General features: G+C 39.5%; 1 protein-coding gene across 1 annotated transcript; it reads left to right on the top strand.

The window, feature by feature from the left end:
- Positions 1–15,781: 15,781 nt before the first annotated feature.
- Positions 15,782–84,285, top strand: GASK1B (golgi associated kinase 1B). The gene is made up of 5 exons (XM_052654930.1): positions 15,782–15,817; positions 17,006–18,149; positions 43,631–43,845; positions 80,178–80,404; positions 84,078–84,285. The coding sequence occupies exons 2-5, from the start codon at positions 17,240–17,242 to the stop codon at positions 84,283–84,285; spliced, it is 1,560 nt and encodes a 519-aa protein (XP_052510890.1). The 5' UTR covers positions 15,782–15,817; positions 17,006–17,239.
- The last annotated feature ends 59,894 nt before the right edge of the window (positions 84,286–144,179 follow it).

Raw genomic sequence — 144,179 nt, forward strand, 5'->3', positions numbered from 1 at the left:
TACTCCTCCCTTCCCCAGCAGCCCACTTGGATCAGATTTCAAATCTCATTCCACTTGTAGGTGGAGTTGGGAAGAAAGATGCTTCTGCTATATAATCACCATACACAGTCCTCTGCAAAGGTTGTGGGTCTGTGACTTTGTGACTTTGTGCTGATTGCGTGCTGTCAATTAAAATGATCCTCCTCCCACCTTTATATGAAATCTACCTCATGACTTGGATTTTTTTTTTTCCTTCAAGTCAAGCATTCAAACCTTTCTCTAACTCTGATTAGGGAATTATTTCCAGATGAGAGCTCTGATACGTCTTCTGGGACAAGCTGTCAAACCCACACTTCATCAAGGGTGCCTCACCCCAGTAATGATTTGCATCTTTGGGAGATAATATATCTTCGGATTTATTAAAAAAAAAAAAAAAAAAGAGGTAGGAGGTGGTGTGTGAGTCTCTCTCATCAAATTGCATTGATGTGAAGCTCGAGACAGAGGTATTGGATTCTGTTTCCATAGCAACTGCTTCACTGCTCAAGGGGAAAAACAGGACAGCAATTGAAGTCTGTGTTAATAGCAGCTCTAAAAATAATCAGTAATGTGTTGAAATCAAGTGAAAGACCCAGCAAGCAATAGGTAAAAATTACACCCATGCAGGATGGGTTTGAAAATGAGGTGTTGTGCAAATACTGTCACAACTACAATATGCTTTAAGAATTACAGGAATGGTTGGTGACAAATACATGTTTGAGGTGATCAACTATTATTTTTTTTGCTCATTCATTCAGGCAACTATCCAATCTTGATTTTATGCCAGCCACTAGGTAGCATCTGAAGGCACAGAGGGATGTCAGGACTGTCTCTCTTACAGGTGCTCACAGTTTTATGGGGGCAATAGATGGTGGTTAAAATGGATGTTTTGTTTGTCTCCCAATACCAGTCTGTTCCCCACCGTGTAGCAGCCAGAAGATTAAGGGTTTGTATGGGACTGCTATCACATGCAGCTCCAGGGACCGTTGAAAGTCATTTACTTCAGGTATTGGTTCAGCAATGAGGGTGTAACCCTATATGGCACCATTTTAACTATACTGATTGCCTTCTGCATGAGGCTCAGAAATCTTGTTTGGTGCCATGCTTATAATTTTTTTTTTTTTTCACCTAGAGGTAAAAGGGGGTCATGGAGGGTCTGTTGCTCCAGGAAGCCACTCACTTGGTGATCAGCCTGAGGATGTCAGCTGTTGACAGAGGCAAGGCCAGGATAAGAACACAGAAACAAAGACCAGACGTGACCCAACAGACCAATGGACAGCTCCACCCTGGCTGTTCTGGCAATGCCAGCCAAGACAATTTCTCTTTTGTAGCTTGATTTTTTGGTACAATTTTGTAGCTTGAATTGAGTTTTTAGGTTTCCTGCTGCCTGCAAACAAAAACAGTGACAAATGAAAATATCACAGAATAAGTAAAATATTGGAAACAAGCAGAGGGAAGGAGAGACATAAAGAGGAAGGATAAATCGGGAAGATGGGACAACCAGCTCCATCTTGGAGAAAGGAGTACAGGAGAGATCCAAAAGTGTTCTCTGTAATGAGGTAAAGAGTTTCTGTCTGCATAGTTGCTGATGGTTGATGGAGAAACAGGCCTCTCCTAACCCAGGCTGAGTGCCCAGGAGGGTGCACTATGATCCCCAGGGAGCCTGAGCCCAGGCGCCCTTCACCTTCACTGCCCGTTGTGGGGGTGAACATCTCAGTCCCCGCTGCACAGCAGCAACTTGACCCCTGGATGGAGGTCCCCTTCCAAAGCCCAGGGGTGTTTCTAGGCTGTGGGTGGGGAATGGGGTGTCAGTAGAATCGCTTCAGTCATGTCCAACTCTTTGCAACCCTGTGGACTGAAGCCCACGAGGCTCCTCTGTCCATGGGATTCTCCATGAAGAATACTGGAGTGCGTTGCCCTGCCCTCCTCCAAGTGATCTTCCCCACTAGGATCTAACCTGTGTCTCCTGTGACTCCTGCATTGGCAGACATGTTCTTTACTACTAGCACCACCTGGGAAGCCCCTTTCATCCAGGCTACACAAGTTCAGTTCTTAGGCAGAGAACTAAGATCTTGCTTCAAGCCACCACTCACTGCTGTCTCCCTGAGATCAGATGGAGGTCACGCTCCAAAGCCTGGTGGTGTCTCTGGGCTCTCGGGGGAGGGAGAGTGCCAGCAACACTATTTTTGTACTTTTCCTGACCTCTGGTTCACAGCCCCCTGGACTCCATTGAGCACCAGGCCTTTATCCTTAACCCAGACATCATTCAGCTTCCTGCTTTCTCCAGGTCTGCTCTGTATATCCACAGTGGAAAGCTGACCAACAGTTTCAGGGAAGTGTGAATGCAGATGTAAGAGCACCCTGTCTGAGAACCCCGTCTCCTCAAAGCCCAGCTCCTTTGGCATCACTGACTCCATGTCTGTCTGAGCCTGTAAGACTTGTGCCTTCTTCTGGAGCCCTCGTCACCCTGGCCGCAATCTGGAAGATGCCCACAGGAGATGTCTGAGGTCACTCGGGTACCCCTGTGTACTTCCCTTTCTAAGGATTCCAACTGCTCCAATCCACTTGTGCTAACTCTCCCAGGCCTCAACTTACCACTAGCACCACCTGGGAAGCTATCCGCCAAGGATTGCTTATATGTTTCCCCAACTCCAAAGTCATTTTTTGGTAGATGATTTTATTCAGTATAAGCTACATTGTTAGGCCCAGGGTTCAAAACTGATTCCAATGAATTTTAATTTCTATAATTTCTTTAATCATCTCTAAATTTCACTTTAAAATTTCTTTTAAATATGCACTCAATCATTTTAATCTTTTCTTATTGCCTACTCACTTTGCTGTCTTTTAAACATCATTTCTATAGTGAATACTAAATATATGTTTGGATTCTAATTCTAAAATATTTCCTTTTTCTTTTTAATATTTGTGATTTCTTATATTCACCTCATGTGAACTTATATCCATTTATGGAAAATTTAAATTTGAGAGATGTTTCATCTTAGAGAAGTTGCAAACAGTGGATTCTCTGTTTTTCTTTATTTATTCTGGGTCTAGATTTAAAATACAAAAGCCTGTGAGAGTATCTAGCTTGACATAATGCTGAAACAGAAATTATACATTTTAATCTTGAATTGTGTTCTCTGTGGAAAACTTATAAAAGTGATAGAAATGTTTAGTGATGAACTTAGATTCACTCAGCTTCTCAGGCAGTTAAAACCTTTAGCTGCTGAAATTCCATGCTCATCTTTTAAATGTTTTATTTATTTAAAAATTAATATACTTTAGAGGGAAGGTTATTTACATGTTAGTTAAAATTCAACTCATTTTGAAAGATTTTTTTTTTTTCTTAAGGAAAAGGACAATGTCTTTCCCCCAAGGTCCAATAAATGAATACATAAAAATAAGCCCCTGTTTGGTTTGAAATTTATGACAGGTTGGCAGTTGAATTATTCATCAAACTAAAATGAATAATCTATAAAACTAATCAAAGCAGTCTAGCTCAGTCACTTGGCAGATGACAAATTTGGCCTGATTAGGACTGTTGTGTTTGAGGCTGTGTGTAGGCAGGATCAGCTTGAGTGTGTTGGGGCAAGACAGGATGGGAAGAATTTAGATCTGAAGCCAGATGTGTCTGTTAGGTTTGGGCAGGCCCTGAGGTGGTGGCTGGCGAAGAGGTGGAGAACCGAAAGAGTGAAAACTCTAAAATAGAGTCTGGCCTGGACAGTGGGATCCCATACTCCTCTTGATGGTGGCACCATTGACTCTCCTTCATGACTATGTCCAAAGAGACTAAACAGTGACTGCTGCAGAGTAGCTACTCCAAAAATACTTTAAATAAAAAAACAAAAGACTAACATAGGGGCCTAAAGGCATGGCAATTGGCACCTCAGGCTCTCATAACCCCTTACAAGTATTTCCATAGTAGGGAGACACCTGCCTGGAGAAGAGACATCTAAAACCGTCCAGCAAGTGGTGACCCCTCCCCTGAGCAGATGGGTGTGGTCAACTTGAATCTCTTTCTGGCATAAGGAAACGTTCCTAAGGTCTTCTCCCCCACCAGCCCCCCGACTATAGTGTCCCGGTAAAGACAAAGCTAACTCCTTGTTGATATGCTAAGGGCTTTTATTTATTAATTCATCTAACCCTTAAAACAACCCTAAGGAAAGCTGTTATTAAGAAGAGTAAAATGAACATTAATCTATTATATGTCTACTGACATCATTCATTATTGTTCTGGTAATGTTGCCAGGGGTCTAAGCAGCCTGAAGATGTCAGCTTACCTGAGGGGAAGTCTGTCCAGGTATGATCTACACACAAGCCCATGTATGACAAGTGCCCCCTGCCCATGGCCATCACATTGCTAAAGAACATCGACTAGAGCCTCATGTGGTTACCACAGACTGATTTTGAATAAAGGCAAAAATTACCAAAGATTTGAATCCAAAATAACCAGCAGGACATACCTGATTATCTTCAAGTCCTTTGCTAAGTGTAGAAGGAGATAGTGAGTCAAATTCTGAATAATTTGCTATATTAACAACTCAGTAACACTAATGACTGTTGAATCTGAAACTAAGCCCTGATCAGTGTTTTACTCGCCGCTGTTTTCTTGTAGCCTCTTTAGAGAATGCTCAGTCATCAGCATCATCCTTGCTAGAAAAAGGGAGCAGGTGAATAAGCCACGACTTCTGTGCATTAAGCACTGTGCTAAATGCTTTACATACATGTAATATGTAATTTGACTCTTAGCACAACCCTGGAACAATAGATACAATAATCTAGATACAATAAGCCCAGTTTTTCAGATGAGGAAATTGAGCAAAATGAAATTTCTTGGTGCCTTAGTCCAGGCTACTATCACAAATTATCATAGACTGGGCAATTAAAACAACACACATTTCTTTGTCACAGTGCTGGAGGCTGGGAAGTCTGGGATCAGGGTGCCAGCATGGTGGGACTCTGACCGAGAGCCCTCTTCCTGGTTGGCAGGTGGCCATCTTCTTGCTGTGTCCTCATACAGCACAGAGCAGAGGCAGGAAGCAAATTCTTCTGTCTCTTCTTTTTACTTTATTTTATTTACTTGGCTGTGTCAGATCTTAGTTGTAGCACGTGGGATCTAGCTCCCTGACCAGGGGATTGAACTGGGCCCCCTGCATCAGGAGTGTGGAGTCTTAGCCACTGGACCACCAGGGAAGCCCCTGTCTCTTCTTCCAAGGGCACTAATTCCACGAAGATAGCTTCCCTTACATGATCTCATGACCTTCTGGAGGCCTGGACACCATCAGAGTGGTCATCAGAGTTTCAACATGTGAATTTTGAGGGGACACAAATATCCACAGCCCTCGCCAAAAGCACCTCACTGAGATAAGAGTATTTTGTTTACAGATTCCTCAGCTCAACTGAATTCAAGTGCAGATTTCCTGCACTTCCATCAGCTCTATTGTCTGGTTATTTCTATATCCTAAGCAATTAGTGCAAAGATAAAGCAAAGAACCTTGCCTTTGAGCTGGTGATGACCTCAATCAAGGTTGTTTTCATCCCCCAGAGAACTGCAAAATGATGTGCCTTCTTCACCAAAGATTTCCTGAGGGGAAATAATTGGGGAGTGTTATATTTAGAGAAACAACATGTTCGTTCTTAGAAAAATATTTGATTTTCTTCTATGTGTTACAGCGCTTTGTATCTGTTCATCTTTTTAGTTTCAGAATCCATTCTAGGCTTCTCACCAAAGTTTTCTGGCTTATAATTTTTGGCTGCGATACACGTTATGTGCCCATGGGAACCTGAGGACTGCTTTTTGGAAACCAGTGTGATTTTACCATAAAAGGTGTCTTTATGGGCACAGAACTGGTGCTGGCCCGAGGAAGCTTTGAGTTCTTCCTGCAATTTTCCTCAGTCCCTCCACACCCAGCCACGAGGGCTCCTGGTTTTCATTTCATGGACTGTGAACTGCAGTCTCTCTCAAATTTTTCCTTTCCCCAGTGTTTATACAGCATGACCTTGCTTTGAGAAAGGGGCTTGGATCCAGAGGGCTGGGTGACTGGCTGGGCAGATATGTGTATTAACCTGTTCTGTCTGTTCTAATCCAACAGATTAAATGTCAAGGAGGAAAAAGAACACTCATAAAGCGAGAAAAGGTACAGAACGACTTTGCATAATGTGGTTTTGATTCTTCATACAACTTTTTTCTTTCCTTTCCTTCCTCTTTTGATATTTTTCCTCTCTTCCTGGACTGCCTAGTTCTTTTGAGGGTTCGTCCATCAGGGCAATGGTTCTCAAACATAAGCATGCATCAGATTATCTGGAAGGAGGGCTGGGTTGAAGCGCAGTTGAACTGTGCTTCTAATAAATTCCCAAGTGAAGTGGTAGCAGTCTGAGAACCACTGGTCTAGGGACTGTGCTTTATTATCTGAATCTTTTCATTCATTCATTCTGTGTTTAGTGAGACATTACTGAATCTTAGACACACCATTCCCCTGACAGAACCCAGCTTTAGGGACTGGTATCGTAACTGAAAGTGGAGTCTGGCTCAAAAGCCAATAAAGAGGCCAGGTCGGTAGAAAGGAAAGTTTGCTTCACTTTGGATGCCAGCAATGAGTGGGAAGGGTAGTGTGTGTGCTCACTCAGTCATGTCCCATTCTTTGTGACCTCATGGATTGTAGCCTGCCAGACTCCTCTGTCCATGGGACTCTCCAAGCAAGAATACTGTAGTGGGCTGCCGTGTCCTCCTCCAGGGGAATCTTCCCAACCCAGGGACTGATCCTGCATCTCCTGCACTGCAGGAGGACTCTTCACCATCTGAGCCCTGGGAAGGGTGGACGCCTGTCCAAAGGCGGACCCCACCCCCACCCCCCTACCGACAGTCGGGGGCAAGAGCTTTCATAGCTGGGAGTGGGGGAGTCTACATGCAGAAACAGCACAGTCAGCTCCAACAGTCATCCTGAAATTGGTCATCGGTGTCCTCTTGATTGTTTTAGGTACAGTTACTCTTCAGTTCCAGGGTCTGTTTGTTCCCATTTCTTTGAGGCCAGTTCTTGGAACCGCAGCAGCTTATGTCACGGCTACAGTCTGGTCGTAATGTAGTTCACTTTTTCCACCTGGTGGGTGTTTCAGTACCTGCGAAATAGCTCATGGAATATGACTCTGAATATTATCTATAGCCCCTGAGAAGGAACTGAAAGTCCTTGATTTTGCTTACTGACTACATTGTTATTATTTGGTCTCCTTTGAGTGTTTTTCTTAGCTTCTGACTGTTTTTCTCACTTCTCTGATTATGCTTCAGTTCAGTTCAGTCTCTCAGTCGCGTCCAACTCTTTGCAACCCCATGAGTCTCAGCACGTCAGGCCTCCCTGTCCGCTTATTCTTTGGCTAAAGATATTTTCAAAGACAAAAGGTGGGCAGAGGACATGGGGGACAAGGACCATAGAGTCCTGCTCCATTTCATTATTTAGTGAGTCTTTAATAAATGTTAGTTTGTTGTGCAATCTATATTTCCTCGAGTCTCGGCAGTCTGGGGGAACCAAGCATTCTTTGGTGGGACTGACTCCAACCCCACCGATGCTCCCCATCTCCTGCATGAAAGCAGCCCTCCAGCAGCTCTCAAAAAGCACTATTTGTGCCACAGGGACTTGTCACTTGTGTGTTTGTAAACCCGCTCAGTTCTGATCACCGCATGCCAATCTCTCTCCGGGATGTTTTCTCTGTGGAGCTACTTACAAGGGACTCACTGCCCAGCCCTCCTGCCACTGCTGCCACCTTCTATGGTGCCCACACCAGGAGTGCCACACCTCTGTTTCCCAAACTGCCAATGTCTGGAAGTGGGAGCGGGGAGGGGAGCAGCTCCCTGACCCTGCACTCTATTTCTTCCCTGGAAACCGACCTGTACTGCTAGCGCCTCAATGTCTCAGAATAAAACATGTAAATCCCTCCATCAGAGTTTGCCTGTAGTTCTTTCCTGGGGCTTGAACTCATAGGGTCAATGGGTCGGATACATGACACTCACACATTCTGTCTTTTCTAATCCAGTTTTTCTATCTGTTCATAACCACGTGTGTGTGGTTTGCCACATGTGTCTGAACCACCATTGGGAGCACAACTGAGTCTCAAAACTACTGGATAGAAATGCAAAAAGGGACCTCAATTTCTCCTGGTCTTATTTTCCTGTATTTTTAAAGTGATCATTTATAGCTCCATTTCTAACGTGGCAAATTTAATCTAGGATTGCCAGGGGCCTTCCTTCCTTTAAGTGTACTCTGCCTGCAGCTTATTTCTTTTACAGCTACTTGCCACAGGGTAGGAGAGAAGCGATCCTTTGTCCACACTAGGTTCCTGCAAGGAGTCTAAGGATAGAGACACACACCGAAAACCACTGCTGCCCAGGACGTTTGGTCCTAAGCCACGAATGACCCAGGGCCAGTGTGTCTATCTGTCCTGGCTTTCTTCTGTGTGGCCTGGGAGTGTGGGCAGGAAGCAGAGAATTGAGGCCTTCAGCATCCACAGTGGAAACAGAGAAGCTTAGTTGTCTAGACTGTCTGGGGCTTTTAAATGGAACTTACCTCCAAGTTACCTACTTTTTCTGTTCCTCCACGATGACTCTGGGTGTTGTTGGGTTTTAAAACTATAAAACAGACGCTGATTATTATAACATGCATGGTTATAATGGTGGTGGTTTAGTCGCTAAATCATGTCCGATTCTTGTGACCCCATGGACTGTAGCCTGCGGACTTCTCTGTCCATGGGATTTCCCAGGCAAGAATATTGGAGTGGGTTGTCATTTCCTTCTCCAGGGGATCTTCCCAACCCAGGGACTAAACCCGCGTCTCCTTCATTGTAGATGGATTCTTTAGCACTGAGCCACTAGGGAAGCCTATGACACGCATAGATGCTCTAATTATTCAGAAGTGAGATGACCACCCTACGAATATCTGTTATTGCAAACAGGTGTCAAACTGGTCGAAGTACATTTCATCTGCTTCCTGGAAACACTGCTCAGTTTCCGATCGTGTGGCAGGACCATCCTGATACAAATTACACTCTAAATAAATGGAACCAGCATTCCTAGGGAGATGAGGGTAAAGAGACTGTTGTGGGGGATTCCTACACCGAGAAACGTCAGGGTAACTCTTCATCAGCTGTAACAGTGGACCGAGGGGAGGAGATCCAGTGTGTGAAAGACTGGGGAGCTTGTTTCCTGGAAATAGGCCTATTGGGGGCTTTCCTGGCCACATTAGAGAGATGAATCCAGGACACTAGCACCACTCCATAGATCTGTAAGGCTAGCTCTGAGGCGACACTGGGTTTTCTTTCACAGGGCTCCCCAGGAGGCTCAGTGGTAAAGAATCTGCCTGCCCGTGCAGGAGACTCAGGTTTGGTGCCTGAGTTAGAAGGATCTCCTGGAGAAGAAAATAGCAACCCACTCCTGTATTCTTGCCTAGGAAGTTCTACGGACAGCAGAGCCTGGCAGGTTCCAGTCTGTGGGCTCTCCAAGAGTTGCACATGACTTAGTGACTAAACAACAAACAACAACTCCTGCTGAGGCTAGATGTGGTGGCCTGAGTCAACAGGAAAGATGTCCTTAACTGTGAGTCATCAAGTGTCAGATAAAGGTGTGCATATTTCTAGAGCATACAACACGAAACCTGTAACTTCTTTATAAGGGTTTAGAGAGATCTAGGACCTCCCTGATGGCTCAGATGGTGAAGAATCTGCCTGCAATGCAGGAGACCAGGGTTCGATCCCTGGGTCAGGAAGTTCCCCTGGAGAAGGGAATGGCTACATACTTCAGTATTCCTGCCTAGAACATCTCATGGACAGAAGAGCCTGGTGGGCTACAGTCCATGGGGTTGCAAAGAGTTGAACACGACTGAGTGATTAATACACAGACACAGAACTAATATAGATCACTATTGAAGGAACTGCCAATTTCTTGGTACCAATTAAACTTGTCTATAAAAAAAGTTCAAAGCTTATTAGGCTAAGGGTGTTTCAGCAACAGGCCAGGCCAGCTTGTTGCCGCCCAGGCCTGATGTTAAGATGGGTGATAAGAGTACTAGCAAATTCCCCATGACAAGCAGAACAGAAGTCGGACCCAAGAACTAAGGCTAAAGCCAGGATTATAGTTCTAGAAGAGCTGTGGATCCTGGAGATCAGGAGGGCAGCAGGCAAATTCAGGACTCAGTGGACAGGTCTGGTCAGCACAAATTGATTTCACAGAGGAAGCAGTGAGTGAGATCTTAGTTCCCTGCCCAGGAATTGAACCTGCATAGTCTGGATTAAAACCAGAAATCCTAGCCATCAGAACAGCAAGCTTCTAGAGGCTAGAAGCTATTTTTCCCTGGATCTTTGCTCCCATTGAAAAATGCATGTCTAGCAAAGGCAAAACTGTAAATGTAGGTACAAAGTTTATTATTACTGACACAGCACCACAAGTGAAGAAGCGCATAGAAAAACAGTTTTAGTTAGGACAGAACTAAGGTAGAGATGCAGGAAGAGAAAGGGTGTGGGCGTCCCCTCCTAGTGAGGAGGCAGTTAAGTCATTTTTATATAGGGCAGTTCTTCCAGGTCTTTGTTTACCTTTAGCCAATTATCTGGCTGTTGTTGTTTTTTTCCACATCTGACCTGCCCTACGACCCTCCCCAACATTTCTTCCAAGATAGATTCCAGCCCAGAGGCCTATGGAATATTAGCATCACTTATTATGGGATGGTGCCTCCTTTTTCTTGACCCCCAAGGAGCCTTTCTGCGTATGTGCAGTGTCTCCTTTGCTCCAAGGATGGGAAATATGTGACCTCTTGATCTTTCGCTCAAACAAGATTTAGCCCCTCTTTGTTCCTGCCATGATTATTGCCTTAAAGTATCCACAGGAAGCAAAGCCTGGCTATTTATCTTGTTTCAGGTGTCATTGCCATTTCGGAGAGCAAACAGGAGGCTGGTTGTAAGTATCTTAACCTGGAGCCCACTTACTCCCTGTTTCAGGAAATTCAAACAGGTTATAAGTGTCTGGCCCGAAGTCCATCTTTTTCTTGCCCCAAGAAATGTAAACAGGAGGCCAGTTGTAAATATCTAGCCTGGGGCCCATTTATCTCCTGCCTCAGACCAGAAACAAGTATCTATCTGTGGGTCTGTACCTTATGTACCAAGGCTGGGTCAAGCACAGCAAGGAGAAGTTTACCACTAAGCTTTTCAGTGACGGGGGCCCTTAGGCATCCGCCTGGTGGGTGAGCTCGTGCCCACACCAGCATCAAATAGCACACCTGACAGATGTGGGGAAAGGAGAGACCTCCTCACCATCTGCTCTGGTCCTGGACCTCTCCCAGGTAAAGGACAGTTTTTCCACATGTGTATCTTTTCCTGGGAAGCCTTGAAAGATTCAAAGATTATTTCATGGCCAGTAAAACCTAAGATGTTTCACTTGACTGTAGATAAGTGTTAAATTTGTTTCTTAAACTAGCCATTTAACTTTTAGAAGCCTGAATTATAATCTTTCACACTAGACTTTTTCAAACTGTGAATTTCTGGGCTCCTTCTCACAGAAATTAAGGGGAATCTCTTGGGAGCTGGATGGAATATAGGCATTTTTTTTTTTTCAAATTTTCAATGATTTCATTGTTTAACTTTTTAATTTAATTTTGAAATAATGAATACATCGGGCTTCCCTGGTGGCTCAGCTGGCAAAGAATCTGCCTGCAATGCAGTTCAGTCTCTTAGTCGGGAAGATCCCCTGGAGAAGGGAAAGGCTACCCACTCCGGTGTTCTGGCCTGGAGAATTCCAATGACTGTATAGTCCATGAGCTCACAAAGAGTTGGACACAACTGAGCAACTTTCATTTCGTTTCACTTCACTTCAATGAATTCATCATTTTAAATCACAAATTCTTCACTGTAATTAAAAAAAATGTAAAAAAGTATTACTCTCTTATTCCTTTTCTATATAAGGCTATAATGTCTATGATCATGATATGAAGAATATAAATGAGTATTTGTTTACCCACCATCTTTTTCAGTTTTATTAAAAGATAAGATATGTATGGAAATGCACAAATAGTGAATGGATAGCCAAGAAGCTATCCCCAAATTAACACCATCTAGGTGAAGAAATAGAATATTAGGGAATTCTGTGGTGATCCAGTAGCTAAGACTTAGCTCTTTAGCTGCAGGGACTCAGGTTCAATCCCCGGTCAGGGAACCAAGATCCTGCAAGCTGTGTGGCACAGCCAAAAAAAAAAAAAAAAAAAAAAAAAAAAAGAGTGTACAATATGATTAAAAAAAAAAAAGAAGTGGAACATTAGCACGCACCACAGTGCCTGTGCACACTACTTCTCCATAAAGGTATAAAAAATTAGCAGGTTATTTTAATGGGCCACACTATTGTCTCATTGTCTACTTTTCCACTTTGTTCTCCTAATATATTTATTTTTCAGTGGAGAGAGAATGCGTTAGGTGTGAGGATTATCCTATCGGTCTCTCTGAGCTAATAATATTCATAGCAATCACAAATATTTTGAGTGTTCTATCTGTCTTTATGTGGCATATATGGATATTAGAGCATGACAGCAAATTTTCAAACCATGACTCATTCAAGGAATTCAGCCTTATTTTTCTAAAAGTAAATGAAACTTCTCTTTGGAGCCCATGATACCTGCTGGGAAAAAATACCTTTGTGTTCAGTTTCAATCATGACCTTGAACAAAATGTGGGAATGGTTACACATTTCAGTGTGGGTTCACCAGGCTTGGGAACACAGCTGCTGCCCTGGGGGGCCTGAGGTCTCTGGGGCAGAGGATGTGACTGCGTCTGTTGGACCACTTGTGGACAGTGCACACAGGCCCAAAAAAGAAAGTCAGCCTGCCGGCCATCTGAAGTGCTGCCCAAGCGGACAGCTCACGGAACAGTGAGCTGTCAGATTCTGAAGGGCTGAGCAGACATCAACAGCCAGCCAGAGAGGCCATGATCTTCAAAGGGAGGGCACCACCCACTCCCTGGTCAAGGGTCAGCTTTAAGCACCTGCCCAGTCCAGAGAGCCAGCACGCCAATTCATCACATCAGAGGGGAGCAAGGCCGTTTCTGCTGTTAGCTTTGCCTCCCCATCACCCTTCACCTCTGGGACAGCCAGAGCCACTCACGGCAGAGTGAGTGGGCGGGAGGATCAGGTACAGGAGGGCTAGGCAGAGAAAGCAACCCCCTGTGGATTTCCTTTCTCCTTTTCCTATAGATTTTGGCCATACTTTCTGAGGAATAGCAAGCTACCAGAGAGGGGAAATGCTGTAAGCATAAATGTGAACATCTTGACTATTACATAGAATCTAACTTTTGATTAATTTGTGTGTATATGTGTATATCTGTGACTAAAATAGAGACATTAAAAATATAATCTAAGTCTGACTACAGAAGTTATGTCTGAATTTTTATCCAAAGGAGTTGAAAAGCGCTATACTAGTCCACAGAGCAGGTTTGAATAGGCAGTAGGAAGAATGATTCAAATTGCTTCCTGGGGCTTCCCTGGTGGCTCAGTGGCAAATAATCTGCCTGCCAATGCACGGGGTGCAGGTTCGATCCCTGATCTGGGAAGATCCCACACACTGTGGGGCAACTTAGTCCGCTTGCAGCAACTGAAGCTTGTGCAGCTAAAGCCTGTGCTGCACAGCAAGAGAAGCCATTGCAATGAGAAACCCATGAACTGCAACAAAGAGTAACCCCCGCTCTCCGCAACTAGAAAAAAGCCCATGCAGGAACAAAGACCCGATGCAGCCCCAAAACTAAAACAAAAGAACAAAAAACAGTTTTCTGATTCTTACTGCTGAGCATTGCTTATCCAGTGTATTTTTAATATCAGCATCTTAGCTACAACCATGATTCTATGAGCTGGTTCCTAACTCCACCGGAGATCTTTGCCTTGGGGCAATGGTGACGCCCTGTCAGGAGGCCAAGGCTGGGAAGGGCCTCTGAGACTATCAGTGAGGTGTCAGGGACAAAAATGTGGGGAGAGGAGGGACAGTCAACCAAGTTCACTAACTCAGACAATTCATATCTACTTTCTATACATTTATCCACTAAAAAAAACAAGTTTTGGAAACAGTGGAGCTTTCCCCTTAGTATAACCTGGCCTCTGCCAAACACTCACTTTTACTTTTTAAAGAGCTCAGGTCAGTTATTCTTCTAAATACAAGAAAATAACAAGATAGTGTTACAAACCAGCTTTGTTATAGCTTTCTTTCAAGAAGTTAATATTTATTATCTAGAAAGTAATTCTGTGCTCATGGAGGTGTGCTTTAAAGAGTATTGCTCCCATATAATCCAACAATCTCACTCCTGGGCACATACTGGAGAAAAACATGGTTTGAAAGACTACGTGCACCCTGGCGTTCACTGTATGGCTGTTTACAATATCCAGGACATGGAAGCAACCTAAATGTCCATCAGCAGAGGAACAGATAAAGATGATGTGGTACATATATGTGGTGGACTATTAACAGCTGTTAAAAAGAATGAGATAATGCCATTTGCAGGAATATAAATGGACCTAGAGATTATCATACTGAGTGAAGTAAATCAGAGGAAGATAGGTATCACATGATAGTGCTTATATGCAGAATCCAAAAATGATACAAATGAACTTATTTATGAAACAGAAACAGACTCGCTGATTTAGAGAATAAATTTATGATAACCAGTAGGGGACAGATAGGGAGGAGGGCTAGAATGGGAGATTGGGATTGGCATGCACACACTGCTATATATAAAGTAGATAACCAACAGGGACCTACTGTATAGTACAGAGAACTCTACTCAATACTCTGTAATACCCTAAACGGGAAAAGAATCTGAAAAAGAATAGATGCATGTATATGTATAACTAAGTCACTGTGTTGTACACCTGAAACTAAACACTGTCAATCAACTATACCCCAATAAAAATTTTATTTACTTTTTTTTTTTGATTTTTAAATTTTTTTATTTTTTTGGTTTACAATACTGTATTGGTTTTGCCATATATTGACATGAATCCACCACAGGTGTACATGAGTTCCCAACACTGAACCCCCCTCCCACCTCCCTCCCCATATAAAAATTTAAAAAAGAGTACTGAAGTACAATGGAAATCAATTTGATGCTTACATTCTCATGAAGTTTAGACAGAATCTACAGGTATTTCTAGGCCACTGTCAGTACTGGAATTGTCCTGTCCCGTTCCTCCACATGGCAGAACTGTTAAAGAGGAAGAAAGATCTGAGTTTGAGTGCTAAAGGAACGGTTCTATTCCAATTTTTGGTATTTCATCACTTGGAAGTTAATCCTTTCCTTCTATATATATTCTAATTCCTTGATCTTTTTTGCATTGTCAATTGTAGTCTTTTTAGGATTACAGAAAATACTCCAATGTCTCCCACACCCATATCACAACCTTCTTTTCCGGGGGGTGGGGAGTCATTCTCTGTCTGCTTCCAGTGTGCCTGTTTGCCTTCTAGATTCTATTTGCTGTAGAAGCAAAAACGGTAAGTCTAAGTGAGACCCAGAGGTCATCAACCCTTGCCTCTGTGCCAGGACACACAGATCACCTAAACCAATCACTAACCTGTTTTTTAAATACCTCCAATCAGAGAGAATCCACAACTTTCTTTTTGTGACTGTTGTACTGTGGAACGGCACACTGTAAATGTCTTCCTACCCATGTGTACTCCTGTTTGCCTGTTCTATTTTAACCCTCATTTGCATTAACCCTTTCTTACCTTTTTATGAATTTCTAGGCCACTTCTCAGAAGAGGTGGGAGATCAATGTGACTCTGGACACAGCCAGGATGAAAAGGTGAGTCCCTGGGAACTCTGATGCTCTAATACCAGGCCTCTGGGGTGATGGCATTCATTTCAGGAGGCCTTTATTCTACTGCTGCTAAGCAAACCCTGCCTTTGAATTCCAGGAGTCTGTTTCTAAACAGGACACTAGAGGGCTCCCGGGGGTTAAAAATAAGTGGAGAAATATTTGAATGAAAACTGCTTCTGGACGGCATTTGTTTTTTTCAGAATTTAAAATTAAAATTCATTTTTTTTAATATTAAAAAAAACCCCTCACATGTCTTAAAAGTGGGTTGTCAGCAGCCAGTTAACAAGTATCCGTTTTGCTTTGCGATCAGTAGTTTTCAAGGGAACTTTTAAAGCTGAGCTGAAATATTTGAAATGTGGAACACTCTTGACCATGAAATATGTTCTACTTACATGCCTCAGCCTTTAAAAGTTCTTTGCATTAGAGTCAGAGATTGCATTCTTCCTGGAGCCAAGCACGGGGCCAGCTGTGTAAGTAACGTTGCTTACCAGTTCTTCTTTTTAATAATGTGAAAAAAGACAGCTAGAAAGCTTTGGGTTTTCTTTCAGCTGAATTTGGTGGAAAGAAAAGGAATAAAAAGCAGTTAGATGCGTGTTTTGTGTTTATGTTTGTGTGTGTATGACCGAAAAAACGTAATTACTTCCAAGATATGTGAACATGTATGGCTTTACAGTATAATGACCCTTAATGTAAGATAATGAAATGTATTATGAAGAAGAGATTGTACTATCAGATCAAGAGAATATATTTCTGAATTTGAATGTTAATACTTGGTGCTTCTGCCCAGTTAATTAATGCAAGACTTCTAAAAATAAATAGAAGATAGCTATAGATTTTTAAAACCCTTTGTTGCTTTGCTTAAATCACTTTTTAATTTCAAAGAGAAAAGCCTGGATTTGTCCAATTTTAATGCTTTTCCTTCAGGATCAAATTAAGAGACTCTAGCTACAAGTTATAAAACAGTCTTGGATTTTGGTAGTTTCTTTTTACTAATTGCAACTGAATATCAAATGTATAGATCTATCTTGTTTGTTTTTTAACTCCATTTAAAAAATCATTTACTGGTGACAGTAATGAAAGGAAAGGGTCCCGTTTTTTAAAATTTCCTCTTGTGGAGGAACTGAACGGGAGTTTGAGACTGTGACTCAGTGCACTCTTTCCATTCATTCCCAGGAACTAGTCAGACTCCTCCTTGGGGAGACTGATGGCGGTGTAAAAGGTTTGTTGTGGCCAGTGTCAGAAGCCTTCCCGGCTCCATCACCAACGCCTACCTTCCACCTCGACCCACTGGAGACCACTTAAACACCCGAGCGGAGGCGAGAGCTGCATTCAGAAAACCATGCTTCATGTCAGCAGGCACCAACGGCCGAGTTTAAACTCTGTTCAGCATGTGGACACCGCGGAGAAATGAGCTGCCCGGACAAGCCAGGGCAGCTCATAAACTGGTTCCTCTGCTCCCTGTGTGTCCCGAGGGTGCGGAAACTCTGGAGCAGCCGGCGCCCCAGGACGCGGAGGAACCTCCTGCTGGGCACCGCCTGCGCCATCTACCTGGGCTTCCTGGTCAGCCAGGTGGGGCGCGCCTCTGTCCAGCACGCAAGGCCGGCAGGAAAGGGGCCGCACCGGAGCCGGGCTGCCACCGAGGCCCCGTTCCCTGAGATACCCCTGGATGGCACGCTGGCCCCTCCCGAGTCCCAGGGCAATGGCACCACGCTGCAGCCCAACGTGGTGTACATCACCCTGCGCTCGAAGCGCAGCAAGCCAGCCAACATACGTGGCACAGTGAAACCGAAGCGCAGGAAAAAGTATGCGGTGGCTTCTAGAGTCCCGGGGCCCGAGGCTTTGGTGGGACCATCCCTTCGGCCTCAGGTAGCTGCAAGGACAATGGATTCTGAAGTACCCGGGCATATCCCAGGAGGAAACCTGGCCAAGGCTGGGGAGCGACCCTGGAGGTGGATCCAGGGTCCGGGAGCGAGAGGTGGGGGCGCAGATGTGCAGCTGCCCCCGGCCGAGGAGAGCAACATCAGAATCTACAGCGAGAGCGCCCCATCGTGGCTGAGCAAAGACGACATCGGCCAGATGCGCCTGCTGGCCAATGGCGCCGTGGCGGGTCTCCAGCCGGCCCAGTCCAGGAGTGGAGCACGCCTGCTGGTGCTGGAGGGGACTACCCGGCCCTCGGTGCCCGCCTGCGGTCCCAGCCCTTGCGGGCTGCTCAAGCAGTCTCTGGACATGAGCGAGGTGTTTGCCTTCCACCTAGACAGGATCCTGGGACTCAACCGGACCCTGCCCTCTGTGAGCAGGAAGTCTGAGTTCATCCAAGGTAACCCTTTCCCAGGCTTCGTTATTTGCAGCTGTCGGGGATTGGGCTTGATTTTCTCTTTTGCCTCCCTCTCTTTTTCTAAATGAGTTTCTCCACCCACGGTTCCCATTTGGACAGCAGCAGCAGCGTGTCTATCCACGTGGTTGGCATCCTTGATTTTTCCAACTTTGGGAGGATGCAAGCTGTCCTCCACAGGCAAGAGAAAGCTCCCACAGCGGTAATCTGAGCTCTCTGTTTCCCTGACCTTGCGTCCCAGAGGTTTATTAAACCTAATTAAAGCCAGTGGCAATTTCAGTGATGAGGAGTGGAAGCTGGGGTGGAAGAAAAGAACTTGCGGACAGTAAGGCATATTATTAAATAGGATACTACTATGGAAGTGAGTAGAATGTTGTGCATGGGAAGTTTTTAAAAGTAAGGTGGGGGTGGGGAGGTGGGATATCTTTTTTCTGCAGATGGAATCTTTTTAAGAGGCCCAGAGCCAGATCATGTTAGATTCAACACCTTCATTTTTCACAATGGATTTAACTGCTTTCATTTACAAAGCTAATGAGATCAAAAGAGGTGATTTGTTCCATAGATAAACTGATCAGCTGGTGGATTCTCCAAGTCCATGACTATGGTTTATGGAACCTGAGTGTGCAGATGCCATCAGGTGATAAACATTTTGTCAAGTTCCAGGGTGTACAGCCAGCTGCTTCGGCTGCAGGTGGCCAGGAGTGGTGTGTGGCCATGCTCATGCCACAGAAAGAATTTTCTCTGGTGCCTAAGGCAATTCCGGAGTGTTAGGACAAAGTAAGGTAGGTCCCTTACTTGTATTTGAAAGCATAGTGATCCCAGAAATTGTCACTAGCTCAATCCAGGCTAGTCCAAGAGGCTGAAAAGAACCCCAAAGAGACTGTAAGCTCAAAGGCTTTCTTTATTTCCTGTCACCATGTGAGTGCGTGCTGAGTCACTTCAGTGAATGCAAAGTCCGACTCTTTGCAACCCCATGGACCCCATGGAGCCCACCAGGCTCCCCTGTCCATGGGATTCTCCAGGCAAGAATACTGGAGTGGGTTGTCATACCTCCTCCAGGGGATCTTCCCAACTCAGGGATCAAACCAGCTTCGCTTATGTCTCCTGCATTGGCAGGTGGGTTCTTTACTACTAGAGTCACCTGGGAAGCCCCCTCCTGTCACCATAAAAGCATTTCAGCCCAGGCCCTGTGGAGTCTGGACTGGAACGCATTAAAGCCTTGGGAGTGGTCAAAAGCCAAACTGCATTTTATTGACTTCAGGAGTGTAATTTAGGCTTAGCATGGGTATTTCTTGAACTACCTGTGATTTGCTTAGAAAGACTGGTCATTCCCTACTCATCCTGGTTCATGGCTAAGCGCTTCAGATTCACAGGTGTATTTCCATGTCTCAAGTTCACAGAGTCTTCACCAGGAGGAGGCTGATGTGAGAAAACTTATCTAACATTCAATCAAATGTTGGTAAAAGCTCATTTTTAGCAGGTGCTTGCTATTTGCTAAACACTACACAAATTGAGACATATAGTCCATATACACCTTGATTCCTATGTTTCTCACAACAGTGCTAGCAGGTAGGCACTGTTATTATTTCCACTTAGTAGATCAGTTCATTTCAGTGCAGTTCAGTCGCTCAGTCATGTCCGACTCTTTGAGACCCCATGAATCACAGCACGCCAGGCCTCCCTGTCCATCACCAACTCGTAGTTTATCCAAGCTCTTGTGCATCAAGTTGGTGATGCCATCCAGCCATCTCATCCTCTGTCGTCCCCTTCTCCTCCTGGCCCCAATCCATCCCAGCATCAGGGTCTTTTCCAATGAGTCAACTCTTTGCATGAGGTGGCCAAAGTATTGGAGTTTCAGCATCAGCATCAGTCTTTCCAATGAACACCCAGGACTGATCTCCTTTAGGATGGACTGGTTGGACCTCCTTGCAGTCCAAGGGACTCAAGAATCTTCGCCAACACCACAGTTCAAAAGCATCAATTCTTCAGTGCTCAGCTTTCTTCACAGTCCAACTCTCACATCCTTACATGACCACTGGAAAAACCATAGTCTTGACTAGATGGACCTTTTTTGTACTGAGGCTTATTTAGGCAAAGTAATTGGCCTTGTGTTCATGGCTATGCTGAGTTTTGAGCACAGGCCCAGCAAACTTCATGACATCAGCTCTTCACCTTTGGGCTTAGGTGGCTGTATCACTTCCTCCAGACAGGAGTTCCTGGAGAGAAGGGAGATCTGGGAGAGCACAGAGACAGCAGGCACACACTGAGGCTATCCTGGGCTAGCAGCTCAGAGGGTACCCCGGGAAGGCTCTGTTGCCATTCATTTCACCTTGTAAAGGCCCTTGAGAAGAGGTGATGCATGCTTGAATGTATCCCGAGGAACCATAGTCTGATCTGTCCTTCCAGATTCCCTGGGAAAATGCTGGATGGAGTTGGGAGAGTGAAGTGGAGTTAGAAGCCTGGGCCCTGGAGCCAGACTGCTTGAGTTTGAATTTACCAGTCATGCGACCCTCCATGAAACAATACCCACGACATGAGGCTGTTGTTAGTTAATCCACAGAAAACCTTCAGAGTGTGTGTGTGTGTGTTAGTTGCTCAGTTGTGTCCGATTCTTTGCCATCCCATGAACTGTAATCCACCAGACTCCACAGTCCATGGAATTCTCCAGGCAAGAATACTGGAGTGGATTGCCATCTCCTTCTCCAAGACCTTCAGTAAATATTGGCTATGTGTATTACTACACTAATCACTTGAGATACCAATTTCATTGAGTAGCCTCAATGAACTCATATAGCCTCCAAGCCTCATCTATCATTTTATTTGTTTTAATTGAAGTGTAGTTGATTTACAGTGTTGTGATAGTGTCAGGTGTACAGCAAGGTGATTCAGTTATACATACACATATATATTCTTTTTATACACATATATATTCTTTTCAGATTCATTTCCATTATAGTTTATTAAAAGATTTTGAATATACAAAATATACTCTGTGCTATACAGTAGGTCCTTGTTGGTTACCTGTTTTCTATATAGTAGTGTGTATCTGTTAATTCCAAACTCTTAATAGATGTCCTGCTCTTTGGCAACCATACATTTGTTCTCTATGTCTGTGAATCTATTTCTGTTATGTAAGTAAGTTCATTTGTATCATTTTTTTGCTGGTTCCACATCTAAGTGATATCATATGTTTGTCTTTCTCTGTCTGTCTGCTTATTGTATTTAGTACGATAATCTCTAGGTCCATCCATATTGCTGAAAATGGTATTATTTCAGGCTTTTTTGTGGTTAAGGAATATTCCATTGTATATATGTGCCACATTTTTATCCATTCCTCTGTTGATGAACATTTAGATTGCTTCCATGTCTTGGCTCTTATACTGCTGCTATGAACACTGGGGTGCACGTGTCTTTTCGAATTAGTTTTCTCTGGATACATAACATTTCTTTATGTGACAGGACTAGGACTGAAACCCAGGTGTCCTTCTTTCTTAGTGAAACTAAGGTGCCAGGATACCTCTAAGGTATCTAATTACATTCTCCAAATATCCAGCATCTTTGAGAATGAAGAAGGCAGTTGCATTCAATTTGAAGGAGGCATTTATAATCCCAGTATAGACTGGTGCTCCCCTCTCCTTTCAGAAGTAAGTGGCATGGAAAGAAACTGCCAAGGTTACATTGACATGACTCTCTATGTGATGAATTAAATACCAAAGATCGTATTTTAGGTAATACTAGAAATTTCTTTGTTCTTTCTTTGATTCTTTCTTCTAGAATGTAGTTATTGAGAGTCATAAAATCAGGCCAATTTCCTCAGGAGGCTAGGACCTAATTTAGATATAGTTATGAGCACTCTTGGAGAAGGCAATGGCACCCCACTCCAGTACTCTTGCCTGGAAAATCCCATGGATGGAGAAGCTTGGAAGGCTGCAGTCCATGGGGTTGCTAGGAGTCAGACACGACTGAATGACTTCACTTTCACCTTTCACTTTCATGCATTGGAGAAGGAAATGGCAACCCACTCCAGTGTTCTTGCCTGGAGAATCCCAGGGATGGGGGAGCCTGGTGGGCTGCCCTCTATGGGGTTGCACAGAGTCGGACACGACTGAAGCAACTTAGCAGCAGCAGCAGCATGAGCACTCTGCACAATATGATTCTATTCATGGAGACATTGTACTGATGTAAAGAACATATATAGACCAGTTCTTTGGTAGGGGATACACAGTCTTAGGTTCCTAGTACAACCTCTAGCCTTATCCTGACTTGTGTCTTTGTCCCTTTGATTTCCACAGATATGTGTATCTTCCCTCTGGGGTCCTCCTAGGCCTCTCTTGGTCCAAGCTTAGCTTTATTTGAGCCTCCGCATCTACTTAAAGTGATGATAGATCTCATCTAGGTACCCAGCATCTGCTCCTGGCTCATTCTGCGTCACTGCTTTGTAACTACAATTGCTTGTTGATCGTCTCTTCCTTCCCACTAGGCTTTAGGTCTGTGAAGGCAGAGATATCTCCCGTCTTGCTCATCACCGTGTTTCTGGATCCCAGTGGAGAGTCTGGCACATAGTAGGTGCTCAGCAAATATTTTTGAATAAATGTAAGAATGCATTTTTGGACTGTTCCACTGACTCTAAACAGTAAATCTATATTTTGCTTCAGGCTTTCAAAACTCAGGACAACTGCTACCATTTTTTTGTCCTAAATCCAGGCTGGTCTTTTTCCTGCAGTATCTTATAAATAGCTCATTGAAAAGGGTAATGAAAAATGTCCTTGGCAGCCTCTGAATTATGCAAATAATAAGGTTTATGAAGCTTATTCTTGTGAGGACCATCAATATAACATGGTCTGCGACCTCATGTGCCCAGTCACTTAGTTGTATCCAACTCTTTGCAACCCCATGGACTGTAACCCGCCAGGCTCCTCTGTCCATGGGATTTTCCAGGCAAGAATATTGGAGTGGGTTGCCATTTTCTCCTCCAGGGTATCTTCCCAACCCAGAGATCGAGCCAATGTCTCCTCTTTTGGCAGGCAGAGTCTTTACTACTGAGTCACCTGGGAAGCCCCTCATACTGTAATGTATGTGGCCTCAAACCATAGTGTATGGTGGCCTCATACCATAGTGTATGGTGGCCTCATACCGCTGAGCCACCTGGGAAGCAACCTCATACTGTAATGTAATTTGATATTGAGTTTTCTATAGCAGGAACAGTAGAACTCAGGTATGTATTTGTCCGATGATCTGGCTTGGTCTGGGAGTAAAGCTTTTAATATCTGGGAGAGTGGTTAGGGAGACAGTCCTGTAAGTAATCTGTCCTAAGTGTTGTTTTTCTTCTCTGACTTTTGATGAATGTTTGTGAAGATGAATTTATGCTTGGTAACAAGAACATGGCTAGTCTGTCTTGGGTGGTGAATACAGATATTTTGCTTCTCTCAGTTAATCTTTCAAAGAAACCTATGCAGGAGACACTTTCTTACTTCAATTTTGAGAAGGAAGAAAGATAAGAAGAAAGCAGCTCAAGGTCATACAATGAGTTTATTTTCCAGGAAGAATTCAAGTGCTTGTCTTGTAACTTCCTGTTTATCATCTGCTTTCCTCACCAAATCATTTCAGAGGCCTTAATTAAGTGTGTCTTCTTTCCCTATCACCACAACCTATTCATGTACTTGTTAGTCAGTTATCTAACACAACTAGACGTTGATGACTTGCATGCTGATGCCCAAATATGGGCTATTTTATTTCTTAAGGAGACAGCACTGTAACCATAGCAAGAATAATACTGAATGTCACTACGTACCAGGCACTGCTGTAAGTACCGTGCACCTATTATCTCATTAAATCCTCCTAAACTTTTATGACAGGTACTCTATGAGAGACATTTTGTGGACGTGGAAGGAGAGGCCTACCTTTGCTCAAAGTCATGTAAATTAGCCTGATGTGAAAAGGGTCCATAAGGTGCAAAGGGAGAAAGAGCATCAGAGGCTGGGATTGAATGATGTGCCTGTTGCAGCCTCTCAGATGAAGCTTTCTGCCTATTCATTCCAAAGACAAAAGGTCCCAGTGATAAAGCTCCAGGTACTTCTTTATTTGTCTGTTTGTAAAACTGACAGAAGTGATCCTGTCATCCCAGAGCCACTAGCTAAGGTTCATCTGGGGTCAGGTTCTTGGTTGTACAACTTGATGAATTCTAGATGTCTCTCCTTGAATCCCAAAATATATATATATGTGAAATTAGCAGGTATACTGGCCCTGAATGGTATATGAACCATTTTCTGACAGGTGTCACTCCAAATATATCCTAGAAAATAAGAAGGGTGTACTTGGGGAAGCGTAAGGTTGTAATTAGGTGGGGATGGTCAGGAGGGGACCATCCTACAAAGTCTAGCCATGACCACTGAGCCAGAGTCCCATCCTATGATACCTGTGTGGGAAATACAAAACTGAATTGAAAAACAGCATCAGAGGCTTTGTAAAAAAAATCCATGTTTGCAATAATGAAATATTTTTTTAGTTGTGAGTCTATAAAGAATCTAGTGTTATGTATCACAGAACATCTATACTGCATTTGATGTCATTTATCTGTTGTATTATTTAATAATTCCACACAGCAGATAGTATTAATACTTTATATATAGGAATCCTGAGACTTGGTAAGGGTACATAGCTAGTGAGCAGTGGAAGTGAAATTTGTACCCAGATCTGTCTGATACTAAAGTCTCCCATGTTGCTTCTCTTACCCACAATGCTGCTCAAACATAACTTGATATACTCATGAGATAGTGACAGCAATGTGCAAATTTTAACCTGGTGATTTCTGATTTACCATTATGCCAACCTTTCTATTTAACCTATTTTTTCAACTCAACTGTTTAATATAGATACTAATTTTCACTCAAGGGAAGTATGACCATACTATTTTAAACACGGCTACAAGGGTTATTGTTGTTTAAATACAAGCCAATGCCTCCCAGATTTTCTTGTTTTACCATAAACAATTACTCGTATGTAAATATGACTGAACATATTAGTATGTTTTCTGCCAAACTGTCCTTGGGAAAGTCATCAATCATGACAGAGGTTGCCAGATACTGTATGGTGTTGATACATTTAGATAAGTTTTTAACAAAATATTTCAAATATATATCTAAACCAAGACAAAGCAGATTATGTCCATGTAAAGAGCAGAGGAACCCAGCGGCCCCTGTCATCCTCCACTTAGCAGCTTGGCCAACCTTTGTAGCAGTCTGCTCAGCTACACAAATGAATCCCAAGGGCTACCATTTTGGTAGCATTTAAGCATCCTACTATTTTTCATGCCTAGCATGGAAGATGCATTATGTTTGCTTTATTTTTAGGATGCTGCTTTACTGCCACAGAGTTGTCAGACTGAATTAAGGTAGCCTTGTTCCAGGAATTCTGTGTGTCAAGGCTGCTTGGATGACAAACTGCAAGCACCCCACCAACTTCCATTTAAATTCATTGTAAATCCCAAGTTGCTCACTGTTCTCCTCCTTGCGTTGCCTCATCTTATCATAAAGCAGGAGAAATATGCTGTGTACTTTTCACTCTCCTCTTGAGTCCATGTGAGCAGTGCTGTGAGTTTCTGGCTGATAGTGTGACTGCCAGGGCAGGGAGACCACAGCTGCACAATTCATGTTGTCTCAAGCTCTCAGGTAAGGACAGAGGTGTTTTGCAGGGAGTTATACAAATCACTCAGATGCCCATACTATTTGGAAACCCCCTGACTTCAAAATCCTAGAAATCTCAGACACGGGTGCAGACTTTCTTAAAATATTAACTCAAGAGTGTAGGAATCATGTCTTATTTTTGAGGAGCTGGAAGGAAAACACGTTGTGTTCTTTATCAGAAAAGCCTTAAGGGTTTTATTTCTTTAGCAATCAAATTGAGTTGGTCAGCTTCACACACAGGTTTACTGAGCATGGGCTCCAAGCAGGGCTGGGCTCTGCTAATTTCTTGTTTGCTCATTATGTACTTTCATTGGCCAAGTGGGGAACCTGGGAGCCTTCTCTGCTGTTCCTCTGGAAGGTGCCCCTGGATCTCCCACGAAGCTGGGATAGAAGGGTCAGTGGCTAATAGTTGCCACAGTGCTCACAGCCTGAAAATGGCATGTTCCTCAGTTCCATGCAGTCTGTTTCCTTCTCCAGCATCACATTATCCTTTTTTCTTTTAAGAAATATTATTGAGCACCTGCTATGTGCCACCATTCTTCACTGGGGGTTATATCAGTGGGCAGAACAGTCAAGAACCCCTGTCCCCATGGAGCTGACAGTGTTGGACTGCATGACAGCTCATAGCCTGGAGGGGTTCTTCATATGACCCCTGATTTCAAGATTCAATCAGCTTGAGCCTGAGCCCAGGGTCATGACCTTTCTGTTGGGACTGAATCTGTTGCCTTCTCTAGGTGGGTTAAGGACTACACAGATGCCGACCTCAGTTAATGGGCAAATATTGACATTTCAGTTGACTTTGGTTGTAGTTTGTAGCATGTACTTCCTATCTGTGACTCTAAACATGAGGAAGAAGCCGTAGAGTTTTAAATTCAAATAGCTTTGCAGTTCACAGCGTGGACTGGCATTATCTGTTTGCTAGGGCTGATACCACAAAATATCACAGGCCAGATGGCTTAAACCTTTATTTCTCACAGTTCTGGAGGCTGGAAGTTCCAGGTCAAGGTGTTGGCTGGTTTGGTTTCTTTGAGGCCTCTTCCTTGGCTTGTAGACAGCCACCTTCTCACTGTGTCCTCCTATGAGCTTAACTGTGTGATCCTGGGCCCCTTGCATTCCCTCACTGTGTCCAAATCTCCTCTTTTTCTTTTATTAAAAAATAAAACAAAATTTTTCAAAAAAATTTTAGGGTTTTTTTTTTTTATGTGCACAGTTTTTATTTATTTATTTTTTTGTTAAAGTCTTTAAGTTTGTTACACTATTGTTTCTTTTTTATGTTTTGGTTTTTTGGCCAAGAAGCATGTGGGTCCTAGCTCCCTGAGCAGGAATTGAACCTGCATCCCCTGCAGTGGAAGGAGAAACCTTAACCACTGGACCATCAGTGAAAGTGAAAGTCACTCAGTCTTGTCCGACTCTTTGTGACCCCATGGACTATAGTCCATGGAATTCTCTAGGCAGGCCAGAATACTGGAGTGGGTAGCCTGCCTTTCCCTTCTCCAGAGGATCTTTCCAACTCAGGAATCGAACATTTCAGGTGGAATGTTTACCAGCTGAGCCACTAAGGAAGTCCTCAGATCTCTTCTTCTAAGGACGTGAGTCATATTGCATTAGGACCACTCTTAAGTGCCTCTTTAAAGGCCTTTCTCCAAATGCAGTCACCTTCTGAGGTGCTGGGGTTGGGACTTCAGCATGTGAATTTTGGAGGAACACAGTTCAGCTCATAACCACTGGTAGTCTAGACTCCCTGAATTTGAAGCCAGATTCCACCACCTGAGAATTCTGTGGTCTGGGAGAAATGACTTAACCTTTTTCTACCTTATTTTTTCAAGAGTATCATGATATTGATAATGGTACTAACCTCATCGAGGTGTGAGCATTGAGTGAGCTGATGTGGATAAAATATATATAACAGCGCCACCCCTCTCAAAAGGACACTCAGTGATTGCTATCTGTTATTTTCATTTGGTTTCTAAGCTAATTCAGCTCTTCGTGATAATGTCTCCTTAGATTTTCTTAGTTTGTTTCTCTAAATTGATGTTTACGTGAACTAAATAAACAGGCACTTCATGTTGTCATTTAATGAAAGTGCTTGGGGTGGATGGTGGATGATCCCAGTTTTTCCTGTTTGTGGAGTGCAAGGCACTTTACGTTCATCATCTCACCAAATTGTATGGCAGCCACACACCAGTTACTCTTGAGCAGGTTTCCTGTGGGAAAAACGAGGCTCAGAGAGTAAACATGTCCTCCAAAGGCTGGCAGGTCGTGTGTGGTGGGGCTGGGACCCAGCCTCATCCTCATCACTGTATGAGCCGTCACCATTACCCTCTTGCCTTAATGGATTCTCAGCGAGTGTGGGCTGGGCCTTCCCAGGTAATCAGCGTCCGCATCAGAACCTGCTACCTCCATGGCCTTTTGGTATGATTCCCGAATGGAGCCAGGATGCCTTAACTGTCCCCTTCTCAAGACATTGATTTTGGGTCACAAGGAGTGAGGCAGGCAGTGTGTCTGCACCACTCCTGTGTTTATCATTCCCAGTCTCAGAGAATTATGGAGATGTGGGGCTGGGTGGTAAAATGAGGGCCTGGAACCCCTGGACGCCCTGACTTCTACTTCTCAAGGGCCTCTAATTCTTTTTGATCCATTTATACTGTTGTTGTTCAGTTGCTCAGTCATCTCCAGTTCTTTTTTTTTTTTTAATTTTAATTTATTTATTTTAATTGGAGGCTAATTACTTTACAATATTGTATTGGTTTTGCCATACATCAACATGAATCCGCCACGGGTGTACACGTGTTCTCCATCCTGAACCCCCCTCCCACCTCCCTCCCTGTACCATCCCTCTGGGTCATCCCAGTGCACCAGCACCAAGGATCCTGTATTCTGCATTGAACCTGGACTGGTGATTTGTTTCTTATATGATATTATACATGTTTCAATGCCATTCTCCCAAATCATCCCACCCTCTTCCTCTCCCACAGAGTCCAAAAGACTGTTCTATACATGTGTGTCTCTTTTGCTGTCTCACATACAGGGTTATCGTTACCATCTTTCTAAATTCCATATATATGCATTAGTATACTGTATTGGTGTTTTTCTTTCTGGCTTACTTCACTCTGTATAATAGGCTCCAGTTTCATCCACCTCATCAGAACTGATTCAAATGCATTCTTTTTAATGGCTGAGTAATACTGCATTGTGTATGTGTACCACAGATTTCTTATCTATTTGCCTGCTGATGGACATCTAGGTTGCTTCCATGTCCTGGCTACTATAAACAGTGTTGTGATGAACATTGGGGTACACATATCTCTTTCAATTCTGGTTTCCTCGGTGGGTATGTCCAGCAGTGAGATTGCTGGGTCATAAGGCAGTTCTATTTCCAGTTTTTTAAGGAATTTCCACATTGTTCTCCATAGTGGCTGTACTAGTTTGCATTCCCACCAACAGTGTAAGAGGGTTCCCTTTTCTCCACACCCCCTCCAGCATTTATTGCTGGTAGACTTTTGGATCGCAGCCATCCTGACTGGCATGAAATGGTACCTCATTGTGGCAAAGTCATATCCAATTCTTTGTGACCCCATGGACTGCAGCACACCAGGCTTCCCTGTCCTTCACCATCTCCCAGAGTTTGCTCAAACTCATGTCTATTGAGTCGGTAATGCCATCCAACCATCTCATCCTCTGTTGTCCCCTTCTCCTCCGGCCCTCAATCTTTCCCTGCATCAGGGTTTTTTCTAATGAGTTGGCTCTTCACATCAGGTGGCTGAGAGTATTGGAGCTTCAACATCAGCATCAGTCCTTCCAATGAATATTCAGGACTGATTTCCTTTAAGATTAACTGGTTTGATCTCCTTGCAGTCCAAGGGACTCTCAAGAGTATTCTCCAACACCACAGTTCGAAAGCATCAATTCTTCAGGACTCAGCTTTCTTTATGGTCTGAGTTTCATATCCATACATGACTACTGGAAAAACCAAAGCTTTGACTATACAGACTTTGGCAGCAAAGTAATGTCTCAGCTTCTTAATATGCTGTCTAGGTGTGTCATAGCTTTTCTTCCAAGGAGCAAGCGCCTTTTAATTGCATGGCTGCAGTCACCATCTGCAGTGATTTGTAGCCCAAGAAAATAAAGTCTGTCACTTTCATTGTTTCCCTATCTCTATGCCATGGAGTGATGGGACCGAAGCCATGATCTTCATTTTTAATGTTGAATTTTAAGTCAGCTTTTCACTCTCCTCTTCCACCTTCAAGTGGCTCTTTAGTTCCTCTTCACTTTCTGAGTACAGTGAAGTCACCACTTACTAGGAGGTCACACCAACCAAGTGTTTATTCAGGGGCGATGGACCATTGCTTAGAACCTACAGGCTAGAGATGGAAAGTGGGGGATTCTGAAAAATTCACTCTTATTCATCAGCATGTTTGAGTGCTTGGTCTAGACATCATGTCAGGAGCTAGAGAACCAAAGATGATTGGTGATGAGTCCCTGTTCTCAAGAGCTCAAGCTTGGAAGGCAGGAGGTGGCTAAGCAAACCTATCCTACAAGAGTGGTCAGGTAAAGACCTCAATGGAGATATTTTTGGAGAACCCTGCAGGCACAGAGAGGGATGTGTATTTAGGGGGATAGTTAGGGGTGTTGCAAAAAGATGTAGAAGCAGTAATGTCAGACTGTGGATGAAGTGAGCGATGGGTGGGTGTAGAAAGATGGAGAGAGCATATGCCTGGAAAACAGTTCTGGGAAAAGGAGATTAGCGGTTGGAGGGGGAGAGTAGAGAATGACTGGGTTTGTGTCATGGAAGGACATGGACTTCATCCCACAGACCATGGGGAATCATTGATAGGTCTGAAGAAGTAGGGTGATGTGATGAGCTTTGGACTGCAGGAAGCTTACTCCAGTCAAGAGTTCATGGGTTCTTCATCTACATTAGCAAACACTAAATGACCCAGGACTGCACCACCCAGATGTGATGAACACTCTATTGGCAAAATGTGATTGTCTGTGGAGCCTGGCAGTGATCCCATCCTCATGATCCTCTGAAGCTGAGGTCGGTTCCTGTTTTTCAAAGTGGAATATTGAGGCAGGAAGAGTCTGGAAGTTTCCATTTTCATAGCGGAAGTCCTGGGGAGACCTCGAAAGCAGAAGTTTCTGTCCATGAGTCAAAGCTTCGGAACAAAGAAGGACACTTTTTAAAGTGGAACTGATGGTTTGGATTGTGTGAGTCGTCTGTGGTGGAGGAAGTCACAAGTGCTTCACGCTTAGCTAATGCTTGAGGAAATGTGGAGATTATTTAAACTCAGTTCAACCTCAAGAAAACTAGTGAAACAGAAAAGTAACTAAATGCATTTATTTTTTTGTTGCAAGAACTAAATCACCCAGAAATCGGATTCCTAAAACAAGACCTTGTATTTGGGCTCAATTGTCTGCATAGATTCTTAACATATAAAATATATGGAATTCTGCCTCTTTGTTGCCTTCCCCTTTTAAAATCATAAAAACCTAATATAAATTGGTTCTTCCTAATATGTGACAGTGCTGTATTTCAGTGTCTGTCTGGATCTCTTACCACCCTGCCAGACAGGTTTGGAAGATGGTCTTTTTACCTCTTGGGGTGCTCAGTGCCTCAGTCAGGGTGGCTGGGGGACTGGGCTCCAGTCTTATGGAGATGAGAGATACTGTCAAGAGTAGAACCCTGGGACTTACCTGGTGGTCCTGTGGCTAAGACTGCATTCCCAATGTAGGGGACTCAGGTTCTGTCCCTGGTCTGAGAACTGGATCCCACATGCCACAATTAATGATCCTGCATGCTACAGTGAAGAGCCAAAAAAAAGGGGGGGGTGTGTGCAATCAGTACTTGTGACTTCTTTCTCAACCCCACCCACATGATCAGCTCTTCTTCAGAGAAGGTTCTTCTCCTTATCAACAGCTATAGCCCAATTCTGGAGCCCAGGAGTTTTTCATTTTGCTTGTCTTTGCACTGAGAACTCAGCCTTTATTTTAGTCCTTCATTCACTCCCTTCAGAACGTTCTTCAACTGGCAGACATGTAACCTGATCATCATTACACACGTGTTTGTCTGATTCTGCTGAATTCCTAGCTACAGCATGGGTCTTGCCTGGGCTGGGATCTGGTAGGTCCTCTATTTTTGGTATGCTTCACTCTGAACTCTTTCTATCCAAAACACAGGGACAAAATGGGTTCAGAGATTAAGGGGTAATGGTAAGTACATGCTTTTGGAATAAGAGGATGTTTAAAAACCTGAGTATCTTATTCTCTGTCCCTATCCTCTCCCTCAAGGCCATCAGAATCTTGCATTCTTATTTACTCTCTCTCACATTAAATAACTTGTCCATGTTCATCAACACTAATGCCGGGGTCCAGCCCCGGTGGATCCAGGGTGATTTGAAGGTGGGGGGACAGTGTTGGCGTCTTTGGAAAAATACATATTTAATTACAGTTAGAGATGGATAGTGTAGTAGGAAGATTAGTGGAGAAAAGAGGCTGAATAACTTGGATTACATGGAATAGCATCCATGCTCCAGATGGGAATTCAGCCAGAAACACGAGGAGCAAGAAAGAATGACATGGGTGAATCAGTCTTTCTGGAAACTGATCCAATTTCTTTATTTTTGGGTTTGCTTATATACCTTTTGTTACACATAGGGATGAATACAGAGTCACGCGGGGGTCAGCAGTCCTGACCTTTATCAAAATCAGGTGCTTCACATAAATGTATAAAAAAAAGGTCTTAGGGATATTACATCATCTTCTGGCCAGACCTGCTGACATTTTATGATCCTTTCTTTCTGGTAACCAAAAAACTTATTTCTTCCAAGGGTGTTTTTTCTTAAACCAGGCACCACCCTCCAAATAAAGTTACATTCCTATAGGGTGAGGGTGTAGAGAGTTACAATCAAGAAAGGAATTTATTTAACCCAAGGTTAACATGATTAATCTTAAAGGTTAATACTTATTTCTCCTATATGCTTAAAGGTTAATACTTATTTCTCCTATGTGTTATATTCATTATAAGGGCAGGGAACATGGAGATTTAGCAGCAAACATCAGCCCAACAAATAAAAATCCTTTCACCAATGCTCCCCTTCAGATCTATTTAGTCTTAAGATAGTGATAAAGTTACATTTTTACATAGCAAGGACACAGTGATTTATAACAAAGTACAGTGATCTATTACAAAAGAGAAAATCCATTAACTCCAAAAGTCTAGTATTGCTAACCTTAAAACTACTATATTTCCTTTTCTATATTCCAAATACATTGATTAATATATTCCCTGGTGCCTAAGGATATGGAGGCTTGGCGGCAATCATTGACTCAACAAGAAAAAGCCCTATGCTAATTAAGACTCTCAAAATACTCCAAAACTCTGTGCTGTTTATGGTTAAGAGGTAGTAAACAATCATGTGGCAGGAGTATGGATAATCCTGTTACACAAGCTAGTCTGTCAGAAGAGAGGTTTGACCTGAGACATCCTTGTCCCACCCAGAGCAGGGAATTAGCAGCAATTATTGACACAACAAATGAAAAACCCTTCACCAATATAATTCCTAACCAACCCACTATACTAATAATTTCCAACTCCCCCAAAGAATTTGCCTTTAGTAAGTCTAAAACATCTCGTGCCTCTCAGGTTGGGAGGCTGTAAACAATCACATGTGGCCGGACGAACCTATACAGGCGGGCTAGATAACCTTCAGAGGAGTCCATAAGCTGAAACACTCTTGTCACACCCAGGAATTTTTATTGCCTTGGAGCTGCACGTTTACTCCTTCTCCGAGAGAAACGGTTATGGGGGAGAGCCCCCCCGTAAAGTCAGAGGTGTAGGTGAGAGCATAAAACAGACTCTGGTTTTGGGGTTAGATGCTCAGGAACAGGGGGTTTCCTGAGGCTTGATCACGCCTTTGTGTATGCCAAGCCTCCTTCCTCATGACCTTTGCCGTGGGCGGAGTTCCTCACGCTGGCCCCCAGCACACTAAGCCAAGAGGTCCTACCTGCTTTTTTCACTTCTGTCTAATACTTTTAATCACCAGAAGCCTACTGTGAAAGGCACTGTAAAAAAAATAGAGCAGATCATTCATTAACAACCAGACACCTGCTACCCTCTCACGGGAGGCACACCCCTTCAACACCTGCTTTTAGCAGATTCAAGTTTTGCAAAGTTCAATTTTTCCTTCAATGCCTTAGACAGTTGCAATGGAACTGGACAAAATTTGTTTCCTGTAACAAAGATGAGCCTCAAGTTTTGGCTGGTCTTTGTTTTCTTTAATGGATTTTGGAGTTATTTTTAATGAAAGGCTCTGAACTGAACAGTCACTTTCCTTTTTGTCTTGTTCACAAGAAGTCTTGGAACTTGGCCCATGTGATAAAAATAGGCTTCTGATTTCAGAGCTCAGGATGTTTTACTTATTTTCGCCCAGTGATAGATGCAGACTGACAACTCCACCTATAGTTCGACAAGACCCGTCACTGGTTGAAGGTGAAGGGGCATTTAGTAAACTAGGGTAGAGGAGGCTGTGTATAGCATTCAGTCTTAGTGGATTTTCACATTCATCTGCTCAAAAGAATGTCTTCTTTGTGCTTTTGAATAAAGAACAAACTTGGGAGAACATAAAAATTCAGGGGAACTATTCAGATTTTGGAAAAAATAAGTTTTATACTGGCAAGTCTCATTTTTTTAAAAGACAGCTGTGTAACCTTTAGTTTACATGAGCACCCACATATCTTTTAAAACCCCACTTCCTCCCCACTCTGACAGTTAGAATTTTATTTCCTCACTGTAAAATTTCTCCAGAGAGCACAGCGCTGCGTCATTTTGACAAACCCGAATGTGAAGAGATGGGTGCAGCTCATCTCTGAGGCACTCCAGGTAAGTCGCTTTAACCCATTTCCTGCTTTCAGAGACTATTTTTCTGTCATGCCTTCAGATCTATCAAAGTTCATTTAATGCTGTTATCAGCCATATTTTTTACAAAGTGGAGTTCTCCTCGCAGTAGCTGCTCACAGTTCTGAGCTCTGGAGCCATCCTGGCGGCTGTCACTACCTCAAGGGAGGGCAATGTGCACAAATGCTCTGCAAGACCTGTTTGTTGGGAGGAAGAGCGGGAGGCCTACCAACTCTGAGAACTGGCGCTGGCCCTGCTTTCTGGAAACCCCTTTCCCGTGGTGACTGATGTCAGGCAGGGCAGCATAGAACCTCTTTCTGTGACAGTCAGAATATTTGCTAACGGGAGATGGATGTGGAGGAAAACAGTCGATACTAACAGAAAACCAATTATTCCTATCTGCTGAAAGCTCCCTGTGGCCGTTTGAGAACAATTTTTCAAATGATTTAATAGAAAGTGTGTCATTCAAAAAAATTTTAAGGTATAAAAGGAAGAAAATGGTAAATGAAATGCAATATACTCATAGACTGAAATGGTAACAGTTGATTCACTACAGTCTGTGGGTGAGAGAGAGCCCACAGCCCATTTTTGTGTTTCATGAGCTACCAATGGTTTCTACAATTTTTAAATGGTTGAAAAAATATCATCATCATCATAATATTACTATGACACTTAAAAATATATAAAATGTACACTCAGTGTCTGTAATAAAGTTTTATTGGAACTTGGTCACCAATCTTTGTGTATGTATTGTTGCCACTGCTTTTGTGTCTCAATGGAGTTGAGTGCCTGCTAGTGGACATTGTATGGCCCTCAGTCACCATCTGAACACGGGGCTAGATATCACAGTTAAAGTGATAATACTTAAGAATATTTAATTGTAAGAGACATGTTTGCAATATAACATTTAGTGAAACAGTTCTGACAAACTATATATGTAAGATGATTCCAAATAGTCTATCATCCTTTGTAATTTTTGCGCCTTTCCCTTGGTGGAATTGTAAGTTCTATGAAAGCCAAACAGCCACAAAAAACAAAACAAACAAAGGCAAACAACTGAAAACCTGACATGTATGCATGTGTGTATGTATGCTTTAGGCCTAGAGCGGCACTTGAGGTATAGTAGATGCTCAATAAACAAACAAGGGCTAAGGGAAGGCTGATGAATTATGTGATTTTATAATGCATGCATGTAATAATAGTTAAAGCAAAACTTTCTAGGATATGCATATATGTGAGACACCACACTGAGAACTTTAAATGCATGATCCCATTAACACTAATGCAGTTAGTTTTGGAAGGTACAATATTGCCCACATTTTACAGAGGATGAAAGTGAGGTTTGAAGAGATTATATAACTTGTCTAACATCACAAAGCTAAGAGGTAATGTGACCAGAATTCAGAAAGTCTCTTGGGTTCCAGAGTCTGAACTCTAACCACAAGCTATATTCCTTAAATTTCTAAAAACAATTAATTTTTTCAGGTGTGAAAGAAAGACATGGGAAAATATCTGATGTAAATATACAAATAATGGGACCAATGACTAGGATAGGAGATTGTAGACGATTGTTGTTTTCTGGCTGTATATATATATTTCTTTGTATTATAGTTGATAAGAATATTTTATTAGTTTCATGTGTAGAATAGTGAGTCAATGTTTCTGTAGTTTTATACTCCATCTGAAGTTATTAAAAATCATGGTTATATTTTCTTGTGCTGTATATCTTTGTTGTTTCTTTGTTTTTATGCATAGTAGTTTGTGACTCTTAATCCCCTACCTCTGACTTGCCCCTCCTACTTCCCTCCCTCCACTGGTAACTACTAATTTGTCCTCTATGTCTGTGAATCTGTTTCTGTCTTATTACATAATTTGATTTGCTTTATTTTTTAAATTCCACAAGTATGTGATAACTTAGAGTACTTGTCTTTCTTTGCCTGACTTATTTCACTAAGCATCATACTCTTCAGGCCCATCCATGTTGTTGCAAATGGCAGAATTTCACTCTTTTTTATTACCAGGTAGTATTCACTGAATGTGTACACACACACACACACACACACACACACACACACACACACCCCACATCTTTGTTGCCCATTCTTTTGTTGATGGACATGTAGGTTGTTTCTGTATCTTAGCAATTGTAAACAGTGCTGCTGCAAACATTGGGGTGCATGTATCTTTTAAAATTAGTATTTTTGTTTTCTACAGATATATGCCCAGCATTGTAATTGCCCGATCATATGGTAGCTCTATATTTAGTATTTTGAGAAACCTTCATATTGTTTTCCACAGTGGCTGCACCAATTTGCCTTGCTAGTAACAGTGTAGGAGGATTCCCTTTCCTCTATACTCTCTCCAGCTTGTGTTATTTGTGTTCTTTTTTGTTATTGGAGGATAATTGCTTTACAATATTGTATTGGTTTCTGCCATACATTAACGTGATTCAGCCACAGGGATACCTATCTCCCTTCTCTCCTGAGCCCCCACCCCCCATCTCTCACGCCGTCCTACCCCTTTAGGTGGTCACGGAGCACTGGGTTGATCTCCTTGGATCACACAGCAAATTCTAACTTGCTATCTATTTCACATATGGTGATACATGTTTCCATACTGTTCTCTCAATTGTCCCACCCTCTCTTCCCCCACTGTGTCCACAAGTCTGCACTCTATGTCTGCATCTGCATTGCTGCCTCACAAATAGGTTCATCAGTGCCGTCTTTTTAGATTTCATACTCGTGTTAATATGCAACATTTGTCTTTCTCTTTCTCACTTCACCCTGTAGAATAGATTCTAGGTTCGTCTACTTCATTAGGACTGACTCGAATGTGTTCTTTTTTATAGTTGATATTTTATAGTAATATTTCATTATGTTTGTCTGTATCATATGTACATATACATATATATATACCACAGTTCATCTGTTGATGGATGTCTAGGTTGCTTCCATGTCCATTCCATAGGAATGCTTCCATATCCATTCATCTGTTGATAGATGTCTAGGTTGCTTCCATGTCCTAGCTATTGTAAAAAGTGTTGCAACAAAAACTGGAGTACATGTGTCTCTTTCAATTATGGTTTTCTCAGGGTATATGCCCAGTATTGGAATTGTTGGGTCATAAGGTAATTCTAACCTTCTTGCACTGTTGGTGGGAATAGAAATTAATATAGCTACTGTGGAGAATAGTATGGAGATTCATCATTTGTATTCTTTATTATGTTAGCCATTCTGACAGATGTGAGGTGATATCTCATTGTGATTTGATTTGCATTTCTCTGATGAATAGCAGATTAAGTATCCTTTCATAACCTATTTGCCATCTATAAGTTTTCTTTGGAAAAATGTCTATTCATGTATTCTCATTTTTTAAAGCCTTCTTTGTTTTTCTGATATTGAATTGTATGAGCTGTTTATGTATGTTGGATATTAGCCCCTTGTCAGTCATTTCATTTACAAATATTTTCTTTCTGTTTTGTTTATGGTTTCCTTTGCTGGGTAAATGTTTTTAAGTTTAATTAGGTCTTATTTGTTTATTTTTGCTTTTATTTCTTTTATCTTAGGAGCTGGTTCCAAAAAATATTGCTATGATTTATGTCAAAGGATATTCTGTCTGTGTTTTTCTTCTAGAGTTTTATGGTTTCAGGTCTTACATTTAGATCTTTAATTCATTTTGAGTTTATTGTACATGGTGTGAGGAAACATCCAATCTCATTCATTCAACATGTAGCTGTCCAGGTTTTCCAGCACCACTTAATGAAGAGACTGCATTTTCTTCATTGGATATTCTTGCCTCCTTTGTTGTAGATTGACTATATGGGTGTGAGTTTACTTCTCCATTCTCTATTCTGTTCCATTGATCTGTGTGTCTGATTTTGTGCCAGTTCTATACTATTTTGATCACTATAGCTTTGCAGTATTGTCTGAAGTCAGAGAGCATGATTCCTTTAGCTCTGTTCTTTTTTCTCAGGATTGCCTTGAGAATTGGGGGTCTTTTGGGTTTCATATAAATTTTAGGATTATTTGTTCTAGTTTTGTGAAAAGTATCATGGGTATTTTGATAGATATTATAGTAGATCTGTAGGTGGCTTTGGGTAGTATGGCCATTTTAACAATATTAATTATTCCAATACAAGGGCATGGGATATCTTTCCATTTTCTGTATTGATATAATTTTCAAAATTCTTCATTAATGTTTTATATTTTTCAGTAAATAGATTTTTTACCTCCTTGATTAAGTTTTTTTTTTTAATTTTAAAATCTTTAATTCTTACATGTGTTCCCAAACATGAACCCCCCTCCCACCTCCCTCCCCATAACATCTCTGTGGGTCATCCCCATGCACCAGCCCCAAGCATGCTGTATCCTGCGTCAGACATAGACTAGCAATTCAATTCTTACATGATAGTATACATGATAGAATGCCATTCTCTCATATCATCCCACCCTCTCCCTCTCCCTCTGCATCCAAAAGTCCGTTATACACAGCTGTGTCTTTCTTCCTGTCTTGCATACAGGGTCGTCATTGCCATCTTTCTAAATTCCATATATATGTGTTAGTATACTGTATTGGTGTTTTTCTTTCTGGCTTACTTCACTCTGTATAATCGGCTCCAGTTTCATCCATCTCATCAGAACTGATTCAAATGAATTCTTTTTAACGGCTGAGTAATACTCCATTGTGTATATGTACCACAGCTTTCTTATCCATTCATCTGCTGATGGACATCTAGGTTGTTTCCATGTCCTGGCTATTATAAACAGTGCTGTGATGAACATTGGGGTACATGTGTCTCTTTCAATTCTGGTTTCCTCGGTGTGTATGCCCAGCAGTGGGATTGCTGGGTCATAAGGTAGTTCTATTTGCAATTTTTTAAGGAATCTCCACACTGTTCTCCATAGTGGCTGTACTAGTTTGCATTCCCACCAACAGTGTAGGAGGGTTCCCTTTTCTCCACACCCTCTCCAGCATTTATTGCTTGCAGATTTTTGGATCGCAGCCATTCTGACTGGTGTGAAGTGGTACCTCATTGTGGTTTTGATTTGCATTTCTCTGATAATGAGTGATGTTGAGCATCTTTTCATGTGTTTGTTAGCCATCCGTATGTCTTCTTTGGAGAAATGTCTATTTAGTTCTTTGGCCCATTTTTTGATTGGGTCGTTTATTTTTCTGGAATTGAGCTGCATAAGTTGCTTGTATATTTTTGAGATGAGTTGTTTGTCAGTTGCTTCATTTGCTATTATTTTCTCCCATTCAGAAGGCTGTCTTTTCACCTTGCTGATATTTTCCTTTGTTGTGCAGAAGCTTTTAATTTTAATTAGATCCCATTTGTTTATTTTTGCTTTTATTTCCAGAATTCTGGGAGGTGGATCATAGAGGATCCTGCTGTGATTTATGCCTGAGAGTGTTTTGCCTATGTTCTCCTCTAGGAGTTTTGTAGTTTCTGGTCTTACATTTAGATCTTTAATCCATTTTGAGTTTATTTTTGTGTGCGGTGTTAGAAAGTGATCTAGTTTCATTCTTTTACAAGTGGTTGACCAGTTTTCCCAGAACCACTTGTTAAAGAGATTGTCTTTACTCCATTGTATATTCTTGCCTCCTTTGTCAAAGATAAGGTGTCCATATGTGTGTGGATTTATCTCTGGGCTTTCTCTTTTGTTCCATTGATCTATATGTCTGTCTTTGTGCCAGTACCATACTGTTTTGATGACTGTGGCTTTGTAGTAGAGCCTGAAGTCAGGCAAGTTGATTCCTCCAGTTCCATTCTTCTTTCTCAAGATTGCTTTGGCAATTCGAGGTTTTTTGTATTTCCATACAAATCTTGAAATTATTTGTTCTAGTTCTGTGAAAAATATGGCTGGTAGCTTGATAGGGATTGCATTGAATTTGTAAATTGCTTTGGGTAGTATACTCATTTTCACTATATTGATTCTTCCGATCCATGAACATGGTATATTTCTCCATCTATTAGTGTCCTCTTTGATTTCTTTCATCAGTGTTTTATAGTTTTCTATATATAGGTCTTTAGTTTCTTTGGGTAGATATATTCCTAAGTATTTTATTGTTTTCGTTGCAATGGTGAATGGAATTGTTTCCTTAATTTCTTTTTCTACTTTCTCATTATTGGTGTATAGGAATTTCTTAGGAATTTTGTTCTTTTTGATATGATTGTAAATGTGATTGTTTCCTTAATTTCTCTTTCTGAGAGTTCATTTTCAGTATATAGAAGAGCAGTAGATATCTATATATCAATCTTTTATCCTGTAACTTTACTAAATTCATTTATTAGTTCCATCTGTTTTTTCTTTTTTGGTGGAAACTTTAGTGTTTCCTATATATAGTAAGAGGTCATCTTTTAGCTATGCATTTTAATGTTTTTCCACATTTCCTAACATGAATAGATTTACTTTTTTTTAAAAAAATGAAACAAATATTTCTAAAGCAAAGGAAAAAGCAATGCAGAAATTGTTAACTGTTTATGTGCATCATTTCCTCCTTTCTCTGAGGGCCTCATGTGCTGAGGAGACTGCTGGTCTTCTTTCTGGTACATTGATTTGTTTTGTTGGAGTTCAGTGTTGGATTTCGACTCTGCTTGAGTACTTTCTAGCACTCAGAATGCAAAATGCTAGCTGTGTATCACTTTGTTCCAAAGATACTGGCTGATAGAGCCTCTTGGTATTAATATTTTGAAGTCCATATCTTTCAAAGCTTCCCTGGAGGCACAGTGGTAAAGAATCCACCTGCAATGAAGGAAACACATGCAGGAGACACAAGTTTGATCCCTGGGTTGGGAAGATCCTATGGAGAAGGCAATGCCAACCCACTCAAATATCTTTGCCTGGGAAATCCATGGACAGAGGATCCCAGTGGGCTACAATTCATGGGGTCCCAAAGAGTTGGACATGATTTAGTGACTAAACAACAACAAAAAATCTTTGAAAGCTATGCTGTGTCTCTTACACGTGCTTGGCTACACTGGTTTATTCGTGTCTCCCACTACATGATGGACTGCTCCTGTCGTTATCGTTGTTCAGCTACTAAGTCATGTCTGACTCTTTGCTATCCCATGGACTGAAGCACGCCAGGCTCATCTGCCCTCCACTGTCTCCCAGAGTCTGCTCAAATTCATGTCCATTTAGTTGGTGATGCTTTCAAACTATCTCATCCTCTGCCACGCCCTTCTCCTTTTGCCTTCAATCTTTCCTAGCACCAGGGTTTTTTCCAATGAGCTGGCTCTTCACATCAGGTAGCCAAAGTATTGGAGCTTCAGTCCTTCCAGTGAATGCTCAGCATTGATTTCCTTTAGGGTTGACTGCTTCTACCTGAAATTTATTATTATTATTTTTAAAATTGGCATAGTATTTGGAATATATACAGTTAACATTATACTTATCTAGCATCTAAGAAGATAATTAGGTCCCAGTAGCATGAAAACATTTAGTACAGTAAAGGAAATAAAAAGGAGTGAGATAACAATTAAGTTCTTTAGTTATGATTCCTCTTTCTTTATTTTTCTTTTAATTGTACATCAGTGACTGTGACCTATTTTCCACAGTCTAAAGGATTTTCTACATGCCCTGGCCTAAATTGCAAGGCTAAAAGGAGAAAGATTTTTCCTTTGAACAAAAGTGGAATGTAGATGCTTAGGATGATTAAGTGGATGTTACTAATATTATTGAGGTCCCTGGCACACCAAATTGAAGAGTGGTTAGAAGGGTGACTGTCCTTGCACTAAAGACGAGAGATAAGAGCTCTACACAAAGGCAAACAAGCAGGGTGGGAAAACAAGTCTTTAACAAAAACAGTTATAGATTGAGAACCTCTCAGGTTATTTGAAAAAGCTTTAAAAATCCCTGTGATGTGTCTTGACATTCCAACCATAGTTTCAGAGGCTTCTATTGTTCAGGCTTGTTAAGAATGAGTTAAATGTGATTTTTCAGATCTTTGTGACTTACTTTCTTTTCCTTTTTTCAAGAGATCATTCTGATTTTTAAGTTACAAGCAAAGCTGCTCATCATCCTTTTTGAGTGACTTTATTTGACAGACATGGAGGCTTGAGAGAGATACTTTTGGTTTTAAGCCTGCAGTATCATTTAATGTATAGTTTAGCAGTGAAATTTCTGAACTATCAAAACTGAGACAAAAACATTCAAGTGACATTTTCTTTGAAATATATTCTATGCACTGGAAATTGATAAAGATGATATTTGCTTAAATGTACTTCGGGTGGTTTTATGTGAATAAACGATTGTTTACCAGCAGTGCCATTGTTCTATCAGAAAAGAAAAAAAAAAAAAAGAAGAAACAAATCCAAAACACCTCTAAACCTCTTACTTCCTTTTTCTTTCTTTGGAGATTATAGTGACTGGTGTGAAACATGCAATTTCACTTTTAAATTTGCAACTTCTAAAAATTCTTTTTCTTCCTAACATCATACTGTGGCCTCAGAAAATCAGACAGTTGTTATTACAGATAGAGTGCAGCTCCACTCAGACACTGAATAGACAATTATAAATGTCTGGATTCTTTCCTTTTTCATGGTGGCTGCTTTTAGATGTGGAATAAAACCACATTAACCAGAGGGCGTTGTTATTGGTGGTTATAGCCCTATTCCTGCCACATCTGTAAAGTATCTTTTTTAAAAAATCCTTTTCTTTCCTTGGCTAATAGTTACTTTCCATCGTATAAGACTGTTATCAGGAAGCATCATGAAGGTATATGAATATTAAATGATTCAGAAGACAAAGGGAGCTTAAATGTTATCTAATCCAATTCTAGCACAGGACAGGTGAGAATGTAAAGCTGTGCAAGAGTGAATGACATCCAAGGGCACACACAGAGTCAGTAACTTGCTAACTGTTTTTTTCTCTTTTTTTTGGCTTTTATAGATGGCCGCCCATGTCCTTTCATCCTCTGGGATCCATCTTTGTCTCCAACAAATAATGAGACCCACTCTTCTGTTAAGCTCACTTGGGGAACTTATCAGCAATTGCTGAAACAGAAGTGTTGGCAGAATGGTCGAGTACCCAAGCCTGAGTGGGGCTGTACTGAAATACATCACCATGAGTGGTCCAAGATGGCCCTTTTTGATTTTTTGTTACAGGTAAGTTTTTTTTTAATCAAGTAAGTAGTTACCTAAGACTGACACTGAGTTATGGAAGTGCGCAGTTAGGAAGTTTCTGCACCTTTTGGGTTTTTATGAAAGTAGTTTAAATTCTATAATGTTGTATTTGGCAAGCCTGGTACAACATCATAAGACATTATATCCTCTTAGGAAATGTTCAGAAATGTCCCTTAGTCCTTTTATTAATTTCTGAATAGGTAATTCTTCAGTACATTACTACTAGAATCGTCATACCTATCATAGATACAATTTATTATGATAACCCATCAGTGGCTTTTCAAGGTAGGTAGTCTTACAGCACTTGGAAGGTAAGTAAACTGAGGTTAAGTAACTCACCCAAGTTGTCACAGCTGCTCAAAACTGGGCTGGAATCCTGGGATCTGGTGATAGTAGAAGTTTGTCTTTTTTTCTATTTTTCCACACTGTTTCAGTGGTCCCTTGGTCACTTTTCTTACAGTCACCACTTCCTGTTTTCTTTCCAGTAATTCTTTGTAAATACATCATTAAGATTGACACTGGAAAATAATAAATATTGGCCATCTACATAACTGCATGATTAGATGTTTTATAGGTTTCTTATAACTTTTATCTCCTTCTGATGAGGATCTCATGACTCTTCCTGTCCTCTCATTCCAATTACTGCTTTTCTCTTCCACTTTAGAAAAGCTGCCTGGTGGTGTATTGTTAATTAGCACTTTTTATGGCAATTTAGGACTATCTTAGGACATCTACAAAACATTCTCCTTTTGTTAATTTTGTGTGTGCATATGTGTGTGTGTGCCTTTTCAGCAAGGAACTAGAAAAGGACAAAAATGTAGGAAGAGGGGCTTCCCTGGTGATCTGGTGGTTATGAATCTGCCTGCCAATGCAGGGGCACGAGTTTTATCCCTGGTCCAGGAAGATCCCACATGCTCGGAGCAGTTGGACCTACACGCCACAGCTACTGAAGCCCCCATCCACCTAGAGCCCATGCTCCACAATAAGAGGAACCACTGCAATGAGAATCCTGTGCCCTGCAACCAGAGAGTAGCCCCTGCTCACTGCAGTTAGGGAAAGCCCAGGCAGCAATCAAGATGCAGTGTGGCCAAAAAGAAAAAAAAAGTGTAGAAAGAAACCCAGTTTGGTGAGAGCCACAGGACAGGGATTAGGAACTTTCGAGAAGAGACGATCTCTGGTGTCCATGCCTCACAGCCACCAGTGAGAACTGAGCTGGGAGCAGGCCACTTGCTTTGGGGAAGAGGCCATCAGGAAGCACCAGATACTGATGAGCTGTGCAGCTGTGAGGCTCAGGCCGGGCTCCGTATATGTATAATCTTATTATTCCATTTATTAGCACACTCTCTCTGTGAGGTAGACACCTTCTGTCCATTGTACAGGTAAAGTCACTGAGGCGTAAAGAGGTTATTATTGAGAACTGTGAAGTGTCTGAGGTCTTACTCTGCTTGTAGGCTAACAGGTTAGCCAGCCATAGATGTTAGCAGAAGACAAAGGACTCCCAGATGAGAGACAAATGACTTCATTACCCATGTTCCTCTGCCCTCAAGGCCCACTGGGGAGTTACGGAGTGGCCTCACTGAATGCTGCACACAAGTGGGTTTTTGTACCTTCTAAGAAAACCTCCAGTCTTTATTTCATTTCTTTTGAACTGAAAAATGAAATGATGTACAACATTTTGCTGGTTTCAGGAATACTCCACAGTGATTTGACATTTGCAGGCATTATGAAATGAGCACTGTGGTAAAGCTAGCATTCATCTGTTCCCATACAAAGTCATTACAATATTATTAGTTATATTCCTTATGCTGTATGTTACATTCTTGTGACTTGTTTACTTTATAACTGGAGGTTTGTATTTCTTAATCCCTGTCGCTTATTTCACCTGTCAATCTCCCTCCTCTCTGGCAACCACCCATTTTTTTCCCTCTACATTTAGAAGTCAGTTTTCCTTTTGTTTTGATTTTTTGTTTATTTTTTAGATCGCACATGTAAATATGGTGTTTGTCTTTGTCTGACTTATTTCATTTAGCATAATGCCATCTAGATCATCCATGTTGTCACAAATGGCATGTTTTCACTTTTTTATGGCTGAGAAGTTATATATATGTACATATATATGTAGATATCTTACATCTTTATCCATTCATGTATGGATGGACACAAGTTACTTCCACATCTTGGCTATTATAAATAATGTTGCAATGAACAATGGTATATCTTTTCAAATTAATGTTTCCTTCAGGTAAATACTTAGAAGTGAAGTTTGTAGGTCATATAGCAGTTATATTTTTAAAAGTTTTTGAGGAACCTCCATCAGTTCAGTTCAGTTCAGTTGCTCAGTCATGTCTGGCTCTGTGGCCCCATGGACTGCAACACGCCAGGTTTCCCTGTCCATCACCAACTCCCAGAGCTTGCTCAAACTCATGTCCATTTGAGCTGGTGATGCCATCCAATCATCTTATCCTCTGTTATCCCCTTCTCCTCCTGCCTTCAATCTTTCCTAGCATCAGGGTCTTTTCAAATGAGTCAGTTCTTCTCATCAGGTGGCCAAAGGATTGGAGTTTCAGCTTCAGCATCAGTCCTTCCAATGAATATTCAGGACTGATTTCCTTTAGGACTGACTGGTTTGATCTTCTTGCAGTCCAAGCGACTCTCAAGAGTCTTCTCCAACACCACAGTTCAAAAGCATCAATTCTTCAGTGCTCAGCTTTCTTTATAGTCCAACTCTCACATCTATACATGACTACTGGAAAAACCATAGCTTTGACTAGATAGACCTTTGTTGGCAAAGTAATATCCCTGCTTTTTAATAAACTGTCTAGGCTTGTCATAACTTTTCTTCTAAGGAGCAAGTGGCTTTTAATTTCATGGCTGCAGTCACCATCTGCAGTGATTTTGGTGTTCAAGAAAATAAAGTCTGTCATTGGTTCCATTGTTTCCTCATCTATTTGCCATGAAGTGATGGGACCAAATGCACCAATTTTCATGCCCACCAATATTGCACAAGGTTTCCCTTTTCTCTACATTCTTGCCAAAAATTTGTTATCTTTTGATAATAGCTATTCTGACAGGCATGAGGTCGTATCTCCTTGTGGTTGTTTGCTGATTTTGGGGGGAGCGGAGCAGTTGGTTTGCAGGATCTTAGTTCCCCGACTAGGGATTGAACACTCACCCACTGCAACAGAAGTGTGGAGTCTTAACTGCTGGACTGCAGGGAAGTCCCTTTCTTTGCTGATTTTTTCTTCTTGTGGTTTTATATTTCCCAGGTGATTAGGGGTGTTCAGCATCTTCTCATGTGCTTGTTGGCCATCTGAATGTCTTCTTTGGGAAAAATGGCTGTTCATATTCTATGCCCATTTTTAAATTGTTTTTTGATGTTGAATTGTATGAATTCTTTGTATATTTTGAATATTAACCCCATATATACCTATATATAGGTATATAGTTATATAGCAGGTATGTAGGTATATAAGCCCCTATATATACTTATATATAGGTATATAGTTTGCAAATATATCCTCCCATTCAGAAGTGGCCTTCCTTTTGTTGACAGTTTACCTTACTGTGTAAAAGCTTTTAGGTTTGGTAGTCCCATTTGTTTATCTTTCCTTTTGTTTCCCTTGCCTGAGGAGATAGATCCCAGAAAAAAAAAAAAAATACTGTTAAGACAGACATCAAAGAGCATACTGTGAATGTTCTCTCCTAGATTTATGGCTTTGGGCCTTATATTTAGGTCTTTAATCCATTTTTGACTTGATTTTTCATATGGTATGAAAAAGTAGTCCAAATCGAGTCTATTGTACACAGCAGTACAGTCTTCCCACCACCACTTCTTGAAGAGGCTGTCTTTCCCCACTGTATATTCTTGCCTGCTCTGTTGTAGATTCATTGACCATATAAGCTTTGGTTTATTTTGGGGCTCTCTATTCTATTCCATTGATCTAGATGTTTGTTTCTATGTCAGTACCATACTGCTTTGATTACTGTAGTTTTGTAGTATACCTTGAAATCAGGGACTGTGACAACTCTAGTTTTTTTTTTTTTTCTTCTTTCTCAAGATTGCTTTGGCTCTTTTGGGTCTTTTTGTTTTCATACAAATTTTGGAGTTGTTTGCTCTAGTCCTGTGATAAATGTCATTGGTGTTTTGACAGGGATTGCACTAAATATGTAGATTGCTTGAGTAGTATAGTCATTTTAACAAATATTGATTCTTCCCATCTATTGGCACAAAATATCTTTCCATGTGTTCTGTCATCTTCAATCTCTCTTAGCTTTCAGAGTACAGATCTTTTTTTCTTCTTTGATCAGTTTTATTCTTTTTTATATAATTAGAAAAGTGATTGTTTTCTTAATTTCTCTTTCTGATGGTTCATAATTAATATTTATAAGTGCAGCATATTTATTTTTTATTTTTAATTGGAGGATAATTGCTTTACAATGTTGTGCTGGTTTCTGCCATACAAAAATGTGAATCAGCTGTAAGTATACATATGTCCCCTCCCTCTTGAATCTTCCTCCCACCCTGCACCCCATCCCACCTGTCTAGATTTTCAGAGGATCAGGTTGAGCTCCTTGTGTTAAACAGCAATTTGCCACTAGCTATTTATTTTGTGTATGGTAATGTATATGTTTCAACACTGCTCTCTCAATTTGTCCTGCCCTCTCCTTCCCCTGCTGTGTGCACAAGTCTGTTCTCTATGTCTGCATCTCTATTCCTGCCCTGCAGATGTGTTCAATAGTACCATTTTTCTAGATTCCATATATGTTAATATATGATATTTGTTTTTCTCTTTCTGACTTACTTCACTCGTATAACAGGCTCTAGGTTCATCCACCTCACTAGAACTGACTAAAATTTGCTCCTTTCATGGGTGAGTAATATTCCATTATATCTACCATGGCTTCTTTATCCATTCATCTGTTGATGGAAATCTAGGTTGCTTCCATGTCATGGCTATTGAACATAGTGCTAGAGTGAACATCAAGGTACCTGTGTCTTTTAGAATTGTGGTTTTCTTAGGGTATATGCCCAGTAGTGGGATTGCTCAGTCATATGGTAGTTTTAGTCCTAGTCTTTAAAGAAATCTCCATATTGTTCTCCATAGTCGCTGTATCAATTTACATTCCCACCAATAGTGCAAGAAGGCTCCATTTTCTCCACAGCCTCTCCAGCATTTACTGTCTATAGATGTTTTTGATGGTGGCCATTCTGATGGCTCAGCAGGTAAAGAATCCACATGCAATGTGAGAGACACTGGAGACACTCGTTCGATCCCTGGGTGGAGAAGATCCCCTGGAGAAGGAAATGGCAACACACTCCAGTATTCTTGCCTGGGAAATCCTATGGACAGAGGAGCCTGACAGGCTACAGTCCAAAGCATTGCAAAGAGCCAGACACTACCGAGCAACTAAGCACATTCTCACTGGTGTGAGGTGATACCTCATTGTAGTTTTGACTTGCATTTCTCTAATAGTAAGCACTGCTCAGCATTTTATTGGCCATCTGTATATCTTCTTTGGAGAAATGTCTGTTTAGGTCTTTTGTCCATTTTTTTGATTGTGTTGTTTCTCTGATATTGAGCTGCCTGAGCTGCTTGTATATTTTGGAAATTAATTCTTTGTCAGTTATTTCATTTGCTATTAATTTTTCCCATTCTGAGGGTTGTCTTTTCAACTTGTTTATGCTTTCTTTTTCTGTACAAAAGATTTTAAGTTGAATTAGGTCCCATTTGTTTATTTTTGTTTTTATTTCCATTATTCTAGGCAGTTGGTCGTAGAGGATCTTGAAATCAAAGGGGGTTCTGTCTATGTTTTCCTCCAAGAGTTTTATAGTTTCTGCTCTTACACTGAGATCTTTAATCCATTTTGAGTTTATCTTTGTGTATAGTTTTAGGAAGTGTTCTAATTTCTTTCTTTTACATGTAGCTGTCCAGTTTTCCCAGCACCATTTATTGAAGAGGCTGTCTTTTCTCCATTGTATATTCTTGTCTCTTTTGTGAAAGATAAGGTGCCCCGTAGGTGCATGGATTTATCTCTGGGCTTTCTATCTTGTTCCACTGGTATTTATTTCTGTTTTTGTGCCAGTACCATTCTGTGTTGATGACTATAGCTTTGTAGTATAAAGTCAGGAAGGTTGATTTCTCCAGTTCCATTCTTCTTTCTCAAGATTGCTTTGGCTATTCAAAGTCTTTTGTATTTTCATATGAATTATGAAATTTTTACTCCAGTTCTATGAAAAATGCCATTGGTAATTTGATAGGGATTGTATCAAATCTGTAGATTGCTTTGAATAGTGTAGTCATTTTCACAATATTGATTCTTCCAAAACACGAGCATGGTATATCTCTTCGTCTGTTCATTTTGTCTTTGATTACTTTCATCAAGTGTCTTATACACTTTCTGTATACAACTTTTTTGTCTCCTTAGGTAGGTTTACTCTTAGGTGTTTTATTATTTTTGTTACAATGATGAATGGGACTGACTCATTAATTTCTTTTTGATCTTTCATTGTTAGTGTATAGGAATGCAAGAGATTTCTGTGTATTGATTTTGTATCCTGTGACTTGACTAAATTCCCTGATTAGCTCTAGTAATTTTCTGATAGTATCTTTAGGGTTTTCTGTGCTAACAGTGAGAGTTTTACTTCTTTTTCAGCCTGGACCCATTTTATTTCTTTTTCTTCTCTGATTGTCATGGCTTGGGCTTCCAAAACTATGTTGAATAATAGTCATGAGACTGAGGACCCTTGTCTTGTTCCTGAAATTAGAGGATATGCTTTCAGTTTTTCACCATTGAGAATAATGTTTGCTGTAGAAAACCACCAATCTAATGAGATGCTGCTAGCAGACATGCCCAAAATTTGCCCCAGAAGGAGACATTATTTTTATTATTGGGTTAGGAAGAAAATCTATCTTCCATCCCAGAAGGAGACAGTCTTTGTAAGTTGCAGTGCTTTTTATTATATTGACATCCTTGAACAAATGTTGCAGAACAAAGCTTGATGTAATACATGCAGAAATGCCATGAAGAATTGTTTCTCAACAGTTACCTCTTTTCATTTGTTGTTACTTAGTTAGCAAGTTCCCAAATAGAGATTTCAGCAAGTTTGTCTAATTGCATTTCTCATATTTTACACTATTATTTTACAACAACAGCCAAGTTATTTTTAGTTTAATGAAAGAAGTTGGTGTGATAAAATGTTATAGCAAGAAAGTGAGAATGTATGAAGACATCTAGGATGAAGTATGTAAAGATACTCACTGTAGAGGTTGAGCAGCGTAGTTGTTGAAAGTCCTGAGGGTGATGCCTTGGAGGAGCAGAGGATGGAGTGGAAGATCATGAAACTAGTGGTGAAATCTTCAAGAAAAGAAAGACCTTGAGGTTTGCAGCCTATAATCAGAAGAGCTAACCAATAATGATTAGAGGGCAAGCCTTGTTTCTGGCGATATTTTGTTGTTGTTGCCTGATTCTTGGTTTGCTGTGTGTGTTTTTTTCTCTAGTTGTGGTGAGAAGGGTCTATATCTCATCACAGTGCATGGGTTTCTCATTGTGATGGCTTCTCTTGTTGTGGAGCATGGGCTCTATTCAAGGGCTTCAGTAGCTGTGGATCTTGGACTTAGTTACTCCGAGGTATGTGGGATCTTCCTGGAGCAGGGATCAAACCCATGTCTCCTGCAGTGGCAGGCAAATTCTTATCCATTGTACCACTGGAGAAGTCTGACATTTAATTTTGGAAACTTCAACTAAATCTCAACAGCCTCTTTATCATTTTCCTTTCTGTTGAAGGAAGCTCTAACTGTTCTCATCCAATGAAAATATATTTACACAACATCCACTATGCAGGGCCAGCAAAGTCATGTGAAATGGTTATCCCTCACTACCCTATCCCAAGTTTGGTTTGCAAAACATTATTTAGTTAGGAAAATAGAGTGTATAAAACAAAAAGATAGATCCAAGTAAAATGGCTGACTGAGATAATATAAGTTCCTATTGTTATGAGGTCAAAAGAAGAACCTTTTGCCATAAAATAATAAGGAAATTTGAGTAGGGTCATAGGCTGTGAATGATAAAAAAGATAAGAAAAGTGTGTGAAAGAACATGGGATTGGCAATGTTCTTGTGATATTTAGGATGTCCTAAATACAGGCACATCACAGGAGATTTGGGGTTTGGTTTCAGACCACTGGGCTTCTCTGGTGGCTCAGATGGTAAAAAATCTACCTACAATGCAGGAGACCCAGGTTTGATCCTTGAGTCGGGAAGCTCCCCTGGAGAAGGGAATGGCTATCCACGATAGTATTCTTGTCTGGAGAATTCCGTGGACAGAGGAACCTGGTGAGCTACAGTCATGGGGTCACAAAGAGTCGGACACAACTGAGCAACCAACACTTTCTTTTACCCTTTTTCAGACCACTACAACAAAGTGAATATGATGATAAAGTCAGTCACACAGATTTTTACATTTCACAGTGCATGTAAAAGTTAGCTTGAGAGTCTATTATAATCTCTTCAGGGTGCAATAGCGTAAGTCTAAATAAAGCAATGCACTTAGGGTAATTAAAAAAATAATGCTGCTGAGAAATTACTCCAATCAACTTGCTCAATGCAGAGTTGCCACAGACTTACCAAATGCAAGATCTTGTGCCTGATACACAGTAAGACCAAACAGAAACTTGGAGTTTAAAACAGAGAAATGCTTATTGCAGGACCATGCAAGGGAACTCCCAAACCTGGAACTCCCCCAAAGGTTTCAGCAAAGTATTTTTAAAGGCAAGGTCACCATGTTCCTGTGAACTTCCAACAAGACAAATGTTATTCTGTATCTGCAGCTTTTTTTCCCTATATGAATGGAGAAATGTTACACCCTCAAAAGTTAGAGACTTGAGAATGGGCTATCATGTATATATATGGCTCTAGGCAACATTCTTAACTTGAAGCAAAAGCAATAGAATACAAAAGTTAAAGTTAAAAGTTAAAGTAAAATATGGGGTCAGATTTGTTCTTTCTACAAAGCCAACTTGTAAAAACCACATTTTCTGGGGAACACAATAAAATGATATATGTCTGTATACCATTTGTCTGAAGCAGTTATTTAGGGGGGCAGTTATACTCTCTGTCTATAAGAGATGCAATAGAACATTGAGGAAGAGAGCTATTTTTAAAAAAATATAGTTATGTTGTAACTCTCTGTTCATTACCCTGACTCAGCAAAAACCAATCCCAGCTGAGCCACAGTCTCATGAGTACATCAGCTTTTATCATCATTGTGTCTATTGCCTGTAGTTGTGAGGATGTATCTGGGTATCACTCTAATAAGTTTTCAACAAAGATAAATATTTCAAATTCTTAAACTAATACTATTAATGATCTATCAGTCATATAACATGTGCTATATGTCTGGCACTGTTCTAAGACTTGCTCCTAAGCAGTAAAGTATTCACTTATATAGTTATCATACCAACCTTATAAAGTAGATACTGTTGTTCCCATTTTAGAGGTGAGGAATCAAGGCAAAGAGAAATTAAATAATGACCTGGATCGTATACCTGGTATGCAATAGAACATGGAGTGAGACTCAAAGAGTTCCAACTTGAGAGATAAGTTTCCTACAATGCCTCTTCCTCTTCATTTTATGGGGGGTGGAGTAGGGGGTGGAGGGTGGATAGCTGTCTTCCAATTTTCCAAGTCAAAAATTTGGAGTTGTGCAGGTGCTTCAGGATACTTACCCTTTCATCCACACAATGACCAAATCCTTGTGATCTCCCCAATCCATCTTGTCTCAGGTATAGTTCACACTGTTATGGTAGTTCAGGCTTTGCCATTTATTAACTGGAAGATTCCCTCCAATACACTCAAATTGTATGAGCCAAGGTCACCTTTGGCTTGAGACACCAGGTATCAGGCCACTACCTCAGCAGGAACTGATGCTCTTGGCAGATCAGCTCTATTTGTAGTCTACCCTCTGCTCCTGCTGCTTGGGTGGGGAAGACAGTCTTTCTCATCCTTGATAATTCATGAGAATGAGATCTCAGCAAGCCTTTCCTAAAGCTGTTCAAGTAAAGACACAAAGATTAGAGTTCTTAATTATAGCTCCAGTTAAATCACTGGATCTGAAAGCCAGGGTTAATCTGACTCAAGAGTTGATTTGGTCAGTTTTACAAAAATGGATAAAACTATATATATATACACGCACACAAACACACACACACACATACAAGGAAGGCATCTGTGAGAATGGGTTTACATGTTTTTTTTTTTAATTCATCCAACATTTATTTACTCCCACAGTCTCAGACAAAAGGCTAATTTTTTCACTAGATTTTGCAGTGTTTTATAATTCTACCAGTAATGTATGAGAGTGTCTGTTTCCCTCTCTTTCTTACTTTGGTAAATGGAAAACTAATGCTTTTGCTGATTTTATGGAGGATTATAAGGTCTTGTGTATATTCCAGTTCTTTCATTACAAATGAGATTGAGGACATCATATTTTCACCTATTGATCATTTACATTTTGTTTTCTGTGAATTGCTTGTTCATATCATTGATCTTTTTATTGCATTCCATAATTTTTTCCTTAATGATTTATAGAAGCATTTTTATATCTGGAAAATTAGCCATTGTCCAATCCTAAATGTCTCAATTTTTCTTTATTGTTTTCTTTTGAGTTTTCCAATAGTAGATTTTACGCTAGAGAAATTTTACATTTTTTGTAAGGTCATATTTTATCCTTTTACTTCTTATATTTAGCATGATGCAATGTTTATTGAGGGCTTCCCTGGTGGCTCAGAGGTTAAAGCGTCTGCCTCCAACGCGAGAGACCCGGGTTCGATCCCTGGGTTGGGAAGATCCCCTGAAGAAGGAAATGGCAACCCACTCCAGTATTCTTGCCTGGAGAATCCCATGGACTGAGGAGCTTGGTGGGCTGCAGTTCATGGGGTCACAAACAGTTGGACACGACTGAGTGACTTTACTTACTTACAATGTTTATTGAAAATGTTTACTGAGCAAATAAATGAGCAAGTTTTGGCCATTTTTTATGAGTACCATAATGAATAGTTATTTTTTATACAATAATGCTTCCCATCAATTGCTTTGAAATTTTTGTTTTAAGTCAAATATATGCCTTTTTAAAATGGTGTTTGGGAATATGTTGGATTGTAGTGGATAGATTTTGAAAGTAATCTTAGAAAAGTTATGCCTGAAACAAATTGAAGTCACTTGCTCTGTGATGTTGCAGCAAGGACAAGAGAATACAGAACACAGTTGTTAATTTTCTGTACACAACATTCTTTCTGTTTCACCCAGTTAACAAATCTACATTCCCAAAGGCAATGGCATTTTACTGGGTCTGTAAAATGTGATAGAGGCACAAGTAACCTTTTATTCTTGAAGCGTGGGGTTGTGAACTGAGTGGATAAAAATTCTCCTCCATTAGTATGACAAAGAGTACTGTTCTAGAGAGCATTTGCGTTTTCAAGATTTGGTCAGATTTCTTTCAAAAGATTAAATAAAATAACAGAAGATTTAGGAGATAGAAAACTTGCTTTTTAACCTCAAATAGGTTAACCTCAATTAGTCTGTATAATAGGAACTGAGATTCTGGAACCAGCCTACTAAGCTTGAATTCTAATTTCCAATAACTAATTTTTGAATGCTGAGAAGCTACTTAACTTCTCTAGGTCTTGGTTTCCTCAATTGTAAAATAGGAATAATCATACTGTTTTATAGATTATATATGACCATAACAATCATATTGTTATTTAGAAAATTCAATACTTTTTATACACATAATGGATATAGAATAATGCTTGTTAACACAGGAGGTGCTCAGTGGGTATTTCATATTAATTAAGAAATTGATCACCCAGAAGTAATAATAGAGGTGAATATCAACATAAGAATTAAAGTATTTTATCATTTTTAATGTATTAAATTATAAATTATTCCCAAACCATTTCATTTTTTCTGCTCTCATGTGCTTTCATACTTATATTTAGATTTTAGCCTATTAAGTTTTAATTATTTTTGATTACTCTCTCTTCTTTAATAAACTGTGCATTTCTCAAGGGCAAGTCCCTGTCTTAGTCAACTTTGTAACCTTTCAATTAGCAGCAGCATGTCTAAAAATGTTATAATTACTCAGGGCATTGCTTTTTTTTTTTTTTGGTGATCAAAGAAAAATACCTGGTTATATATCAAAATAATAAATTCAAAGTGTGAAATTAAAAGTGTTAAAAGTGAAAGAAATAAAAGTGTACTTGCCTTGCAGTAAAGAAATAAAGTTTTGTTAAATGCAGAGAATGAGATGTTTAGAAAATGAAAATCAAATGAATAGAAAATGCTTAATATTTTCACTATTTAATAAAGTCCTCCTTGTATTCATATTTTTTGTTTATTTGTTGGTAAGTTAAGGGATGTTTCTATAGAGAGGGGCCAACATAAAGGTGTCTTGGGAGATGTTTGGTTTCACTATAAACAAAATAAGTCACACATATTTATTTCCAGTTGGATTTGACAGATGCTTTTTGAGCTCTTTTCTTTTCTAAAAAATTTTTATTTTTGCTTTTTTGATTTAATTTTATATTGTATTGGAAAATATTTGATTTACAATGCTGTGTCATTTTCTGGTGTATGGAGCGAAGTGATTCAGTTATATTTATCTATTTATAATTATATATCTATGTCTCCATTCTTTTTCAGATTCTTTTTCCCATTTAGGTTATTCCAGAGCATTGTATGCAGTTTCCTATGTTGTACAGTAGATCCTTCTTGGTTTTCTCTTTCACATATAGTGGTTTATATATGTTACTCTGAAATGAGCTCTTTTCTGCTCCAGACACTCAGTAGGTTTAGTGCTGGGATAAAACGCTGAGACTGTTTCCATGCCCACAAGAGTCATTAAATCAGATAGAAGAGACAGATCATCACAGAGGAATATATTATGTCTAATAATTGAATTCAACAACTTATAGAAACAAGTGAGATATTATTAATTCTTAATGAAATTTGAGGTCAAAAAATATGGACCAAGAATATGACATTTAATATAGAAACGTAAGAACTGGCAGAAATCAGATGAGCACAGGAGTTAGGAAGAGAGTTTCAGAGGGATGGATTCTAACAAAGGACTGGAAAAGAGGAAAAGTTCCCTGAGTGGAAGAAATGATGCTTTGGAAACTTCCTCTTCCATTAAGGTAGTTTCTCCCAGATGTCTGTGAGTAGTAAACTTGTGATCGTAGATTCGGTGAGTAGCAACAGTGTGAACTGGTAAGCCTGGCCCCTAGCATGCTCTCTTCTAACTTTTACCTTGGCTCAGAGTTTAATTTGTTAATTTAATGAACCAACTAGTATGTGTTAAACTCTGACCTATTCTTCCCCCTTCTTTATTCTGTGGGTTTATTTTTTTCTCTTAATGGTGTGATAATAGTAAAAGGGGCTTCTCAGATGGCACTCGAGTTGAAGAACCTGCCTGCCAATGCAGGAGACATGAGAGATAAAAGTTTGATCCCTCCGTCAGGAAGATCCCCTGGAGAAGGGCATGGCTAACGCACTCGAGTATTCTTGCCTGGAAAATCTCAAGGACAGAGGAGCCTGGTGGGCTATGGTCCATAGGGTCACAAAGAGTCAGACACTGCTGAGGTGATTTAGCTCACACAGCACAATAGTAAAAGTAAAAATTTCAACTGACTATTAAGAGTAAATATTACTTTTCATTAAAAGGAAACTGAGTCTGTAGGAATGTTCTATATGCCCAGCAAAGAAAGATTCCAGCTGTGGTCTCCATGGTATTGATGACAGGCTGCTAAGCATCCTTCCCCTTTATCCGTATGGCTCAGTGACCAAGGGCCTCGCCGCCAACTTTAGAGGTCAGTGCAGAAAAACACTAACACGCAGGTAGGTGTTCTGACAGCAAAAGGCATAGCAATCCAGGGCCCCCGACACTGGTATTTCAAATACATAATTTGGGCCAGTTTTATTGTTTTTGTGTAATTAGCACACTGCCGATCTAAATGGCCCCTGGCCATGTATGTATTAATGGGTCCAAACAAGCAAATATAGGTTCTTATTCATTTGCTGGCAGATAATGAGGGATGATCCCACCGGATTCTATCCTGGCTTCAAGTAGCAGAGAAAATCTGGGATTAGCTTTGGCAATATCTGTTGGCATGCTGAAGTAGCTGGGCTCTAGGGAGCAAAGACTGCCAAGGATGATGAGAGGATTTAGAGAACATTACATTCCTGCTTCTTATTGTTTGTTAAAAACTCACAGTGGTTCACTTGACTATAGAGTCACTTTACTAAGGTAAAGGACATGGAGAGTATGTCAGTCTAGGCTTTAAAAATGACGAGCTTCTAACTTTGCAGCACTGAAATGTGCTCTGGTTAACTAATACATTTTCAAAGTATAAAACTAAATTTTCCCTTTTGATATTCAAAGGTCTGACTTGGACATAGTTTCTACTATACGTATCCTCACACTATCACAAGAAGAAACTTTTAGTATTAATGACGCTGTAATACAGGGACTATTTATTGAAGAGACCTCAGAAGACTATGGATTATCTTGTGACGCTATAGTTTCAACCTTCTGAGTACTGCTTGCAATATATGAGCAAATTGTGTAGAAAATTTGGTACCATTGTGCCCTTCAATGGCTTTATTATTTTTTATGTTTTATGTGTAGAGATAGGGAAGTGAGGTAACCGAAGCATATTTGCTCCTGATGATATCAAAGAATATAGGGATTTTTGTTTGTTTTTTTATTTAAATTAATTAATTTATTTTAATTGAAGGCTAATTACTTTACAATATTGTGGTGGTTTTTGCCACACATTGACCTGAATTAGCCATGGGTGTACATGTGTCTCCCATCCTGAAACCCCCTCTCACCTCCCTCCCCATCCCATCCCTCTGGGTTGTCCCAGGGCACTGGCTTTGAGTACCCTGTTTCATGCATCAAACTTGGACTGGTCATCTATTTCACATATGGTAATATACATGTTTCAATGCTATTCTCTCAAATCATCCCACCCTCACCTTCTCCCACAGAGTCCAAAACTCTGTTCTTTATATCTGTGTCTCTTTTGCTGTCTTGCATATAAGGTCATTGTCACTATCTCTAAATTCCATATATATGTGTTAATATACTGTATAGGTGTACTTCTTTCTGCTTCACTTTGTATAATAGGCTCCAGTTTCATCCACCTCATTAGAACTGATTCAAATGCATTCTTTTTAATAGCTGAGTAATATTCTATTGTGTATATGTACCACAACTTTTTTATCCATTCATCTGCCAGTGGACATCTAGGTTGCTTCCATGTCCTGGCTATTGTAAACAGTGCTGTGATGAACATTGGGGTACATGTGTCTCTTTCAATTCTGGTTTCCTTGGTGTGTATGCCCAGCAGTGGGGTTGCTGGGTCATAAGGCAGTTTTATTTTCAGTTTTTAAAGGAATCTCCACACTGTTCTCCATAGTGGCTGTACTAGTTTGCATTCCCACCAACAGTGTAAGAGGGTTCCCTTTCTCTACACCGTCTCCATCATTTATTGTTTGCAGACTTTTTGATAGCAGTCAGAATATAAGGATTTTTGCAGGAAAAAGATAGAAATAAAATGGCCAAGCCATGCTAAGAAAATACTTTTATTAAAGAAGATTTTGGGCTGTTTTAACATTAAGTCCAAGAAGATTTAACATACATTTTTTTACTTAATTATTTTGTTATGAAACTTGAATGTATAGCACTTTATTTTTAAATGAATCCTTCCATTCAGAGAGAGAGCATGAAGGATATCATTTTTGTACATGTATAGTTAAAATGTAATTTACTTTTAACAAATAAAAGTAAAACCTTTTATTTTGACAAAATTTTATTTTTAATAAAGGCAAGGTGTCTCTTCAGCCTCTCAAACTTGAAGTTTGGAAGCAAATTTGTCACTTCCTTCCCTAACAGTGTGCTTTCTCTACTTACCTATTTCTATTTATGACATTCCTATTTTTAAAATCAGCCAGATTTGAAATTTTTGAGTCATCTTTGCATCTTCCTTTCCTTGGTGACTTGTATTTGAATAGTACTAAACTTTGACAGTTCTTCTGAATGACTCCACTTTTTTCTTTTCATTCCTACTAATGCTGGGAACAACCCAGACCCAAATCAGACTCACCCCTATGGGTCAAGATGCTATGAGACTCTGAAGTGATTTCCTGGTATCTGGCCTTCCCCAGCACAATTTATTGTGCAAATCACTGCTGATTTCCTCTCTTCTACTTCCCTTAATCGTATTACTTCTTGTGAAAAAAAAAAAAATTCTCCTAAGACTTCTATTTGATTGGAAAGTGAATTTTTAAATGCCCCAATGCACTGAAAAAAATGTGTTATAGAAAAATTAAACATATAGAAAAGTAGAATATTATAATGAACTTTCAGGTAGCTATTATCTATATACATCAATCAGTCACCTCATGGCTGGTCTTGTTTCATCTCTATCTACTTCCTGTGCCCACATTTATTTGAGACAAGTCCCAAACATCATATTTCATCTGTGAATATTTCAGTATGTATTGTTGGAAGATAAAACACACAAGCACATTACCATTATCACACACATTAAAAACTTATCAACAATTTCAGTCAGATATCTTGTCAGTGGTCAAATTTTTAATTGTCTACTAAATATTTCTCTATGTATTTATCTATGCATCTGCCTATGTATTAAAGTATATATGTATCTGTCTATCTATCCATATATCTCACAGTTGTTTTCAATCAGGATTAAAATGAAGCCTACGAACAGTTGGTATGTCTTTTAATGAATAAACTCCACTTCATCCCTTCTTTTCTTCCCTTCATTCTCCTTATTGAAGAAACTAGGTTGCCTGTTTTTAGAGATCTGGACTCTGGAAATTGCTAGTTGAACTTCTTGGTGACTTTATTTTGTCCTCCCGTCATCTCTTTCCGTGTAAGTAGGTGTCAGGCTTAGAGACTTGATCAGACTTAGATGTAACTGATTTTATCTAGACTTCTTCATAGATAGTGGTGTATTGTACTAGGGGCCTGCTGGTGGGTGTCTAGCCGGTTCTCCTTTTCAAGATAGTGTCACTGTGTATGCTCAATATTGATCCATGCATTCACTAGCCATTGAAAATGAGGGTGTTCTAATCTTGTCATTACTTCTTTATTGATTAGTTGGAATACTTCTTTAGCGAGTAATTTCCCTTCATCTCTTATCTGGTTCTAAGTGGTACAGGTCATGTAGCATCTGTTTATCTAGAGGTACGGTTTACATAGAAGAAAACTATCGTTACTTTTAAGAAACATCATGACATGAGCTTCTCCTTTTTATTCTCATCTGTTATGATTCTCTTATATAGTATTTGTGTACCGTAGGCTGACAACATTACCGTTAACAAGTACAGTGAGGAGGTATGTGTTGTTAACTGCTGTGTTAACTCTGTGTGTGAGTGTGTGAATTTTGTAGTTTGGTGTATTCCAAACTGTCAGTAATTGAACATGCCCCCAACTCTTCTTTACTCTCTGCTCACCACCAAAGCACTGCTCCTGCTCCTATCTGATGTACAGGCTGCTCACCCCTCCAAGTCCAGCTCAGATTCTGTCTCTGCAGAGTCTCTGGGACTAACTTAATCTGAGTAAGCTCCCGTTCCCCTCTGAATGTCGAATACAAATAAAAAAAAAATCCTACAAGTTTTTAATTCACTAAATTCACAGAGAAATGGCATAGATAGTGTTCATGTAAAACAGACTTGGGTGTAAATCCCAGCTTCTTCCAAGTCACCTCTGTAACCCTGGGCAAGTTTATAATCTCTCAGAGCTTTACTTTCTTCATTATATGAAGAAGAAAATGATTTTACTTCCATTGGAGATTTGCTGTGAGAATACCATGAAATAATTCACATGAGGTACTTACCATGGTACCTGGCTGTCAAGGGCTGAATGTTTGCTCACCCCAAATTCATATGTGAGTCCTGCCCTCCCAAGGTGATGGTATTAGGAGGTGGGGCCTTTGATGAGATCCTGATGACAGAGCCCCTAGAATGGCATCAGTCCTCTTAGGGAAGAAGCCCAACAAAATCTCCCCGACTCAGCCCCTTCTGTCACTCCAGACACAGTGAGGAGTCAGGAGTGTAGCCCCAAAGGGAGCTGTCACCAGAACGCAACCACACTGGCACCATGACTTCAGACTTTCAGCCTCCAGAGCTATGAGAAATATATGCTTCTCATTTATAAACTAACCAGACTAATGGACTAAGACACTGATACAGGGTAAGTACTCAAGAGATCAACATAGTTATCATCTATAACCACCCCATTTATAGGAACTGAATTTATATGGAAGGTGTGATTTCATGAATCTCCAAATACTGCAAACCTTTAGTGGTGGGAGTCACGTAGGTCTATCTTTGAATTTTCTGCAGTGTAGAGTTGCTCCTGGTAGCCTTTGGTGCTGCAGGAAACCATGAGAGCATGGGAGACCATTTCCATGGACCTGCCATCCGGTCAGGTTGGGGTGAGGGGCATTTTTGCATACATAGGGGAGCTGCAGACAGTACCTCCTTTGATGCTTGTTAATTACAGGGCTCTCCACTGACAGAATTCAGGAAACTATCTGGGATTTTATTCTCATATTCTATTCCTTGAGATCTCCTTGTCAAGAGAAAAAAATACCAAAGAACAACAATGGTCCTAACAAGTAATGTGTTTTTAGCTTCTAGAATTATCCTGTCAACTTCTGGTGCATACTGGCTTTAAGAGTTTTCTTTAGAGATAGAAATATGTAAAAGTTAGTGAAAGTCCCTTTGACCATCACCTCATGTCCCCTTCCTGCAATTTGTCCCCAGAGGTGATCACTGTCATGACATTAGTATACAATTTTTCAGCCAATTTAAAAATTGCTTTACATGCATAGTACATGGATATCCGTGTGTTTAAAAAATTTTACATATTGAAAATGCAGTTGAGTACATGCATTTTTCTGTATCTTGTCACTGCTGGTTTTTTTTTTTTTTTTTTTTACCAATTGCTTATACTTTTAACAATTCAAGAGGGGCAAGGTCTAACCAGGCTGTGGTTTTAGGATGAGGGAGGTGGGAGGTGGATATTAGGGAGAATCTATTCCTGAGAATATAGGTCTACAAGGCAGCAGCCAAGAAGTTTTTCCAGGATTGGAACTAGACTCTTAGTGTGACAAACCCCACATTATTGCTTTTGAACTCTTTAACATTATGCAAAAAGCTTTGCTTGGTTTCATCAGTGTTCTGTTTAAATAATTCGCTTGATAACCATTTGTTCTATTTTTCCTGTAAGCATATCTTCTTGCTTTTAATTTTGCTTTATAAACAAAACTAGGAATTCTAAGTGTACAGGATACTGCTTACAGGGTTCAATTAAATTCAGCAAAATTGGACTGAGGGATTTCTGTGTTCCAGCTAGACATCCTCAGGCATCCTTTCAGGTTTTGTGTCTTGGCTCTCAAATCTGACTCAGTGTCATTCCCAGGCCTAGGAACTATTGTTCTCTCCTTTCCTAGTGTGGTTCCTCCCCAGAAGGCCCCTTGGTAGACTCACACACCCAATTCCATCTACGGAGTCAGTAACATCTGCAGAAATGGACCCGTTAGAGCATCCTTCTCATTAAGAAGTAGAGCCTTCCCAAAACCTCGGGGAGATTAGAAAACCAACAGTAGAACTATATTGGCCTATATTTCAAAAGGCAAGCAATTTTACTTTTTATGGCCCTCACATGGAATGTATTTCTGTTGCTAAAAATTCTCTACAAGAACATGGCAGGATAGAGAAAGTCAGTACAAAGGTCTTGATGTTTGTCAATCTGGCTTTGTGGTCTGGGCATCATTTCTCTGGTGGAGACCTTTTAGACACCACATTCTCTCACTCTAAAGAATTTAAGCTATTATTTATTTGATTTTTCATGGAGACAGTGTTGAAGAGAAAGAGTTGCCCAGTCACACTACGCCTAGTGCGTGACCTGGCCTGGACAACAGGAAGGTATCTCTGTAGATCCTGCACTGTGCTATGTCCAATCGCTCAGCTGTGTCTGACTCTTTGCAAACCCATGGACTATAGCCCACCAGGCTACTCTGTCTATGGAATTTTTCAGGAAGGAATACAGGATCAGGTTGCCATTTCCTACACCAGGGGGCCTTCCCGACCTGGCGCACTTCTTATAATGGTTCTACGTGTCTCAAAGCATCTGCCTCCTCTGAAGAGGCATAGAGATGCTCAAACGTCTTCTTTCGACTTCGAAACCTTTAGAATTTTATATATCCTTCCCACCTACTGTCTAGCACTTATTCTCAGAGATTTCCAGGATGGATTATGCTAAAGCCTCATTTGCATAAAATGTGGGCTGGATGACATAGGTCTTTGCTATCGTATCTTTCTGAATCAAAGGGGAAGCGTCTGGTCAAATGCATTATATTCATAAACCTCATATTACCAAATGACAACCAACTGAGCATTTCTGGGTCAATTCTAATTTAGCTATTAATCAAAAGCAGTGTATTTTCCTTTATAACAGGTCGTTTTTTCTTATTTCAATCCTTGCCATGGCATTTTTAGGCTGTGCTGAAATTGATGAGTACATGGTCAGTATGTATCAGCCCTAAATCTTGTTGTATCCATAGATGGGTTGGAGAGATCAGGGATTGGAGGAAGTCTGTGTGATTCCATAAATAATCTTTTGAGACTCAAAGATTGTTTAATGTATCATTTGAGCTAGCTTTTGGGATTAGTTTCCCCACTAATCCTATGCCATTGAAATGTAGACACTTTGAAACCATCCTTGACTGCTCTGTTCCAGTAAAATATGAGGTCTAGATAAATATGCCGCAAAGTAAATAAGAATCCATGGAAAAGGCAACAACAGTATTGCCACAGGGACAATGAGAGGGCAAGCAGATACTTATCTGGCTCAACATATATTATATTTTTGTATGTAATCATTTTAAAAAGATTTATGGTTCATTTGGGCCAAGTGAATAGACTCAGAGGGACTTAGGGGAGAGCTGGTCCATAAGGATTCTGTTAGCACAAGGCTCTTCCCAACCATATTCAAGTTGTTTATGGATGCAGATAACTAAGAGATAATGAGAGCTTTTAACATTTGTTACTGTTTGTGGTCACATTGAATGGGACTGTTTGGGGCAGTGGCTTTTCTGTGGCCCTTTCAAGGGGCTCCATGAGGTCACAACTATTTCTATAATAACACTGAAAGGGGTTTTGCTCTTTTTTAAAATGATGTTTACAAAATTTGCAATCATGGGTGAATCTGTTGGTGCCTTCGGATAAATCAAAGCTTGCACCAGAACCTCCCAAGGGTCAAACTGCTCTCTGTGGGCAATGGACTCATGTGAAAAGACACATGGAATATATGCCTGATTCAATTAAGAAAGTCCTTGATGAAGCAATGTTTGTATGTTGATGATGTTTTTAAGTCTTAACCTTTAAATGTACACCTTTTGAATATTCTGGGTAACAAAATGGAAAGTGTATATAAGGCTCTTCTACCGCTTCTCACAGTGCAGTGGTTGTCTTGAGGAAAACTGCTTATTCAGTTGTTTGAATCAGGGGCTGAGCTCACTGCAGAGTTTTCTTTTAAAACCATTTTAACTTGTGAGAACAATTCCATTTCTCTTTTTATTTTTAGAAAGTGTAGCAATGTCTTGTAAAAGTGTTAACATGTAATAGGTGTATCAGTGCTATTTTTCAATGAGTTAATGCATAGCTATTCAATTTTCATCAGTTTTAATTTCTATATGGTAGATAACCACATCAAGGAGGCTTTTGAGGCTCCCATACTTTTAAGAATGTCAAAGTGTTCTAAAATAAAACAGTTGGAGCAATGTGGCTCTAGGGTAATTTTTCTGGAATAAACTTACTTTTGCCTGTATGGGCTTCCTCTGTGGCTCAGTGTAAAGAATCTACCTGCAATGAAGCAGACTCGGATTTGATCCCTGGGTGGGGAAGATCCCCTAGAGGAGGAAATGGCAACCCACCCCAGTATTCTTGCCTGGACAATTGCATAGACAGAGGAGCCTGGTGGGCTATAGGCCATGGGGTGGCAAAGAATTGGACATGACTGAGCACACACACATGCAATTATTTTCCTGTATAGGCTCTAAAAACTTCAGCATCATTACATTTTTGTAATTCTAATATTCTTTGATTTTGATTTTAAGACTCTGAGTTTTTTACATGATACTGGATAGAGGAAAACATGGAGGTCTGGCCTGATCTCCATCAGACAGACTTCAGTAGGAACCAGCATCCATTCCTTCATTTTCCCCCACAGACTTTACTGAGTATGTACATTGCACAAAACCTGATGTGGTCAGTGTGGAGGATGTGCAGTGACTCACACTTAGAGGTGATGGATTGGAATCTCCCAGGAAGCAGGAATCTTGTCTTCTCTACACGGGGGGCAGTGTGGAAGAGGTAGAAGTTGGTAGAAACCCACATCATTCATAGCTGTGTCTCCTTGGGCAGGTTCCTTAGCTTCACTGAGATTTTTTCTTTATTTGTTAATATGAGAGGAAAAAAGAATGATGCCTTTGGCTCAGTTGGTAAAGAATCTGCCTGCAATGCAGGAGACCCAGGTTCAATCCCTGGGTCGAGAAGATCCCTTGGAGAAGGAAATGGCACTCCACTATGCTTACCTGGAAAATCCCATGGACAGAGGAGCCTAGCGGGGTACGGTCCATGGGCCCACAAAGAGTCAAATGTGACTGAGTGACTGAGAACACATATGTGTGTATAACTGAAATCCCATGGACAGAGGAGCCTGGTGGGCTATACTCCATGGGGTTGCAAGAGTCAGACATGACTAAGCGACTAAACCACCACCACCACCAACCTTTTGGGTTATTTTAATAATTAGAAACTGTATGATACAAACTGCTGTGGCAGTAGCCTTGGATTTTATATCCAAGCTACATGAAGGGCTTTATTTTATAGCTTTTTGCCAACCCAGGGAACGTAAAAACAAATCCATTTTCAAACAGGAAATTCTATAAGTAAGTGAAGTCGCTCAGTCGTCTCTGACTATTTGCAACCCCGTGGACTGTAGCCTACCAGGCTCCTCCGTCCATGGGATTCTCCAGGCAAGAATGCTGGAGTGGGTTGCCATTTCCTTCTCCAGGGGGGTCTTCCTGACCCAGGGATCAAACCCGGGTCTACTGCATTGGAGTCGGACGCTTTAATCTCTGAGCCATCAGGGAATGTAAACCAACTAAAATCAACTGGGTCCAAGATGACAAGTCAAATTCAAGTAAACCTTAATCTCCAATCTATAGGAAATTCTATACATACGTGTAAAAATAATCTTTTTAAAGTTCAATTTAATAAAGCAGAATTCATTTTTAAATTTTCTCTTTTTTCCCTTCTAGCTTTATTGAGATATAATTGACAAATACAATTGAATATAAAGTGTACAATGTTGTGATTTGGAGATGTGATTTATATATACATTATGAAATGTTTACTGCAATCAAGCTAATTAAAAGATTCATCACCTCACAGAGTTAACTTTTGTGTATGTATATGTTGAGAATGTGTAAGATCTACTCTGTTAGCACATTTCTAGTGTACAATACACTTTTCTTAAATATAATCCCTTCCTCAGAACTTATCTACCTTCTCCCATCCAAAGACTAACCAGGCCTGACCCTGCTTAGTATCAGAGATCAGAGGAGGTAGGGTGTGTTCAGGATGGTATGGCTATAGACAGAAATTATCCATCTTCTAACTGAGTTTGTTTCCTTTGACCCAATCCGCAGCCCCTGGCAACCACCATCCTACCCTCAAGCAAAATTTATTTTTAAATAGCCAGAGAATAATCAGTCTAGCAGAATTAACTTTATATAAGAGAACCAGTTTCCATAAATAATGAGTTTCAATATCTTTAGGATATATTACATTCAGTTGTGTTAATCATTGTTAAAGAAAGAATATTTCATGGTGCTTGTTAAAGATGGTGAGTGAGACTTTATCCAGGACCATCAAGATAGGCGTAGGGATCACTGTGGTGGGATTTGACAGGGAGGCAGGGAGAAAGATGGGGCTCCATACAGCAGTGCCGGTAGGGACTTATAGCCAGGGAGCAGAGGAAGGGTCATGGGGTAGACAAGGGCTAAGAGCAGACATCCAAGAGCAAATATCAGGGGGAAGGGGAGCTTCAGGTAAAGTGGCCTGACCAGATTCTTGCTAAAGACAAGTGGCAAGACCTCACCTTGAGGATGGTGGAAGCTGAGGACCCAAGTTAGCTATTAAGTGTGATCAGGTATTTAAGTGTGATCAGGTATCTCTGAGAGTAAGGACTTTGCAGGGTTCTTGCTAAAAGTTAATTTTATAAGGAAGTGCACAGATAGGCTTAGGAGAGTTCAGGAGACTAACTAAAGTTTGGTTGAGCAAAGTAGTTGTGTCACCACGATCAGAATTATGTTTTAGTGCAGTCATTTATTTTTACTTATTTTTGTTACTATCCTTATGATAAAATACTACATGATAGGGGACAATAAAACTGATAGAAATTTCATAAAAATGCTGAAAGTGAATGCATGTCAAACGAACAGAGCAAATGCTTTTTAATGATGCTGCCCTGAGATGTAAATGTACATTGTTTTAAACATACTGGGCAACCCTATTTAATGTTAAATCATGAAAAATGCTGGCTTAGTTCATTGGAAAAAAAGCATTTTTAAGAAACAGTACTTATAATTAAGGTTATTTTATTGCTGTTTTAAATTTCTTTGCTTCATTTAAATCCATTCTATAGATGAGAACTTGATAAAATGTAAAAATTATTGTTTCTGTCGGTCCAAGTGCTCCTTAGAAATCTTTACAGGAAGGTGGGTGCGCCTTTGATAGAGGCTATTTTCATGCAGCCCTACTTGTGCAGATTACAGAACGTGAATTTTCTTTTCTTTAAAAATAGATTGTCACTTCCCTGGTAACTCTTTCCAGAGTCTTTTTGTGACAGGATGATGTTTGATTTCTGGTATTTATTCAGAGTTACATGAATTCAAAATATTACATCTGTTGAGACTTCCCAAGAGGGCCAGTGATTAAGACTCAGTGCTTCCACTGCAGGGGGCGTGGGTTCCATCCCTGGTCTGGGAACTAAGATCCCACATGCAACATGGCATGGTCAAAACAAAAACAAACAAACAAAATTATTCTATCTGTAGAAACAGATCCAAATATGTTGCAGCATTAAAAATAGCTTTACTTATATATAAAAATTACTGTTATGTCTTTACTTATTCAGCAATGGGATGTAAGCTGGAGAGTCTGTCTTCAACTGGTACTCAATGATTGTTATTGTTACATGCAGAGCTCTGGAGTATAGGTGGTGCAAAGCCTGTTTACAGAGGCCAAAGCACAGGGGAACTCATGTCCATAGTTAGATGTATGTACTGTAAATGATTTTTACTTTCCTCATTGTTTGTAAGCTGCTCTGCTGGGCATTTGCATGAATACTGATTTAACAGACTACCTGTTGCCGTGGTAACACCGAACAAAAATGAAACCTATTCTTTTCTGAAGTGAGAGTTCCCCAGCAAGACAGATGCAGGCTGGTGAGAACCCCTGCTTTTGTTTTTGCTTTGTCGAGTTCCCAGGGTATCAGGCCCTGTCTGTGATCACAGGTACTGTGGGAGCCATGGGGTTTGTCTGAAGTTGCCCTTCTCTATGACCCAGTAGAAATCCATACATCCATTGGACCACAGGGATCCGAATATGGCTCCACTGATGACATGGCAACCATGTATTGATCGACATCAAGACAAACCCAAGTACAAGGATTTTCCAATGTGAATTATTAGCTGATGAATAAATAGGCCCATCTGTTTGTGTTTCTCTCTTTCTTGGCTGGGGATGATAATGTTAGTGATTCTCACACATTTTCTAAAAACAAATGTGATGTCAAACGAGATCACTGAAATTCAAAGGAATCTTCCAGAAAACTGCGAACTACAATCCTATTGTTACCTCTGTCACATCCTCTTGTCAAGTGTTTATCAAATGTCTCTTACAAGCAGGATGTCATGTTGACTCCCTGTGGGATGTGAGATTTCTGGTCCACTTGTGACATTGAACCCACATAGAGACGCCAACCAGGAGCGAATGATGAGCACAAGCAGCTCTGTTCTTTTCTCCCTGCCCATCTTTCCCCACTCCAGTTAATACTGAATGCTGTTTTTTAAAAGACCCACGTCTTACTCTGCCAGCATGATTTTATTTACTTGACTCTTCCTAAAGAAGAGTGTTTTGGAGGAGCTTTGTAAATAGCCAGATACAAAGTGGATACCAACCATCAGGAAAATTCTCTTAACAATAAAATTTTATCAAATGCCTGCTCTATGCCAAGCATTAGAGGAATTACTGTGCTAACACTTTACATATTTTATTGCACAATTTAAACTTTCTCTCTAAAAATGCAGTTTTCTTTGTAAAATTGCAGTTTTTAATTTTTATTTTATTTATTTATAATTTTTAACATCAAAATTTAAGTATATTTGATTTATAATGACTCAGGTATATGACCAAGTGATTCAGCTTTATATATATATATATATATATATGTATATATAATATATATATTCTTTTTCGGGGCTTCCCTAGTAGCTCAGCAGTAAAAAATCTGCCTGCAATGCAGGAGACACAGGAAATGCGAGTTTGATCTCTGGGTCCAGAAAATCCCCTGGAGGAGGGCATGGCAACCCACTCCTGTATTTTACCTGGAGAATCCTGTGGACAGGGGAGCCTGAGGTCATACAGTCCATCGGTCACAGACAGTCAGACATGACTGAAGCGACTGAGCATTTACACACATGTTCTTTTTCATATTACTTTCCATTATAGGTTATTAAAAAATGTTGACTATAGTTCCCTGTGTTTGTTGTTGTTTATCTATTTTATACCTTGTAATGTGTCTATTTTAATCCCAAATTTCCAATCTATCTCTCTCCCCCCAAAAGGTGGCATTTTTAAAACAAATAATTTGAAAAGAGATGATGAAAAGCTTGAGGTATTGACTTAACAGACCAGAAGCACACACACACACACACACACACACACACACACACACACGCATGTGCTCACTCAAACCTTCAAATAAGTGTGGAAAGACAGGTAGAAAAATAGGGTGATACCATTACCTAAAAGAATTGAATGAAGGAAGTTTTTGGATTGTAGAGTTTCTCATCTCTGTTCGAAAGTAGCTCTTCATTTTAGTCTCTCCAGCTTCTGAGCACATCTGGCCTTGGTTCCCTTTGGTTCTTGTTCTTCTGTGTCTCCTGATGCCCTGCTCCCTGCCTTCTCCTATTCCAGCCTTGTGGGAGGAGGAGGTGGTGGTGCTTGCAGATACATCCATCTCTCAGCTTTCCCTGTAGGCACCGGGCCCTTGGTCCGTTCTGGCTCCCAGTCCTTGGCTTCATGCCCCCTTTACCTGTGGGAAATGGACTCAGACTGTGCTGCTCCAGGTGTGGTCAGGCACCTGGTCAGTCCAGACCCATCTGCAGAGAGAGAAGGGTAAACACTACAGAGGGACATTTAGAAACTTTGATATCAGTTTGGTAGAGGGGTTTGGTCTGTTGAATCTAACAAGATATTTGGTTGGTATTTTGTATCTTTTAAAATTTCATTTCTCTTTTAATAAATTATTTTGTTTTTTTTTTTGTATTATCTTTTTTGTGGTGGATTCATGTCAATGTATGGCAAAACCAATACAGTACTGTAAAGTAAAATAAAAAAAAGTAAGTTTCATTAGAAGGACAGTGAATATATTCGTAAGAACATTTATCATACTATGGTCTTTATGAAGCTCTTGTTCCCTGAGTTCTTGAGATGATTAGATGAATCTAATGGAAGCACTTCTAACTATGAGTGATGATGTTCATTTACTTATTTATTTAAGTATAGTTAATTGATAACATTATGTTAATTTCAGGTGTAGAGCAAAGTGATTCAGTTATACAGTAAAGATATACATTCTTTTTTAGATTTTTTTCCTATTATAGGTCATTACAGGATATTGAATATAGTTCTCTGTACTGAACAGTAGGCCCTTGTTGGTTATGTTTTATATATAGTAGTGTGTATATGTAAATCTCAAGCTCTTAGTTTATCCCTCCCCCTTTACCTTTTAGTAACCATAAGTTTTTTTTCTATGTCTGTGAGTCTGTTTCTGTTTTGTAAATAAGTTCATTTATATAATTTGTTTTTCATTCCATGTATCAGTGACATCAGATGATATTTGTCTTTCTTTGTCTTATTTCTGTTAATATGATGATATCTATTTTATTGTCTGTTAACAAAGCAACAATCCACATGGAATGTGAAGTCTGGGGAGAGAAAAGACAAAAATACCAGGTTTTTCAATTTAGGTCATTTGAGAAGTGCCCATCTAACATACCCTCAGGTTCTCTAAAATGTCTTTTGATTTCCTACCTTCATGCCTTTGCATGTTTTTTAGCTTATACTACCTATCTCTTAAATCCCAACTGTAATATCCTCTCCTATATGAATTTTGCCTGAACTTTTCATTGGAATTCATTGTGTTTCTGCAGAAACCTTGTGACCAGTGGTTATTGTAAGTAGGATCATTTAACCTTCTGTACAAATGCACTTGTCTTTCTATAGCACCACCTTTGAAGGCTGTCCCTGGGAGAGACACTCAGGGTAGATAAGAGATGCACTTTGAAGGGGTGGACACCTGCTTTAGAATCCTGAGTTTCATCACATACGAGCTGAGGGACCCTGAGTTATCAGGTAGCCTCTCTGCACAGCAATGTCCTCATTTATAAAATGGGACTCTTGGTAGCACCTAGGTCTTAAGGCTGCTATGAAGATTGAATAATCTATGTAAATATTTAAGTGTACAATTCCTGGCATATACGAAGCACTCAATCAATGAATGCTATTATGTTTTTTGTTATCAATATTAGCAAGTTTGGAATATTTTAATTGCCTTTGTTCACACAATAAAATTAATCATTTAACTGTTTTACTTTGAAAAAAAAAAGAGATAAGAAACTCCCACAATTGTTGACAGACCCATGTTTTGAAGACATAGCTAGAATGGGTGGGATGCAGAAGCCTGAGAAGTTACTGGATTTCTGCAGATTTCTTCTGGGTCTTAGGGAGCTAGTCAGGGCAGCTAAGACTTCCTTGTCTGGACTCTGCACACATAGCTTGAGTCACTCACAGATACTTTTTCTTACAGACAAAACTTAACACCACCAAAAGGAAAATGGGATTAGAAAAAGAAACTTCAGAAAGGCCAGATATCTAAAAATACCCCCACCAACAAAATATTTGGCTGGAACACCTGAATTTTCTGAGTATAATTTTAATTAGGTAAACATTGAAAATATACATTTTTATCAAACAGGAAAGAGTAATTTTATGGCAAATAATGATTGTCAGCAATCTTCAGAAGCCTTCAGAAGATCAATTTTGCAAAAGACTTTCCTTGTTTTAAGGAGTGAGAAGACATGAATTTGAACAAGCTGCTGCAGTGGTGATCAACACATAACTGCTTAACTAACAAGATTTTCCCCCAAATTGGCTTTTTTGTAGGATTATTACCTAAAAACATAGACAGGGAGTTTGTAATTATGGTGCTTGATCATGTGATTGTTGTTCAGTTGCTCAGTCATGTCCGACTCTTTGCGATCCTTTGGACTGCAGCACGCCAGACTTCTCTGTCTTTCGCCATCTCCTGGAGCTTGCTCAAACTCATGTCCATTGCATCAGTGATGCCATCCAACCATCTCATCCTCTGTCTTCCCCTTCTCCTCCTGCCTTCAATCTTTCCCAGCATCAGGGTCCTTTCTAATGAGTCAGTTCTTTGCATCAGGTGGCCAAAGTATTGGAGCTTCAGCTTCAGCATCAGTCCTACCAATGAATACTCAGGACTGATTTCCTTTGCGGTAGACTGTTTTGATATCCTTGCAGTCCAAGGGACTCTCAAGAGTCTTCTCCAACACCACAGTTCAAAAGCATGAGCTCATCAGTGCTCAACCGTCTTTGTGGCCCAACTCTCACATCCATACATGACTACTGGAAAAACCACAGTTTTGACAATACAGAGCTTTGTCAGAAAAGCAATGTCTCTGCTTTTTAATGTGCTGTCTAGGTTTGTTATAGCTTTTCTTCCAAGGAGTAAGTGCCATTTAATTTCATAGCTGCATTCACTATCCACAGTGATTTTGGAGCCCAAGAAAATAAAGTCTGTCACTGTTTCCATTGTTTCCCCATCTATTTGCCATGAAGTGATGGGACCAGATGCCATGATCTTAGTTTTTTGAATGTTGAGTTTTCAGCCAGTTTTTTCCTCTTTTGCCTTCATCAAGAGGCACTTTAGTTCCTCTTTGCTTTCTCCCTTAAGGGTAGTATCATCTGCATATCTGAGGTTATTGATCTTTCTTCTGGCAATTTTGATCATGTGACAATTAAATGAAATGATTGTTTTACTGTGCTCTAGACAAGTGAATATATTAAAGCCACATTATGGATGCATAGATGGCTAGAATATGCTTTGTTAGGCCTTAAAAAGTAAGCGAACTCTACTCAAAGTAAGCAGAAATATATTCAAGATATAACTGAATTAAATGCCAAGCAAAATGACACTTAATTTAAAGGAGTGGATAACGATTTTGTGGTCAAATTATTTTGGCTATATTGAACGTCAGTTTGAAAGAGGGCCTATAAACAGAATTCTGGGAAGACCTAGGGAGTGATATTTAAGAGCTGCTTAGGCCCTTAGGAGACAAGGCCAGTAAAAAAAAAACATAATTTACTATAGTTGGAGGCTAAGAAAAACAAAATAAAATAATTATCTGAAGCATAACAGTGTGATTCTCTGTATATGTACACACACACACACACACACACACACACACACACACACCCCTCACATTTGAAAAGTCGTATTATACCCACCAAGTACATGCATTATCTGAATAAAAAGAGTGATAAACATTTTTGGAAGAGAAGTTAGGCTGAAATCACACACCTATTTTCAACAACAAGGTCTGTGAGACTTGAAGGGCACAACAGTCTGACAGGGAAGTGGTGAAATTATCATAGACTGTTGAGTGATTCAAATTGGATCAGGCAAAATGCTTTAAAAATACATTGTTGGAAACAATCTCACATTGGGAAGGCAGTAAAAAGATGGACCTAGAGCCCGTCACACAGAGTGAAGTAAGTCAGAAAGAGAAAAATAAATATATATTAATGCATATATGTGGAATCTAGGAAAATGGTACCGGTGAACCTATTTGCAAGGCAAGACTAGAGATGCAGATGTATGGAATGGACTTGTGGGCACAGCAGGGGACGGAGAGGGTGGGATGACTTGAGAGACTAGCTTTGAAACATGTTATGAGGTTGATACAAAAGTTATTGCAGTTTTGGACTGTGAATTTTAAATCATTATAACTAGGCTCAAACACATCTTTATTTATCAAATAGGAACGATTACACTCAATACATTTTTGCCAACTAGAAATAAGTTTGCTTATTCCTGTGGTGTAAAAATTCATGCTTTCAGATTTCATGGAGTCTTGGAAAGCGTTTTCTGTTTCCTGCTAGTTGTGGAAGCATTTTCCTTGCAAAAGTTGTTGAGATATTTAAGACTTGGTAGTCAGTTGGTGAGGGGTCAGGTGAACATGGGAGAGGAGGCAAAACTTTGTAGCCCAATTCATTGAACTCTTGAAACATTGGTTGTGCAACATACAGTTTGGTGTTGTTGTGGAGAAGAAATGGGCACTTTCTGTTGACCAATGCTGGCTGCAGGCATTGCAGCTTTCAGTGCATCTCATCAAGTTGCTGAGCATACTTCTCAGATGTAATTATTTCACAAGATTCAGAAAGCTGTAGTGGATCAGACTGGCAGCAGACCACCAAAGAGTGACCGTGACTTTTTTTAGTACAAGTTTGGCTTTGGGAAGTGCTTTGGAGCTTCTTGTCAGTCCAACCACTAAGCTGGTCATCCACTGGTTGTTGTATAGAATCCACTTTTTGTCTCATGTCACAATCCTATCAATAAATTGCTCATTTTTGTTGCATAGAATAAGAGGAGACACTTCAAAACAATAATTTTTTTCATTTGTGGTCAACTTATCACTTCATGGGAAATAGATGGGGAAACAGTGTCAGACTTTATTTTTTTAGGCTCTGAAATCACTGCAGATGGTGACTGCAGCCATGAAATTAAAGGACACTTACTCCTTGGAAGGAAAGTTATGACCAACCTAGATAGCATATTCAAAAGCAGAGACATTACTTTGCCGACTAAGGTCTGTCTAGTCAAGGCTATGGTTTTTCCTGTGGTCATGTATGGATGTGAGAGTTGGACTGTGAAGAAAGCTGAGCACCAAAGAATTGATACTTTTGAACTGTGGTGTTAGAGAAGACTCTTGAGAGTCTCTTGGACTACAAGGAGATCTAACCAGTCCATTCTGAAGGAGATCAGCCCTAGGATTTCTTTGGAGTGAGTGATGCTAAAGCTGAAACTCCAGTACTTTGGCCACCTCGTGAGAAGAGTTGACTCATTGGAAAAGACTCTGATGCTGGGAGGGATTGGGGGCAGGAGGAGAAGGGGACAACAGAGGATGAGATGGCTGAATGGCATCACCGACTCAATGGACGTAACTCTGAGTGAACTCCGGGAGTTGGTGATGGACAGGGAGGCCTGGCGTGCTGCGATTCATGGGGTGGCAAAGAGTCAGGCACGACTGAGCGACTGAACTGAACTGAACATGAGGCACCAGCTTATGAAGCTTTTTCACCTTTCCAGTTTGCTTCAAATGCCCAATGAACATGGAATGGTCTATGCTGAGTTCTTCGGTAACTTCTTTTGTAGTCGTAAGAGGATCAGCTTAGATGATTGCTTTCAATTGGTCCTTGTCAACTTCCGATGACCCGTCATTACACTCTCCTCTTCAAGGTTCTTGTCTCCTTTGCAAAACTTCTTGACTCACCACTGCACTGTAAAGTCATTAGCAGTTCCTGGGGCAAATGCACTGTTGATGTTACAAGTTGTCTCTGCTGCTTTATGACCCATTTTGAACTTGAATAAAAAAGTCACTTGAATTTGCTTTGTGTCTAACATCATTTCCGTAGTCTAAAATAAATATAAAATAAACAGTAAGTAATAAGTCATTAGCAAAATAAATAAAGCAAGAAATGTGCATTGAAATGATGTATAACACAACCACATTTATTTAAGATTCCAACATCAAATGGCAAATCCAGCACTGTAAAACTGCAATTACTTCTGCACCAAACTAATACATTATGATGTGTAAAATAGATAGCTAGTGGGAAGCTGCTGTATAGCACAAGGTGCTCAGTTCAGTGCTCTGTGATCCTAGAGGGGTGGGATGGCAGGTGGAAGGGAAATCCAAGAGGGAGGGGACATATGTATACATATGTATAGTTGATTCATAGTTGATTCATGGAGTTATCCATGAATCCATAGCTTGTTTCATGAATCAAGCTCCAATAACATACTCCAATAATAATTTTAAAAGGATGCTCTAAGTTGCTCTGTCTCACCTCTAACTCTTAATGCTTTCTTGTAGTCTAAAAACAGAAAGATATAATATTTATAGAGTACTGGAGGTTAGGGACTAGATGCTAAATTGCTTGTTATCAAACGACATTATATGTGATACCCCTGGCTTTGTTGTAGTGATAACAGAAATGCTATTTGTTTTGGTCCTTTCCCACTACTAGAAATCAACAATGAAGAAAGAGCTCCGGATCCAGCGCACCATTTAAGAACTGGTTGGTAGATGTGTCCTTACAAGTAAAGCTCTAAACACACTTATGCAACACAACACACATTGATGTTATAGCCAAAGTGAAATAAGATTAAGCTTTCCCCCATATATAGAGTCACTATAATTGGATAAAAACATACAATGATGATGGGAATAGGGTATAGAGACTTCTTGATAATTATTAGCTACTGTATATATAAAAAAGGGACATTGAATGAGAATCAGCTCCCTGAAGAGTTATTTTTTACATTCTCCCTGACACCTTGATGGTAACTTGAATGACTAGCAAGCACATACCATCTCTTCATATCATTTGATTTCCCTTATATTCAAATCTGTCAAGATAATACATAAAAGGAATCAAATTGAGGAGAAAGGAGTCAATTCATTTTTAATTTTTCTAGTATTTCCCAGCTTATGCTTTTTTTCCCAGTTAACCTACAGTGATGTGGTTGGGGCTCTCTTGCTCACCTTTGGGAAACATTCAACCAGCCCTGGGAGCTTATGTGCCCCAGAGACAGCCTGTGTGACATTTTTGGATAAACCCCTGGTTAGGCCCATTACCCCATGGATCAGCTTGCCTGAAGCTAGTTCTGCCAAGGTCCCCTGATCTGTAGACTGTTTCTCGACCAGCACCGTACCCTCTGAGCTGTCCAAGAGGCTGGTGGCTCATGGAACACCTCATTCCATGTGACTGCTTTTATATAAATTTCATAGAAAATTGGCTTATGCTAACTTCTCTTAAAACCACTGCTTCCCAAAGTATGCTTTTTGGTGCAAAGTCCACTTACCTGCAGAAAACAGAGAGGAGGGTCATTTGTCTGGTTGTGGGTTTGCTGTGTTAGTGAGGCAAAACTAGACTGATTCATTTCCCTCTGGAAGTAGTGCTGGTTTGGGCGGGGTGCTGGCCCTGGGTGACATTTGCCTCAGTGCCTGGCCCACTGCTGGGTGGAAGAAGATATTACATAAACATTTGTTGGGTGAATAAAGGCAGGATTTTTGCAACGTAGGCTCAATTTTGGTACTACTCTTTCTGCATTTCTGTCTTAGCAACTGACTACCTAGAGTGACCAGCCCTATAAGATCTGCAAAAATACAGGAGGAAGAGAAAAGATGGGAGTTTAGTAAATAAAAAACTAAAAGACTTAAAATGACAAAAGAATAGAAATGACAGCCTGGGGACTTCCCTAGTGGTCCAGTAGTTAAGACTATGCTTCAATGCAGGAGACACAGGTTTGATACCTGGTCGGGGAATTAAGATCCCATGTGCTGGGTGGTACTGCCAAATAATTAAAAAAAAAAAAAGACAATCTGTGTCAAGCCATCTTTTGAATCTTGAGCATACCTACAATCTTTGACTAGACAAACTATTCAATGTGGTGTTTTGGGGGAAATGCGCATTTTGAAGACAAACACAACTGTGTCTGAATCTTAACTTTACTACCTACTAAAATTCTATGCAGAGTACAATATTCAATCTCTCTGAGGCTCAGTTTTCCTTCACTGAAATGGAGAAACTACCTTTTGTTTCAGAAGCTTGTTTTGTGGTCAGTCATTTCACACAGTGTGTACATGTGTGTCTCAACAACAGTAATGACAGTTTTCAATTTTTAAGTATCTTCTAGATGCCTGGGTCAGGCTGGAGTGTATCCAGACATTTTTGTGTCCTTAACCCACCAAAAGTACAAGGATAATAGTATGATTCCCGATATATAGATAATTAAATTGAGACTCAGTAACGTGAAGGGAGCTATACACGTTTGCAGGACTGCAAAAAAGAGATTTGAGTTTAAATTTATCTAACTCCTTACCCTAGGCTTTAACTTACCATGATTAATAAATATTATTTTTTCCCTTGCCGAAAAGACATGGAAGTAACCCAATTCTCCCTTTCCTAGTTAATGTCTGCCCTCTATAAGGTGGTTGCCCTACTCCCACAATAACCCTCACTAAGCCAAAGTGTTCTGCTCATTCATTTAGAATCTAACTGTGGGCTCCCCATGTGGCGTGTTCTTGGCTATCATTATCGGATATCACGTCTTTTCCATAGGTTTGTTCTCGGTAACTTCAAGTTTTATACTGTAATACTGAAATCCAGAGAGAGTTAGGGAATGCAGTAAACTTTTAGAGCCACTGAGACAACCCAGATTTTCTGGATGTATCCAAGTACAGTGATTTGTATCTTCTGTCCCAAGTAGCATCAGAGATTCTTCTGGGCACGCGTTGACATATGATGTCAGTGGGAACTCTGAATGTGAAGGGTGGAGATGCTTAGTTTGGATGATCTGCCTGTGGAGCTGTTAACGGAGCTGGGTCAGAAGGATATGAAATTTGGACTTATTCTGACAGTTAATTAAACAAACCTGGCCCCAATTAAATTCTGGCAAGTGAGCCACTTAGAAAGTACTTGTTCTTTGGACATCTTCTAACTTTCCCAAGTTTTGTTTTTACTCAGCATCTTGGATTTTGTTTTTGTTTTCCCTTTCAGATTTATAACCGCCTGGATACAAATTGCTGTGGGTTCCGACCTCGGAAGGAAGATACCTGTGTACAGAGTGGACGGAGTTCAAAATGCGACAACCAGGATACTGTGGTTCTAGCCCACATTGTCCAGCGAAAGCAGGACCCAAGACACTTGGTTTTTATAGATAACAAGGGTTTCTTTGACAGAAGTGAAGATAACTTGAACTTCAAACTCTTAGAAGGCATCAGAGAGTAAGTTTCCTGATGTAGTAACATCTGCAGGACATTGCATTTCCATTGAATACGTAGTAAGGTTTGAGAAGACTCATATCCTATGTCTGATCAATTTAACCCTTAAAGAGAATCTGGGAATGGAGGCCCAGAGAAGGGAACCAAACCCAAGAGAAGTAGAAAAAAAGGTGCAGCCAGGTTTCACTGTAACTGACCTCTGCAACCTACAGAGGTCCTGCTGCATTTCACAGGCATCATATTGCTTGGCCCTCAGTGTGCAAATCCAGGTGGGATGAGGTTGGAAGCATGCAGGCATCTCTGGAATAGGAACTAGCCTGGTGGAGGTGAGCAAGGGGCTCCATTGCCAGGGTGCAGATGGGGGAACCAACAGACATTCAAATACTGATAAGGCAGGATGTCCTAGGGCAGAATAAACTCAGTGACTTTGATGAGCATATGGGAAGTTAGAGGCAACCTGCTGAGTAGAACACAGTAGCCAAGAATAGTGGCAGTTCAATTCAGGTAAGAGGGTTTCTGAGCATTTGGAAATCCTTCTGTAGACATAGATTATAGGGACAAGAATCTTGAGCTTACACTCAAGAAGTATTTGGAAATAAAGGAAACTAAGACATTCCATAGTGGCAGGGACCTCACTGTAGAGTCTGAGATATTCACCCCCAAACATGGGGACTGAAGCTATATTTCAGACTCTCCTTCATGAGCACCCGTTCATTGTCTTTCTTTCTTTTTTCTTAATTAATTAATTAATTTCTGGTTGCGCTGGGTCTCCATTGCTGCATGCGGCCTCTGTCTAGTTTTGGTGAATGATGATTATTTGTTGTGGAGCACAGGCTCAGTAGTTGTGGCTCGCAGGGTATAGAGTGTGGAGTCAGTAGTTGTGGTACATGGACATGCCCATGGTACATGTGGAATCTTCCTGGATCAGTGATCAAACCTGCGTCCCTGTATTGGCAGGTGGATTCCTATCCACTGCACCACCAGGGAAGTGCCCTTCATTGTCTTTCAACGTTAGAAATCAGGGCCACTGAGAAACTGAAGTGTGTGCCTGAGACTTGAAAATAGAAGGGTGCTCTAGTGAAACAGTCCATCAGCCTTGTGAAGCTGAGTGATTGCTGGGGACACATGAGCACGTCTAAAATTGAGAGTAGGACCCAGGTCTTCCAACCCCAAGTCCATTTTTCTGCAGTAACTCGTGGCATTTCTGCTGTTACTGTTTCTTTTGTTAACAAAACTCTGAAGCATATTTTAATAATTCTTCCTAGCACCATGAATTAGGTAATGGGGAATTTTATGTATTTCCAATGCTAGAGTTAATGAGTTTCAGGTCATCCATTTTCATGAGTTTTTGCCATGACTTTCTCTGTTAATACCCATTCCTTACATCTCTGTGGATGGAAGGTAAAATATAAGTGTCTGCTAAGTGTCTGAGCTGAGGAAATTTTATGTGTAGGAAAATTTACATACCAGTGGCATCACTTACTGAGTTGATATTATGGAGTCTTCTTAAATCCCTGAATTTCTTCTTAGAATTAATAGTGCCTGGAGAATCCATCTCTCTCGTACATTCATAAAAATATGAGTAACATTTTACTTATACTTTCAAAGGAGATTTAACCTTAACTGCATTATAAGGAGTAATGGGTTTAAAGTTAAATCTTCTTTGAATATGTAATTTCCACATTCAAAGGCAAAAATGAAGATTTCACTAACCCATATTTATGCATAGAATAGTTCCATTAAGCAGGATAGCGCAGAGTCAGGTAATTTTTTTGATTTTCCTTTATGCAAGGATTAGACACTAAAGAGATCCATGAATGTAGCAGTTTCATCTTGTACTTTCTGCCACAGCTAAGTTAGTTCAAGGGCCAGAGAATTAATAAATCATGGATTATTAATACTTCCTATAGCAAAAATGCTTAATTAATACTATGGTTACTAAACTATAAAAGGCATGTCTTTGGGGTGCTCAGAGCATCTGATTAACATTATTTAATTCCACACTTACTCAGACTCGTTAAGCACGTCCAGCTCCTTGGCCTTTGGTCTCTCTGCAGCACCAGAAATGCTGGAACATATGGACTGCACTATTCATGCCCCCTCAGTGCCATCCCCAGCTTGATCCATTGACATTTGGAAAAGATGCTTAGAGGACTGAAGCTCTTGGCAAACTGTACTCTTGGAACAAATACATATTCTGTTTTAGTTTTTAAGGAACTACTAAATTTACTCTTAAACCCCAGTATTTGTACTGTACTTTCATCAGCATTTTAATGAAAGCTGGGAGAGAGGCCAAATTGGAGATTCAGCAAAATGTTGCTTATAATTTTGAACCAGAAATTTTACTAAATCCTTTAGATAATGTATGTGCTGTATCCCTGCCTTTATTCTTTCTAAATGAAGAGCAGGAATCATAATGCCCTTCTTTAGGTAAGTCAGCAAGGATCCCTCTAAATTGACCTCAGGTTTTCCAGAGAGGTGCTTCCTTGTGGAGTGCCCTGGCCCTCAAACTTGAGTTTTGCTAAATTTATTTGAAAATAAATTAATATTCTGGCTTAATATAACGTTTCCAGATTCTTAGAATTTCTGAAGTATTATCTGAATAAAAGGCATTTCAGTCTTTAATTGGGCATTTTGGTGTGACTTCTTTCTTTACACTACATGTATTTTGTATAATTTCTCATTAAGTTCATTCATGCAACTCTGCTTCAGGAAGAGTAATTTACTGAAATAGTCAGCATATTTTTGCTTCTCATATTTTCTTGCATATAATCTCATGCTGACACTTAAGAGGATAGGATTCTACTCAACAGATTAAAATGGTTTCTTATGGGTGCTGCTGCTGTTGCTGCTAAGTCGCTTCAGTCGTGTCCAACTCTGTGCGACCCCCAGATGGCAGCCCACCAGGCTACCCCGTCCCTGGGATTCTCCAGGCAAGAACACTGGAGTGGGTTGCCATTTCCTTCTCCAATGCGTGAAAGTGAAGTCGCTCAGTCGTGTCTGACTCTTAGCGACCCCATGGACTGAAGCCTACCAGGTTCCTCCGTCCATGGGATTTTCCAGGCAAGAGTACCGGCTGCTAAGTCACTTCAGTCGTGTCTGACTCTGTGCGACCCCATAGACGGCACCCCACCAGACTCCCTCGTCCCTGGGATTCTCCAGGCAAGAACACTGGAGTGGGTTGCCATTTCCTTCTCCAATGCATGAAAGTGAAAAGTGAAAGGGAAGTCGCTCAGTTGTGTCCGACCCTTAGCACGGACTGCAGCCTACCAGGCTTCTCCATCCATGGGATTTTCCAGGCAAGAGTACTGGAGTGGGGTGCAATTGCCTTCTCCACTTATGGGTGCAATGGAGTTTAAATTTGAGGAAAGTACTTTTCCAGATTATCAGAATTCTTGCTAATTCTGTCTCTCTCTTTGCCTACATATAATGATCTTAAGTAAGACATCGGTATGTCAAGGTCTCAGTGGTATAGAAAACTCAGTTCCTTTGAAATCTGTTCTTCTAGTATATAATTATTGAGAAGTGTAAGCTAGATGCTGACAGAAATGTTTTCATCCTCAAGGCATTATCTGATAGTATGATTTATACCAGATTAATGACTGGCCGAACCACTGGGCAGGGCATAATATTTCCAAGCAATTACAAAGAATGAAATGTCTTTCTCTCTTTTCAGGTTTCCCGAATCTGCAGTTTCTGTTTTGAAGAGCCAACACTTACGGCAGAAACTTCTTCAGTCTCTGTTTCTTGATAAAGTTTACTGGGAGAGTCAGGGAGGTAGACAGGGCATCGAAAAGCTAATCGATGTGATAGAACAGAGAGCCAAAATCCTGCTCACCTACATCAACGCACACGGGGCCAAAGTGTTACCTATGAATGAATAACAAAAGGTCTTCTGGCTAGCGGTCCAGTCCTTTTAGAGATGAGGCAGTGGAGATGAACACACAAAGTAAATGAATTTAATCTAGTAAATATGATGAACCTGAGCACAACAGCAGTCTTTAAAAGCTTTTGCAAATATACTGCTAAGATGTATCTGTTTACATTTTCCTTTAACATCATGACCTGGAGTCTCAACATCTGAGCACAGAATGGTTGGAATTTTGATCCCAGTTAGTTGTGTTAAAGCACCTGTCACATCAGTTGATAGGATAGTATGAACCAGAAGTGGTGATTCCTTTAATAAATCAGGTTTGATGCCATTTGCTGGTCTGACTAAATACTAATGGGAACAATTCTGGACATCTTTCTGTTGTTGATTGTTAGAACAGACAGTAGTTTCAACACTACCCAGAGGCAACTCTACACTGGAAAATGGAGGTGTATAACCTTCAGAAACTTCAGATTCTATAGTAATTCTAAGGACAAATGTTGGTTTATTTGTAAAACCTCCAGTGTATATTCTATTGTATCTAAAAATGATCAGCTAGCTTTGTGATCCTCAACACAAGAATCACATTTTCCATTCCCTTTCGGAAATGTATTAACATTTTGTTATCAGTATAGAAACCTACATCTGACAGTTTATACATTAAGTAGTTTTACTTTTTGTTTTAGTCCAACTTATGTCTGGTGGCTTAAAAATTCAATTTTTAGGTATAAAATTGCATATGTGAAACTATGCTTATTGAGTGTCTTTTGGTTGGGTGGATGCTCTTTTTACGTTTTTTGTCATTTTTACTAAGGATAGGCTATAATTTCTGCTTATTTCATAAATAATAGTGGATTTCTTCAAGCTTGTTCTTTGTAATTATATTTAAAGAGAATTAATTGATATTGTCCAGATATTGACAATAGGACCAGAGTGTGTTTGAATATATTGTTTGACTTATTCCAATATGAAAAATAGGAGCAAAATAAGTTAAAACCCAACTCTGGTCAGTTCTCCTCAAGTGAAATCACATGACTAGAAACAGGAAATTGGAGGATTTTTAAAAAAAAATTTTTTTTTTTTTTAAATTGGAGGATATTTAACCTCAAACAATTCTCTCTGAACTCTGTCGCTTAGTCACTAAGTCGTGTTCGACTCTGTGACCCCATAGACTATAGCCCTCCAGGCTCCTCTGTGCATGGAATTTTCCACACAATAATAGTGGAGTGGGTTGCCATTTCCTTCTCCAGAGGATCTTCCTGACCCAGGGATCGAGCCCGTGTCTCCTGCTTGGCAGGTGGATTTTTTACCACTGCACCACATGTCCTTGGAGGCATCTACATCATGGTGTTTGATAGATGTTCACATAGAGATTTGAAGTTTTGAACAAATTGCTATGACCCTCCCCCCTTACCTCTTATTAAGAAGCTACTATACTGACTTCTTTCAGCTAAAAAAAAAAAGAATATTTATAATGCACTCTATCCTCTGTTTTCTCAGTTCTGCATGTTATTCCTAAAGTGCATCCCATTTTCTGTGTTCTAATAAGGGTCGCTCAGAATCCCTGAAGATTAGAATTACTAAAGACAGTATGATAAAGGCTAACCTGTCTATAGATTTTAATTTATACAAACGTTTGAGGCAAAGTGACATAATAACATGTAGATTATAAGAAAACATAGACAAAGGAGAAGGGAATCATTTGATTCTCTAATTATAACTTTTCTAGGCTTACATTCAAGCCCTACTTGTTAGCACCCTCACTTCTCAGCTGACCCTTAGAGCTGGCCTTCAGACCATGCTGTCTTCAGCGTTCCCTCCGCAGCCCTGAGTGCCTCTCCCACCCTCCGTCCCATACTTTCTCAGTACACGTGGACTCTGCTGAGTCTCCACTGCTACCTGCTGTATTTGGTCTTTTTAAGATCACTTTGTGTCTCAAGAATCAGCATATTAATGAGAAACTGGCCTAACAGAAGTCTGGAGATGCAAACTCTACATTAAAATAACTCTTTGTCAAGTTGCCTTATACCTTGTCTTATCTAGGTGGCATATTTGCATTTTAATATGCCTTTCATGGAATATACCATCTTGTCCAACTTTGTGATACTGGTGCTGGAAATCCCAGGTTCCTCAGAAGTGGCTTTGATTTTGCATCTTAACCTATACCCCTTCTGGGCAACTTGGTCCTCCCGCTGGTGGGTCTCATTGTTTATTTGCCTCCAGTTTTTCTGAAATGCAAAGTATCAAATGACAGGTCCAGGAACACATGTTTAATTTAGTCATCTTTGCTTTTTAACAGTATATGTTGTTTTAGAATCAGTGGATAATTCATGCTATATTATTTTTGAATGATGGAAGACTTGAGGCCAGGCTTTTCATTCTAATAAGTAAACTCTTCTCTTACTGAAACAATGAGAATACTCCGTCTTTCAAATGTACTCATTATGCTGCAGTTTGGTTCACACTGCACATTATGGGGTTTATTTATAATTTGATAAATATAAAATAGAGCAGTTTACATAGGCAGACATACAGAAGCTTATTCTTGTGTGATTATTTTTTAAACTGATATTATGAAAATAAACATATCTTAAAAAATGTCATAAAAATGTTAAAAATTAAAAATGTGTTTTTATTTTGTCAGTGTCTTTGTTGTTGGTTTGTTTTTATCTTGTTTTTATAGGTGAACTGCTTTTAAGAAGTGAACTCTAGGGGAGTGTTTGCTACCTTTATCCATGATAAAAGAAACAATTGAATAGTCGAGAATTATACTAGACTGTGTTTGTGTATGCATATATTTGATATCATTAATAATGATATTATGCCTTCCCTTGGTGTACATTTAGCACTCTTTTAGGTGGGATGCAAATTACTTAACAGATATCATAAATTATAAGAAGATACTAATTTGGGGTTTTCTTTGCTTGATGTGAGTCTTACCATTATATTTAAGGCTTCTGGGGTAGCACTCATATTTATTAAATTTATTAGGCACCTGGGAAACTTATTAAAATATAAAATGTCTTAGACTTATGCTCAAAATTTTTATAATCTCTAAACTTCTGTAATAGCTTGTTTATACCATTGTGCTTTTAGATATATGGTAAATTATATCCAGTGACTGAAATAAAATAATCTAAATGTAGGTTCATTTATACATAGTCTTATGAAATTCTAATGTTTATCTCAGTACAGATTAAATAAGGCACATTAGAGCACTAGCCTGAAAATATGATATGGAAATGGTATTGATACATAAGTCACATAAAGATGATGAAGGCATTTCTCTAAAGAATAAATAATGTTATCAAGAATTAGGAACTTTCATGAATGAAAGATGATTTGACTTGTCACAAAAGGTATTGGACACTTGGAAATAGCCCCAAGTATTCTTTCAATGCAATGCTGGATTTGATTTTGTATTGAATGGACTATTTAACAATGCTCTAGGGCAGAGGTTAACTTGTAGATTTTTACCCCAGGGAGATACAAATAATTTCTGTTTGGTGGATAAAACAATCCTACCTTAATGGCTTTACAAATTATTACCCTGTTGGACATTAACCAGTTTTTTGTTTTTGTTTTTTAATTTGTCCAACAATCTTATCCTAACTTTTGCCTGTAAATATTTAGCTTTAGAAACACTCTTGAAATCGTACTGTCTTCTTACTAGTTTCCTTGTTATTAATTATTTTAATAAAATCTTTGGATCTGTTCATTTTATATTTACATAAGAGTTGAGGTTTTACCTTTTCGAAGATTTTGGTTTAATAAACTTTGACTGTAGAGTCTTGTAATTATATTTACTTGAGTGTCATGATTTTAAAATTTTGAAATTTTAGCAACTTTCAAAACAGAGTCACATATTTTAAAAAACTGAATGCTACCATTTGATCAACAGCTTAAGTTTATTTTCATTCCATCCTTTAATTGATTAAGAATTGTTAGTTGATTATCTACTTGAAAGGTCTGACTCAGATGGGTTACAGGCAGACTTTGTTTTGCAGTCTAAAAACGCACATTGTACATAAGGGAAGTCACAGAACTTCTTTCTTATACTAGCATTGCATATAGTTAAATTAGTTCAACATTTTGTTTTTCTTCTTGTCTTTTTTATCCGCATGTCTCCAAAGTGCATTTTATTTGTTGGTAAAAACATACACAATTTTGCACGCATTAAGAAATCTCTATGCATCTTCTTAAAAAGTAATGTGTGTTTCTTAGCAGTGTTTGTCAAGATTTTTAAAGCTTTTGAGACAAAGAGATTAAAAAAACCCTTCCTTGTCAGGGGCCTTTTTGTCATGCTGCAGAATAGCTAGCTGAGCTATATTTCAAAAGGCAAACTGGGCTGCAGGGAGTGTGGCCAGTCACTAAATGAGACTGAAACAGCTGTGATTTTGCAAGATGTGCCAACATTTTCTTTAGCTCCAGGACACCAGACATTATCTGGCTCATAAAGTACTCTATGTTATTGGCTCAACTTCTGTTTAGGAGAACAAGAGATCTTGTTCTATATCCTCATTTCAGGCCCTCAGGAATACTAAAATTTTGAAGTCAATGTTATTTTTTGACCATATAATACTTTAAAATATAAACTGCAGTTCACATATCCTCTCTAACTTGGTGAGAATACTTTACAGTTAAACTTGCAAAGTTTAGGTCTTTCATAAGAGAATTTTGAAAAATGTATAGCATCTTCTAGGAGAGAGTCAGTCTTCACTCTCAATCAGGTATCAAGTGACAGTGAAAATATAGGACTTTCTTGAGAGTTTCACTGACAATTATGGCATTACTATTTGTGTCATTTCCATCTTACTTTATTGTTAGTTGCAAGCAGAGAGAATGTATTTAAACAGGAGTGACATGGTGGCATCCAAAGTAGGAAGTTCCTAATTAAGGACTTAGATTCCTAATTAAATGTTGATGCTGGCCCTAGACTATTTACCAGATGCTAGTGTAACAGGCCTCCAAGTTGAGACAACCAAGAATATCTCCAGATATTGCAAACTGTCCCCTGAGACGCAAAGCTATCACTTTAAGGTTTAGAACTACTGCTTTAGTCCATTGATAAAAAGTACCCACCTGCCCCACCATAGAAGGGAAACCTTTAATTTTCTTTTGTCTTCTCACATTCATAAAGATTGCCCAATTCCTCATGGGTTGCCATGTTTTATGCCATCAATCAGATTCCCAAGAGGTTTGATGGTTTGGGGGAAGGGATCTAGAAATAAGCCACATGAAAATCATGAGGACAAGACATCTTGGGCTCATCAATACAAATTTTAGGTGAAAAATATATCTGGGAGCATATTATTAGAGTGAAGAACTGATTCCATGCTGCATCTGTTTCTCTTACTTTAACCTTTGCTTCCCATTTCTTTTGTTCATTAAAAGGATACTCTATACACAATGGCCTGCTTCGGGGAACCCTTACCCCTCTGCCTGAATGTTATACCAAAATGTTTTGTTCAGTACCCTGTCCATCTGTGGAAGGAAGGAATTAACACCCCTTCCCTGAGGCTGGCCATTCCAGGAGATATTTGCAAAATGGATGACCTTTTTACTTTTCCTCCTCACCTACCCCCATCTTTGTTTTATAAAAGGACCTGGAATCCAGACCCCAATAAGACGGTTGTTTTGAGACACTAGCCTGCCATCTTCTCAGTCTACTGACTTTGTATTTCTTGCCTTACCGCTTCATCTTTTGGATTTGTTGGCTTGTCGTGCAGTGAGCAGAGTGAGCTTGGACTTGGTAGCAGTATGATAAATTAAACATCAGGGCAAACATTTTGGATTGAGTGGTGGTAAAAGTGCTTTACCTTCTTCTGTCTCTGGGGCCAGTGTCTGTGTCCTTTGACATGAAGACTGGTCTGTAAAGAAGGCATCCTCTGCTCGGGACCCAAATAGTCCTATGAACCTCCTCTCCTGCCTTGACAGAAGATCAGACACTGTGGCAGGTGTTTCCTTGTTAGCAGGTGAGGAGAAAGAGAAATGAAGTGCATTAGAAAGAAACTGTTGGGTCAGGGTGCAGTTCCAGCCAAAGGGCAGAGCATAATCACATGGGAAATCTAAGAAAAGGTTAGAATATCAATGTAATAGACCAAGTAGTGTCACAGGAACAAAGTACCTTCAAATCTCCATAGCTGGAAGCTGCTAAGTTCGGTTTCTACTGGCAAATGTCCATCCCGTCTTGGCAGGAAGGCTTTGCTTTTCATAAAAACTGGAGAATCAAGGAGATGGAGCAGCCTGGATGTTTCCATTGCTGTGCCTGAGTGAAGGGACGTTCTGAAGGGCTGTTACTTTCAGTTACAAGTCATCAGACAAAGCAGTTTGAGAATCGGGTAATGAACTATCTGGTGAATAACACTGGTAACTACGGTGGATGGTGAGAGCTATTAAACAAATGGTGACTCTGATTATATTTGAAGCAAATACAACCTACATCTTTTTTTTGTCCATCCACCTATCCTCTTCTGGGGACCTCCAACCCAGTGTGTCACTTCCCCTCTGTCAAGGCCCCCAGACCCTATTTGAGAGGTTCAGGGATGTATGTGTGATTTCCGCTGGGCAAACAACATCTCTTTATTTAGCTTCGTTTGCTGTCATCATTGATTGGTTCAGAATTGAATGCCTGACTGACTAGGAAAATGTGCCTCAGAATTTTAGAGCTGGAGAAGAGAAAAAAAAGGACTAAAGTACTAATGGGCAACATTCTGGAGACCTTAGTCAGACTTTCTTCTTCACGAGCTGACAACAGGGGTAGTTGTGCCCACGGTCCTGTTGCTTCTGCGGCCTTTCTTGCCCTGGAGATGCCTTCCAATTCTTTCCTTGAAATGGCTCAGTATCTTTCATTGATTCACCATTTTGCTTCAACTTAATCTGGGTTGATTGTTTTTCTGATGCTTGCAACCAACAGAAAAATCTCTGATTCAGGTCTTTTTCTAAGCCAAGTTTAGAAAGCCTGTCATGATTTTTTCCAAAGACAGATGAAGATGTCCATGCTCTTAGATGCTCTTCCCCTACTTCTTTCCTTCATGAACTAACTTCTGAAATATGTATCATCGTGCTCACATTGTTAATCTTCTTACAGTTTACCTGCTAGCTTCCGCCTCTCACAGGTGCCTTATTGCTTTGTGTGCATGGATTTCCTGCCCGCCATCAATTATAGCTTCTGCATTCCTGAGGTCTTTGTTTTTCCTCCTTCATCTCTCTGCTGACACGTTTCTTCATCAGATGATTATTACAGACTTACTCATGAGTTCTATATTCACAGAGACATCCTCATTTGTGAATAACAGTGTTTTATTGATGTATTTACACAAGAGCCTGGTGATAGGAAATTTGGATTTCATATTTTATTTTCAAAACAAAATGCCCCTGGAGGTTTGTAGACATTGCAAATCTATTATTTGGCTTTGAACACTACTAATAAGATTTCTGAGATCACCCTGGATTCTTCTAACTTGTAGGTGACTTGCTTTACAAATGTTGATGCACATTGTGTTTTTTCTTCATTCTTTAATTTTAATAAATTCTCAAGACATGTTTTAAAGCTGGTAATTCTACATCAGACTTTCCTAAAACATGAGGAATCAACATATTTATATTTTCCTTCATTTCAGGAATACTTTTACAATGTATATTTGAATACTATTTGGTTCTATTTGTTAGGTTTTCAGATAAAGAGATATGTATGATGTGTATATGGAATCTGCCTCTGAACTGTACTTTCCTTATTCACTTAATTTTCTCTATATTTTTCCTTCACAAAATTTACTATTTTCTCAAAGGTGTTTATATCTCTGACTTTATCTCAGCAGTATCTATCCCATGTCTTACTGGTTCTAATTAGTCTTAATTCTTCTCAATGAATTTATCTTCAAATTTCCTTTTTAGAAAGCTCAGTTTTCCTTTTCTACTTCTATATTAATTCTGTGTTGATTTAAAAATTTTTTAAAATCTTTTTAGGTGAAATAGTTTTCCAAAGAGTTTTAGAATTTTCTCAGAGACTGTAGGAAATAGTTTCTGAAATTTTTCAAGTAAAATTCACATGAAATAAAGTTAAAATTGTATTTTCTCAGTCACACTAGCAACATTTTAAATGTTCAGTAGCCATGGGTGCTTTAATGGATACTCTGTTTTCATATCAGCACAGGTGGAGGATGTTTCCATCATTATAGAATGTCTACTGGCTAGCACTGCTGCAGAGCACAGGTGTCTCTGTGTATTCTCATGTGCCACCCTCAGCAACAGCTGCTGTTCCCCAACCTCTATCTCAGCCTCATCTGCCGGGTAGCACATCTAGGTTAGGGTTTTGGTCTCCATCTTAGGCAGCTTGAGGTGCCGTAACAAAATGCCACAGACCAAGAATTCACTTTTCATAGTACTGGTGAGGGGGAAGGCCAAGATCATGGTGCCAATGGGGCCAGTATCTGGGGAGGGCTTTCTCCTTGGGTTGCAGATGGCCACCTCCTTGCTGTGTATTCACATGGCCTTTTGGGGGTGTGCAGGTGGAGAGAGAGGAAGCAACCTCCTGGGTGTCTCTTCTCACAAGGGAACGAATCCCATCATGAGTGCTCCATCCTCACGACCTCTTCTAAACCTCCCAAAGATCCCCAGCTGCAAATACCATCACATGAGGTTGGAGCTTCAACACGTGAATTTTAAGTGTGACACAATTCGTTCTATAGCACTAGCCTTTCACACTTCACATCCTTTTTGCATAAAAGATGCATTAATTCCACGCAAACAACCCTCAAGTCTTAAATTGTTTCTGCATCATCTCTAAAGTCAAAAGTTCAAAGTTTTATTTAAAAGTCATCAAAGTCACATGTGTAGGAGACTTGAGTTATGATTCATCCTGAAGCAAAATTCCTCTCCAGCTGTGAACCTGGGAAACCAGGCAAGTTAACTGCTTCCAAAATACTGTGATGGGACAAGCATAGGCTAGACACTACTGTTCAGAAAGGGAAAAATAGGGATGAAAGGAGGAGGGAAAAGTCCCAAGCAAGTCCAAAACCTAGAAAGGTGATTTTCATTGGCTTTTAATTCTTGAGAATAACCCTCCCTGACTCTATGCCCCACCTCTTGGGACCACCGAGGTGGCAGCATCACCCCCACAGCTCTGTCCCTGTTGCTGTCTGAAAGGGTCCTGCTCATGTGATGTCTGGGAGGGCATCCTGGCCCAGTGAAAGCAGAAGGAACTAGTTCTGGCCCCCGAGCCTGTGGTGAGAGTACCAGCTATGATTATCTCTGAATCACCTTTAGTATCATCGCTCCATTTTCTTGACAAAGAGCGTGCCTTCATAACTAAAGAGCTTCACAGTCCTGTGTTGTAGAATCATGCAGGCTGAGTAGTCCTGTGATTTGCAGTTAGTGACTTTGACAGCCTTCCTTCATTCTATCCTGCTTTCTCTGTCCCTTTGATTTCAAAATGGCAGTGTCTTTGGTGGTATAATCCCATTTTCTCTTTGTTAGGTTTCTTAGACCCTTGTTTATTTTCAAAGAAATCTGCACTCTGCATTCTACTTTTGGTGATGGTCATCTTATAGCTTTATACTAAGCACATCATTCTTTCCCTTTTGCATCTTATTCATTCATTTTCAGTGGTTTCTGAAAAAGAATCACATGTCTTTTATCCCTTGCCATGTTTTTTTAAAATGAGTTTTTCTGTTCTTAAAGAACAGAATCATTTGAGAAACGAGTCAGTTGGGGTTGACTGGAATGTGTGTTGGGGGAGAGGATGTGGAGACCTGATCTAAAAGCTCTGGTAGTTACTTAGTTACAAAGAAATCAAGAAGTGAGGCAGGATGGGTCTAATTTTGAAGTAGTTTTCGTACGTAATTGTGGGCCATTACATAAAGATTCGGAGGGAATTAACTAACCATTCTGAGAAAACTGTCATGGCTATGGGAGATAACACGAAAAGATATTCCAGAAACACCATGCAATAGAAATAGTCTGCTCTGGCTTAAATGCATTTTATGCGCCTGTAGTCATCACATCAGTAGTCATCTCTAAAGGAAACTATGTTTACCAGAGAAGGCCACCTGAGTTTGTATCACTGAGAAAGATTCAGAAGGATTGAGGGACACACAAACACACACACACACACACACGACACACAGGTCAATAAAGAGGTAGATTACTTTTCTTTCTTTCTTTCTTTTTTTTTTTTGTGTGTGTGTGGGGGAGTTTCCTTGATGAAAAGGCTGATTTCACAGTTGATTCAAAACCAAGTGATTTACTATTATCAGAATTGAAGCTTTTAATTTAAGTGAGGGTGCTCCAAACCATGAGATTAAACCACATCTCAGGATTTTCTGGTATAATTAGCTCTAAACTTGTGATGACTAGATAATTTTTTAACTTTATTTTTTTAAGGGTTTATTGAGTTGTTCATGTGATAACTCTTTCTTGAGTGCCAACTATGTGTCAAGCACTGCCTTAGATCTTGGGATTTAGTAGAGGAAAATAAGGGATCACTTTTTTTCAGCAGCTTCCTTCTTCAAATCTTTGATCATGAAACTGTAAAGGTTAATATCGATCTATATGTGGTAGAATAGAAATCAGAATCATTAGCTAATTTTTTCACACATAAGAAAAACTAATTTTATATAGAGTTCCTTTAGCCTTTTCTTTTTGTTTTTCAACTGTTCCTACTAAAAAAGGCATGTTATTTTTCAGATATATTTATGAATCAAAATCTCTTGTGTAATATCTCAAATAACCTTCATGATAGCTTCAGCCAATGCACTTTATTGTCAGGAATTGTGTGTTTTGTGCCCTTGATGCTCTGTTCTTCTTCGATTTTATCTTTGGTTAAAAAAACACTCCTCGAATAAATCATGACAAGACTCTGGAAGGAAAGAACTTAGATTTATGCCAATCTGGGTAGCATGCTTTCAGATCAAGGAAATGTTCTAAAATCAATATTTAAATAGCATATTTGGCAAAATGTTCTATTCGAAAGGAATGGGTGACATTTTTTGAAGAGAAAGAGTAATGGGAACCGGACAGCAAAGTTCAAGAAGCCAGTTCCTGTAAGCCTGCTTCCTTTTGTTGCAACATCATCCACTTCAACAGCTTTCAGTGTCTTAGATGTATTCCTCCATTATCAGTTGTATTCCTTTCTTTCCATTTTGTTTTTAGTGCATTGCAGAATCACTACCTTCTGTTTTGTTTTATGTAAAAAGCCTCTTCAATGCTATGTCTGACTATTGGAATCTTTTTCTGCCATATGCAGTCATTTCATCTGTAAAACCTCCAGTGGGTCTTTCCCTTTCCCACTAACTCAGATTTATCCTCTTTCTCTGAGATACAGAGATATAGCTCTTGATATTCTGTCCTGCTCTTCTGCTTCCGTTAAAGACTCTACCCATTTTTTTCTCCTCTCATCTTTTTTTTCTTAAGAAATGCATAGTTTTATTTCTACTGCCTGGACAATGACAGCTAAATCAGCTTTGTCTAATGAATATTTTCACAAACCTCTTGTTTGTCTTATTTTTCAGCTCTTTGAAAGTTTCTTGAATAAATACTGGATACCATTTGAATCAATGGAGAAGAGCAGGACATAAAGAAAGAGGCAAATAATGAGTAGAAGGAGACACTTGGAGAACTGGTCATTATGTAGGCTCATTTGGTATCAACTTTTCATTTATATTTTGAAAATGATAATCTGTGAGTTATAGAAGGTTGTAACAACATAGATCTCTTAATTTAATAATGATAGCTACCCACCAATCAGAATGGCCATCATCAAATTTCAACAAATAATAAATGCTGGAAAAAAAATGCTGGAGGGGGCGTGGAAAGAAATGAACACTCCTACACTGTTGGTGGGAATATAATTTGGGGCAGCCACTATGGAAGCACTGTAAAAAAACTAAAAACAGAGCTACCATATGATTACAGTAATCCCACTCCTAGGCATATATCTGGAGAAAAGCATAACTCAGAAAATACCTGCAACATAATGTTCATAGCAGTTCTATTTACAATAGCCAAGACATGAAAGCAACCTAAATGTCCATCAACAGTTGGATAAAGAAGATGCAGTACATATGTACAGTGGTATATTACTCAGCCATAAAAAGAATGAAATACCATTTGCAGGAACATAGATGGACCTAGAGATTGTCACACTGAGTGAAGTAAGTCAAAGACAAATATATCACTTATATGTGGATTCTAAAAAAAATTGCATAAATAAATTTATTTACAAAACAGAAACAGACTCACAGACACAGAAAACAAAGTCATGGTTAACAAAAGGAAAGATTGAGCAAGGGAGGAAAAAATTAGGAGATTGGATTATCATATAAACATTACTAAATATAAAATTGAAAATCAACAAAGACCTACTATATAGCATAGGGCACTATTCTGTAATAACTTGTATGCAAAAAGAGTCTGAAAGACAGTGGACAACTGAATCACTTTGCTATACACATGAAACTAACCAAATATTGTAAATTAAATATACTCCAATATAAAATGAAAATTAAAAAAAAAGATAGTTACCATATCAGGTTCACACCTTGAGGCTGCTATATATACTATGATATAATTCAAAAAATGGTATCTACTTTAGTCCTCTCCACTCTATCTGACACAAGAGAAAATTAAAGAATGAAGTTAATAATTTGTCCAAGAACAGCCAGGAAATGGCAATCTGAGATTCATATCCAACTACCCAACTTTACAAGCTCTGCTTGTGACAGTCAGGCCACATGGCCTACACAAGTCCATCCAGGACACTCCACTCTGTTACAGCGACTCACTTCCCTGAGAGAATTTGTATCACTTATACACACCGAGATAAACTGAAACCTTGGCCAGGTGCTGAAGGGGAAACATTGTCTAATAGCCATCTAATTGAGAAAAGGGTCAGCCACGCAAGTTTTTCAGTGTCCCTCTCATGTCTGGTTCTATTCAAGCATATTGAAATGACAATGACTATTTTCCAAGATAGGTACCGACTCTTTAAAATTGTTATCTTCTTAGTCCATATGTTTGGACTTCCTGATTCACAGGAGACAAAGAGAATTTCAGCTCAGAACTGCAATCTCAATCCATTTGCCATGATGCTGAGTTACACAGAACTTGGGCACATGTGAAATAAATACCTCTTTCTGTTCCAAGCCTCAGTGAGCATTTTTCTTGATGCATTTGGATTCCTCGGGTAAGAAAATCACAATGTAAAGCCATTCTTTACATTCGATGTTGTGAGTTTGAACAAAGGGCTGTGAGATCACTGTGGTGTGAAAGCTGGGGAAGTTCACAGAACAAAGGAGGGCAAAGCCCCCTTAAAATCACAGCATTCCACTTCATTTTACTTTGTGTTGTTATGTCGAAAATTGAATTTGCTAGTTTGCAAGTAGATATAATAGCCTGTTAGAGCTTTGTTCGACTGATTAGTTAGTGTGTTTTAAAGTAAGAGATTGAAAAAACAATTAGCAGACTTAAACTCATATAAAATTAGCTCTGTTCTGGGAACAGATTTTTACTTTCACTGAAGGCATATAAAAAAGTTTATTTTCATGATCAAAAAGTGATACTTAAAATTTTTTTTAACATGGCTTTGATTGAAGCATTTTTTTTTTTTTTTTGGCATTCCTGCTGCCAGTTGTATGAGTGACAACACTCTTAAAAATGATATTAAGTCCCCACTATATATTTAACAATCCAGTATCTAACTGGTTGGTTTATGTGGAATTCTGGAACTTTTACATTGAGGACTGTGGAAGACTGAGAGTTAAAAATAGACATCTCTCCCTTTATTGTCGTGAGCAGATTTTTAGGCACACTGGCCTCTCCAGGCAGACATCTATCTCATCATGAGCATGAAACCATGTCAAAGCTCATAGCCGGGGGGCTATCTGAGCCTGTAATGCACAGAGCAGTATAAAATCCATGGCTTCAGTCCAGTGTTTTGTGTGGGAGATAAGGTGTTGTTTTAGAATATTATGTTCTTTCTTATGAAGACAATAGGCTATCAAATCTGTTCCAATGCCATATGTAAATATGAGAAGCAATACCTGAAGAACTGGTCGGTCCAAGACCCATTTTAGAAGAGGTTACTGTTGGAAAACAAAGCTCCATCAATTCCATCTATCAAGATATGCATTCATTCATACACCATTGATTTATTTTTATTTATCTCTTTCCCTATGTCATTGGCAAAAGGACTTGAAGCACCTGGTTTCACTTGCTCCCAGTCGAAGCTAGAAGTAGCAAAACACTTATGTTATAAAAATGCAAACTTTTGGAAGCTGAATTTTGATCCATAATAAATAAAGATTGAAAAATAGAGTGATTCTATTGGTGTATAAAAATATAGAGTGATTCTATTGGTGTAAAAGTTTGGTGTATAGGACCTCATGAACCAGAAGAAAATCAGTGAGCTTTTTAGGACCAGGACAATTGATGTATTAGGAAATGGATGAATGTGTGAGAGAAATGTCATCAATGTCACAGTGGCATTTAGCTCCACCAGTGTTAATAATATCTTTGAGATTACAGCCAAAGGCTTTATCATATAGCATACGTAAATAGAGATTTAATGCACTATATGTTTATACATACATAGAACATACATATTATGTTTACACATATTATATACATAGATATGTATATATAAAGACACTGATGCTGGGAAATATTGATGGCAGGAGGAGAAGGGGGCAACAGAGGATGAAGTGGTTGGAGAGTATCACCGACCCAATGGACATGAGTTAGGGCAAACTCTGGGAGATAATGAAGGACAGGGAAGCATGGTGTGTTTCAGTTCATGGGGCTGCAAAGAGCTGGACAGGACTTAGAGACTGAAAAACAAACAACAGTATATTTAATACACACAGATCATACAATATATACACATTAAATACACACGTGCATGTTTATATAAAGTATGCTATGCTGTGCTGTGCTGTGCTAAGTCAGTCAGTTATGTCTGACTCTTTGCAACCCCATGGTCTGCAGCCTGCCAGGCTCCTCTGTCCATGAGGATTCTCCAGGATAGAACAGTGGAAGCAGGTAGCTTATCCCTTCATCAGGGTATCTTCCCAACCCAGGAAATGAACCCAGGTCTCCTGCATTACAGGCGGATTCTTTATCAACTGAGCTACCAGGGAAGCCCTATATAATGTATAAACACATGCATTTATGATGTGCATAGTGTACATATATATATCTACATTATATAATGCATCAACTATTTAGTAACTGTGTACAACATTTCATAGCAAATGTCCAAGCATAGACACCAAAATCTTGAAGTCATTCTAAGTTCAAGATCCTCAGAAACTCTTCAGCTGGTGTTAACAAGTGACCACTCCTGGTTAATTTCTGGTATGTATTAATTAATTCCTTCAGTAAATATTTCCTGAACACTTGCCATATCCTCAAGTCCAAAAAGAAGTAGTGAACTAAACAGATATGGTTCTTGACTTTTTGGAGCATATATTTAGGGAAGAATATGTATAATAACATTGAAAATTGCAGTGAAAGTTGTGAGCAGAGAGCTATATTATTGATCAGGGCAGAAATGAAGGCCCCCAGAGGAAGGGATGTGGAGGCTGGAGATCAGAGGACTGAGAAGCAGTTACCCCAAGAATGGGAAGAAGATTTCAGGCAGAAGCATCAGCACATGCAGAACCTTGAAAGTGGAAACATATTCCATGTCCTCCATAAAATGAGATAAAGCTCTTATGAAATATGGCAAATGAGGAAGAGACACTGCAGGTGGATGATGAGAGCAGAGAGCAAGATCATGCACCTCTGACCCAAAGGCCTTGCTAACGAGTTTGGATTACATTCCAGGTTTGGTGAGATCACTCTGGAGTCCCTGGGGAGAATGAGTGGGACACAGGCAATGTTGTTTTCCTGAAAGTTTTACTTTTGCTTTAGGTTTGAAGGATTCATTATCAAAAGGCACCACTCATTACACACACAAATAGTTTTAATTTTTTATAGATGATCATTTGAATTAATTTAAATATGCAGTCATTAAAAGAAAATAAATAGAAACAATAGAGAGAAGTAACAGCACATACATCACCAAATTGGGCCAACCAACATTCCTTAAACAGCTCTGTGAAGTCCCTTGTTAATAGCAATCTGGAGTCCTAATTGGCAAAATTTTCTGAGTGGAGGGTCGACCCCATGAGTGAGACTTCAAATTGCAGTTTGTGGGTCTCCTGCTTATAATCCCAGGCCACAAACAGATATCATCATCAAAATTGCATGCAAAAATGCAGCTCTAGTTTTACTTGAACCTTTTTGCAATGCTATTTGTTTTACCTTGTGAGTCATAGGATTTTGTTAGACCTTGGGAGTTGACTAGACCTCCAGGGGCTCAAGAATTCTAAGACCCACTCCATTTCTTATCTAGAGGGCCATCTGATTTGCTGTCCTTGTAGGCATGGAATCCAGGCAGTGTCTGGGCAGGTCAGAGTCCTGCTTTCTTGTTTCTGAACTTGAACATGACTTTTTCCATTTTAATTTTTCTAATGAATGTGGAGGGAGGGGAGGCAGGACAGAAGGCCACTCAGCAGCTCCAATGAGAGATGGTGAACCATCATGGGGAGTGGAGATGGAAAATCAGTGAATTTAAAGTGTTTCAAGTGTATCTTCCATCTAACAGATGGAAAACGATGTTTTCAAGAATGACCACAAGGTTTCTAACTTGAGTAATCAGGTTCATTATGTTGCCCTTGACTCAAATGGGAACGATCCAGTGAGAAACAACTTCGATGAATTAAAAAAAAAAAAAAAAAAAAAAAGAATATTTTGTTTGACAGAAGTCATTATGCATTTGAGTGGAGACGTTGAACATAGATGTGAGGTGTGAGCTGATCAGGGCCTTGCAACACTGGTGTCATTTGAGATTTTGGGCCCAGATAACATCTTAGAGACTGCAGAATGTTCAGCGCCATCTCCAGCCTCTGCACACCACATGCCAGTGACACTCCGTCTTGCTCTGACGTTCAACCTGTCTGCAGACATTGCCAAATGTCCTCAGGGGTAAACCACCACTGACTGAGAATGAATGGCTTAGAAATATAATTGGGAATTGTCAAAATACAGATGAAATTTAAAATCCATGAAAGCAGAAGAAATTACTCAGGTGCTTTCAGTTCCTGCAAGACTGAAAAAAATATCCATAAAAAGTATCAAAAAATGCAGAATTCTTTCATTAGGATTGAAATGTTTGATGAAGTCTTTCTATCAGAATGTAACATTGAGAACATAAAAAAAGAAAATGCCTAGGCAATGGTATTGAAATATAATATAAAGTAACTACTATTATATGATGATAAAAGTAAGAAGGAATGGAATTTAATAAGCATGGAGCTGTTGTTTATTATAAACATATCAGCTGTTAGCATGACTTTGGAAGTGCAGAGGTTACTTATCACATGAAGAGAAAATGGAACTTGAATTTTAATAGCAATGCAGGGACTGTACGAGGAAAAGATTCAGAGCTCCTCAAGAAAAGCATTCTTTCATAAATGCTGGGCTATAGAAACCTGACGCTTCAGTGAAAGGTGGAAATGAAATATCTAGCTCTCACCCAGTGTTTAACAAGCAAGTTCCTATGTCTGGGGTCAGGAAAAAGGTTCCCCTCACCAATCCAAAGATTTGGAGGCTGACCTTTATCTGAGAAGGCCAGACTGCCTAGCTGAGAAACTACTATAAGGTGGTCCTTGGGATAACTTTGGGATGTATAGAGGAAATAACTCAATTTCCTTGGGGCATCATCCTTAGAACCAGTCAATATACGAGATTCCAGTGAAAAACAAGCTCCTCTCAAAGAAGAAAAAAATTTAAATTAAAATATAAAGAACACATTTACCCAAAGTTTACAGGAAAATAATTGCTTTAATCATTTGAAACAATAAAATGTGAAACTTGCTATAAATTAATAATGTGGTAAATCAAAATGAAAATCATTTTCATGATTAAATATGTATATATATTTATTTATATGTATAATATATAAGTGGCACAGTTGGTAAAGAATCTGATTGCCACAGGAGACTCAGAAGATGAGGGTTTGATCTCTGGGTTGGGAAAATCCCCTGGAATAAAAATGGCAACCCACTCCAGTATCCTTGCCTGGAAAATCCCATGGACAGAGGAGCCTGGTGAGCTACAGTCCATGGGGCTGCAAAGAGTCAAACATGACTAAGTACACACCCACGTGCAAGAACAAGAGGCCAGGAATAAAATAAGACTAGATGGAAATCAGACAGTAGGCTCTTACTCTACAGAAACTGAAGAAATTGAAAGATAAAGATGAGGAAATATCACAGATTAAAAGTAAATCAATAACAACAGTCAAAGAGAAAAGAAAGATGACTTCGTTGTGAAAGACAGCACATGAAGGACCCGCACGTATATGTATGAGGAGTTCCAAAAAGACAACACAGAGAGAAGAGAGATGCTGCAATAATGCAAGAGACAAAGCCCACAAATTTCCCAAATGGAACAAAGACACAAATTCTCAAAGTGAAAATACTTTTAAAAAGCAGATCATCCCGTAAATGAAATAGGGACAGATAACAAGAGGCAGTCCTGGGTGAACGACAGTTACAGAAGGTGGATCGGTGGTCAGAGCAGCCAAGGCGCAGGAACAACCCAGGTGCCCAGCAACAGACACCAGGCTTCAGAAGACGTAAGACAAGACATGCACAATGGAATATTATTCAGCCATTAAAAGGAATGACATAATGCCATTTGCAGAGACCTAGATGGACCTAGAGACTGTCATAAAATGTGAAGAAAGTTAGAGAAAAATAAATATCGTATATTAACACATATATGTGGAATCTAGAAAAACAGTACAGATGAACTTACTGACAAAGCAGAAAGAGAGTCACAGATATAGAGAACAAACTTGTGGTCACCAAGGGGGAGAGGGACAAGTTAGGCCTTGGGGATTAACAGATACAAACTGCTGTCCATAAAATAAGCAATGTCCATAAAATAAGTAATCAACAAAGACTGACTGTATAGCACAGGGAATTATACCCAGTATGTTGTCATAAACTATAATGGAATATGATCTGCAAAAAACCTGAATCACTAGCCTGTACATGTGAAGGTACCACAACATTGTTGATCAACTATACTTCAGTAAAAAAAAAAAAGAGGAATATTTTGGAGATTCATATCTGAATAAATTTGTTCCTATCTAAATATAACATTTTTCCTCCAGGGCACAAGGACCGTCTAACACCAGAACTAAAGCTCTTCTGCTTCATTATAAAAAGTGTTATCTTGGGGACTTCTGTATACTTCAAATCAAATTAAAGGTTCTTGGCATCTGCCCAAAATCTTTCACTTGGTTTTAAGAAATGTAACTTGTCTGACTTTTAGAGTTTCCTTGTTTTATTAAAATAATAAGAAATAAATTCTGATGTATGAAAACATTTTTTCAGATTTTATCAAATTATGATAATCAAACTTGGTCTTTACATTTGTTTTTTTAATTTGAAATGTTCCTTGTATCCTAAAATAATTTGTAAACACTACATGAGTAGTTGAAAAGCATATATTCTCTTAGAAATATGGAAATTCTATTCTCTTAGAATCTTAGAAAATTTTATACATGTTAGTTAATATCATTACTAAGTAAAAAAACAACTTGCAAAGATTTTCAGAATTTTGTTTTGCTTCCCAGCAAAAGCCAGTAGAGTTTTGTTAGAAATTTCCTCTTTGTATTATTAATGATATTTCCTACAGTTTCTATAGAGACTATAATTTGTGTACTTTTTCCTATGGCCTTGCATTTTAATGTAAATATTATTGTTATATTTTACTGTATTCTTACTTTTAATATATCTGTACTATCTGACTTCAGATGAATTTCTCTAAATGTCAAATAGCTATGGTTTTATAGTTCAGTTTGAGAGCTTTTGCTTTTAAGTAAGTCAATTTTAGTCATTTAATTCTGTTGTCAATATCATTGCTCTTGGTATAACTTTAATTTTGTACTTTCTGGATGTTTTTAGGTTATATGTTTCTAGTTTGTCTTCTGTCCCATAAGCTATGCTGTTTTTATACATATTAATAATAGCTAGTATTTGTAGTTGCCAGATGTTTATGTAATGAAAGTGATATTAATAACTCAAGTATATCTAGCTTTTTCTACGTGACAAACACTTTGTGAAGATTTTCACTTTTAAGTCTCATAACCATATGTGAAGCAGGAGCAATGATGACCCCTGATGTGTTTTGGTGAGAAGGCATTGCCTGAGAAAAACAAAGATAAGACAGTGAGGAGCAGAGGTGAGTTTAACCCCAGAGGCCCAGTGTCCTCCAGTGCATCAGTTCAGCCGATTTCCATAAAGACTCTGTATGTGAAATGTTATCATCACATGCTGCAGGTGAAAAAACAGTACCCAGGGCAGCTAAACACATTGCTCAGTTTCATCAAATGGTGAGTAGTGGGCCTGGGATTTCAAACCCCCATGACAGAGTCTATGTTTCTCTAGGAAATGACAGGGACATTGAATGCTCTATTTGTTTAGCAATTTGCCAAAAGACAGCACAGTGTAGTAGGTAAGAATCTAATCTCAGGATTGGAAAAAGCTCAAGATCAAATCCCAGCTGGATCACTTTCCTTCCCTGGGCCCTGGACAAGTTGCCCATCTCTCCTAAACCCCAGGTCTTAAAATGTAGAGTGAGGATGAAAAATAGCTGCACCTCCCCGAATGTATTGCTGTGAGGAGTAAGTGAGGTGACTTATTTGAGGTCCCCACTAATATACTCTCCATCATAGAGGATGTGCTTCAGGGTGCCCTAGAATAAATTTTACATTTTTAAATTCTAAACAAGATAACTGATCTCCAGTAGTGTGTTGGGCACCTACTGACCTGGGGAGTTCCTCTTTCAGTATCCTATCATTTTGCCTTTTCATACTGTTCATGGGGTTCTCAAGGCAAGAATAGTGAAGTGGTTTGCCATTCCCTTCTCTAGTGGACCACAATCTGTCAGACTTCTCCACCATGACCTGCCCATCTTGGGTTACCCCGCGGGCATGGCTTAGTTTCATTGAGTTAGACAAGGCTGTGGTCCTAGTGTGATTAGATTGACTAATTTTCTGTGATTATGGTTTCAGTGTGTCTATCCTCTGATGCTCTCTTGCAACACCTACCATCTTACTTGGGTTTCTCTTACCTTGGGTGTGGGGTATCTCTTTACAGCTGTTCCAGCAAAGCGTAGCTGCTGCTCCTTACCTTGGATGAAGGGTATCTCCTCACCACCGCCATTCCTGACCTTCAACGTGGGATAGCTCCTCTAGGCCCTCCTGCGCCCATGCAGGCACCCATGAACAGTATGAAAAGGCAGAATGATAAGATACTGAAAGAGGAACTCCCCAGGTCAGTAGGTGCCCAACATGCTACTGGAGATCAGTGGAGAAATAACTCCAGAAAGAATGAAGGGATGGAGCCAAAGCAAAAACAATACCCAGCTGTGGATGTGACTGGTGATAGAAGCAAGGTCTGATGCTGTAAAGAGCAATATTGCATAGGAACCTGGAATGTCAGGTCCATGAATCAAGGCAAATTGGAAGTGGTCAAACAAGAGATAGCAAGAGTGAATGTTGACATTCTAGGAATCAGTGAACTAAAATGGACTGGAATGGGTGAATTTAACTCAGATGACCATTATATCTACTACTGCGGGCAGGAATCCCTCAAAAGAAACGGAGTAGCCATCATGGTCAACAAAAGAGTCCAAAATACAGTACTTGGATGCAATCTCAAAAATGACAGAATGATCGCTGTTTGTTTCCAAGGCAAACCATTCAATATCACAATAATCCAAGTCTATGCTCCACCAGTAATGCTGAAGAAGCTGAATTTGAATGGTTCTATGAAGACCTACAAGACCTTTTAGAACTAACACCCCAAAAAGATGTCCTTTTCATTATAGGGGACTGGAATGCAAAAGTAGGAAGTCAAGAAACACCTGGAGTAACAGGCAAATTTGGCCTTGGAAGGCAGAATGAAGCAGGGCAAAGACTAATAGAGTTTTGCCACGAAAATGCACTGGTCATAGCAAACACCCTCTTCCAACAACACAAGAGAAGACTCTACACATGGACATCACCAGACGGTCAACACCAAAATCAGATTGATTATATTCTTTGCAGCCAAAGATAGAGAAGCTCTATACAGTCAACAAAAACAAGACCAGGAGCTGACTGTGGCTCAGATCATGAACTCCTTATTACCAAATTCAGACTTAAATTGAAGAAAGTAGGGAAAACCACTAGACCATTCAGGTATGACCTAAATCAAATCCCTTATGATTATACAGTGGAAGTGAGAAATAGATTTAAGGGCCTAGATCTGATAGCTAGAGTGCCTGATGAACTATGGAAAGAGGTTCGTGACATTGTACAGGAGACAGGGATCAAGACCATCCCCATGGAAAAGAAAGGCAAAAAAGCAAAATGGCTGTCTGAGGACGCCTTACAAATAGCTGTGAAAAGAAGAGAAGTGAAAAGCAAAGGAGAAAAGGAAAGCTACACTCATTTGAATGCAGAGTCCCAAAGAATAGCAAGGAGAGATAAGAAAGCTTTCTTCAGTGATCAATGCAAAGAAATAGAGGAAAAGAACAGAATGGGAAAGACTAGAGATCTCTTCAAGAAAATTAGAGATACCAAGGGAACATTTCATGCCAAGATGGGCTCGATAAAGGACAGAAATGGTATGGACATAACAGAAGCAGAAGATATTAAGGAGAAGTGGCAAGAATACACAGAAGAACTGTACAAAAAAGATCTTCATGACCCGGATAATCACGATGTGATTATCACGATAATGATCACTCATCTAGAGCCAGACATCCTTGAATGTGAAGTCAAGTGGGCCTTAGGAAGCATCACTACGAACAAAGCTAGTGGAGGTGATGGAATTCCAGTTGAGCTATTTCAAATCTTGAAAGATGATGCTGAGAAAGTGCTGCACTTTCAGTCTGTGAGAAGAAGGAGTGGCCATAGACACCTTTTGAAAATGTAAGTGGGGTTTTAAGCATTGGCTGCACTCCATGTCTTTTTATTTTCACCTACAGACAGGGGCCACTTCCTTATGTATCTTCCTGGAACTTCCAACAGAACCATATGAGCACAAAGTATGAGTAACCCTGAAGGCATGTGTACTTAACAAGTATATTAAAAGGAAGTGTGAAGTCAAGTGGGCCTTAGAAAGCGTCACTACGAACAAAGCTAGGGGAGGTGATGGAATTCCAGTTGAGCTGTTTCAAATCCTGAAAGATGATGTTGTGAAAGTGCTGCAATCAATATGCCAGCAAATTTGGAAAACTCAGCAGTGGCCACAGGAATGGAAAAGGTTAGTTTTCATTCCAATCCCAAAGAAAAGCAATGCCAAAGAATGCTCAAACTACCGCACAATTGCCCTCATCTCACATGCTAGTAAAGTAATGCTCAAAATTCTCCAAGCCAGGCTTCAGCAATACATGAACCGTGAACTTCCTGATGTTCAAGCTGGTTTTAGAAAAGGCAGAGGAACCAGAGATCAAATTGCCAACACCTGCTGGATCATGGGAAAAGCAAGAGAGTTCCAGGAAACATCTATTTCTGCTTTATTGACTATGCCAAAGCCTTTGACTGTGTGGATCACAGTAAACTGGAAAATTCTTCAGGAGATGGGAATACCAGACCACCTGACTTGCCTCTTGAGATATCTGTATGCAGGTCAGGAAGCAACAGTTAGAACTGGACATGGGACAACAGACTGGTTTCAAATAGGAAAAGGAGTACGTCAAGGCTGTATATCGTCACCCTGCTTATTCAACTTCTGTGCAGAGTACATCATGAGAAATGCTGAGCTGGAAGAAACACAAGCTGGAATCAAGATTGCTGGGAGAAATCTCAACCACCTCAGATATGCAGATGACACCACCCTTATGGCAGAAAGTGAAGAGGAACTAAAAAGCCTCTTATGAAAGTGAAAGTGGAGAGTGAAAAAGTTGGCTTAAAGCTCAGCATTCACTAAACGAAGATCATGGCATCGGGTCTCAGCACTTCATGGCAAATAGATGGGGAAACAGTGGAAACATTGTCAGACTTTATTTTTTGGGGCTCCAAAATCACTGCAGATGGTGACTGAAGCCATGAAATTAAAAGGTGCTTACTCCTTGGAAGGAAAGTTATGACCAACCTAGATAGCATATTCAAAAGCAGAGACATTACTTTGCCGACTAAGGGCCGTCTAGACAAGGCTATGGTTTTTCTTGTGATCATGTATGGATGTGAGAATTGGACTGTGAAGAAGGCTGAGTGCTGAAGAATTGATGCCTTTGAACTGTGGTGTTGGAGAAGACTCTTGAGAGTCCTTTGGACTGCAAGGAGATCCAACCAGTCCATTTTGAAGATCAGCCCTTGGATTTCTTTGGAAGGAATGATGCTGAAGGTGAAACTCCAGTACTTTGGCTACCTCATGCAAAGAGCTGACTCATTGGAAAAGACTCTGATGCTGGGAGGGGTTGGGGGCAGGAGGAGAAGGGGACGACAGAGGATGAGATGGCTGGATGGCATCACCGACTCGATGGATGTGAGTCTGAGTGAACTCCGGGAGATGGTGATGGACAGGGAGGCCTGGCGTGCTTCGATTCGTGAGGTCGCAAAGAGTCAGACACGACTGAGCGACTGAACTGAACTGAACTGAAACAAGATAACAAACAGGAGGAATGGATGCTACTTTACAAAAGTAAAGACTTTGAAAGCAATAGGGACATAATTTTTATATTCAAATACCTGAGGAGATTTCATGTAGGAGATGGAAAATAATTATTCACGGCTTGCCTCACAAACAAAAACAGGACTTGTGGTTGGAAGCTGTAAGAATCTTAATTTTATTCCAATTAGGAAATTTTCCACAATCAGAACTATTAATCAATTCCCTGCTTCTGAGGATGTTTAAGTGGAGACTGGTGAATCCCTAGTTGGTTTCTGTGGGTCTGACCCTGGATTTTTAGATCAGTATTTCCGACACCTTCTAGATGCATCCTCTGTGGGATACTAACTGGGAAGGAAAATTAGATGAGAGAAAAATGGAGGAAATGAAAGAAAAAAAATATATAGAGAGAGACAGATCAGGGCTGTGAATGGGGTACTGTACAAGCTTTTTATGAGAAAACTGTGTTATTTTTGCATTTATAGTAGCTTCAATTGTGTCCGACTCTGTGACCCCACAGACTGTAGTGCACCACCCTCCTCTGTCCCAGGGAATCTCCAGGAAGGAAACTAGAGTGGGTAGCCTTTTCCTTCTCCAGGGGATCTTCCGGATCCAGGGATTGAACCTGGGTTTCCTGAATTGCACGCAGACTCTTTACCATGAGACTGCAGGCTGGATGGGTACTGGGGTCAGGGGAGGGGTCCATTTTGTCACATTTAAGTTTGAGGTGTTTACTAGGCATGGTGGCTCCTGAAAAAGAGTGAGTAGCACTATAGGTGGAAAACCAAGCCATCTTAGTGCCATTCCTGAAATCTAAGAAAAAGAAAAAAACAAAACATGGCAAAGAGAAAGATTAGAAACTCTGTCTGAGAACTGAGCACTTATTAGTGACCTTCAAACCAAGCATCTCTGGGGTACTGGGGGTGGAAGTCCAATTGGAGTGATTTTTAAAAAATGTGTGGAGAGAAATTAAAGATGGCAGCAATACACCAAACATGGTCTAAGATAATAAATTCATCTTGAAATTTACATTATCTGAAAAATCTAATTTTCTTACATTATTAATATTTTTAAAAATACTCCATGACTCTTCCCCTCTATTTCTCCTTCTCTGAGTCTTGGGGTAAGATCTATACTTGACAGGGAAGAAGGATAATTAATATTCCAAAAGTTTGTTTGCATATTATAGGACCAAACCATTAGGAAAGTCAACAGTACCTTGAATTATTCTCCTATCATAGTTAACGCAATGATTCATTAGGTAAGTTATACATCTTGGATATGGTATCTATCATCATGGTACAGACTTTTAAAGTTATGAAGTTATATTTAACAATGCAAATTAAGCAATTCTGATTGTAATTTCCTTAACGAGCCTTCCTACCTGGCAGTGGACTGAAGATTTCATGACTCTCAAAGCCTAACATATCAATCCTCCAGTGTAGTCTATGAAAGAATATCCTTATTTGGCAAAGGGAAGAGTCAAACTTGAAACATAATTCTCTTCTTTATTTCTGGTCTCAGAAACAGAAGCTCCTGGGGCTTTAATGAGTAAGCTCCTTTAATGTTGGTAGAGTTATTTTAGAGAAGACCCCATAGAAAACCCAGGGTGTGCTCTGCTCACTAATCAGTGTCTGTAAATATCTCACATGATGGTAGGTTACTGGATCTCAGAACAATAAAGACCAAACTACAGAGTAAATTTTAGACTACTGTGTTTCACATCATGGGTTCTGGCTCTATGTGCAGTGGGTGATCAAACATCCCTGAGGCACTACGTTAGCCTGTGTTCTGTAGGTCATGCCTTCCTTGACTTTTCTGGTTCTGTCTCCTCTGATGACTTTCAGCCAATCCACTGTCATGTATTTACTGCTGTACTTCACATTTGCATCTTCTCTGGTACTTGACTAATCACTCAATGGCAGTAGGAGGGACAAAGACCACAAAAAACATAAGCGGAAAAGAATTGGGCTGGAAAAAATAGACAGAAGTGAGGACTGAAGGTAAATAAGTAAATCCTGGGCATGGATCCTTGCAATAGACTATGTCCACTTGATGAATATGGGATCTGCTTTCCACGTTCCAAGAGGCTAGGAAATGTCAGTGAAGTATGGAGGTGAGAGATGAGGACAGGAGTAAGCCTTGTTTATGGCCCTGGCTGGATGTGTGCTGCCGAGATTACAGCAATGGATCAAATAACGTCTCTACTGCTGAGAAGTCTAGGATTGAGAGCTAGGTGGTCTCTCTGAAAACTAGAGATAAAATATAAAGTGACTCCATAATAAAAATAATTACAGCCTAGGTATTATAGGAGTTAAATAATCCATATAAGCCAAAATATTAGCACATTTGAGTCAAAATTTTACTTTATAAAATGTGTCCTTGTTAAAGATTTTATTTTCTCTAAGTTTTAAGGAATATCTCCAGTCATTTCTCAGGAAGACTGGAGAAAATGAGCTTTCCTTTCAGCCTGGGGTGAAGGAGGGGTATGAAGAATAAAATCAATAACGCTCCAGCTTCAGCTGCTGGGCTCAAAGGGTTTCAGCCTCCACATTTTGCAGCAGATGTGAAAGACCAAGATCATCTCCCTGAACTTCTCCTTGCCTAGGGGACGAATGGTGATGACACCTCTCAGAACTCTGAAATCTGGGTCAGGATATTTGCCTGCCTGAACTTACTAGCAGGAGATATAAATTGTGTTTCTGTCCTGGCTAATCCATGTGTTCACTTTTCTCCAAGTACGCTCTTCTCTCGCTCATCTCCAAAGAGGCTGGGTCTGGACTGCCCATTCATAGCCAAGTTGACGTGAGCAATATCAGATCATCAGTAAGTGCTGAAATCACTGTTAAATCCCATACAACAGTTGGTCAGGAAGCATTTATTTATGATTTTTAACAGAGCATTGGATTTCCAAGTGCTTCTCCAGAATTATTTTTCATTAGAGCAGATTAATCACTTGGTAGATTTTAACTTTGATCCTCCATCACTTTGACATTTGTTCACTTTTTCTTTTGCTAAGGATTAACCCACTGACTAAATCCAGGTCCTTAAGAGACATATCTAAACAAACTTGCAAAAGAGCAGCATTTCTGCGGAATTTCCTTTGATGTGTGCCGCTAGAGGAAACACACCGCACTGTTCCTTTCAGGGTATCTTTTGTAAAGCAAAGGTCTCTCATTTAATACTAGCAATTTGATATTTGATGAATTTCTATTGTTGCTTTTTCCTCAAGGTAAATAGTCTGTTTTGCAGATTGGAGTTTGGATTTACTCATATTTTAAAAAGTATTATCTCAACAAATAGTGGGGAAAGCTTCTGTAACATTTCATGAAGATGGAATTAGACTTTGCCCTAATGACAAAGTGGTTGGTTTGATTCTTGAGTTGGGAAGATCTCGTGGAGGAGGAAATGGAACCCACTCCAGTATTCTTGCCTGGAGAATCCCATGGACAGAGGAGCCTGGCCAGCTACAGTCCAAAGGGTTGCAGAGAGTCAGACATGATCCAGCGTGAGCATGAATGATTGCCGGAGTTTTACAGTTCCGGGTGACAAACTTATAAAACTAACCATAATGAATGTTGCCAGCCTGCCTTGCCTCCTCCACTGTCAGTGTAAACCAGGCGCAAAATCATTGGTTCCTGCCTTTCTTGTACAGCCCTCATTTTCTATAATTTTCTTCATCTGCCATTTACTGGATTTGGTTTGGAGTTTGGATTTCAGATAGCTCTGACCTTCGTGTGTTCTTTTATTCTTTTTGGATAGGAGTGTGAACACGCATCTGCTTCTGCAGATATTAATGCCAAAGTTATTTGCCAAGAATAGAAGATAGTTTCTCAATATTTTGCAAATAAGTCCTATTTTTAAAAAAGGATATCATGGGGATGAGAATATTTTGCAGTTAAATATCATATTATATCACTTATATATGGAACCTAAAATAAGATACAAATGAACTTATTTACACAACAGACTCAGACTCATAGATGTAGAAAATAATTTTATGATTACTGTAGAAGAAAGATGGGGGGAGGGATAGATTAGGAGTTTGGGATTAACAGATACACACTATTACTATATATAAAATAGATATAACCAAGAAGAACCTGCTGCATAGCACAGGAAACTGGATTCAATATCTTGTAATAACTATAATGGGAAAGAATTTGAAAAAGAACACAATATATATATTTGTGTGTGTAAATATATACATAATGTGTTTTATATATATATATACACACACAACTGAATCACTTTGCTGTACACCTAAAACTAACATAACTTCATAAAAGAACTATACTTTAATAAAAAAGAAAGTATCCCCAAAATAATAGTGGAAAACTTGCTCACTATATTTGGAAGTGAAAAATATTCATAAACCATCATTTGCTTCTTAGATGGGTATAAATCTCTGGCTCATCTTCCTATCCAGGGGCATCTGCACTTGATCTTGTAAAAATTTCAAAATAATAGCCAAAACAATACTAGTTCAAGAGTGCTTTCCCATTTAGTTTACTGTCGCTAATCTCTGCAGGAAGTGAACAGCACTTTATTTTTTCATCAGTTCAGTTCAGTTCAGTCACACAGTCATGTCCAACTCTTTGCGACCCCATGAATCGCAGCACGCCAGGCCTCCCTGTCCATCACCAACTCCCGGAGTTAACTCAGACTCACGTCCAGCGAGTCAGTGATGCCATCCAGCCATCTCATCCTCTGTCGTCCCCTTCTCCTCCTGCCCCCAATCCCTCCCAGCATCAGAGTCTTTTCCAATGAGTCAACTCTTTGCATGAGGTGGCCAAAGTACTGGAGTTTCAGCTTTAGCATCATTCCTTCCAAAGAAATCCCAGGGCTGATCTCCTTCAGAATGGACTGGTTGGATCTCCTTGCAGGCCAAGGGACTCTCAAGAGTCTTGTCTCAAACACCACAGTTCAGAAGTATCAATTCTTTGGCGCTCAGCTTTCTTCGCAGTCCAACTCTCACATCCATACATGACCACAGGAAAAACCATAGCCTTGACGAGATGGACCTTAGTTGGCAAAGTGATGTCTCTGCTTTTCAATATGCTATCTAGGTTGGTCATAACTTTTCTTCCAAGGAGTAAGCGTCTTTTAATTTCATGGCTGCAATCACCATCTGCAGTGATTTTGGAGCCCCAAAAATAAAGTCTGACACTGTTTTCACTGTTTCTCCATCTATTTCCCATGGAGTGATGGGACCAGATGCCATGATCTTCGTTTTCTGAATGTTGAGTTTTTAGCCAACTTTTTCACTCTCCACTTTCACTTTCATCAACAGGCTTTTTAGTTCCTCTTCACTTTCCACCATAAGGGTGGTGTCATCTGCATATCTGAGGTGATTGATATTCCTCCTGGCAATCTTGATTCCAGCTTATGTTTCTTCCAGCCTAGCATTTCTCATGATGTACTCTGCATGGAAGTTAAGTAAGCAGGGTGACAATATACAGCCTTGATGTACTCCTTTTCCTATTTGGAACCAGTCTGTTGTTCCATGTCCAGTTCTAATTGTTGCTTCCTGACCTGCATACAGATATCTCAAGAGGCAGGTCAGGTGGTCTGGTATTCCCATCTCTTTCAGAATTTTCCACAGTTTACTGTGATCCACGCAGTCAAAAGCTTTGGCATAGTCAATAAAGCAGAAATAGATATTTTTCTGGAACTCTCTTGCTTTTTCCATGATCCAGCGGATTTTGGATCTTGGGTTCCTCTGCCTTTTCTAAAACCAGCTTGAACATCAGGAAGTTCACGGTTCACGTATTGCTGAAGCCTGGCTTGGAGAATTTTGAGCATTACTTTACTAGCATGTAAGATAAGTGCAATTGTGCAGTAGTTTGAGCATTCTTTGGCATTGCCTTTCTTTGGGATTGGAATGAAAACTGACCTTTTCCAGTCCTGTGGCCACTGCTGAGTTTTCCAAATTTGCTGACATATTGAGTGCAGCACTTTCACGGCATCATCTTTCAGGATTTGAAATAGTTCCACTGGAATTCCATCACCTCCACTAGCTTTGTTCGTAGTGATGCTTTCTAAGGCCCGCTTGACTTCACAGTTCATTTTAATGTACTTGTTAAGTACACATGCCTTCAGGGTTACTCATACTTGGTGTTCATGTGCTTCTGTTGGAAGTTCCAGGAAGATACATAAGGAAGTGGCCCCTGTCTGTAGGTGAAAATAAAAAGACATGGAGTGCAGCCAATGCTTAAAACACTTACATTTTCAAAAGGTGTCTATGGCCACTCCTTTTTCTCACAGACTGAAAGTTTGAAGAGGCTTGGGGCAAAGTCCCAGCAGGTTGTTTGATTTGTTTTATGACTTATTTGTCAATTCATGACATCGTGGATGTTTATTTTTACCTTGTTTCATGTCTAGAGAATCTTGCTGGGGGACACATTGCTTGCTAACATCCTCAGTGTCTTCTCCGTTCACCCATCTCCAGAGAAGCTTAAACAAATGATATTTTACAATATTAACTTCCAAGGGAACAAATATGCTACTTTCTTAGAATGCTACCAGGAAGAAAAAGGAAATATAATCCAGATTAAATTTCACCAGGCATGGCCGAATTCTTCTCAGTCATAAAATGTTTTAAAACTTTTAGGAAATTTTATAAAAAGTCTCTTGGCCATTTTTTTTGGTATAACTTTTCCCCCTTTTAAACAAAATATTGTGTCAAAACTCATATAGAATAATGAATCAAATAACTCACTTTAACAGGTTACTGATATATGGCTTTTATGTACTTTTAAAACAAACTGTTTATAAATCCACTAATTGTAAGTCAGATCTTAGTTCGATCCCTGGGTCAGGAAGATCCTCTGGAGGAGGAATTGGCAACCCACTCCAGTATTGTTGCCTGGATGATCCCATGGACAGAGGAGCCTGATAGGTTACAGTCCAAAGGGTTGCAAAGAGTCGGACCTGACTGAGTGACTAACACTGTCAATTTTAAGTTATAAGTTAGCTTTCTAAGTCCCTTATGTGGACATAGTTGTTGTATTAATCTTATTTATTATATTTATTTATATAAGCTGCCATAAATTATTTCAGAATTTCTTATTGTTAAAAAATAAACAAGCAGGTTTTTCTTCTTTCTTTCCACCTAGAACCATGCATTCTGTAGTTAGACTTCAAAATACTGAACTTAAATGAATAATCTTGATGTTGAAAAAGCCATCCCCCAGAACTTCCTTGATGATCCAGTGGTTGACAGTCCATTTGCCAATGCAGGAGGCTCAGATTCAATTCAATTCCTCAGATTCAATTCCATGGGAAGATCTCACATACCGCTGGGCAACAAAGCCCCTGCGCCACTGAAGCACAAGCCGCTAGGGCCCAGGAATCACAACTACTGAGTCCGCTTGCTGCAACTCCTGAAGCCTGAGCGCCACAGAGCCAGTGCTCCCCTCAAGAGAGTATGTCCTGCTTGCAGCAACTAGAGAAATCCCAAGCGCAGCAATGAAAACTCAGCACAGCCAAAAATAAATAAATTAATTAAAAAAGACATCCCCCAACTTATTTATTTTTCCCAATTCTTTAATGTGATAGTCAATCAATAGCGGTCAATTCAATCAACTTTAATAAGATCACATTTGGATGATATATTGCAAGGAAATGTCTAATGTAAATCCAGAAGTTTGATATGATTGCATCAGTACATATACAAATGAATCAGCTCTATTTTTGTTCTGCAGAACATTAGTTTCTAATTCTAGAGATATTTAAAACATGACTCTTAACTGCAAAGGGTTGACTGAATCAGTGCTGTGCTATGAGGACTCTGCACTAGCTCTGTGGGGTGTAGATTTTGGTAAAGCCTCATCTTGTGGTGAGAAGTGTGTATGTTGGATGGATGTAGGGGTAGGAAGGATTCTGGTTTCTAGAGACTGAAATTTTCCATTTCAAAAAATGTTAAGAATAACTTAAAGTTTTCCATTGCCATGTATTTGCTCTAATGAAATTTATGAAATTGTATTCTGCTTTAAATATAATGTAATTACAATTAAAATCAGTCATAGCTACACTACTCTGATATTAACCACTGTTAACCTCTTATTGCATTTTGCCCATTATTTTTCTTCCATATTTTGAGCTCCAAATGCCTTATTTGACATGCCTTTTCAGGCAGATAATAGTGAATTATCTATGGAGCCCTGACTACAAGTACTTTACATACATTATTCCATTTCATCTATACAACATTCCTGTGAGGCAGGGACTATTTATTATCTCTGTTTCACAGAGAAAAAGAATTGAGGAAGGCTATAAAGGTTAATTAACTTGTCCAAGGTCATATTCATATGGCCAGTAAATTGCAATGTCTGGCCTTAAATCCAGGAAGCTTAACTTTAGAGTTTTTGATTTAAATGGTATGCTATAATGTGCCTCTGCAAAGCTACTTTTGGTGGAAATTATATAGCTTGAAAATAAAATTATCTGGCCATTGCCAAAAAAACCCCACTTTAACATATTTCTCCATTAAAGATACAAGTTATGTGCTCCAAGTTAATTTTGTAGATTGATTATATTGTTTAAATTTATTGGTCTAATTCTTCTGATCAAAATTATGGTTAGCAATATCTTTAAGGGATATTTGGCTTAGTAACTAAGTAACTAGCTGAGTGGTTTTGCCTTTAATTTTGTCTGAATTTTCCCTCCTTCCATGTAGGTTCTTAATCCTTCTCTATTTTTTTTTTTTTTTTGGACTATGGTTACCTATGGTAAGAGAAGGCGATGGTACCCTACTCTAGTACTCCTGCATGGCAAATCCCATGGACGGAGGAGCCTGGTAGGCTGCAGTCCGTGAGGTCATGAAGAATCAGACATGACTGAGCAACTTCCCTTTCACTTTTCACTTTCATGCACTGGAGAAGGAAATGGCAACCCACTCCAGTGTTCTTGCCTGGAGAATCCCAGGGACGGGGGAGCCTGGTGGGCTGCCGTCTATGGGGTCACACAGAGTCGGACATGACTGAAGTGACTTAGCATGGTTACCTAACTTAATCAGGGAATATATTTGGTGCTGCAAAGACACTTGCATACTTTGAAATTCATATTTCCTCTTTGGTTTTAAAAAAGGAATTGAGGCAAATTTAATCATGTTTCCTTTTACAATTTATTTCTGCTGTAAAGCCACAATAGTGCTTGAGATTTCAGATTGTATAGAAAATGAAAATTGGAGAAAGGATTAGTGAATTGACGGGAGGAAGTCATAACTTACCAAAAATCAATCTGAATTTTTATTGCCCAGTTTCAGGGGCATCAATTAAGAATGTGATTGTTCTTTGTGTAACTGTCTTTTTCATATTCAGAGCAAGACATTAGCAGCTGCCCAAGCAAAGCCTTCAGTGTTCTTTTGAACAAAGTGAAATGCTGAGAATTAGGATAATTTCAGGAAGGAAGACAACTTTGAGACAGTTTAAGCAGCTTCATAGAACCTGAGTGAGGTTTTGGTTTTTCCTACAAGCATATTTATTAGATAAAGACTGATAATAGCAAATATTCGCCTATTGACATGTTACAATGTACACTTAAGTCCTCAGAATGGAAGACAGATGGCATAATTACTCTCCTGGAGACAAAATTGGAAACTCTCTCCTTCACACTGTAATCAGGGATGAAGAGCAAAGGAGAGAAAAGCTGGAATGATACTATGGTAAAAGTATTTTTGTGAGTTTTGAATTAAAACCAGCACTCTTTTCAATAGCCAAGACATGGAAGTAACCTAAATGTTCATTGACAGTTAAATAATAAAGAAGATGAGACATATATATACAATGGAATATTACTCAGTCATAAAAAAATCAAATAATGCCACCAGCAGCAACGTGAATAGACCCAGTGAAGTAAGTCAAAGAAAGACGAATGTCATATGATATAACTTATATGTGGAATCTAAGCTATGATACAAATGAACCTATTTACAAAACAAATAGACTCACAAACACAGAAAACAAACTCATGGTTACCAAAAGAGAAACATAAGAGGAGGGATAAAGTAGGAGTTTGGGATTAACAGATATGTATAACTGTATATATAACAGATAAATAACAAGAACCTACTGTACAGCACAGGAAACTAGACTCTATATCTTGTAAACAGAAGAGAATGTGGGCTTCCCAGATACCTCGGCTGGTAAAGAATCCACCTGCAATGTGGATTGACTCAAAGAGTCGGACATGAGTGAGTGACTCAGCACAGCACAGAAGAGAATGTAAAAAGAGAATATATATATGTGTGTGTGTGTGTGTGTGTGTGTATGTGTGTGTATGTATCACTTTGCTTTAAACAGTATTAAATAATCATCAAATAGCATCTGATTAAATAGCTGTTGAATCAGATGTAGGTGAACCTATCCACATAAGACAAGAGAAAAAGGAATACAAGCTTTACATGACTGATAAATGATACATAAGTAGCACTATGTATTATTACCACACATAATGGTATGATGTATGGAATGGATGAGTATACATTTCATATTTCAATGGCCAGTGTTTGAATTTTCTTTAATTTCTTTGGAGGCTTTGACACCTGAGGTGATGATCTTCAGAGTGAAACCAAACACTAAATTCTTTTCTTCTATAATAATTTTTAATTTAACTTAATTTTTATTGAATTCAATATTTATTGATATTGATATTAAATATTTATTGAAATCAATAGCTATTGATTTACAGTGTTGTTAAATTCAAGTGTACATCAAAGTGATTCAGTTGTACATATATGGGCTTCCCTGGTGGCTCAACGGTAAAGAATCTGCCTGCAATGCAGGAGACGTGGGTCCGATCCTTGGGTGGGGAAGATCCCTTAGAGAAGGATATGACAACCCACTCCAGTATTCTTTCCTGGAGAAGCCCATGGACAGAGGAGCCTAGCAGGTTACAGTCCATGGGGTTGCAAAAGAGTCAGAGACCACTTAGCAGCTACATAATAACATATATTAATATGTGTGTGTGTGTGTGTATTCTTTTGAAGATTATTTTCCCTTATCAGTTCAGTTCAGTTCAGTTGCACAGTCATGTCCGACTCTTTGTGACCCGAAGAATCACAGTACGCCAGGCCTCCCTGTCCATCACCAGCTCCCAGAGTTTACTCAAACTCATGTCCATCGAGTTGGTGATGCCATCCAGCCATCTCATCCTCTGTCATCCCCTTCTCCTCCTGCCCTCAATCCCTCCCAGCATCAGGGTCTTTTCCAGTGAGTCAACTCTTCGCATGTGGTGACCAGAGTATGGGAGCTTCAGCTTCAGCATCAGTCCTTCCAATGAACACCCAGGACTGATCTCCTTTAGGATGGACTGGTTGGATCTCCTTGCGGTCCAAGGGACTCTCAAGAGTCTTCTCCAACACCACAAAAGCATCAATTCTTTGGCGCTCAGCCTTCTTCACAGTCCAACTCTCACATCTATACATGACCACTGGAAAAACCATAGCCTTGACTAGATGGACCTTTGTTGGCAAAGTAATATCTTTGCTTTTCAATATGCTATCTAGGTTGGTCATAACTTTCCTTCCAAAGAGTAAGCGTCTTTTAATTTCATGGCTGCAATCACCATCTGCAGTGATTTCAGAGCCCCCCAAAATAAAGTCTGACACTGTTTCACTGTTTCCCCATCTATTTGCCATGAAGTGATGGGACCAGATGCCATGATCTTAATTTTCTGAATGTTGAATTTTAAGCCAACTTTTTCACTCTCCTCTTTCACTTTCATCAAGAGGCTTTTTAGTTCCTCTTCACTTTCTGTCAGAAGAGTGGTGTCATCTGCATATCTGAAGTTATTGATATTTCTCCCTGCAATCTTGATTCCAGCCCAGCGTTTCTCATGAGGTACTCTGCATATAAGTTAAATAAGCAGGGTGACAATATACAGCCTTGACATACTCCTTTTCCTATTTGGAACCAGTCTGTTGTTCCATGTCCAGTTCTAACTGTTGCTTCCTGACCTTCATGTAGGTTTCTCAAAAGGCAGGTCCCTTATAGGTTATTATAAAATATTGAGTATAGTTCCCTGTCCTACACAGTAAGTAGGTTCTTATTGGTTATGTCTATTTTATATATAATAGTGTGTATCTGTTAACCCCAAATTCCTAATTCATTCCTTTCCTCTTTCCCCTCTGGTAACCATAAATATCTATACATCTGTGAGTCTACTTTTGTTTTGTAAATAAGTTCATTTGTATCTTTTCTTTTTAGATTGTACATATAAGTGATACATGATTAAATCAATGAATTCCATAAAGTATCTAAACAATCAGACCTAAATGGGATCTTGGCTTAAGTGATTCTTGACATGTAAATTCTTCAACAGGTAGGGCAGTGTTATGGGCTAAATTGTGTCCTCTACAAAAGATTTGCCGAAATCCTAATCTCTAGCACCTGTGAATTTGATCCTTCTTGGAAACAGAGTCTTTGTAGACTTAATCAAGTTACGATAAGTCACGATAGTGGATCATACTCCAATGTGACTGGTGTCCTTATATGAAGAGAGGCTCTTGGGCACAGATGCAGACACACAGAACACTGTTAGGATGCAAGCAGAGACTGGCAGGAAGCATCCACAAGCCAAGGGACCAAGGATGCTCGGCTAGGACCAGAGGCTGGTGGAGAGGCATGGAGGAGCTTCCCTGTCAGAGCTCTCAGGAGGAGCCAACCCTGGGAACACCTTGACGGAAGACTAAGGGCCTCCAGAACTATGAGACAATGTTTCTGTTGCACTAATTTACCCAGTTGGTGATCATCTGTTATGGCCACCCAGGAAACCAGTATACGTAGGAAACTTCTTCCAAGCCATCTTGTTCTGGCTGATGGGCCTAAAATAGAGCCAAGTAATAGAAAAAAAAAAAAAAAAAAAAAAAAAAAACACCAAAAAAACCCCAAACCACAAACTCAGAAGTCAGCTAACTATTGGCTTGGCCAAAAAGTTTGCTTGGGTTTTTAAGCTTCATTTGGGATATTCTCATAACAGCTTACGGAGCAACCTGAATGAACATTTTGGCCAGTTCGATACTTCCTTCCTCACTGAGGGAAAACAAGTTTTGAGAAACCTGAGGATTCTGGCCTTGAGCTCAATGTTCTCACTGATCCCCAGAAAGGGAGTAATTTTTTCCCTTCTGTGTTTAGAAGGTCTTCACAACTGCCCTCAGGTTCAACAGTTTCTGTACTTTGTGACTCTCTGCTTTCTGGCATTGTAGTGAAAACAATATCAAAGTTTAACTATTATAAGATAAAAAGACAGGAATCATGCCAGGAATTCCAGATTCATGTGTACAAATGTGTGATTGTGAAGACAAAGTATGGCAGATCTCAATGCGCCATCATGAGGCTCCTTGTGTGGTAGACATGCTCTCATTAGCAACCATGTCACACTGTTTGTCTGTTGTCCCAACATGTAGTGGTAGTTATACACTCTGCTCCATCACCTCTTGCTCATTCACTGCCTCCCATGGAAATCAGGGGAGCACCATGGGGACACCGCAACTATCTAAATTGCTTAATTGTTAAAGACATAAAAGGAATAAGTATTAATTGATAAGGCAGTCTTGTATGCTTAATACTAGCAAACACTGCACCAGATTCTTTGAAAGAGTAAACAAATATTTAGGCATGATCTCTGTCTTCCAGGAACTTAAAATCCTGTGACATTAGGGATCAACATGCAGACTCAGGAGTCAAGGTGTCCTATCTTTGATCTGACCTCCATGAAAAGTATTTCAGAAACATAGTGTGAATTATCTTCTCTCTGCTTCATTTCTAAGCTCTTCAAATGGTAGTAACTACTACGTATGCCAAAGGAGTTCAGTTCAGTTCAGTTCAGTCGCTCAGTTGTGTCCGACTCTTTGCGACCCCATGAATTGCCCATGCCAGGCCCCCTTGTCCATCACCAAGTCCTGGAGTTCACCCAAACCCATGTCCATCGAGTCGGTGATGCCATCCAGCCATCTCATCCTCTTTCATCCCCTTTTCCTCCTGTCTCCAGTCCCTCCCAGCATTAGAGTCTTTTCCAGTGAGCCAACTCTTCGCATGAGGTGGCCAAAGTACTGGAGTTTCAGCTTCAGCATCATTCCCTTCAAAGAAATCCCAGGGCTGATCTCCTTCAAAATGGACTGATTGGATCTCCTTGCAGTCCAAGGGACACTCAAGAGTCTTCTCCAACACCACAGTTCAAAAGCATCAATTCTTCGGCGCTCAGCTTTCTTCATAGTCCAACTCTCGCATCCATACATGACTACTGGAAAAACCATAGCCTTGACTAGACAGACCTTTGTTAGCAAAATAATGTCTCTGCTTTTCAATATGCTATCTAGGTTGGTCATAACTTTCCTTCCACGGAGTAAACATCTTTTGATTTCATGGCTGCAATCACCATCTGCAGTGATTTTGGAGCCCCCAAAAATAAAGTCTGACACTGTTTCCACTGTTTCCCCATCTATTTGCCATGAAGTGATGGGACCAGATGCCACGATCTTAGTTTTATGAATGCTGAGCTTTAAGCCAACTTTTTCAAGAGGCTTTTTAGTTCCTCTTCACTTTCTGTCATAAGGGTGGTGTCATCTGTATATCTGAGGTTATTGATATTTCTCCGGCAATCTTGATTCCAGCTTGTGCTTCATCCAGCCCAGCGTTTCTCATGATGTACTCTGCATATAAATTAAATAAGTCAAACGAGTTATTTAGGTTAAATCAAGTGTTTGGCTTATGTCTACTGCATAATAAACATTTGCTATTGTTACATTATTGATATTACTGATAAAATTATTTTCAAAGCAATATTAACCAATACAAAAAATAATTTTAGAGAAAACTCCTGGGTGTGAATGCTAAGAAGCAAGATTCAACCCTGAAATATATATATATATATGTGTGTGTGTGTGTGTGTGTGTGTGTGTATGTTTGTGTGTGTATACACACACACAAACATACACACACATATATAGCTCACTGGAAAAGACTCTGATGCTGGAAAAGATTGAAGGCAAAAGGAGAAGAGGGTGGCAGAGGATGAGATATTTAGATAGCGGTGCTGACTCAATGAGCATGAGTTTGAGCGAACTCTGGGAGGTTGAGCAGGACAGGGAAGCCTGGCATGCTGTAGTCCATGGGATCAAAAAGCTGACAGGACTTAGCCACTGAACAGTGACCACAACCATACACAGACATATATTATACAATACAAAAATACAGAGAAATATACACACACACACACACACACACACACACACACACACACACATATATATATATAAAACTCATTGCATGTGAGACTTCACTATTTTAATCTAGGTAACTGAGAAAGAGCCAGTATTTTAGGCCAATGAAAGAGAGTTTACCAGTGGGTTGTGCAGAAAAGCAATCTGTCCAGTTAATTTTTTCATCAACTGAGTAGAAAGGAATAACAGCCAAATTTCTTTTCTTAAAACTTTGAATTTGACTGAATGTTTTAAAAAAGATTTCTGTGAATGTAATTCTCATTGCTGAAAACGAATAAATAGTAAAATTTAAGCTACCAAATCTTCTTTGTGGTAGACAGAATAATGATTTCCTAAAGATATCTATCTCTTACTCCTTAAATGTTGTGAATATTTTATTGGGGTTGATGCAAAAGTAATTGTGGTTTGCATTGCTCAGCTTTGTCATTTCATATTGGAATACACTCATATAAATGTGGTTATATTATACATCATTTTAATGCACTTTTCTTGCTTTATGTTTTTTTCTTTTTGCTAATGATTTATTACTTATTGCTAACTTTATATTTATTTTAGACTGTAGAAATGTTGCTAGACCAAAAGCAAATTTGAGTAATTTTCTTATTCAAGTTCAAAATGGGTCATAAAGCAGAGGAGACAACTTGCAACATCAACAATGCATTTGGCCAAGAAACTGCTAATGAACGTACAGGGCAGGAGTGGTTCAAGAAGTTTTGCAAAGGAGACAAGAGCCTTGAAGATGAAGAGCATAGTGGCAGGCCATCAGAAGTTGACAAGGACCAAATGAGAGCAATCATTGAAGCTGATCCTCTTACAACTATATAAGAAGTTGCCAAAGAACTCAACATTGACCATCCTATAATTGTTGGGCATTTGAAGCAAATTGGAAAGATCACAATGCTCTACAAGTGGGTGCCTCAAGAGCTGACTGCAAATCAAAAAGTCATAATTTTGAGTGTCATTTTCTCTTATTCTATGCAACAACAATGAACCATTTCTTGATCAGATTGTAATCTGCAATGAAAAGTGGGTTTTATACAACCGGCAATGACCAGCTCAGTGGCTGGACTGAGAATAAGCTCCAAAGCACTTCCCAAAGCCAAACTTGCACCAGAAAAGTCATGGCCACTGTTTGGTGGTCTGCTGCTAGTCCGATCCATTACAGCTTTCTGAATCCTGGTGAAACCATTACATCTGAAAAGTATGCTCAGCAAATTGACGAGATTCATCAAAAACTGCAATGCCTGTAGCCAGCATCGATCAACAGAAAGGGCAGAGGTGATTATGTTAATGATCTTGAGGTTCTTGAGAGTATGCTGGATTATTTAGGTGGCCTGGTGTAACTACAGGGGTCCTGAAGAGCAGAGAATTTCTCCCTTCTGTGGTCAGAGAGAGCTAGGACTCCAAAATAACCATCAGAGAGGTGCAAATTTGCTATCTTTGAAGATGGAGCAAGAAGTGATGAGCTGAAGAGTGTGGGTGGTCTGTAGCAGTTGGAAAAGGCAAGGAAATGGATTCTCTCATAAAGCCTCCAGAATGAAATTGATTTTAGCTCACTGAGATCTGTGTTAGAATTTGGATCTACAGAAATATACATAATAAAATTGTGTTGTTTATGATAATTTCTGGCAGCAGCAACAGAAATCTATCAGTTGCTGAACATCATCAAAAGTTAGGAAGAGGACAGTTTTTCAGCTTTTCCTGCTCTCTATCTATCTCATACTTTTTCCTTAGTTCCTTTAGTATTTTTTTTTTTTAAAGGTGAGGGATAATTTCCTCTTTTGCATGAGATATAGTATCAGAGATTGAAAGCACCCTCCTGCTTGATAAAAACACAAAACCAAAACCAAAAATCCAGACAGCATGTAAAGAGAGTTTTCAAGACACTGGCCATCAGACTCAAAGCCTAAAGATCCCCAAAAGAAACAAAGAAAGTGAGTCCTGTCATTCACTTCCCTTCATCACTGCCTCAGATTGCTGTATGGGGAGGAAGGGAACTTACATGGAGCCCAGGAGACTCCTGTAAGAGTTGGACCTGAGTCTCCATCTCGGGAGACAAAGGAGGTTGGAGTTCTCAGGACAGAGCCCTTGGAAACAAGTGTTGCTCAGTTGCTCAGTGGTGTCTGACTCTTTACAAATCAATGGATTGTAGCCCACCATGCTCCTCTGTCCATGGGATTCTCCAGCTAAGAATACTGGAGTGGGTTGCCCTTTCCCCTTCCATGGCATCTTCCCGACCTGGGGATCAAACTCATGTCTCCTGTATTGCAGGTGGATTCTTCACCACTGAACCATCAGAGAAGCCCCCCACCCCCACCCCAAAACAAGAGAGCTGCACAGAGTTTGCTCCCTGGAGATCTAAAGACTAGATCTTCCCTGGAGGTTTCATCAGAGCACTGGTCAGCACAGAGGAAGAAAGAACTGTCCAAGCCTGAGGAAACAACCAACCAAAACTGCTAGTGGAAACAGTGACTGGCACTCCCACAGCCTGGGAATAGTGCTGGTTTCCAGTAGCCAGACTGGAAAAACTCATAATTCAAGGTAGGTCTTGCCCGAGGAGCAGGAAATTATTAGTCTTAGACTGAGCAGCTCTGCCTAAAAAAACCAGAAAGACAAGATCAAAAAGCTTTAATTATTTCCAAGTACTTAATTGCATACTAAAATAAAACCCCACAAAAAAGCAAAATTCACCACTTATTATTCTCTTATTTTTTGTTTCTCTTATTTTTTAAGATTTATTTTTTATTGAAGTGTAGTTGGTTTACAATGTTGTGTTAGTTTCATGTATATAGTACAGTGTTTAATTAATATATATATATTTTGTATTATTTTCCCTTATAGGTTATTACAAAATACTGAGTATAGTTCCCTGTGCTTTACAGTAGATTCTTGTTGTTTATCTATTTTTATACATAGTAGAGTATATATGTTATACCATGCTTGTTATTGAATTGAAGCTTACCAGGCATGCAAAGAAGTTGGAAAACATTATGCATAGTGAAGAAAATAATCAGAAAAGCCAAAGTAACCCAGAACTGCCATAGATGTTATAATTAGCAAAAATGAACCCTGAAATAGTTATAACTGTTTTCCATATGTTTAACGTGTTCAGTAGAAAAAGACTGAATTCCAAGTTTTAGAGGCTAAACCTTCAAAGTATGACATGAAATACACTGGATGGAATTAACAACAGATTAGATATCATAGAAGAAAAAAAAGTCAGTGAATTTAAAGTTATGGTAGCAGGAACTATACAAAATAAAAAAGCAGAGAGAAAAAAATTAAATGAAAAGCATTAGTAGGCTGTAGGAAAACTTCAAGCAGTCTCATGTATTCAAGCTCCTGATGGAGAGAAGTATAGGATCAGGAAAAAACATCTGAAGAAATAACAGCCAAAACATTTCTAAGCTTGATGAAAACCTCAATATAAGACACCCTACCCAACAACAGAATAATATGCATTTTTTTTCAACTGTACGTGGAATATTTATCAAGATCACTCATACTCTCAGTCATAAAATACATCCCAATCAAACCTCAGCAAGTGATTTGTAAATACTGGCAAGCTGATTCTAAACTTCATAAAGAAATACCAAGGATTTAGAATACCAAAACATCGAAAAGCCAACGTTTAAAAAGAACAAATTTACAGGACTAATCCTAACTGATTTCAAGACCTTTAATAAAATCACAACAATTGAGTAATGTGGCATTGCCATTGAGATAGACAAATAGATCAATTAAAAGAACAGAGGTCCAGACATAGACTTACACGTATAGGGACACTGGATCTTTTTACAAAGGTGAAAGAAATTCCATGAAAAAAAGATAGTCTCTTCAACAATTGATTCTGGAACAGTTGAGTATTTACATACACAAACAAAAGGCAAGATCCTTTAATCATACCATAAAAAATTAGTTTAAAATGGATTATAGATATAAATATCAAACCTAAAATGGTAATAATTCTAAATGTAAACATAGGGTAAAATCTTTGTGACTTTGTATTAAGTGAAAATATCTTCGATATACTACCAAAAGCATAATCGGCAAAGGAGTAAACTGACAAATTGGTCTTTCAACCTTAAGAAAACCAAAAAACTCCTCTTCAAAAGACACTCAAGAGAGTGAAAAAATAAGCCATATACCAAGAGAAAATTCAAGGACTTGTACACACAATATGTAAAAATCTCTCAAAACTCAGTAAGTGTAAAACAAGAACCAACCCATAAAAATAGGCAAAAGATCTGAAGAGTCACTTCACAAAAGAGGATTTACAAATAGCAAATAAGCAAACAGGATTTCCTGGTAGCTCAGATGGTAAAGAATCCGCTTGCAATGCAGGAGATCCGAGTTCGATTCCTGGGTCAACAAGATCTGCTGGAGAAGGAATAAGCTACCCACTCTAGTATTCTTGGGTTTCCCTGGGGGCTCAGCTGGTAAAGACTCTACCCGCAATGTGGGAGACCTGGGTTTGATCCCTGGGTTGGGAAGATCCCCTGGAGAAGGGAATGGCTACCCACTCCAGTATTCTGGCCTGGATAATTCCATGGACTATACAGGACTGAGTGACTTTCAATAAGCAAACACACAAAAATTATTATTGTTAATAATAATTAACTCATTATTTATTGTTGTTGTTGTTTAGTCACTAAGTTGTGTCTGACTCTTTTGCAACCCCATAGACTGTAGCCCATCAGGCTGCTCTGTCTGTGGGATTTTCCAGGTAAAAATACATTTATTATTAGGCAAATGAAAATTAAAACCACAATGGGATGTCACTGTAGACTGTGTAGAAAGGACAAAAACTTAAAAGACTGGCCATACCAAATGTGAGCAAAGATGTGGAGAAATAGAACCCAATAAACTGGTGGCAGAAATGTAAAGTGATACAACCACTTTAGAAAACTATTTGGCAATATCTTTAATAAGCATACAGCTATCAATCACATGATCCAGCCATTTTGCTCCTAGTCACTTATTCAGAAAATAACTCAAAAACTTGTCCGTAAATATTCATGGAAGTTTGATTTGTAATAACCAGGAGCTGGAACAACCAGTGTGCATACAAATGGATAAACAAGTAGTGGTACACCATGTGATAGAACGGAGTAAGCAAGAAAAACTGATATCTAATTATACATGTCCCTTGGACTGCAAGGAGATCCAACCAGTCCATTCTAAAGGAAATCAGTCCTGAATATTCATTGGAAGGACTTGATGCTGAAGCTGAAACTCCAATACTTTGGTCACCTTATGCAAAGAACTGACTCATTTGAAAAGACCTTGATGCTGGGAAAGATTGAAGGTGGGAGGAGAAGGGGACGACAGAGGATGAGATGACTGGATAGCATCACCGACTCAATGGATATGAGTTTGAGTAAACTCTGGGAGTTGGTGATGGACAGGGAAGCCTGGCATGCTACAGTCCATGGGGTCTCAAAGAGTTGGACACGACTGAGTCACTGAAATGAACTGAACTGAACTGAATTTATACATGTATCAGAATGGATGATTTCAAAATATTAATAACCCTGTTGAGGGAAAGGAACCAGACAGAAAAGGGCCACATACTTTGTGATTCCCTTTATGTGTGACTGTAGCTATATTCACAGTAACATACTAATTCATAGTAGTCTGTACTAATCTATAGTAACATAAAGCAGATCAGTGTTTACTTGAGCAGAAGGAAGGCAGAAAAGAATGGCCAGTTTGGGAGACAGCCATATCATTTGATTGTGATGGTGGACCTCACAGTGTGGACATCTGTTACTCAGTATGGGCTGTGAGAATTAAATGCGTTTATACTTCTTGGAAGAAAAGTTATGACCAACCTAGATAGCATATTCAAAAGCAGAGACATTACTTTACCGACTAAGGTCCGTCTAGTCAAGGCAATGGTTTTTCCAGTAGTCATGTATGGATGTGAGAGTTGGACTGTGAAGAAGGCTGAGCGCTGAAGAATTGATGCTTTTGAACTGTGGTGTTGGAGAAGACTCTTGAGAGTCCCTTGGACTGCAAGGAGATCCAACCAGTCCATTCTGAAGGAGATCAGCCCTGGGATTTCTTTGGAAGGAATGATGCTGAAGCTGAAACTCCAGTAGTTCGCCACCTCATGCGAAGAGCTGACTCACTGGAAAAGACTCTGATGCTGGGAGGGATTGGGGGCAGGAGGAGAAGGGGACGACCGAGGATGAGATGGCTGGATGGCATCACTGACTCGATGGACGTGAGTCTGAGTGAACTCTGGGAGTTGGTGATGGACAGGGAGGCGTGGCGTGCTGCGATTCTTGGGGTTGCAAAGAGTCGGACACGACTGAGCCACTGAACTGAACTGAACTGAACTGATACTTGAGAAGTCTTAAAAGGTGCGTTAAAGAGTAACATGCCTGCAATTATTAAATATTAATATAATGTCTAAATTAAAATATTTCCTGTATCAGTCTTAAAATATTCAACTCTATATCTCACAATCAGGACCTTTCTCCTCATCTTCTATGGTTTTGTTTTTCATCCTCTCCCTTTCATGAGTTTTTTTTTTTCCCCCATTTGGTTATGATTTTTAATTCTCCTTTTATTCTTATTCTAAAAATGCAGCCCTCTTGTTTCTTTTGCTGCCCCTAAATTTCTTTGTCATTGAAATCAACGGATAGTGTAACAGTCTCTGAGAAAAAATTCAACCCAATAATTATCTTTTAGATGAAGAAAGTTGCCAAAACTGATTAAAAGAATGTGCCTGCGTTCAACAACTCCATTAAAGATGTTTTATATGATTGATCAGCTTTTATATTAAAAGATCCAACATTTGATATGTATAGAGTAATAATTTATAGAATTGAAATTAATGTATTTTGTCCAAAGTTTTACTTTTGTTTTAGGTTCCAAGGATTTGGTAACAATAGAAACCACTCGTCACTCACAAATAAACAATTTCAACATTTAATAGAGTATTATTTGGCATAATTTCAATATACAGTCATTAAAAGAACAGACATACAAATAATGAAGAGAAGTAACAGCATGTACATGACCAAATTGGGCCAGTGATGTATATCCAGTCTTGAACAGCACTGGGAAGTCCCTCATTAACAGCAATCTGGAGTCCTGGTTGGGAAAGAGTCCTGGGCAGTACATCCACCACATGGGTGAGAGTTCAAATTGCAGTTTTGGGGGCTCCTTTTTATATCCCCAGACCATGAACTGATATCATCATCAGTTTGTTCCTCTGAAAATACAGCTCTGTTCTTTTTCTTTAAATTCAGTTTGTTTCACCTAATGAGTCATAAGACCCACTGGGAGAGGTGGTTAGCCAGGCCCTCAGGGACTCGAAAGATTTCAGGACTCATTCCTTTCCTTATCTAAAGTGCTGCCTGACTTGCTGTGCTTGGAGGCAGGCATGGAATCCAGGCAGATCAGAAGCAGGTCACAGGCCTGTCCTGCTTCTGAGGCCTGAATAAGACATCTTTCATTTTTCTTTCCTTAACACACTACTTTTCTAATTAATAAAGATAGAGACATAGACAATCGTGATTATATTTAGCACTATAGAATACTGGAGGGGAAAATGTAAGCTTTCTCATAATTCTAGTCCTCTGAAGTTCATGCAAGAAACATGAAATAAACCATCAAGTTCTACCTACTCATAATAGTAAAACTGAGACTCCTACAAGGAAATAAAAGAGCACTGTAGTTCTTAATTTATTCAGGGTCATTAGGGACAGTGGAAAAGGAGGCGGCAACCCACTCCAGTATTCTTGCCTGGAGAATTCCATGGACAGAGGAGGCTATGGTCCATGGGTTTGCAAAAGAGTTGGATGCTACTTGGTGACTAAACAACAACATTAGAGACAAGGTTGGGAGTAAAGAGACCTGCAGTGTGTCAATTCAAATAAGCCATCTTTAAGTATGTCTTTTCTTTCCAATCTAGAAAGGGAAACTAGACTAGAGAAATCCAGAGATAAAGCAAGACGTTGTAGTAGTCCTCTCATCTAGGAAGGGCTATGTTGGTGGCACAAAATAGCCCTGCAATTTTCTTTCCACTAAATATAAGAGGAGGGATGTGTGGAGGGCAGTAGTGATTATTTAACACAGGTTACGAGTAATTGGAGTCAAACAGCATTACATCTGTGCCCTGTAATCATACTTTTTATCCCTTGTGTGTATTGCCAAACACGTAAACAAAAATGTCTTCACATAAATTTAGCTTCACAAACTCTTTTGTAGGAAATGTGTACTGAATACATAAGTACCATAGCAACAGTTAATGTTGGTTTTGTTCAACCACAGAGACTCACACTAAATGTATTAAAGGAAAGAAACAGTTTTCAATAGTCTACAGTTCAAGAAATATGGACATGTCATTTGGTACAGCAACTCATTAATGTTTCAGAATTTGTTGTCTGTTGCCTGAGAATAGTGTGATTTATTATTTCTTTATTGTTAATAAAGTGATTTTTCTCTGAAATTGCTTGTGGCTGTTATATCTTGAGCTGCCACTACGATTCTAGATAGTTTTGGCCATTGTATGGGTTAAGAACCTATAAAAGTTGTTTCCATGTTGGGCTTTCTGTGTCTCCATGGAAACTCTCCATGAGTTAAGTGTTTGTGAATGATTTGTGGTCTTTGATGAAGCAAACTTTTATGAAATAAATGCCTTCATGAGCCATTTGTGTGTGTGTGTGTTTCGTGGGATAATTTCAGAATCTTTTCCCCTAAAATTCAGCATCCAATTTACTTTTATTCATTTTGGTTCTTTCAGTTTACTGATGAGCTTCTAATTTTTGTTTTATCTATTGCATTTGCTTTTTGCAAATTCCTCTGTGTCCTCTTTCAGACAGCTCTGTGGTAGTACTAGAAAGTTACATGTCCTGTCTCAGAAGTGATCCTTCTCCTTCCAACACTGTATTCAGTGTAAAGCTGCCACAAAACAAAACGAAAAACGTGCTGTCAACAACATATCTGGCTGAAGATATTCCCCTGTTTTGTAAATGACTTTTGGAATGAAATTAATTTTCCTTCCATTTTCTTTATAGCAAACTTGTAATGAAGCTAAGCAGGGGCAAAGCCAAAGTATTTTCATCAAGTATTTAAAATATTCATCTTATCTATTCAATGTATTAATTTAATTTATTTTACTAATTTAATTTACTTAATTTCTCTAATTCATACTACTCATTTTATTTAAATATTTAAACTTATACCATTATTAGTATATGTATTTAAAATTTTATCCAGGAATATGGGGTTATTCCAATATTTTTGATAATAGAATTCTAATTATAGTACTTTAACACCAGTATTAGATAATGCTAACCCTAATAACTTAATATCTAAATAAAAATTTAAAAATGTATTTCCAAAGAGTCTCCACTATATGGAAGCCATACAAGCTACACTATACAGAGATTTTAGTCATCTTGGTGGAGGCAGAGTAGGGCTATCTTCCAGTGTTGACTTGAATTTCCCTGATGGCTAATGAAGCGACCATCTTTTCATGTGTTTAGTAACTACTGCATATCCTTTTTGGAGAAATGCCTATTTAGATTCTTTGCCTCATTTTTAATTGGGTTGCCATTTTATGGTTGAGTTAAAGATTTTTTTTTTTAAGTTAATGAGTGGGACTTCCTTAAAGCTATATTTTTACTGATGAGATTTAACTGACTTAAGAAAATGATTTCTACTTTTAATATAGAGTCTGTTCTACATCAGCCTATTATATAGCATTGATTATTATATAAAAGTATCAATATGGTTTTATATTTATTTAAAAATCAATCAGCAAAATAATTTTATTAAGCATTAATTTTAAAATAATGCTATCTTCTCCTTCAAAGGTAATATTTCTTAGGAAGAAACACATAGAGCATATTTTGAAAAGCCAAAACTGCTTATTGCTTAACAAACAGTACAGCCTGATATCATGAAAACTTTTATAGTTCCAAGGAGACCTTGGCGTTTGGACAATGACAATATTGTTTGAATAGAAGTCATTTTTAAAATGACTCTAACTTTTTCCTACCCTGCCTTGGTAATTTTCCTGAATGTCTGCGAGGGAAGATTAACAATGTTGTCAACGCCAGCTAGGTGTCTGAACCTTTAAAACTTGAAGTGAGCTGAATGCCATAGCAGGAAATAAAAATATTTTCTGGAAAACAGAAATTTCTAATGTATTGATTCTGCAGATCCCTGGAAATACACGTTTGATGTTTAACATGGACACTGTAGAGTGGCAAAGTAAAGGACAGTATAAACAATAATACTCAAAAAATGTTTTAGAAAAAGTATTATTAGTATAGTTTACAAGGATATTCTCAAAGGGTCTTCAAGAATGATATCACTTGTAATTGGGGAAAAAATTTAAATTATATTCTTGGCATTTTCATCGTTTAAACAAATCTGTCTTTCACAAAACACAAGTTAAAGATTTCAACCACCACAAATGAATCTTTTTTTGATTTTTTTAAATCTTTTTTTACTTTTCCTTTTTATTTTTTAAAATATCTTTTTATTAAAAAAATTAATACTTAAGGTGTAAAATGTTTTCTTAAGTGTTTTACCTGTAAGCTTCCTGAACACAGGGACTTGTCTTGTGGACCACAGAACTTGGGATGTAATAAATACTTAATATATGTTTATTGGATGAGTGAACTAAGGCTATTTTTTAACTGGTGAGCTTTCACTGACCAAAAAAAAAAAAAGATTTCCATCCTGTTTAGCCTAATTCTAATATGTAACATTGATTTTATTTAATAGTATCAATGTAATTGTATACTTTATAAACTGAAGTCTACTTCAAACTGGGGTCCTTGGGATGAACTTGGTCTGCTTCACCCCAAGAGGAACTAGAAGATTCAGAGCCATCAGGGAGAAAGGTGGGCAAAGGAAGCTTTGGCAAGTGGGCTGATGGGCTTGCCCTCCTTCTGCTGGGATCCTTCCAGATCCTCAGATCCGGCAGGAGCGGGTATGTATGGGACAGGGGACTGGAGAGGGATTGTCAAAGGCTGTGGTGGCTTGTCTACAGGGCTCAGTGGTCCAGGCGTCTTGGTCATCTTCCTAGCAGTTAGCTTGGCCCTTGTCACCCGCATCTTCCTGATGGCCTCCTTAGGGCTGGCAGAGATCATTGTGTTCCAAAGCGGTGCAGACTCAGGGACCTAGGAGGTAAACCCCAGGTTATCTTCCTGGCTTTTATTATTATATTCTTACATATTAATTTTGTTTCCCCTAAAGTAGGCTCTCTATTGTGGCTGAGGGTGTCTGTGAGTGTCATGATGAGAGGAGGAATCAAATCCTTAGACACAGACCTCCCATAGGGTTTCAACTATTGGAACATGGCCTGTGGTCCCTTTTCCCTTTCGACACTCTCTCCCTGGAATTCCAGCTAGACCCAGTACCTGTCAGAGGTCACAAGCCTACTTCTCAGCTTCATTTGCTTTAGTTCCTTTCAGATTCTTGGGGAAGAAAAGGAAGAGGAAATACATTTACCTTTTACATGATTTAGCCAATGATTTACAAAATAAACAGACATTGGTTACAATGGGAAGAATTGTTGCCAACTATAAAACACTGGTCTTGCACATCATTCCTTCCTGATGCTGGGTATTTTTAGCCAATGCCAAGTTAGCACTTGCAGCAAACCCTTGTAACAGTGATTCTACAAAGCCACTGCTGAGAAGTAATAAAAATCGAAAGCATTCTGCTGGCAAGAAATCAATTATTCAACAATTTTCTTTTATTTGTAAGAATGCAAACAATCTTAGGCATGAGTTAGTATTCTTGAAATCCTGATTATACTAAGCTTCTCTCAGTTCTGGGCTCAATTAAGAAGTTAAAATTATGTAGGAAAGGACAAGCATGACAACAAACCTCACTTCACTTTAAACATGGTCATGAATGCATTGCTTTTTCTTCCTTAGGGAGACAGAAATGCTGTGCGAGAGATAATGAAATTCATTCGGAATTAAAAAGAAAATTGAGGAAGGAAATATAAAAGATTTTTAGGGGTAAAGGAACTTCAAGATGTAATCTAGTGATTACTCAACTGTTCATATTTGGCAGATGAGAAAATTTAAGCCCAGAAAATTCATTTCATAAGAACAGGCTACACGAGAGACTGGGCAATAAAGCTGAAAGTAAAGAATTAACTATCTGTTACACTTCTGCAAAAGAGAAAATATGCAAAAAGTAATCACTCACTAAATCTATGCTAAAACTCATGGTCACAGATAAGGAACTGCACTCATTGACAGTCTTTCCTGACACAGAAATAGCAAATTATCATGGTTCCCAGTCCTTTGGTGTTGAGAAATAGATATTGTGACCTGGAAGGTCTTCTGATTGGTCCTCAGAAGCAATAATTGATAGATGTTCCGTCAGTAAAAAAGAATGACGCTTTGACATTGATTGAGCAATATTTAACAGCTTGCAAAATTGGTTTTTCTCTCTTGATCTGTCTCTGACTCTGCCTGTCTCTCTGTCTCTTTCTCACACACACATGTACGTATACAAACTGGTTTCATTTTTTTAAAAATCTGAACCATTTGAGAGTAGGCAGACTATGCATACTCCTTTATCTGTTAATATAATAAGTATTTCATAAGAACAAATATATTGTCTTATAAAATCAAGCATAGTTACAAAATTCAGAAAAGTTGATTTCAGTCTAATCTATGTTTTATCCCTTGTAGCTAACTAATTATATTAGTTTCAGATTTATTCTTTTCTTGGTTGTTTTTGCAAAAATAAGCAGATCCATATATGTTTTCTTATTTCCCTAAATAGGAGTGTTTTGTTCAATAGGTCCATTAAACATACAGAAGTAAAACACAAAGCCACATTTGAAGTAAACATATTTTGTAGATTTTGAGATACTTTTATTCTTTCCAATGTCTTTGTCTTTACCTCTTTCCTTCTACATCACTTGAAAGTACCTTCAGTTCAGTTCAGTTCAGTTCAGTTCAGTCGTTCAGTCGTGTCTGACTCTTTGCGACCCCATCAATCCCAGCACGCCAGGCCTCCCTGTCTATCACCAACTCCCTGAGTTCACTCAGACTCATGTCCATCGAGTCAGTGATGCCATCCAGCCATCTCATCCTCTGTCGTCGCCTTCTCCTCCTGCCCCCAATCCCTCCCACCATCGGAGTCTTTTCCAATGAGTCAACTCTTTGCATGAGGTGGCCAAAGTACTGGAGTTTCAGCTTCAGCATCATTCCCTCCAAAGAACACCCAGGGCTGATCTCCTTCATAATGGACTGGTTGGATCTCCTTGCAGTTTAAGGGACTCTCAAGAGTCTTCTCCAACACCACAGTTCAAAAGCATCAATTCTTCAGTGCTCAGCCTTCTTCACAGTCCAACTCTCACATCCATACATGACTACTGGAAAAAACATAGCCTTGACTAGATGGACCTTTATTGGCAAAGTAATGTCTCCGCTTTTGAATATGCTATCTAGGTTGGTCATAACTTTTCTTCTAAGGAGTAAGCGTCTTTTAATTTCATGGCTGCAGTCACCATCTGCAGTGATTTTGGAGCCCCCCAAAATAAAGTCTGACACTGTTTCCGCTGTTTCCCCATCTATTTGCCATGAAGTGATGGGACCAGATGCCATAATGTTCGTTTTCTGAATGTTGAGCTTTAGGCCAACTTTTTCACTTTCCACTTTCACTTTCATTAAGAGGCTTTTTAGTTCCTCTTCACTTTCTGCCATAAAGTACCTTAGAAAAAGCCAAACCTGATTTGCCAAGGAAATGGTACTATTAGCAGTGATGAATTTCCAAACAGAGAATTAATATTATCAATGCTGATTGTGGCCATTGTGTGAAGGAGGAAATAAGAAGGGGAGACAGTAGAGACTGGCAGACCAAATAAAGATGGTATTGTGATTTTCCAGGTGAGAGATGTTGAAAGTCTGAATGAGGATCATGGCTAGAGGAGTAGACAGTGATGGTCTGAATCTGGAGGATGAGCAGGGGAAGGTGAGTATGCAACAAGGTTTTATAGCCTTGGAGTATGTTGTTGTTATCCAAAATAGAGAACAAAAGAAGGCATAGTTTTGGGTGGCAGGGAGAGGAATGATTTGGTGTAGACCTAGTGAGTTTGAGACCTAGTGAGTTTGTTGGTGTTCTAGTGGGGAGGAGCACAGCACACTGTGATAACATAAGTCCATGTGGAATATCACTCAGACATAGAAAGAATGAAATAATGCCATTTGAAGTAATACCGGTAGACCTGGAGGTTATCGTACTAAGTAATAAGTCAGATAGTGAAAGACAAATGTAAAGTGAAATCACTTATATATGGAATCTTGAAAAATGATATAAATGAACTTATCTGCCAAACAGACTCACAGACATTGAGAACTTATGCTTACCAAAGTGGGATTAATTAAGATTTTGGGATTAATAGATACACACTGAAAGTGAAAAGAAAGTGAAAGTTGCTCAGTTGTGTCCAACTCTTTGCAACCCCATGGACTATACAGTCCATGGAATTCTCTAGGCCACAATACTGGAGAGGGTAGCTCTTCCCTTCTCCAGGGGAATCTTCCCAACCCAGAGATAGAACCCAGGTCTCCCACATTGCAGGCGGATTCTTTACCAGCTGAGCCACAGGGAAGCCCAGATACACACTACTATGTATAAAATAAAAAACCAATAAGGACCTACTGTATTGGACAAGGTACTATGCTCAATATCTTGTAATAACCTATAAGGAAAAAGAATCTGAAAAAGAAGGTGTGTGTGTGCATAACTGAATCATTTTGCCATACACTTGGAAGTGATACTACACTGCGAATCAACAGCACATCAATCTATCAATCGATCCATGTAGAGAACACACAGAATGCTGTATGGACTGGGTGTGGTGGGAGCAGTTTGCCCTGTAGTTTCATTTTATTTCTTTCACACAGAGCCATATTTTTGGCTTGAGCTTCACATGTAGGGTTGCAGTGAACAAGTGTGATGATTTAGGCTTGTGCATGTATGCTAAGTCACTTCAGTTGTGTCAGACTCTTTGCAACCCTGTGGACTATAGACCACCGGGTTCCTCTATCCAGGGGATTTTCCATGCAAGAATACTAGAGTTGGTAGCCAGTCCCTTCTCCAGGGCATCTTCCTGACCCAGGGATTGAACCTGCTACTCTTATGTCTCCTGCATTGGCAGGTGGATTCTTTACCATTAGCACCATTACCTGGGGAGCCCTGAGGCTTTAGACTTCCTCATGGTCAAACCAGGAAGCCAGGCTGAAGCATGAAGTCTAGGGTTTATATTCCACATAGTTTCACAGAACTACTTAAAAGTCTAGCCTTTGGAAAGACAATGGTCTATTAAAGGCATTTTGTAATGTTGCATCATGGTGTCTGTAAAGAACTCTGCCTATTGAGTTTTTCTGGTTTTCTTTCTGTAAGACCTGAGTAATACCTGATAATGAAAGTGGGCTTTAACATGGGTCAGTGTCCAACGGTCACCCCTGTTCATGGGAAAAATATGCATACACACATTTTTTCTGGAAAGGACCCAAGCTTCTATTGTTACCAGAATTCTTTCCATGGAGAATAGATTTTGTTTTCCTCTTCATATAATTTTCTTGTTGTACATGGAGAGGAAATGTTTTCTCTTGTCTCTAACAAACAGTTATGCACAGAAAATGCAAAACCTTGTTTGAAAGAGAAATAATCCTCTCTTTCTTGAGAGAGAAGATAGCTTTTACAAGAATTCCTAATTGTTAGGAACAAGTCCCCAAATAATGGCAAACTGTCTTGTCTTTTCTTGGGACTAAACAAATCAAGTTGTGGGGGATGGGAGTAGGTAGATACCCATGGCATTGCCCCTTTGCCCAAGAGGCAGTAGGAGCTGAAAACAAGTTTGACTTTTCTCCTGTTAGAAGATTAAGGCCCCAAAGTTTTCAGAAAGGACAAGCAGGACAAGTCTCCATGACTCCCCTTAGGGAGAAATCACGGTGCTGGCTCCAGCTCCCTCCAGGATACACAGAGGCAGAGGAGACCAGCCTCTTCTGGCCTCACCTACCCTTCAGGGCCAGTCTCATTCTTGTCAGCCTTGTATTTTAAAAACCAGATCTTATTTCTCTGCATGCTCAGTTCTATCAGACTCTCTGCAACCCCATGGACTGTAGCCAGGCTCCTGTCCTTGGGATTTTTCAGGCAAGAATACTGGAGTGGCTTGCCATTTCCTTCTCCAGGGATCTTTCTGACCTAGGGATTGAACCCACCTCTCCTGCATTGGCAGGTAGATTCTTTACCACGGAGCCACCAGGGAAGCGCAAGGCTTTTCAATAAAAGATCTTTTCTTGAATATGTTTCCAGCCTTTCTACCCTGGCCTTTCAAACTGTGCCCCAATACAGCTTTTCTGAATTAAGTCGCCTCCTCACCCCCTTGAGATGGGACAGGCTGGAATCTGGGATCCTTTGCTGCAAAGCTTGCACCTGGACACACCTCTCCTCTAGCAACAAAACACAAAGAATCTATGTGGGACTAAAAGTAACTGCTTGTATGTGCGGTTGGGGCAAATTCTGGACCCAAAATATACAAAAAAATAAAAACCCAACTGCTACTTCTGAGGAGCCTGGAGCAAAAACTGGATGTTGGGAGCAGAAGCAGGGTACTGTGCATACTCTGCACACAACACCACCAGAGGGGTGGGCAGACAACCTAAGCCCCCCTCAGGCCTGACCCCTGGACACACCCCTACTCTCCCCCCATTTAAGGAACCAGCTCACGGCTCACCTAGGGGAACAAGCAAGGCAACGTGTTGCTTGTTCTTGCTCCACCCTGCTGCAGGAGGGGCCCCAATAAAGCCTTGCCTGTCGTCACCTAGGAGACAACAGAGGATGCGATGGCTGGATGGCATCACTGAGTCGATGGACGTGAGTCTGAGTGAACTCCGGGAGTTGGTGATGGACAGGGAGGCCTGACGTGCTGCGATTCATGGGGTCGCAAAGAGTCGGACACCGCTGAGCGACTGAACTACTGAACTACATACACTCCGCAGCAGAAAAAAACCCCCAAAAACAAATAACACAAATTAAAAATATACAAAGAACCTAAATAGATATATCTGAAAAGAAAATATATAAAAGGCCAACAGGTTCCTGAAAAAATGCTCAGTATCACAAATCATTAGGAAAATGCATATTAAAACCACGATGAGATATCACCTCATACCTGTTAAAATATCTATTATCAAAAATGACAACAATTAACAATTGCTGGCAAAAATGTGGAGGAAAGGGAACCCTTGTGCACTGCTATTGGGAATATAAATTGTGACATTTTGTGGAAAACAGTGAGGAGTTTCCTCAAAAACTAAAAATAGAACTATTATATGATCAAGCAACTCCACTTTAGGAATACATCAAGGAAATAAAATACTAACTTGAAAAGATATCCTTACCCCCTTGTTCATAGCAACATTCTTTTTGGTAGCCATTAAGAGTACTGGAATTCTGGAAAATATTTGCTAACACAGTATGGTTTTCTTTGTGAGAGCTTTACCTTGGACCAGAAAACAAATTGTGAAATAAAAAAATTAAAGAATCCACCAATTCTGCCATTTATCATTAACGTGAGTCCAAGGGGAAAGGAAGGTGAATGTATAGTAATAACATGATGTCAAGTTAGATATTAGATAGGTGAATTTATGAAGTCACAAAAGACACATGCTGATGAGATTTGAAACTCTGAATTATATTTGCTTCTATCGCATGGATCATTGGTAGGCAAATTACCATTCACTGCAAACCAATCCAGCCTGGCTCCTCTCTTGTAAATAAAGCTTTATTTGAACACAGCCATGTCCCATCATTAACCTGTTGTCTATGGCACGCCAATGGCAGAACCATGTTCCTATCACAGATACCATTTTGGTTACACAGTCTTAAATATTTACTAACTGTCCCTGTACAGGAAAAGCTTCCTGATGCCTGAAACAAATCACAGTTAAAAATCAAACATACGATTTTTTTTAAAAGGAAACTCCATACTGTTCTCCATAGTAGCTGCATCAATCTACACTCCCACAAACAGTGGAGAAGGGTTCCCTTTCCCCACACACTCTTGAGCATTTATTATTAATAGATTTTTTGATGGTGGCCATTCAGACCTGTGTGAGGTGATACCTCAATGTTTTGATCTGCATTTCTCTAACAATTAGTGATGTTGAGAGTCTTTTCATACTCCTTAGTCATCTGTAGGTCTTCTTTAAAGAAATGTCTAAGTCTTCTGCCCATTTTTTTGATTGGGTTGTTTGTTTTGTTTTTTGTTTTTTTTTTTTTTGATATTGAGTTGTATGAGCTGTTTACATATTTTGGAGATTAATACTTTGTCAGTTGTTTTGTTTGCAAACATTTTCCCACTTTTCTGTGGGCTGTCTTTAGTGTCATTTATGCTGTATAGTGCAGGGAGCTCAGCTGGGTGGTCTGTGATGACCTAAATGGGTGGGACAGGTTTGGGGGTAGGAGGGAGGTACAAGAAGGAGGGGATATGTATACATATAGTTGATTCACTTTGTTGTACCCCAGAAATTGGCACAATACTGTGAAATAACTATATCCCAAATAAAATGAAATAAAACAGATAAACAACAAGGAAAAAAATCCAAACAAAGAGCACAACAGATTGTCTTACCTCTCTTCCATGTGGAAGAAAAATTAATACTGATTCACTCCTTTTTCTCTAGCTGTGTTTTAATTTTTATTGTTTTCCTTACATGTGAAGGTTGGTAATAACATTATGTTTTCAACTTATCTATCTAAACATATAGGAGTATTTCCTTTTGAAAATGTTACTGATGTAAAATATTCCGTAAATCAAATCACGTTTCTAGTTGTTGTCCTGTTAGCAACTGCTTTGTCAATTATTAAGCAAAGGAATATTTGAATGTCTTACTAACATTTTAAGGTTAAAGACAATGTTCATTTGTTAGCTGAATATTTAGTTACTCTTTCTAATACTTTTAATTCTCTAGGAGCCAGCTCTGGGGAAAGATAAATCTGCATTAGCATTGTTTTGCATTTTCCTTTCTTATTCTTTCTGTACTCTTTCTTAAGAGCACATATCATTGTTTCAACAAGATCATGATATGTTCAAGATAAGTCAGTGTCCAGGTCCTGAATAAAGGCAGACTTCCATACCTTCCCTAATTAGAGAGTCTGTTCTAGAAATACGAAATGTTCTTATAAAGTTTTTGTAGAATGGCCTCTATCAGTTAAGTGAGGTGAATAGAGAGATTTAGGAAAGAAATTGCTCTCAGTAGAACAATTCAGAGTACAAGTTGAGTACAAGTTGATAGAAGTCTGAGATTGTATCAGAGAGTGATGAGTAACATATCAAGAAGGATTTAAGTGAATGGCTTTTGAGATTAAAGTGAAGCTCTGAACAAAAGTACTCCAGAGAGAGACAAGATTTGAAACTGGTTCTCAAACCAGGAAGGTCCTTTTACAGGACAGCTCCCCAGTACATCTGCAGATCGATGTGTTTAGGGTTGCCATGGGGAATCCTTTGAACCTTTTAGCATCTAGGGATCCTTCACCATTGAAAAGTGAAGATGCTGCTGTGTGTGCCCTAAAAGAGATTGCTGTTGTTTAGTTGCTAAGTTGTGTCCAACTCTTTGTGACCCCATGGACTGTAGCCTGCCAGACTCCTCTGTCCATGGGATTTCCCAGGCAAGAATACTGGAGTGGGTTGCCATTTCCTTCTCCAGGGTATTCTCCCAACCCAGGGATCAAACCCACATCTCTTGCTTGACAGGTGGATTCTTATCACTAGGCCACCTGGGAAGCCAAAAAAAGGATTGTTACCAACCTACTAGTTGTTCTGACTTCTAAATATAATATGTTTCTAACTCATCAGAAGCATAGCTTTACTTCCAAAGATTGTGATACAGCAAGTATTATAAAAACACAGAGTTGCAGATATGAATAAAGATAGTTGTGTCTGAATACAAAACAAATTTTAGA

This window comes from Budorcas taxicolor, chromosome 17 (assembly GCF_023091745.1).
Source record: "Budorcas taxicolor isolate Tak-1 chromosome 17, Takin1.1, whole genome shotgun sequence".
NCBI classification, from domain to species: domain Eukaryota; kingdom Metazoa; phylum Chordata; class Mammalia; order Artiodactyla; family Bovidae; genus Budorcas; species Budorcas taxicolor.

Coding starts and splice junctions, on each gene's coding strand:
- GASK1B (XM_052654930.1), top strand. CDS start 17,240: ATGAGCTGCCCGGACAAGCCAGGGCAGCTCATAAACTGGTTCCTCTGC. Junction 18,150..43,630: donor GAAGTCTGAGTTCATCCAAG/GTAACCCTTTCC, acceptor TGGCTTTTATAG/ATGGCCGCCCATGTCCTTTC. Junction 43,846..80,177: donor TTTTTGATTTTTTGTTACAG/GTAAGTTTTTTT, acceptor TTTCCCTTTCAG/ATTTATAACCGCCTGGATAC.